Source organism: Xiphophorus hellerii, chromosome 12, assembly GCF_003331165.1.
Source record: "Xiphophorus hellerii strain 12219 chromosome 12, Xiphophorus_hellerii-4.1, whole genome shotgun sequence".
Taxonomy (NCBI): Eukaryota; Metazoa; Chordata; class Actinopteri; order Cyprinodontiformes; family Poeciliidae; genus Xiphophorus; species Xiphophorus hellerii.
Genome location: NC_045683.1, coordinates 24928012 through 25041013, shown reverse-complemented (window position 1 = coordinate 25041013; position 113002 = coordinate 24928012). Strand labels below are relative to the sequence as shown.

At 38.2% G+C, this 113002-nt stretch overlaps 3 protein-coding genes across 5 annotated transcripts; 2 read left to right on the top strand and 1 right to left on the bottom strand.

The window, feature by feature from the left end:
• Window positions 1-12364: 12364 nt before the first annotated feature.
• Window positions 12365-53817, top strand: LOC116730107 (transmembrane protein 132D). The gene is made up of 9 exons (XM_032579116.1): window positions 12365-12959; window positions 20198-21074; window positions 32282-32419; window positions 40662-40854; window positions 43452-43595; window positions 49106-49311; window positions 49548-49812; window positions 49976-50167; window positions 50265-53817. Exons 1-9 carry the CDS (start codon window positions 12842-12844, stop codon window positions 51585-51587), a joined length of 3456 nt encoding a protein of 1151 aa, XP_032435007.1. The 5' UTR covers window positions 12365-12841; the 3' UTR covers window positions 51588-53817.
• Window positions 35395-79823, bottom strand: glt1d1 (glycosyltransferase 1 domain containing 1). 3 transcript variants are annotated; one of them, XM_032579120.1, is made up of 12 exons: window positions 79374-79823; window positions 77187-77338; window positions 76949-77054; window positions 72712-72763; window positions 70257-70293; window positions 70046-70102; window positions 65501-65599; window positions 64277-64326; window positions 61624-61667; window positions 58794-58914; window positions 57732-57830; window positions 35395-43320 (listed from the first exon to the last, which is right to left on the bottom strand). In XM_032579120.1, the coding sequence occupies exons 1-12, from the start codon at window positions 79439-79441 to the stop codon at window positions 43309-43311; spliced, it is 897 nt and encodes a 298-aa protein (XP_032435011.1). In that variant the 5' UTR covers window positions 79442-79823; the 3' UTR covers window positions 35395-43308. The 3 variants fall into 3 exon arrangements, with proteins under 3 accessions (XP_032435011.1, XP_032435009.1, XP_032435010.1); XM_032579118.1 differs by lacking the exon at window positions 35395-43320 and adding an exon at window positions 54268-54725 and having other exon boundaries at window positions 79374-79818; XM_032579119.1 differs by lacking the exons at window positions 35395-43320; window positions 65501-65599 and adding an exon at window positions 54268-54725 and having other exon boundaries at window positions 79374-79818.
• Window positions 79824-79955: 132 nt separating this feature from the next.
• Window positions 79956-112286, top strand: slc15a4 (solute carrier family 15 member 4). Its single transcript, XM_032579117.1, has 9 exons — window positions 79956-80139; window positions 80709-81323; window positions 87450-87742; window positions 88511-88652; window positions 88859-88942; window positions 91284-91458; window positions 94844-95002; window positions 99966-100124; window positions 110801-112286. Exons 2-9 carry the CDS (start codon window positions 80760-80762, stop codon window positions 110950-110952), a joined length of 1728 nt encoding a protein of 575 aa, XP_032435008.1. The 5' UTR covers window positions 79956-80139; window positions 80709-80759; the 3' UTR covers window positions 110953-112286.
• Window positions 112287-113002: the final 716 nt, after the last annotated feature.

The following is a 113002-nucleotide window of genomic DNA, read 5'->3' as shown; positions in this document are numbered from 1 at the left end:
TACTTCAACAACCATTGTAGGAATAATATCAGTAATGTTGACGGATATATTTTTGTTGGCAGCTTCATAACAGACTATTGATATTGTGTTAAACAGTATATGGCGTTGAACACAGTAATAATAATACAAAATTTTTTGATTAGAGAGCAGATTTCATGCTTATATCAGATATTGCAATTGGTCCAGTTCCATTTTTGCTTAGTCTGTTTCATTATGTTGAATAATTAACACTGACTTTGACTAAAGCAAAGTGAGCCCTGCAATGCTTTTACGGTTCTGGATCCTTCTGTGACCTCCTGAATCGACATTTCTTGCTCTCTTGGAGTAATTTCTGTAGGCCGGTCACTTTTTGGCAAAGTCCCTAAGCCTTGCAAAAAGTATCAAATGTTACATGTTTCCTCTGAAGGGTTAATGATTCTCTCGTGGAGTTTTCTGGAGCCCTAAAGCCTTAAAAAATTACTTTGGAACCTTTTCCAGACAAAAACAAATTGCTGAATTTCTTTAGATCGGGGCATGATTTGTTGTTTCTTGAAATGTTTTAGCCTACTTTATGTTGTCAGACGGGTTCTATTAAAGTGGTTCCTTGATTTTGTTAGCCTGGTGGTGGCTAGCAAAATTGAAACAAGCTTTTAAAAAGTGATTAATTACAGTTAATTCAACAAGAAAGTAATTGCTTTCTAAAAACGGCCACATCGGACATTTGGGTAGGTTTTTTTCCCCACTTCAGATACTAAATCATAATTTCCTGTATAATGAGGTTATCTTTATGTCCACTGAGATTTCTTTGTAGATTTGATTTAATTTAGGCACTAAGGGGCCAAAAACAGAAGAAAACTGCAAAGAGGCCAATAATTCCTTAAAGTACTGTAAATAATCCACTGACCCTGAACAAATGCTGCGGGCTGCCCATGTTGTATTTGTGCATGCAGTGTTACAGCAAACACACTTTTTGACTCTGAGAGGCCGTCGTGATTCATTCCATCATGACTGACTGCATCTCTGCGGTAAGAGGGGGAGTGGAGTGAGCTTATCATCTGCCTCCTCATTTCATGCCCTGTAGCAGACAGTCTTCAAACACCGATGTGGCCATCACTGACACACCTTAATTGCTCCACGGGAAGCGTATAGGAAGAAGCAGCAAGCACACATCTAATCATCATATTAAGAGGAAGCTTCAGGTGAGATTCTCTCGCTCTTAAAAAATAAAAAATAAAAAAAGTAACCTTTCTGGCTACAGCGTTTTCAGGATAAGGTGAGCCGGCTGCGATAGCCTATCCAATATCAGAAACTAATGAGGCAGAAAGAGGAGCCAGAGCAGACAGACACTATCATTTCAGCTCCATGCTTTTTCAGAAGATAAGCTTTGTCAGAGGTCAGATAGTGTGTGATAGTTTGACCAATTTCTAGAACCATTTCTGGCAGCGGCTTTCGATTTGATGGCAGCTCGGATTGTCGACTGTGGCGAACGAGCAGCAGGCGTCGTGCTTGCTCCTCACAGGGGAAATCTCTTTCGGGCTGCTCGGAGTTGAACCGCCGAGCGCTCTTACTCCCGGCGAGAAGATTGCTCTCATGTTTTATTGAACGCTGCCCCCGGTGCCTCTCATCCTTGACAATCTGATTCTATGAAGGCCCACCTCCTGACCTTAATGTGCGACCAATAGGGTGTTGCATTTCACTCGCGCTGACCCCTGAATCATCACCATCAGCCTCATGGAACCTTTGGATAGCATTTATGGGCCGCCATCAGACTGGATTAATATATTTGCTTCCCTCCTGCTTTGTATCTAACTGTCCTTGCCCATGAATGACCCGTGTCATTATTACGTTTCTTGAATTCATTAGATCACACACAAGGATAGATGGCGTCCTATCCGTCCCCTCTTAGCTCTAAAGCATCCATACTAGCTAGAAACGTGGCCCCTTGAAATTGAATATGTTGGACTGAATGGATTCCAGTTTGAGTTTGAGTTGAACTGGATTAGAACTGGTCTGAAAACTTCAACTGAACTTGTCTACCTTTTAAAGCGATTTGGCCGTAAATCCAGTGTACTTTTAGCGAATGTGTTACATTTGGGTCAAGGCTTTTCATCTTGCCAGCCGCTGCCCGTCGGACCTCTGCAGCTGTCCGTCAAGCTGCGTTTTAGAGGAGATTTAATCCACTAACGCTGCCATGGAGCCAGTGATGCTGCCACATAAAACAAGCTAAGTCCTCTATTATCTGTTTTATCCCTCAGCCTTTATGGAGTTTTAGAGAAGGAGCGGGGAATCTATTTTCTGAGGTGTTCTTTAACTGATAAATCAAAGAAAATCTTCTTTCCCCAATTTTTATGTAGAGGTCACGCTTATGTGGGAGCTTCAGTGTTTTCATCTTCTCCAAACCACAAAAAATGGAGTCATAAAACCTCTATAAAGCTACCTAATCTGGAGGGCTCAATAAGCAACAGGGTCATTTTTATCATTGGATTTGAGGAGTGGGTAACTGGGAAGGACGGTTATTAACAAATGTACTAATTTTGTGATTATTTTTTAAACCCATAAAGCAATAAGTTTGCACTTGTAAAAGAATTAAATAATGCAATTAATGAAAGCATCTACTTTTCTGACTGATAGGCTGAAAAGTGGGTGAGATTGTCTGGTGTTGTGCTAATTTGGTTGCTTCTTAACAAACTGGGACTCGTTTGTGTCTCTTGACAGTTACAAATTTGCGCCAAAATCATATGTGGGGTTCCTCAAGGCTCCGTTCTCAGGTTACTTTTATTCATTAACTGCATGCGCCCCCGCAGCTTAGGTTATTGAGCACTACAATATCTGCTACTATACACACACGACACATACACTCCAGTTTAAGAAAGGGTCAGCCAGAAGTAATGAGGTCAAGCTTTATCTGCACTCAATAAGGAAAGACTCTGCAGAGCATGCTAGAAATTACAGTTTTATTAGAGTTATGAACTCTTAGTAACATTTTAAAAGCCAAATAAAGTCTATTTTTAAATGTGCCTTACTCATTGACAGAACTGATTTCCTGAGAAGCTGCAGAATAAATTAAGTCACAATTGTCATCCAAATGTCAATGTTTGTGATGTTGCTACTGAAAGTAAGTTTTGGTAAGCTATATTATTTTATGTACCACGCATTCAAACTCTGCACAGCAATAACATATTTGGTGAGCTGGAGGGAATCTAACTCGATTCCTGCAGTACGTACGGTATCTTTTTAGTGGTCTTAATCTAAAGCTCACAGAAAATAATGTTGTTTTTTTTTGTTTTTTTTTAAAAGATTTTATTGGCTCTAGTGACCTTTATTTGACAGTGAATTGACAGGAAAGAGGGTAATGAGAGAAGGGGGAAGACATGCGGCAAAGGTCACCAGGCCAGGAATCGAACCTGCGACAGCCGCGTCGAGGACTAGGGCCTCTATATGTGGGTTGTGCTTAACCCCTGCGCCACCACAGCACACCCACAGAAAATAATGTTTATATTGGAAATATTAATATGAATATGATGAAAAATGGAGGAAAGAGTCAGAAAATGTAGCGTTTCTCCATCACAATATTCAGCATTACCACTGCAATCGTTACATGTTTCCCTGAAAAATGTGCAGCCCTAGTTTCCTGTCAAAAGAGAACAAAAGAAAAAATGTGTTTGTTCTGTTTTCAGTACTGTAAATATTGTAATAATGTCCAAACAGCTCTCTGCACTAAAAGAAACAAAAGACAATCAGACAACTTCTTGACTTCTAAATGGTTTCTGGCACCATCCAGACCACCACTAGCAAAATGGATTACATCACACCAGTCCTGAAATTACAGCGCAGACTCCATGTTTGCAAAAATGCCTGATTTTAAAATGTTTTTATATCTATGTTAGACATGGAATGGTCCTGAATACATCTCAAAGTTTCTAAGTAGTCATCATGTTGACCCCTTAAGTTAGAGACCTACACATTCAGTGTTCCCAGACACAAAAAAGAGGAAGCAGCATTTAGTTTCTGAAGCAAACTCCCTGAAAACCTGAATGAACAAAAATAGAGTTGGCTCCTTTAAATCGTGGCTGAAACATTATTTTGTAGCACATTTAATCAGCTCATTTTTATCATGCTTGATATTTCACGCAGTACTTTTCATGTAATTCTTGTCTTTAATATATATTTGACTGTTTTCACGTTTAAACCCCCCCCCCAAAATTTTAGGAATTACCATGTGCATGAATGGTGCTGGACACATAAACTTGCCTTGCCTCACACAATGTGTGCGACAGTGTAGTCCCAATCAATGTTAACTTCTTCTTGTCCTTCAGTGTAATTCTGCCTGTTAATATGCTCACATTGGCTAATTAACCCTAATTATCACACAGAGAACAGCTAAGGCTAATGAGAATGTGTTTGTTTCTTTTTTTTTATCTGAAAAGGCATGAAAAATTCAAATGAATCCACTGATAAAAGGGAAAGATTTGAGTATTGATGAATAATTCATCGTGTACATTTTTTTAAAATTTGTAAATGTAAACAAAAGTCAAAACAGCGTCACACTGCTGCTTTGGTCAAACTTTGGATGACTGTTTCCTGATTATATCGTAACACTTAATACTGCAATCTCTCTGATTCTTACTCTCTTTTTTTTTTTTTACATTTTCTTAAAGGAATGATTGATCTGTTTAATAAAATAGAGGTTTTTGCTTTGCACCAAATGATTCTTGTACAAAAGATATATTTATATACGAATATGAAAATCACTTGAGAAACTGTTCCTCTGGCTATGAAAAGTAATAACCCTTTAGATGTCACATTTCATTCTTTTCAATGATGATTGTTCACTCTCTTCTGGAAGAATCGTTAATGATTTGTCTCTTTGAAATGTCTGAGCCGTTTCATCGGACAAATAAGGAAACCCTGGAAGGAAGAAACATTTGGATCCTTGAGAGAAAAGTGCCTTTGACTGAGCAACTAAACATCTGTCTTAGGGTTTTTCTGCTAGTCTTGAGAAGCAGCTCCCCACAGGGGAGGTGGCATAACATTTTTTTCCTCTACTTGAACGAGCCTTTTGCTGCTTCGCTTTCACTTAACCACTGTTTGAAGGATGAACAGAAACATGAAAGTGCGATGAAAAAGTTTGATGACACTACCAGGCAGTTGGGCATTTACGCAAAACGTATGTTTCTCAACGCAATCGATGTCATTTCTTCACTCGAACAGTGAAACGACTCCAAATTGCATGCCGCCGTGTTGCCGTCGTCCTGATGCAGATATCTGCTGGTGAGATGCAAGACTGAAAACAGAGAAACTTATTTACCCCTTAAGGGATTTTAAATGATTTGTTGTAATTTTTTTTTGGAACTTGTGCATATTTCTGTGTTTTTTCTACTGGCTCTGGCACTAATTGCCCCCTTGGGGATGATAAAAATTCTTAAGCTTGAATTGAAGGCAACATATAGTGCCTTGAGAAGATAAAATATTGAAATGAAAATCTGAAAAGTGGGACGTCTCTATTCGGTCTCCATTACTTTGATACCCCCCCCCAAAAAAATGTTCAATGTCTCTGTGAATGCTTTTTAATTTTATTAATCTGTTCAACATATGAACATCATAAAATGATTCACAAAAAACCAACAGCCCAAGAGTCAACAATACATTAAAAACAGTAATTAGTGGAAAAGCAGATAAAACTATATGACTTTAGCAAGGTTCTAATAAAATCCACAAAGTCCAAAGGAAGTCATTTCCAGAAGCATTGTTTATTCAAACAATCCAATTGAGGCTTGAAGTAAGTCTATAAATCAGTAAATACTTATAATGTTATAAGAAATACTTCTCAGAGAAGTGACTTTAATAGTCCAGCACTTAGCTGATCTCTGGATTGACCTCAAGAACTGTAACAGGAAAATGATGAAGATGAGCAACAGGTGTGGCAATGCCTTCAGAGAGAACACTGGCTCCCCCTACAGGACAGAAATGATCTAGGCGCCATCTCCTACTGGATCCTCACAGTATCTGCATTTTCACTGAGCTCAAGTCACAGTCTGAAAATGAGGACTTCAACCCTGTCAAAGCATGGCTACCAACAGGTAACAGTTATAAGGAAATGAAGCGGCCAAAAAGCTTATGGTAACTCTCTTACCACTAAGTGTGGAGCAAAAGTAACAGCTTGAGGCGCACCATGTCCACTGTGGCAGCAACATGGATTTTCTTTACCAGGGAAGCATTCCACTTGATGGGACAATAAATACAGGTTGATACTGGAGGGAAATAACTTTGTTATCTAGTAGTAAAGCTATGCTAAGCTCACAGCTAGACTTACAATGGAATAGTTTAGTGCAAAGCTGTATGTCGTATGTTACATTGTGGGGAAATGTGAGAATTTGACCAATTTGAAAAATTGGAAACCAAACATCTTGTTCCTTCAACGTTACAATTGTGCACCATTTTATGTTGGTAGAACACATCCCAATCTAATAAAATATATCTACACTTGTTCTTGCAATGTGTGATATGTGAAAAGATTAAGGTTGAAACATAACAAAATGTGGAAAAAGAATTGTGCTGAGGATACTTTCCGGATTCGTATGTTTGTCTAAACAATTTGTAGGAAATTCTGTAACTTGTCGAGACATTCAAACCTCAATGCAATCATGAATAAGCGTCAAATTTCAAGTAAAGCCTTGATTTGAGTAACCCTGTATGCATGCTTGTACACCAACATCAGAGTGTGGCTTTTGCTGGCACTGCAAAACCTCGTCCTGCCCACACTGGTGTTCCCGACTTCTCTGTTGTGGTTATGCTGGGATTACGCTGGGGATTAGCAGGGTACTGGCAGCGCCCATCAATGGGACAGAAATGACATTTCCCATCATGCACTCTCCCCTCTCTCCAACCTCCTTTCGCCACTTCGCAAACTTAAAGCGCCACAAACAGCAGATTACATGAGCTCAACTGCAGAGGAAGAAGTCAAACATCTCGCAGTGGAGATTAGGCTAAACAAACATGTCTTCCTCTGCTTATCACCATTCAGCCCGTACACAGAGAGCCGTCTCTCATGTCCCAGTTCGGACCAGATTAAGAAACTGCAGGCTGCTCTGCCCTGCTTCAAATTAGTCAAAAACAAGTATTCTAAATTTTAAAAAAAGTATCACAATTTCCACCCCATATTACTGTCAGTTTTGATTTATTTTTTTTTTTTTAGGAAAATGATGCATACTAACACTTCAAATAAATAACCTAGCGCAAACATCCAGAGATCAGAATCACTTGTGTTGACAAGCTCAACACATGTTTTGGTGCAGTTCTTGGTAAAATGGGTCCAGGGCTTAGTTTACATGCTTCTAGGACCTCGGGCAATAACAAGAGATCAAGCTTTTATGTATGTTTGAACCATCTGTGCCCTTGTTTGTTCAGGTCTTTGCTCTGAACCTTTTAAATTTTCCATACTTGGTATTACTCTTTGGCGTAAAGCAGCTTGCAGCTCAGACTCTGTGCTGCAATTTAATGGAGGGGGTACAAAAAAATAATAAAAAATACAAATATCTTCAATTTCCCTCCTAAATTTCACACACTCAAAAATGACTTTGTGTCTCATGCAATAAAGTCAACCACGTGACAGAAAATTTTTTTTTTCTCTGCTATATCCAGGTTTAGCTGGAGAGAAATATCACGGAAAAATATGCATTGCATCATTACAGATGGATATTTGGAGCAGAATCAAAAATATATATATTTTTTGAAAGATAAAAAGACCAGATCATTTTCGCCAGCTTACAGATCAACACATGAATGCTTGCAGGCGCCTTTAACTTGCTACTATGTTGTGCAGAGGTTTTGCAGAGTGCAGTATATTTCTGTACTTAGTCAAAGGCTTCATAATCTGGTCCTTTCTGGGTCCTTCCTACAAAACCTCGATCCTGCCGACAAGCTACGTCAGCGAGAGAAAAAACGTGGAAGAGACTTAATCAGAGTTTGTTTTTAATTAACGAGTGGTAATTTCTTGATAATAAAGTCCTTTGTCCGCATCAAAATAAGTGTTACAAGTGTTGAAACTCAACATGATGTCAGTCGGTCTAATTAAAAAACTACAGCTAATCTGATTTGAAAAGGTGTTAATATATCTGGTGACAAATATGAGAAATGTTAGTATTTGTTACCTCAAAATAGCTCTGAGTCTTCAACCGTCAAAACAGCAGCAGTTGTGTAGGAGCTATCTTTGATAGCATAACTTCTTTTCAAATATTGTAATATGACCTCTCCACCCACACAGGAAATGTTGGAATAAATGTGTTATTTATTCTTGTTTGATCGTTTATATTTCAGGTGACATTTCCTAAGGAGGAAATTGTAATTTTCAAGGAGTTAAAGTCTCTCCCTAGCATAGTTCTTACTAACCACATCTTCCCCTGCTGCTGTCTTGGCCATTTCATGATAATGCTAATGCTAAGGGTAACAAACAAGAATTTCCCTAAAATTAAGGGAGTTTGATGGGTCGGTCTTTCTTTGTGTATTTTAGGCTTAGTTTAATAAAAGTGTTTACTCCAGTCTGCATTTACTTAAAAGTTTTTGGGTGTTTGTGTTATATTAAAATAAAGCAAGAACATCAAATCACAGCTACAAAAAGACAAAAAACAAAAGTGTTGGAAAATAGATTTTCCGTTCCAAGAAGATTTTAATTTGTCAATAAACATTTAGTTCAGAAAAATGATTAAAAAAAACCTGCCCATTCTTAAATTGGATCCAGGAGCCTCATATGCTGCCTGACTGGGTATGTGGTGGTCGGGGCTTGCTATGTTGTTGTACTGTGTTTTAAGATCTTGTTCAATGTGCCCTTTTTTAACTTTGAGCCCCTGCCCCTCCAAAGGTCTCTGCACGGCACTGCTCTGTTTCACCTGTGTGAGAAATGCTTTTCAGACAAACAACAGTTTCCAAGTTACAACGACAAACCGAAGGACAAACAAACCTTCAACTGATTATTTAACTTTTCCCAAACGTGCTGCAAATCTTCTGAAAATTAAGTCATGTGTATTAACAAACACTGACATTTGGAGAAATCCATCCTCTCCGGGCAAACATTGACACCACAGTCATGTTCCTGAAGAAAACGTGAAGCTACAGGCAGCAGCAAAGCGGCTTAGCCTATAGCTCAGGGACTAAAACGAAGAAGCAAACAGGCGCGCTTTGTCTAAAAGGTAACAAAATCCAACCTTGCCCCTTCAAGGGCGGGCTTTGATTTGAAGCCAGCTAAAGAAGATTTTCAACAACCCCACCCCCACCCCCCCGCCTATATTTTGTAAAATAGTTTCTAATTTTGACGTCTACATTCCTGTTGACCTGGAAGCTGTTTTTGTTTTACTTTTAAAGGCTGGAGTTAGCGGTTTCACTTTGTCTTCTGTTTTGATGATAACGTCATGTAAAGTCAAGGTTGCTAATCCATGAGAAGAAGAGATATAAAACTCGAGTAAGGAATAAAAAAACTGATTAGAAGGTAAAGAGTCATTTCTTTAATTACAAATGAGCTGATTTATGTCCTCGTAGAACAGAAAACGCAGCACCGAGCAGGTGTGGAAGACCTCAGAGTAGCAGTGAAGACGTGCTTAAGGAGGAGACAGAGATGCACACAAACTAGTCAGCATTTTGTTCCTCTCAGTGTCATTCTGAGGCTGTGCAAATTTAAGATAATCTTTTCTTTGGGTTTGAAGCGAAAACGAGACTGGAAACATTAAGGCATTCTGTGGAAGCGCGTGCGGCTAAATGCTCCTCGGCAGAAGTTACCTCGATCTGTCACACAGAAGGATGATGTACACTGAAAACACATTCCCTCCCTCCTGGCACTCGCATTTATCTCTCAGTTTATGACCACTCTCCCCCCACGCTGGCACATCTCTGCCGTGACATCCATCTATTTCAGCATCCTGACTCGCACATCCGAGGGCCCGACTTGTCCCGCCGTCCTTAAGATGTTCGGAACGCATCCTTGATAGATTTAACCATATGCTTTCTCTTCATTTGGAAGCTGAGCGTGACAAGGCGAAGGTCAGCAGTATCTTTTCCCCCCTTTTGTCCTGTAAAATGATGTGGAGGGGACGGTTGGTAAGTTTTGAGAAGAATTTATTTTTGTGTGCAGCATCAGCTAATGTAAAAAGAGCATTCCTGTGACTTTTTAAGAAAGACAAATCAATAAATCAACCATCCGGCTGCCACAGTGACTGAGCAGCGGTTCAGCATCTAGATTTGAAAGTTTGACTGCAGCACCAAAGTGTACATACCTCTTGAATTCTTTTACATAATTCCCTAAAATCGTGTGGCTGTAAAAGGAATAAATATTTTTAAAAGGTATTCCGTTTCCTCCTGCGTCACTGTTTTTGTTTTTTCTAACCCTGCCTCAGTACAGCTCACAGTGCAGTTGCATTTCCCTGTGTGTGAGGAGCAGGTAAATAGCAGAGGATCTAAATCATCCCACGGCGGCGCCGCAGCGCATGGAGCAACTCCAGCACACAGATGCTTCTGCTTATCACTGTGCTGCAGTGATGGAGAAGCTCAAATGTGCTCTCAGCTGCAGCTCATGGCAGCCTGCTCCCGTCTCCAGATAACTCTGAGCTGGTAGTTATGAGCTCTGTTCATTGATATGTTGCCTAATCCTCTTTATTTGCTAATAAAGCCCTAATACGTTTGCAGCAACAAGTCTGCAAGCCTCACACAAGAGTGCAAGCGACTAACTTATATCTGAGTGATACAACTCAGAGCATGCACCATGTTCAACTGCTGAGGTAAAGGTGTTTCCCCCGTCCCCCCCTTTCTGAAACATGCATTTTCCCATCCTGAAATAAGTTCACTAAACCCAAACAGATGCGTGTAGAAAATGTCTGATAGGTTTAAATTCTTCTCATTAAAATGCTCAAACTAAAGGAGCCCATATTAACCAAGAATCTTGTTCCTGATCTTCAGCTGTAACTAAAAGTTGTTCACACGTGTCATGTAAATTCCTCTTCACCATTAGAGGGCACTAAAAATCCACATGAAGCCTTCACACATTTCCTGGCCTTCAGAAGAAACTATTACTTTTCTGTTTTTCAAAAAAAAAAAAAAAAAAAATGCTATGGAAGGTTTTGAGATAAGAGACTTATTATTAATTTATTATTATTTTTTAGAGAAGTGGCAATAATAATGACTGAAGCCCAAATGAACAGTACAGAAATGTGAGTAATATTTTTTCCAAGGACTGGCAAAAACTGCATCGCTTTGAATAGCACATTAATTTGATTATTTTTGGTGATATGAATCAGCTTTGTGATTGTTAGGAAATATTTAACAGAGTTAGATTAAGTGGGCCAATTCAGCAAGAGATGAATGACTGTTTATAAAAAATAGCTTATTTTATTTTTTCAAAGTAAGCTTTAATCCTCAAAAATGGAACAACACTGGGTCTATGCTCTAGATAGAGGGTTCTCTACAAAATATTGTTGATTAACTCTCCGAGTACCAATACACCAAAAATTTACTGATTTATTATGATTACTAAAACTTTATTCTTGCTAAGGAACTTTGGGAAATGTTGCTGTTATGCCTTCTTACAGAGTCAGTGTAAGATCTAGTGGGAACTGAAGCAGAATATGATTTTCCTTTTTTTTTCATTGAAGCTCATCACCCGCCAGTCACCACACCAGCACTAATATCTATTAAATATTGTATGTTCTTTTGAATATTGTTTACAGAGCACAGTCTACTTTACACTGACATTGGTGTCCATCAGTTTTGGTAGAGTTATGATGGGCTTATTGGTCAGGATGCAGTCAGTTAGAATAAATTAGCAAAAAATTAGCCGCCATTTGGCACAAATGCCATCTTGACATTTGTGCATGACAACTGTCTCAAGCAGCAGAAACACTATGGGGATCATAAGAGTCTGGTCTAAAAGGGAATCAGAAGCAGAATAAATGGATAAAAACAAATTCATCATATAATTGTACACAACATCTCAGCATTTTTATGGCCATTTATCTCCAAGGTTCACGAAAGTAAAAAAAAAACAAACAAAAACAAATGCGTGAATATGAAATGGGGGAAATTTGGAGTTTTTAGGTTTTTAGCCTTGGCTTTCCTGTGTCTGATGGCACTATGAGTTTGTAGATGAGCTGGGATGCTTCAGAGGTGAGTGCCATCCAAAAATGGTTCCCTGTGAGAGAAGACAAAACATGGCGAAACAAATATGTTGTAACTCGTCACAGCTTGACGACGAATTAATGGTTATTAATGAATGAATATTAATTCTCTCTCAAATTAATATTCTTAAGAAGCGGGCAAATTTATATTAGTCCCCCCCCCCACCACCACCACCACCCATCAACCCCATACCCCACACCTCAGGCGCCACTGTTCACCATTAGTCAGACATTAAAACTCGAGAAGCAACGTTTGATCAAGTCTCCCATCATCAGATTAAAATCCCGTGCAGGGTTAATCTGCACGTTGCCTCCTGAGAGGATGAGCAGTGACACATGATGACTTTAGTGCATTGAAAGGGTTGCGCACAAGACAGCCCGCGATGTGCGTTGAGCTCCGCAGAGTCCCGTGAGCGGCGGGACACCGGGAGTCAAAAACTGATCAACACGGATCTTTCCCTCCGCCGCGCGCTCGCTTCGCTTGCATCCAGCGTCCCCCCGCCCCCACCAAAAGTCTCTCCGGGCTCGTTACGCACAGCCCATGAGCGGAACTTGACTCGCGCTCCGCGTTTTCGCCGACGCGCGCGGACCACAATACAACTTCCCACTCCCACAGGTGTGATGGTGTCGAGCCAGCGAACTGAAGGGATGAGTGAGCCGGTCCGCTCCGCGTTCTGCTGAAGGAAAAAGTCCAACCGGCACGGACGATGGAAAGTACTTGCCTGCAACCGCGAGCCGCGCTGCGTGCCAAAATGAGCTTTAAACGGCAAAGCTGGATGATCCTATTGTTGGTGTTTGCAACTATATCAGCGGTACTCACACAAGGTAAGCGGGGCGGAGAGTGACCATATGCTGTATTTTAGCCATTTTTAATATTAAGCGAGCAATATTGTCCCAGTGCAGAGAAAGTCTTTTGGAGCATCTTGGGACAGTACTTCATGGTAAGAAAGAAAGGAAGAAAGAAACAACAAGCCGTTTATCTCCGTTGCTTGTTTCTTGTTAGAGGGCTGGCTCCCTCTCAGCTAAATTATGACTAAAGCAGCTTTCTCTAAAGGTCTGAATAATAAATAAACGCCCCCCCCCCCCCCCCCCCCCCCCCCCCCCATTTACACCACAAACTTTCATCTCGCTCTTCAGTAAAACAGCGTTGCAGCAATCCTAAACTGAGCGCAATTACGTGTCTTACTTGCGGCAAAGAATTGTCACAGTAGTGAGGAGTGAATTAAATATTTAGGATGAAATCAGCGAGGAGTATGAAGACTTGATGGGGTTGTATAAAAAATTTGAACCGTGCCTTCATGCGCTCGGTACATTGTCTGCTTTGATGGAACCCAGTTTTTTTTTTTTAACACACTCAGTGAGGCAAGCACAGAGAAATACATTAATACTCTCAACCTAATCAAGAAAAAAGGAGTAAAAAAAAAGCAAAGGCAATATATGTGAAGCGTGGAAGTGCTTCTTGGATGGCCATTTCCAGGGAGTGCAGGCAGACTGACTTTTAATAGGATGACAAAAGCTGAGAAATTGGGATAAATCTGATTTTTCAAAGCAGCTTTAAGAGTTTCATTGGAAATAACAATCCCAACCAATCACTACGCAAGCTTAAGCCTCCCTCAATCTATCTGCCTTTTCTCTCTCCCTCTCTTCTCTTATCCTTCCATGACTCCTCACATGCCACAAGATCTCTACATGTTTGAACATTGTCATGCATTTGTCAGACGTTATATGAGAAGATAAAGCTGTAAAGGTGCTGCGATGCATTTCCAAGGGTTATCAGTTAGACTTAGCCCAACCCGTTGGCACGTAATTTGGTAGTGGTTAAAATGTCACCATGACAAATGGGGACAGGTTGTTTTTTTTTATTTTTGTCTGTTTCTAATTGTGTGGGGTTTTCTTTGTTTGTTTTTTTGAATACTTGATGATGAGCTCCAAGTCTCTGAGGTTGGAAGCCCTTCTTGCCATCATCTTCTTAGCTCCTCCCTCCTGTCAGGACTCACGTTGGACGCTCGGAAATGTTAATTAATTTTGGGCCTAATGCATTTGTGAATTTTCTTAATTTTTTTATCCTATCAATTAGGTTTTTGCAAACTGAGCTTCTACACTTTCTTTCTGATTTGCTCTAACTCAGATACTTCTTCAGAGTTCAGACACAGAAACAATTGGAGCCTTACTCAGGAAAGTAGGGTTGGTTGCAGGAGATGTCCCTGATTAAGTGTTCGATCTAACTTTTTAAAAAAAGTGATGTACTGCAAACAGACAACTGAATATGTTGTGAAAAAACACAGACTTAACTGTACATATGAGTAGATTAGTGCGCATTGATCCATTATCCGGTGTTGGGACAAGGCCTGTCACAATAACAAATTTAGCAGGACAATAAATTGTTCCAGAAGTTATGATAGTTTTGTTGTTTTGAGACCATGTTCAAGTAACATGATGGTAATGGCAGAAAAATGCAAGAAAAGCCTCTCAAAGAACAATATGCTTCAATTTCTAACAAACATTTTACACTGGAACTGCAAGACTATTTAAGTATCAAAAACAAATAAACAAAAAAAAACAGAAACAACAAATAGAATGAATTATGATGTTTCTGTAAACAAAATTGTCCTTCAAAAGAAGAAGAAAAAGAAAAATGAGACCAAAACACCAGACTGAAGACTTTTGTCATCCAACTTTTGGCAGAAAGAGAGAGAAAAGAGAATCATGGATATGGAAATTATTGAGCTTGTTTTAATTTATTATGCGATTAACTGATTTACTGCGACAGGTGTAAATGGAAACTTGCCATTTGAACTGGAATCTGATTTGACATCATGCTAAAGGCCCACATCACAATGCTGCCAACAGGGACCTAAGCCTATAGATAGGACAATGCTTTAATCTACATAATATTGTGTTATGTCCCTGATTAAATTGAAATCTATATGCACTTGTGCCTCTACCATACATAAGCTTGGACAAATCTCTTTCAGCTGCAGATTGCCCCAGAAAATTTAACTTTCAATTAACTTATTGCAGGATTTTTGCCAAACTAACAAGTGTTAAGTGTGTGTCCCAAGTGAATGCTTAAATGTTGTGCTAACGCCAGTACATATTTTTTGTACTTCAGGACCTCCTCTTTGGCAAAGCATCAGAAGCTAATAAAAAAGTTGCCATGCTCTGTTAAAGATAGCTGCTCTGCAAAGGCGAGCCAGTCAGCGGACTAAAAACTCACTGCTAAACTTGATAAAAGATTCCCAGTGTCACAGGTGCATAATTAGTTCTAGTAGTACCATCTGGGCCTTTGCCAGGGCTTTTTTAATTTCAACCTATTGATATCAAGAGAATCACCTCATATGTGACCAACATTTCATCTACAAAAGCACCTGTAACAGCAGTATAGAAGGGGGAAAAAAAACAAAAAAACAAAGAAAAACAGATCTTTTCATCTCACTATTTACTAATCAGAATGCAGACACCCATTGCCTTCTGCAAAGCTGTTGGGATGGCAAAGTTGTTTTGCACATATGGTAAAAGCCATCAGTGCACATTAGGATTCACCGAGGATTTTCAGGCTTTAAGCATTTAATGGAAAGACACAAAGATTGATTAAAACTCTGAGAGAAATGCTTTAAGACAAACACACTGAGCAGATGCAGAAACTAAAAATCTACAGGGAAAAGATTGTTCATTAGATATTGTTTTATCCAAGGTACAAAAAAAAAAAGAAAAAGAAAAAAAAACACTGATCAAACTAACTTTTGCATTTTAATTACATAAAAATATTCCTCTTTACAATTTAAAGTAATTATTTATGCTCAGAGATGAGATATAATCCACATCACAGCTTTGTTTCATGTGGAGTTTCAGTGAATAATTTAAAAACATTACACGCTGGAATGTTACATTATTTTTAGGTTTTGTATAATTTACATGAACAACCGTTTTTTCCATGGAGGATTGTTTACGAGAAACAAATTGAATGATTTGCAAAGCAAGAGTTGGACTTACAGCACTTTTGTATGAAAAAACAGTTAAAATTACGCATAGAGTTTATTGAAGCTGGTTGGTTTCCTGGGACGGGAAGAAGCTAAGATTTGAGTCCACGCGGTTTTTTTTTGCTGAGGCCATGAGTCTGCGTTATCCGTTCCAAAACCAGATCGTTGTACAGTTCAAACGCTGAACAGTTTTCAAGTTCAACCACATAGCTGTTGACTCAACGTGGAGGTGAACAACTGAACATAATCCTCCTTCTTCAAAATCGTATCCATGTTGCGAGGAGCTCGCAGAAGAGCTAATATGCAAACAAAGCACAGGGCTCAGCATGGCAGCAGGAGAAATAACTGAAAAACGTTCATTCATGGAGCCTGGGCAGCAAACTGGAGGAACTAGAGAAAACTAGGGAGCTTATATACTGAGGAGAGAGAGAGAGAGAGAGAACAACCTTGGACTAAGGTGAGCTTAATTATTGGAATGTTGAACAGCTGGGCAGCTGCTGAGCATGGCTGCTGAGGGAAGGAGACAAACAAACATGAAAAAACACAAGGAAGAACAATCCTAATAGTGGAGAATAAATTACATGCACAATCAGAACAGAAGAATAAATAAGAAGCTAAAAACTAATAAAGAATACAGAGGAATGAGCTGATGAGGAAAAACTTAAATGACAGCAATTAAGAACAGTCAGAAAACAAATATAAGCGCTAACTAAAACACAAACATCAGTGGACTACGACATAGTTGACAAATGGCACAGTGGTTTTAGATTTTAATGCCTCATGTTGGTTTTATCTAGACATATTTAATACGTTTGCGGCCAAATAGCTTTATTTTTTGTTGTCGCGCATGATGAGGCATTTGCCTCGTCTGTGTGGCGACAGCAACACTCTACTTAGAATTAAAGTTTCACATTTGGAATTGGTTTTATTTCTTGATCAGCACCCTTCGACAATGTAAAAAAGAAAAAGAAAAAAAAGAAAAGATGTTCACTGCGGACACTGCTGCTGGTGTTTCTTGGTTGTTCTTGAGCATCCAAACCAGTTTCATTCAAAGGTAACAGGTCAGAGTCAGGTTGTTAGAAACTTGTCAACATTGGGTGTTCCAACACGACGTTGATCCAAAACACACATTAAAACTTCTTTTGAAAGTAGCAATAAAGTTGATTTAGCTAAACCGTGTCAAATTTAATACATTTCTTACAAAAAAAAACAAAGAAAATGATCACAACACGAATAAAGTATGCGTTTTTGGCTGTTTTTTTAAAATGCATCTGGCATGGTGTAATAAAGCAGAAGTTCATCTTAGGAGGGGAAAAAAAACTGAGTAAAGACAGTTGGGAGCGTCAGCGCTGATGTGATCCGACTTGGCTGAGGAGCAGAAGCAGCTCAGGAGGAGAAAATCTGAGAGGCTCGAACAGCTGGAATAGTTGGTGCCGCAGATTTGCTTGTATGTTTACCTCCTGAGAGCAAAACTTTCTCTTTTGGAGAAAAATCATCTTGCCGTCTCAGATTGCTTGACAGATATGTGTAATTTTGGCAATGAACAGTTCATCTCCGACCCAGAGCCTGCCATTTTTAAATAGTTCTAAAAAAACCAAAAAAAAAACCTTGAACAAACAGACTAAGGTATACAAAAGAGCCCTCCTTTAAATTTTGTGGTACATATACAGTATATATACAGTATATAGTATACACATATATAAAGACTAAGATTACACAAGGGTAACGAAACCGAGCCGATGAGATTATCAATCGCGCAGTATTTTGTAACCTAATCAGAGCTACAGAGGTTTTCCTTAGATAAAGTAAGCTAGTTTATATTTACTCCAAATGGAGCTTCTGCCAGCTCTGGGTTCAAACGGCACATCTGTCACTGTGGCCCCTGGTAGGATAAGCCCAGATTCAGGCTCCAGTCTCCTCCTCGCGCAGCGCGGCTCCCACTCAGTGAACATGAATGACACTCGTGTCTGTGTGGGCAAGGAAGGAGGGAAGAAGAAAAAACAGAAAAGAAAAGAAAAGCCACGCTGCCGGCTTCTTCTGAGGGCTGCTAGCTTGAAATGGCTGTGACATGCAGAGTGAAGTCAGCGCAGTGTGAACGGTCCAGGCCAGCTTGACAGGCTTTTTAGCTGGAGTGGATGAACAAAGATGAAAAGCGGATGAGATAGATAGATGATAGAGAGACTCATCAGATGCCAGCAGCCATGAGGGGACATGACGAATGATTCTGCTTTAAACCTTCCGAACTGGAGGCACAACAATCAATAATTCAGGGATAAACACGCGTTATGTGGCATCTCTTCACATTTCACAAATGCGCGGGGCACAAATTTTGTTGCCGATTTGATCTTTTTGACGATGCTGTGGACGTTTGCGGTTGCAAGTCAATTCATAGGAACACGTTTGATTCATTGTCGGATGTGTTTTTACGTGATGTGAGATGCTTAGTGCTGTTGGTTTTTATTGAATTAATCAGATGTTGTTTTTATTATTACCAACTAGAGAAACACAATTTAGTTTTGGGCCTGCTGTTGTATTTTTTTTTTAATAGTTCTGTTTAAAAAGACATTAAAAATGGATTAAAATAAAATGACCTTTGAATCAAAAGGCAAAAAAAAAAAAAAACTTTCAGCAAAGATCAGATAATATTTATTCTGCTGATCTCATGCTTGCATGAAAAAGCCCAGAAATAACTTCTTTTTGTCTTTAAAGTCATTGGTGTTACTATTACCAGTGTTATCTTCTGAATGTTGGAAATGAGAACAAAACACACACTAAAAGTAATGTTAAAAAAAAAAAGCATTCTAAACTATAATCTTATAGCCAACTTTCCTTTGTTAAAAATAGGACTTAACAATGATGTAGTTACACAATAATAATTATAATTGCATAATAACTTAGCAACATAGTATTCCTTTTGTCAGATACAGAAAAATTGTGATCCTGAAAAGGAAATGATATGGTATAATGACAGACAGGGGAAAAAAAAGGATTCAAAATGACATAATTATACTGTTTACAAATGACTGAAGCTAAATTCTTGTATTATGCAAGAAAAGCTTGTTTCCAAGCTTTGTTTAAAAAAAAAAAAGATACTTTCAGAAGTTTGAAAGAAAAAACTGCAATCAAGATCCTGATCAGTTCATTCAATGCTGCTTAAACATCAAAAATGAAAAGAATGGTGTTGTTCCCATCCTGTACCTTTACCAAAAATATTCAGGTTATGATGGGAAAACAATCAGAAAGAAACAATAAGCTTGTTTAGATTGTGGGCGACACCAATTAGAAATGAATAGCTCATTACTTTTTTATTAAAATATACTAAAATAACAAAAAAATATATTAAGGTGTCCGTTTAATTAATTCATAACATTTACAATTACAGTTATCGCTCTTCACCATCTCGCAGTGTGAACTCTGGTGTCTGTGAATCAACCCACGTCTCCAAAAGTTACAATTATCCCATCATAGTAGCACAAAGCGTCCGGAGGTAATTTATCTCACCTTTAAAATACGAAGTAAACTTCTAAAGGAAAAATAACTTATAGGAAAACTGTGTTGAAAAAAAAAAATTTCAATTGGCATTTCTAATATTCTACGCACTCCCCTGTTTTTTATTGCTATGCCTTTTTCTGTGCCACACCTATCTGTTTAAGAGACGGAGTAGAAGATAATCATCCAGGTGCATTTTTCCATAAATCATGCATGAACAGCTCTGCCTCTGTTTAGTGGTTCAAAACCCAAGTCGCTCGGTGACTATTAAAAATTTCATTATGATATTGACGTTTTTGAATGGAACGCATAAACTTCTACTAGTAATATTGTTCGCCATTCTTGGTAAGAGAAAAGGGGAAAGCTTAAGGTTTAAGGTTAATCTCAGAATCCTTTTTAATTCTTTGATGCCCTACTCAGCTGATAGGCTGTCCTTCTATGGCCCCTGTGTTAAAGTAGGCAACAGCAGTTTATTACCAAATGTACATGGAAGTGGGGAGGGTTTCTTTGGCTATACATTTTCCCAAACAGTACAGTGTATTTTTGTTTTATTTTATTTTAGTAAACCGTAAGCTACTGTCCTTTATCTTCCAGATCTGAACAGCAAGGAACTCACTGATACTAAGAGTCCAGTGCCTTTCCCTGTCTTCCTGCCGGTCAACTATGAGGTACGGGACGCCGACTACCTCTTCCTGAAGGAGGCTGGGCAGGACTTCATGAGGAACTCCAGCATGCAGAGTCACACGCAGCCCTTCGTTCTTTTAAGAGCCAGCCGTCAGCCAGCTGTCAATGCCAGCTACGGTCCCGTGTCCACAGAGAGACTCGTGCCTCTGGATCTGGTGCAGTCGGTGCAGCTCTTCAACGCCCCAGATGTCTTCACATTCAACTGGAAAATCCAGGCCTTCGTGCTGACGCCTCGGGTTTTCTCCTCCAAACCCAAAGTCCGGGTGCTCTTCTACGTCGCAGGGAGGGATTGGGCCAGAAGCGAGGGCGCCTTGGATGAGCTACCATGTGTGACGGTTTATGCTTTCTGGCAAACGCAGGAAGTGAGGGGTTCTTGCGCCATAGGAGGCGAGAGGGGAACTTGCATGGCTGAGCTTCTGCCTGAGCCGGGGTGGTTTGCTGTGGGGTCAGAGGGCACCAGCAGGGAAAGGCAGGATCCATCTGCTGGGAACTCGGTGGAGCTGTACTACCAGGCTCAGCCCAGGGTCAACGGGAAGTGCTTTTCTGTGAACGGAAGTCGGTGGAGCAGCTCGGTGCCGCCGGCCGAATACGTTCCCGTGACTCCCATGCAGAGGATCGGAAGCGTGCAGCTCCTGCAGATTCCCAAGGGGATGGCCACGCTGTCTCGCCTCAAGCTCGGGAACGCCATCGTCATCCGGACGTCGTCCAAACCTCTGAAAAAGACCGACATCGCCACTTTCTACATACTGATGGCCAGCTCTGCTCAGCTGACTAACTTCACTCTCAGGTACAGCTGAGTCTGTTGTTGCTTCAAGTGCCACAGCATGAAAAAGAAAAAAGAGAAAAAGATAGAAACCGGAGACTTTTTTCACTCACAGTATTAGTCATCTTCTCTAATTCTTGCACTAATCCACTGGCATCAAAAATAAGGCCATGTCAGGAGCACAGAGATATAACGTGGATTATGGCATTTCTCTGAAAATATCGCAGTGGTTTTTCAGTGAAGGGAGCGAGATTACTTGCTCTAGTGCTGCCTGATGACATTAAGAGCTGCTTCAAGAGTGGTAGTCATCATGGTTAATGTAGATCAAATAAAGTCACGTGTGACTCATAATTCCTGAAGGGATATTTATGCCCAGCGTTTGCACTATGTTGGCGCATGAAGATGGTGCCGATTAATTGCGTGGCTCAGTCAAATTTAAGGCTTTTGCGGTGCAGCTTGTTTCCTTTTTTGACGGCACATGCTCTTTAAGACAAATTTATTCCTTTGAAGGTGTCTGCCTCATCCATAGCTGCAAAAATCACGTGTTTCTGACAGCTGTGATAAAATTACTTTTCTTATCTCCAAAAAATAAATGTTTCACTTCTTGATGTATATTCTTCTTGAGGGGAAAACAGGGCGTTCCATCATTTATTTCACCATTTCAGCTTTTTTCATATTTTCATCTCCCACCCCATTGCAACCCCTCACCCAATATTGTTGCAATTTTAAGCAAACGGCAGAATTGTATAATTAACTGAAAGGAAAATGATACAGGTTTTGTTTCTTTGTTTGTGTATTACTAAATAAGTCCCACATATTTGCCACTGCAGGTTTTCTAGTCGATCTACCTCCACTAAGTTTTCCGATTTCTGTACTGGAAGTTGTTTCTCATTTATATTTAACAAAATATCTCAAGCTTGGTAAGATTGGTTGGTTAGACAAACTCTCTAAAGTCTTGCCTCAGATTTCTGTGCTAAGATCCACAGTGTAAAAAACCCCAAAAAACTAACTTATGGTAAAATACCGGCAACTGTGGTTGCCAGGAATTTTACTATATAAATACTATAAACAATATAAACAATATTTTGTTACTTTGTGCACATAGTCTTTCATTTACATCCTCTAATATAGAGTTTTTTCTTCAGGATTACCAAGTATTTAACTCCACCCCATCTGCTAATGAAATTTCTTTCCTAAGAACGTCCTTCCTGCGACACTGATTTTGCTACCACCACAGAGTGATGTTCAGGGTCATGTGCGGTATTAGTCACTCCCTCCAGTTTTTTACAATTCTGCCATGCATAGGAAGTCAAGAAAAATCAACAGATCAAGAGCAAAGTAATTGTGAGTTTATTAACAATTTCCTGCAAAAATGGTCAGAAACATTGGGTTCAAGTGGCTGCTAACTCCCATCTGTAGGTGGCAGTATTTCTTTCTTCTACTACACTGCTGCCAAGTTACAGTCTTTGATTGATATGGCCAGTTACAAAAAGTCTTATTTTGCAAAATAAACGCAAATATTGCAAATATTTCTGAAGCAGCACCGTAAAATGAGCCATTTTGATCGCAGAAAAGCTCATAAAAACAATTGTGAAGCCATGGAGGGACTGATTAGTATTCTGACTCGGCTGCACATAGAAAAAGTTCAGCTTTCATGTCCTCTGACCAGAGAGCCTTCTTTTACATATTTGCTGTGTCACTTATACTATTTGGGTAAAAACTCAAATGGGTCTTCTTCACAGCTTCCTCCTTACAACTCCCCCATAAAATACAGATTTTTGGAGTGTGATGCTGAATTATCTCCTTGCCCAGGCAGCCGGTTTATGTTTTAGAAGGACTAATGAGTGCATCGCAAGATATTTAAAGTTTGGGGTATTGTTTTATCTAACTCTGTTTTAAACTTTTCCACACATGTATGGTGTGATGTTTGGTGTTCTTCGTGCCTTTTGATGACATAGCCCAGGACGTGAAAAATTGTTAAATTCTGCATAGGAAGGCAGGGAACAACAACACGACTTACTCTTTTCTCGTGACTTTGTCAGTTTGTTTTTCTATTGTCTCAGAAAGTGACGCAATACAGCAGAGATGTGGCTCAAAACTGGAAGCGAAGTGAATTAAATGCATCCGACCTGCTCGCACAGTTTCATTGATGTTTCCACGGTCATCTGCAGCCTTTTGTTGTCTTTATCCAGTCGGAGATCAAACAGAACCTCTCCGCAGTAACGCTCGATATGCTGATTTCAGCTGTCAGAACAGACGGAGCAGAGATTTGCGCTAACCTGATTACAGACAGATTTATTTTGTTATTATTCAAGACAGGGGCTTCTTTACTCCGAGCAGGTGAATAATGATCTGTCAGGGGGAATGGAAAGCTTTTTCTCAAACAGGACAGTTATAGATTTGGTTGGTTTGAAGAGGTAACGTATCTGTCTGTGTTTTTTGAGCAAGGAGTCCTTACTTAGAACCCAGCAAGAACTCGTAAAGGCTGTTTACCCAATATTTAGTTCCTGTGTACTAGTAAGATACAGTGCCTTCAAAGTGTATGAATACCCTTTGAACTGTGACAAGAAAACCACAAACTTCAAAGGTTTTTGCAGAAATGTTACCTGTTGTAAGACCAATATCAAGTTTTGCATAATTGTAAAGAGAAAAGACTAGGATAATGTAGAATGACTGTCAGCCTATGTTTACATTTAAAAGTCAGAAAAAACTATTTGTACTCATCCCTCTCTGATATCTTTACAAATCCAGACCAACCAATAGCCTTAGTAAATCAACAATTTTGCGAAAAAGAATCCACTTTTGAGTAACTTAAGCTCTATAAATAATACAGTTTTTCTATGAAGGCTTCAGTGTTTTGTTTTAGTGAAAGAGTATATTCTCAACTACAAACCTACTATGACATGGGCATCACCTACACTGACAGGCCCAGCAAGGAGAGCATTAATAGATTTAGATATAGCCAAATATCTAAATCTTTGGTTAGATCAGAGATTTAGCTATCTCTGGTAACTCTGGTGCCAACTCTGGAGGAGCTGCAAAGATTCCCACCTCAAGAATCTGTCAACAGGACAACTATTAGTCATGCACTCCACAAATTTAGCTTTTATGAAATAGGAAAGCCATAATTGAAAGACACACATAAAAATGCCTTAGTTACAGTTTGTTTCAAGCCATGTAGGGGAAACTGCATACATGTGGAACAATTTGCTCTGGTCAGATGACAACAATTTGTTATTTTCTACTGGCTGATTGTAGAAAACTACTACTCTGAACATTATTCCCAGAGAGAAACATGGCAGTACCAGAGTCTTGGTGTTAGAAGTGACTTTCTTCAGCAGGGGAAAAGGAAAGCAGGCCGATGTCAAGACGGATTAAGTTAAATATAAAACAATTCTGGAGGAAATTTCATGTTTGAGGGTGCAAAGGACTTGAGGTTGGGGCAGAGGTTGATCTTAGCAGGACATCAACCCAAAAGCTCGCAGGCTGCATGTGAGGTCAAAATGTCCAGTTAAAGTCCATAAATCCAACTGAGGATTTTAAAACTGATGTGTACAGAGACTTTCCGTCCAGTCTACCTGAGTGTGGGTTATTTTGTAAAGAAGAATGGGTGAAAATCTTTTGTCTATGGATGACAAAAACTGGCATTGATTCGAACCAAATGCAGAAACCAAATTGCAACTGCAATTCAAATGACTTGCAGTTGCAAGTCTGAATAAAAACAACAAAAAGAAAACTCTCGAAACCACGCATTGTTTTCCTCCTCTCCACTACTTTGAGTTGGTTTGTAACCCAAAATCCCAATGAAATACCCCAAATCTTCAGCTGCAACATGACAAAATGCGGAAAAGTTCTAAATGGCATAAATACTTTTGCAGAGATCTGAATTTTGCCCTATATTTCACATTCGACACATCGCTGGTAATGAAACCCTGACAATGTTTTGTTGAAGATTTTCATTTAGTAATCCTCTTCCCAGTGGGACTTTTGAAAAAAAGATAAACATGGACTTGAACAGTTGAGCACATGCAATGAGAGATAACAAAAAAAGCATAAACGTCAAAATGTTTCATCCTACACTTCTTCAAGTTTTGAAGAATATTTTTAGGGAGAATCATTCAATGTAATAATATGTAGCTTAAAAGGTTAGGTCATCTATTTGTCTTAATTATCTAGTTTTCTTTTCTTCCCGTCTCTTTATTTTAGCTGAAGCAATGAAGCCAAAAATGAAAAGTTAATTTCCCGCCCTCTTCAACCTGTCACTTTTAATTATTGCCGCCTTATCTCATTTACTTAGTCACCCAAAAGAAACCCAAATTAAAATCAGATAACCGTGATGCCACCTCACTTCCTCTTTTTTCCTTTTCTTCAGTTCCCTCTAAGCCTCCTGCTTTCTGCATTCGGTTGGAAGACTGACAATATTACTTGCAATCCTTTTAGTAAGCCGTCATGTCTGCACTGTAGGTTTTGGTGACTAGACTCAGAAATTTCCGTTTTGCATCATCCTATAATCACCGTGCACTCCGTGTGCTCATTCCATTTCCACGGCAACACGTCGCCATGCTAGCCCATCTTATCTGCATATTAACAAGCTCTGTGCATCCAGACTTCAACAGATGTCTGTGTGCTATATCACTGTCTGCATATCCCATTAAGCTCTCCTTAATGTTCTCTCATCAGCATGATTAACGCGTTATTGATCTCTATGCCCAGAGTCGTGGGATATTTAAATTTAAGGTTGACCGAGGGAAAAAAAAAACAATAAAAAAAAAAGCATCTGTTTCTCGTTTTCGTCAAAAAAATCAGTTTTTTCATGCAGCTCTATCGCTTTCATCAATTAGAGTCTTTCTTTTACTTGTGAAATTAAAAGGCATTGACTGTAAACCAAAGGGGTTTGTTTAGACCTCTTCTTCGCCTGTTGAATCATCTTAAGGAAACATTCAGACATGAAATTAAATTTAGCCGTCTTTCTCTATATGACACGGTTTCCGCTAAGCCTTTCAACCTGGAAATCTAATCCTTCATCTGTGTAACAAATGGGGGTTTTTACATCCATTTTGAGGCCCGCCGTCCCTGCCATCTGCCAGGAGCGCTGGCATGAAGGTCCCCCCGAACTCCCCCGCTCCATGAGAACGATAAGCACGTTGTCAATGGCTCGCCATCAGACTGGCTAAACGTTGGACATTTGCCTGCATAATTGATGACTGCATCTGTTTCCGATTTCGTCGGGGTTTTGCTGGTGGTGCTGTGGCCCCCGTGAGCAACGTGTCCACACAGTTAGATTGGAAAAATCACAGCGTAGAAGAAGCAATTACAAACCTTATGGAGCATCTCCATATTGCCATTAATAATGGAATACATAGGGGGTTGGGCATCCAGGTTACACCAAGGAAATAGTCTAGCTTCTGCTTAATGGAATTTTTAAATAATCTCGTCGTTTCGTATCAGTCTGGAAAACACTTCATTTTTAGAGTTAAGTCTGTCTGCAAAGCTGAGCTGTAATCCAAAATGTCATGACATGGGTGGATTTGTAAGTAATAGGTTGTATACGTCTGTATTCCAGTTCTCATCATTAGCACACTGGCACAGCGTCCATCAAAAACACTCACACTCAGCTGCAGCTTCCAGTGCTTTGAACACTTTTGCCATTGTTCTTTGCAGAATAGCTGAAGGTCCATCCGACTGGTCAGAGTGTCTGAAGGATAGTTTTACTCTGTTGTTACAGGTTCTCATCTGGATTTTGACTCGGCCAGCAAACACATAGATATCCTCCAGTCTAAATCAGTGGTTCTCAGGCTTTTTACAGCGAATACATCCCCAGTAAATAACAGGTAACCGTCTTGATAGACATTTAAAAACAGCGATGCAACAGGATTTGGACTTTTTCAGCCGCATTAAATGACAATGACAAGAAAAACAAGCATTGTTATCTTTTGATCGCTAGTTCATAGGTTGAACGGCGTGGTTTAAAAATGCATTTTGTTTATCCAAAATTTGAGAGTCTAAGGTCTACAGTTAGAAATATTTACAAAAAGCCCCATAAAGTCAGAGCGGTTTCTTACAAATACTGACCTCAAAATCCAATATGGCTTCAAAAGTGCTGAAACACTGAGTTCCTTTAAATCAAGGCTAAACCCCCCACCTGTTTAGAGTTGCCTTTGATTGATAACAAACAGAGCAGTGATTAATATATTTGATGTATATGTGCTTGATGAGTCTGATGATGGCATTCTTGTTTCATAATTGGTTGCTGTTTTATGTACTTTTGGTGTAAAGCACTTTGAGCCGCCTTGTTGCTAAAATGTGCAATAAAAATAAACTTGACTTGACCTGACCATATACTCCCAATAAAATACATTGAAGTTTCTGATAAAACGTGCAAAAGTACAAGAGATGTAAAGTATTTTTAGCAAGGCAGGGTTTATTCCATGAGCGCATGTGGAAAATAATTATACCAAAAAAATGAATATTATGTAATAGCTGAGCCACTCCTGCCACTCATATCTTACCTGGTCAGAAAGTGAGATGGATGGCTGTTGCAGCACCTGAAAGCTGCCTTTCACACACGCTGTCAGCATGAGTCTCCACAGCCATCCATCTTCTCTGCCCCGGTGCCTCTCCCCGCCCGCTGTCTTCCTCTGGGCCCACTAAAATCACGGAGACGGGTTTCTGTTCCCAACCACTCCACCAAAAAAAAAAAAAAAACTTTTCCAGATGCAGGGGAATCCTTTTTTTTTTTTTTTTTTTACTTTCAAAAAAGGGACTTTAGATAAAACTCCTTGTTACTGCCACTTTTCATTAAGTACACCCTGCTCCACTCGGCCCTAATACATGGAGGTGTTCCATCATGGCAGGCCGCCGTATTCAGAGGCAATTACTAGATTAACCACCCTGTTACGTTTTCTCATTATTACTGTGAATATTCCATCCTTCTTCCCTCGCTGATTGCAGTGCATTAAAGGTTTTAAGGTTTCCCCGATTGGAAGCAAACTGCACATTCACACTGCAATTATTATTCCCTATAGTCAGCAGAACTGCAATTATATCTAAAAGAGCTTACAAATCGCTGGTTCAACTAACACAGAGCAAAGCAGCTTAAAAGTAAAGAAAAAAAAAAGTCAAATTGCAGATTTTCAATAAACATATTGATTCATTATGGGTGGTGTGTTTTTTTTTTTTTTATCTCTAGTATAAAGTGACACCACGCTGCTGATTATCTTAGCCTTGCATACAGATTTGGAGCAGATTTTTGCAGTGCCTCGCAAATGGATCCATAGCCCCCTTTTCACATTACATCCACGTTGCATTAATATTTTATTGAGGTGGTTTGTGATGGACTGACACAAGTCTGAAGTGAGATGAAGCGAATACACAATCAATCACGTGATGCAAGACGTGAAAATGTGAAAAAACTCGAATAATCTTGTAAAGCCGATGCGACTACATAGTTGTTGAATTTAAGCACTTCCCAGAAAGCTATCAACATTTCACAGTTGATCCCAACTGTGAAGCAGCTATAAGGGGACACTGTGTTGACACTGCATTACCATTACTGTGAACAACACGGGTCCGGCCACCTTCCATCTTGTTATCTGCTAAACCGAAACCAAATCAGGAACAAGCAGGTCCTTGTACTGAAACCTCATCTATTCTCCTTTGCTCATTTAAACCGCACTGTGTGTTTTCCTCCTCTGTTGTTGCCTCCACCGCCTCCTGGGAGCGCTCAGACTGTTAACAATTACCCCCTTCTGTTTTCCTCTGTCAGTCACTCTAATGCACACAGAAACTGGTTTCAGCTACTAACCAGAGATACTCTGAAGCACCTTAGCTGCAGCTGTAACTTCCTTCTGGGGCTTTATTTTCTGCTCCAAGTTAAATGTGATTTAAGAAGTCAGAGTTCCTCTTTTTTTTCCCGTTTTATTATTTGTGAGTTTGGAGTGGCAAAACGTGTGGTAGAATACACAGAGAGGCGCAGCTTAAATCTAGGTGCTGTGTTAAAAAAAACATGACACAAATTACTTATAAAATTTGCCACAGGATGTTCTCTGTAATCTTCTCAAAGTCTAGTGTGAGGAAATGTGGTTATATGGCCCCAATAAATATCGTAAATCAGGAGGAAGTTGCTCAATGTTGTTTTGGTTTGATCAGAGTTTTTATTAGAATCCAATAAAAAGCCTGGCAAATTTCAGAACTAAAATAAATAGAAATATGACGTTTTGTACATAATTTTCGCAAAATGGGAGTAATGAGGTACAAAATAGCAAAGGACGAGTACAAAATAGTGGTACAGCATTGTGACTGCGTGAGCTGACCCAGAGCCACAGATCAGGCTAATCCCTAAACAAACAGTCTCAATAACTATAACACTGTTTTCTTCCACATATTTTTATCCATTTGTCTTTTTTTAAAACATCTCTAGTAACAATTATGTCAGAAATATTGAATGTTGTATTTAGGGATATATCAGATCAGATTTCACCTGATTCAAAAGAACTCATGAGGAATACGTAGGCCTGTCACAATAACAAATTTTGCTGGACAATAAATTGTCCCAGAAGTTATTGTGATACACCATAATATTGTTGGAGTCCATTATCAAGTACTGTAACTGTAACGACATAATAATGCAACACATTCTCAAGGATCAATGAACTTTACATTCATATTAACATTTAACCCTGGAGCTGGAAGACACTTTAAATATCCAAAACAAATCAACAAAATAATGGAACCATCAAATAAAATGGATTATAAAGTCTCGGTAAAGAAAATTGTCCTTCAAAAAAAAAGGGCGTGTTGAGACTGAATCACCAGACTGAAGACTTTTATCATCCAGTTTTTGGTAAAGGGAGCAAAAACAAGAAAAAAACCCCAATAAATCATACAAATGGAAATTATTGAGTTTGTTTTCATTTATCATGCGATTAATTGATTTATTGCACACATCTTTTATATGCTTTTATTCGACATAAGAATAGATCATTTATAATTTGTTATAGTTAATTAACAATACACATAAATCCATGTGCTAAGCTCTCAATGAGTGCTCTTTTGCTATTAATAGAATATCTACTACCCTGATGTCTTGTAAAGGTTCATGTTGTAGAAATTCAGTTTTGGTTTCCTCCAAACGTCTCATACAGTCACAGTTACTCAGCGACTTTATTTTTCTCTAATTTGGTGCCGGATTAATCCAGAACCCACCCACCGCCAAGCAAATAACACACAGCTAGCGCTCCAAATGAAAGAAGGCATCAAAACACAAGTTGGTTTAGAGGAAATTAACAAACACCTGTTCTGCTCTCCTGTCACAGATCTGATCGGACAATCTGACGTGTTCAGGTAGTTTGGAAAACTTGAGTCTCTCAATTCTTCCCTTCTTCCTCCCCCAAACTTTTCCCCTAAAACTGACATTCTAGTCGGTGACCTTTAAACTCCTGAACAAGATGCAAGATTTTGATAAAGGTTAGGCTTCCACCAGCTGAGATAACATTTTGAACATTCAAGCTTTCACCCATAAGCACCCCGCTTCTCCCGAAAGCAGTAAATTGCAGAATTAGAGTTGGAGCCATTGTGATTAGGATGGTTCCCTCAGATAAGAATTAACCCGTAAGGGACAATTTTGACTGATGTCTTTTAAGGTGTATTGGACAGATGATTAATTTTGAACCTAAGCTAAAACTGTTTGCTGTAGCATAACAACTGATACGTTGATAATCGTTTGTAATGTAATCACATTTCTGGACATGATCTCATAACAGGGTCATGACAACACTATTAACACCTTTTTTTCCAGATTGGTCAGCCAGAGCTTCTTCATTGGCTGTTCAACATGCTATTGCTATGCCAATTAAAATGCCTTTTGACTTTTAACCAGTGGCGTTTAGCTGTGCGTAACAGACACCAAACATTTGTTTTATTTACGAGCCAGGTTTTTTTTGTTGTTTTTTTTTACACTGGAGGATTTCCCTTGTTAGCCTTGTCGTCCTTTTGTGAACTCTTATTAATCAGGGTAATGAGCTTCTGCAGCAAGCAGGTGGGACGGAAACGGGCAACCTCCATGGTGGGGGCACGAGCTTACCACGAAGCCATGCGCACAGATCATTTATTCCTTTCTAATTGTAACCTTTAACCTTTTGAGATCTTCTTCTGTTTGAATTTAAAACAGCCAAATTCATTCATTGAGAAAAAGGAACGCCCTCCAATCTCGATTCCCTGCTGTTGGAACAGCGGGTCGTAGCAGGCGCTGGAGCTCCACGACGGATGTTCAAATTAGCTCCCACTTAGGCAGATGTGCAGTCGAGCTCCGACGCCGCAGGAACACAAATGTGTCCAAAATATTCAATGCAGTAGGTCGGTATTATTTTATATCATGGGGATAATAATACGTGCAAGGTTGCATTCCTTCCCAGGGCTCAACAGGGACCTGCATTTCATTTTCCTTTTGGCTGAAACTAAAACCAAAGTCAGCAGCAGGAGCGGTGCTCAGATTGCTGCTGCTCTTATCGCAGATTATGCTTCCTTAGAGACTCGTAATGCGCTCTACACTTGTGTTTATCTTGAAGATTGGGAGATAAACCACACAGCTTTACATGCGAATGAAAATCAAAGAATTAGACTTTTTTTTTTCTAAACTGTCTACCAGAACCTGTTTATGCTGTTTGTGAGCAGGTCCCACAAGAGATTTGGAAAAAAAAAAAAAAAAAACCACACACACACACAAATGAGTCAACGTTCTATTGTTGTTTTCTTTTTTTAAAAACTCGTGTGTCTCTCTTGGCCCTCGCAATTCCTACAGAACAGCATCTCATTAACGTTTGACCTACTGAAAGCTGCTTATGCCGGGGAAAGCCCGCAGGGATGGCATTTTCTCCCTCATAATGCACACAATTTATAAATTAGTCAGCCAAGAAAACTCCCAATCCATCTGTGTATTTTAAATCATGAAAGCACACAGTGAATGAACAGACTCTAAGGTGGAGAAACTGGCACTGGGGGGTTGGATACGAGTTGCTACATAATAGTTGTTTTATGTGTTTCAGATACAAACCCCCGCCCCCAAAATACACTTTCCTTTTGTTGAAAATTAAGCTCCTTTGTGATACCCTGCAAAAACTATTTTGTATGGTGCACACTGAGAGGCCGGAAAACAAGATGTGAAATATCACATACATATATAGACATTTCCCATTGGCCACATTCTTGACCTTTTCATTTGTGGCTTTCTGCAGAGCATCAGTAAAGAAAGGTGTGACCTTTCGAACAGCAACACCCAGCAACTCTTTACTGTGGGACATCACGCTGGATATGGGAGCAGATGGAGCCATTGCTGTGATTTGTCAGAGAAAGGCCCCCATACCTGGGAAAAGGTGAGTCAATGAAAAGTCAACACGACTCTATATCTTGGTCAGAACATTTTATGTGTGCCTAGTTTTTGTGCCTGCAAATTTTAATATCTCGTCATAACTATTCCCCCTCAAAATGTTGTATTAAAATACAACATTTTTGAAGGAGTCGTCATTTCTTTTGCACAGAAAATATATCCTGTGTCATATTTCATGTCCTGCAAAGAGAAACAGTTTTATTTTTTGGGAGTAAATCTAAAGCGTCCCTACCGAACAAGTCTGACATTGGTTTAGTGTCCGCTGTCTGCACCGTGTCCTAGATGGACACTGGCTGCAGGTTCTCCTGTAAAACCCATTCTAAATGGGCATCTGCTGCTTATCTTTATTACCCGCTTCCACTCTGTTCTTGTTTTTATTTCGAAACATTTGCCAGCTGCGTGTGGTCACAAACTCCTAAAATGCAGCAAATTCGGTTTTTTTGTTTTTGCTTTCGCCCAAGACTTTCAAGAACCCGAGGAGTGTGGTGAGCTGCATCGATGCGACATTAAAACTATTTACGACAACATCTGCAGGTCAGTTGGATCAAAGTCGGCTCTCAGGGTTTCTGAGCACCTAATCTCATTAAACAGGGCTACACCCTCTCTTTATCTGGGATGTCCTTTCTACATCAGCAGCTTTGCACTGTTTACCTAAATTTAACTGAGGTAAGTTATAGGTTAAGTAGATGACTTTTTAACAGTACAGTGCCTTAAAAGTACCGACACCCTGTAACATTTCGTCTCATTGCATTCACAAATGATGCATTTTATTGGGATTTTTTTTGTGCTGTTGCACACAACTATAAAGTGGAAGAAGAAGAATAGCTTTTGGAAGTTATTTTTACGAATAGAAATCTGAAAAGAGTTCTTTTCTTTTTGACAACTGATTATCCTGACTCATCAACCTACTTAGGAAGTTAGCTAAGGAGAAAACGGCAGTGTAATTTAATCTCAATATAAATACAGCCGTTCTGTGTGGGTATCAGAGGTTTGTGAGAGAACAAACAGCATCACTGTATCTGTATCCGTCTCTGCCAACATCACAGATACAGCTGCGGATAAAACAATATTAACAAGCTCTGAAAATCTTAGATAGTGACACTGCACATCACTTTTAACTCACCATCCTTACAGTGAAAAAGCAGTGATTTCATCATCATGGTGTGAGGCTGCTTTCCTTCAGCAGGAACAAGGGAAGCTTGTCAGAAAATGAGTAGACTTAACTACAGGTCAGCCCTAGAAGAAGAAAAAAAAGCTCCTCAATACTGTAGAGGCCTGAGGTGGAGGTGTGCAACATGTTTTAGCCACTAAATGGAACCAGAGCTACAACTCAATGGTTTACAACAAAAGTATACTCAGCATTTAACGTACTAGATAGGCCCAGTCAAAGTCCAGACATAAATCTAACTACTGTTTACCTTGAAAGAATACACTCCAATCGGACTTAGTTCTTGTTTTTACCCATTACTTATATGGGGTTTCTTTTGATGTGAAGATGCAAGTAGAGACATGACAGGAAAGATATGCAGCAGGAATTGCATCAAAAGATGTTACTCATGGGGCTCCACGGCACCACCGCCGTCTGCAAGTAGTTAAAAATTGCAAATGCTTCAGACCCTATCTGAAAATAATTATAGCTGTCCTTTTTAATAGTTCAAACATCAAATGAACTTTATGTGTTAGTAAGCACAGTGAAAACCATCTTAACACTTACACAAAATCTAACATTTACAGTCCTTGTCTTTGTTCTAGAGGGCACAGCCAATCAGCACAAAGGAAAATAAATGTTGCTCCTGGATTGGCTGCTTTAGAAACACCAGCCAACAGTGTGTCAAGTAACATTGGGTATTTCAACTTCCAAAGCTGCATTTTCTTTTGAATATTTTAGATATGGTCTTTGTAAAAAATCTCCAAATAGCCAAACTTCCTGCAAATAACTTTGGGTTATGTTACACAGAAAAATCTGTGTATAGGTGAGAGCTTGAATACTGGAACACACATTTTAAATCTTTTTCATCTTCACAATCCCACGTCACCTTTATTGGCATATCGCAACAAAACACAATAAAGTACTTTTTTTTATTAAATCTTTATTTAACCAGATAAAAACCCATTTACTTTTTGTCACTAGGGTGTCCTGGCCAAGAAAGGCGTCAGCACTGGTCGTATTGGCTAAGACAGGTAGACAGCAGTAAAAGTCATTAAAAATATATCAAGTGTGAACAATTTGGCAATAAAGTACAGTAGCTGTGACAGTAATAATTTAAAATGTAAAGGCAGTGGGAATTTAAGATTTGAAACACAGGCACTGTTGACAGGATTTCCGCTGTCGTCTTTTTTTTTTTCATTTTGCTGAAAGCGTTCGATGAAACAAGTTCGGACAGTTTTAGCTCAGCTTGCAAACAGAGGGCGCAGAGATGCTAAAAGCTTTCTTCTCCTTTTTTGTTCTCACACAAAGAGCATAGAATGAACTTTGAGCGTAAGGCACAACTGACGCCTGTTCTCCGAAGAAAAGTGAATGAATAAATAAAAATGAAGCGGGCCAAAAAGGGCCTTGTACACCAGAGTCATCCAGTGTGTATATCACCCAATATTCAGCGAAGGCTAGCCAGCTCTAGAATGCAGTTCACAGTGGTGGGTGAGGTGACTTCAGCCAGTGATAAATCTCAAAGCACAGTGATATACAGGAGTCAAGGACTGTAGACTGCTGGGTGAAAGCCTCATGTACAATATTGCAACACTCAAGTGGCAAAAACGTAGTTGGGATCAAAATCTTCCAGGTTCTGAGGGGGAAACATGATTTGTTTCTGCAGTGGAAACCAAGCTTTCCATTTAAGTTGGAGATTAAATGTTTCACTTGACATGAAAAGTAGATGCTCTGCAGATTGCCTGACAGAATCTGATCAGCTTTTTACTTTATACAATATCTCTCTTACTCTATTTACATACAGTAAACAAGAACAAATAGAATTATTTTTTATTGTACATTACAATAACTATTGTTAAAGTCAATGTTTACGAGCCACACAACCCTCTGTAACAGAGAGAATTAGTGAATTCAGGTCACTAGACAACATTTTTTCACTAAACAACCTAAGGATTCAGGAAGGGGAATGTCAGATGTCAGATTCCCCTTTGACCTTATGTGACGTATAGTTATTACTTCCTGTTATGAGCCATCAAATCATGTGCAGCGGGTTTTCAGCAGATAACAATTCGACCTAGTTGGCTGCTTAAACGTGATGTGTAACCGTGCAAAAACATAAAGTAGGTCATTGAAAGCTGATCGTTTCACAAATGTTGGACAACAAAATAAAACACAGCACAAAGGCCACCTCAAACTGGATTGCAAGGGTTTTGATCCGATCTACAAAAGAAATAGCTTTTTCTATGACTCAAATGTGTCTGCAGCAAAGAACATCAAACATGCTGAGCTACTGAAGGATTTGACAGCAAATACCATTCATAAACCAGGGATCACAACAATGTGCACACATTTCAGACCTCTTCATGAAGCCACACTTGAGATACTTATAACTAAGTATCACGCCATCATCTATATAACAAACCTGCTGTCCATCCAGCTGCCTAGCCACGTTGCACATAAATCTGTGCTGCTTTCCAAGCCTGCAAGTGAACCCCAAAGTAGGTGCTTTGAGATTAAATTCAAACAGTAAGATTATGTCTGCCTTTAGAGTGGCTCCAAGAAAAGATTTTATGACTAAGGCTCTCTTGAATGGTTTCCAGGGTAGGAAGAGCCTAAGTGTGTGCCGCCAAGTTTTGCAAGGAGCTCAATGAAGGGCCAAGCAATAAAAACAGGAGGAGGGAGGTAATTCATTGGTAGTAAAGCAAATTTATATACTTGAATATTGGTTTAAATCATTATTGTTTGCTTAACTAAGCTCTTTTTTTTTTATAACCGACAACTTGTTTGCTTTAAACAGAGGCAGGGCATTAAGCCTCTGGACATTGGTTTGACCTTGTTATGTTGTTTTCCCCACTTGTTGTGGATTATGATACTGTTTACAACAACATCTATGTTGGTGAACATATTTCTTTCACCATTATGGCTAATCCTCTCTAAAAATGCGACAAAGTACGCAGGACTCCTGCTGAGGGAGTCTGCTGTCGCTACTCTTTTGGGATTTCTGTGACTTTATGCCTTGCTAGCCTTCGTCAGCTCAACCAGTATTTGCTGTATCAGTACACTGTGGCTGTTTTTGTTGTTGTTGTTTTCCCATGCTCCATTGAAGGAGCCTGGCTTGGATCTTAATAAACTTGCAGGCAGATTGCAAGCAATAAAAACATAGCCGACGAGGTTGTTGATCATTCCTCTGCGAGCTTACAAACTATGACAGGGGCGTGTAGCATGGCAACATTGCCTATCATATGGATATCTGTGTTAATGCAGACTTAAGGGGATGTGCACTGCCTGCTGATGTGAGCCAAGCATATCTTCTTGTAATACTTGACCAGAATGCGATTACTATCTTTTAATCTCAGGTCTCTGAGCAATATGTTACAATGATTAAATTACACTAAATCTTTCTTTTGCCCTTAATAAGGAAAATCCTTTAGCATGCTTTGCTTTTGAGGTTGGAATTTAATAAAGGATTCATGCATATGATTTGTAATTCCACATCACCGTCGAGCCAGTAGCACAGTGTGTCTGTGATGCAGCCCCTAGTTATGCAGCAAAAAAGGGCTTGGTGAGTCTGCACAACTCTGACACTGATTTATAACTTGTGCACACTGTGGAGAGTCTGATAAAGTCCATGATGTTATGTGCATGCTTATTTTGTTTTGCCCCACCAATAAATCTTCTCTGTTGTTCAATGACACGCCAAGGAATAAAAGCTAAAATACAAACCGGGGACATGGCAGAAAAAATTCAATGCGAAGTAGCAGAGCACCCTGCTCCAGCTGGCATCAGGAAAAGGCCACTATAACTTACAGAGGCCAATGCCTTTTGCTAACTGTGCAGAATGCCACTGTCCCTAGAACACCTCATATTCCATTCATATGTAAGACTTGCAGACATTCCCAGTGAAATGATATCTGCAAAAAAAAAAAAAGATCTTTTTTTATGTTTCTCTAAAAAAGCCTCAAGTTGCAGAATCCTCTTCAGTGCTGAAAAATGGGCCAGGCCATATCTTGTCTCAGTTTCTCAGATCACACATAGAAATGTCTTCTTTCATGGGGCGAAATTCATAACATGTCACAATGAATTTTTTGCCGGATATTGCTTAAAGTCTGGTCGCTTGGAAGAAACGGGTCTTTTGAAGAGTACACAATTATTTGAAAATAAAGTATGTTAGATTTAAGGATGGACTTTTAAAAACCAAGATGCACATTTTTTTTCTAACAGACAATGAAACAGGGTTGGTAATTACTTTTTTCAAGCTTGGTGAAATGTGATATGTCAATAGCACAATAATCTCAATAAAAGATGCTAAAGTATTTCAAAATGGTTAAAAAATAAAACTGCAATGACATTTACTAGGCATGCCATCTCACAGTCTGATAGTTGAAATGGTCCAGTAAAAGTCCTAACCTCCAGTATTGTACAATGGCTATTCTTGATATGAGCAACATAGGTTAACACTCAAAGTGCTGTTGTGTTGGGAGAGCGCCACCCTAAAGTCTTTTATTGCTTACTTTTTACTTTCATGTGGAGTGGGCACTGATGGAGTTTAGAAAAATTTGCATCTGATTCCCAAACCCCCATTTGGCCCTAAGCAAAAGAGATTTTTCACCCCCTTTGATTGAATTTTGAGACATCTCTAGTTTAAAATCTAAAATACTTAAAGCGGTTATACAGAAACTGAGTTTGCTACAACAGATTTACGCTGAAAACAGTATGAGATTCTTTAAACCCCTTATTGTATTTGTGAGAATACAAAAAAGCATTTTTTATAATTTTTTGCTGTTCCAGTTCATGACATTGCATGAAGATTGCATTATGCTTACCTGTCAAAGATGGACAGACATATAATGCACTAAATATGGATGGATTCAAATATATTTTCAGCTTAAGAAGCCTTTTTATATTTGAATTCCAACTTCTCCCTTTTTACAAAATATTTGATATCATGCCTGCTGTCAGTTTAGCAGCTGAATAGTCTCTCGCTCTTTGTGTAGCGATTACTCGCTTGTAGTGCAAGAGATCTACTCCCCTGCCTGTGAAGAGGTCAATCACTCCATTAATGAGAAATCTATACAAATGTCTGCTTGTGGAGAGGCTATAGCCCTGGCAGTGGAGAGATCTCACTTTCTGTTGGTCAAGAGATCTGTTGATCTACCTGGTGAGAGATCTATTTGTCTGTGATACAGTCTATCACACCAGTTGTTTGGAGATTTACGTCATTGGGGGTCAAGAGTTCTCTCCAATTGCTTTTTCTGTTGAAAGAGCTATTCCTGTGTTGCTTGAGAGATCAATCAATCTGTCAAAAGATCTATTGGTGTGTCAGCAGAGGCATCTATTGCTCTTTCAGTTGATTATGAAATCTGCCAGTCGAGAGATCTGATCCTCTGTCAGTCATGAGATCTATCATTTTGTCTGTCCAGAGATCTATTACTTGCTTGACAAAATGTGAAATCTGTAGCTCTGCCTGTCCAGGGATCTATTCCTCTGTCTGGTGAGATATCAGTTACTGTCTGTCAAAAGATTTGGGGTGAGCACTCTAGCACTCTGATGGTTTAGCTATCAATCCCTGTCAGCCAAGAGCTCAATCACACTGTGAGGACAGGGATCTATTGCTTTGTTGGTTAAGAGATCTCTCTCTCACTTTGTCACTCTGTCAGACAGAATAATCTATTGGTCAGGAGATCTATCACTTTGTCACTTGAGACATGTGTTGGTTGAAAGATTTGTTGCAGTTTATTTTGAGAGATCTATCAGTCTACCTGTTATAGTTTGAGAGATGTCTTCTCTGTCAAGTAATCTATTGCTCTGTCAGCCAAGAAATCGGACACTCTGTTGGTCAAGTGATCCAGTGACTATCTGGTGAGAGACCTACTGCTTGGTCAGTAAAGAGATTCATCACCTCATCTGTTAAAAGATTGATTGTTTTAAGTCAAAAGATCAATCTCGCTCTTGAGCGATTCATTCGTCATCCCGTCATTGAAACAACCGTCAGTCAAAAGAGTCATGAGTGTGTCAGTCAAGAGATCTTTTGTTCTGTTGATAAATCTTGCTTGCTGAGAGATCTGACATCTTGTCTGTCAAAAGGTCTTTCAAGGTAGAACGACTGAACTTTCTGTAAAGACATCTTTCACTCTGTCTACAAGATACCTGTTGCTTTGTCAATCAAGAAATCTATCTCTGTCTTGTTGTTGGTCAAGAGTTGTCGCTCTTGACCAATTCTCTCTCTGGTGAGAGATTTATTGTCCTGTCTGTCTAGACATCTTTGGGGCATCTTAATACATTGGAATATTATTGAAAAGTTTGTTGATTTCACTGAATCAATTTACAAAGTACAACACATTATATATATTAATTACACACTGAGTGATGATTTTACACTTTTCGTTCTGTTAATTAATATGATTACAGCTAATGAAATGGTGTATTTAATTTCTTAGTCTAGATTAATGTTACGTCTGACTAATAAAAAACATTTGATTAATTGAATACAATTTGTAATAAGGCTGTAATGCAAAATGTGGAAAAGGTGTATACACTTTATGAATGCACTATACAGGTTGTTATTTTGTAATCTTTTCATCTGACAAACAAGACTTACTGGAACGCATAGTTTGATTTTCTGAGATGTACTTCTCTGTCTGGCAACGATCACTTTGTCTGTAGACAAATCTATTGCTCTTACTTTTAAAAAACTATCAATGTGTCCAGAGATCTGCTTATATATGATCCTGGATTCCATTTGTGGAATAACCTCGACTAGTTCTACACAAATGCCTAATTTATCTTGTTTGATTTTAAAACTCCTGAATGATAAAGTAAACTTAAAGTCATTTTTAGTCCTTTCTTCAACTTGATGAATCCAAAGATGGTTCTTCAAGCCTTTTTCCTTATATGGAGCTACCAAATGTTGGGATCCGGGAAGGAGTTCATATAAAGTTTTATGCCATGTAATATCAGTAATTAAATCCTGAATTTTAAAAGAATGTATCTGTATTTTTTTTTTTTTTTTTACTATTTGTCCATATGTCCATTTAAACATTGCATTTATAGGCTCTTCCCAACTTTTTTTTTTCTCATCCAGACTTGAAAGCAGTCTGCTGGAGGTGCTTCAGATGGACTTTGAGGTTGAAGAACTGAGCAGTCCCGTTGACAGCCAGGTGATCATATGGAAGCTGGAGCTGCCGTCTGCACCCAAAACTGTCGCCAAGACTGAAGGAGCCATGAGGATTTATACAACTCAGAGAGACTTTGTTGGCCTCGCTCCTCTTGTGATGGTGAGTGAGATGACAGCTTTCGTGTCACCCCTGATCATTACGAGAACCAGCGTCAACATTACAGACAGCAGCCTCTCCGCTAACTGCCAACGCTTCGGCTGCGTTTGAGAATCGGCGCATAAAAATATCATGAAATGCACTTTGCTGTGATCCATTCCTGTCTGGCATGCATATGCAGAAGTCTGAATATGCTTGGGTTTTTGTTTAGGAAATGGCTTCTATTTTCAGCAGACTGTGACCTTGCGTTGCTGACTGTCAGCTAGCTGATGCCTCTCTTCCGTGTTGTTCCGCTCTGTTCTGCCGTACAATATGTGGTCATTCTCTGATCCTTAACAGCTGCTTCATATGCTGCTATTTCGGTGCCTCAGGCCTCTTTATCATGCTACACTACCTCTATAATTAATCCATGATATAATCCCCTGTCACTAAACATTACAGCTGTTTGAATAACAATATTGAATCTTGGTTATTTGTCACTTGTTTCATGAAACTTCTACCAAACAAACAGTTTGAGGGAAGCAACATGAGTTTTAGAGTAATTCCTAAAAATACGGAGAACATATATTTTCTTTGCATCGTCCTGCAGTTCCAACACTTTGGTGCTGGGGTGCTTTGGTTCAGATGCTACAGTATCCTGATTTGCAAGTGACATAGTTCATCTTACTGGTTGAGCAGAGTCTGACTATAGGCTGAGGGGCAAACATGAGATTTTCTACTTGGCTCAAAGAAACATCAGCTTCTGTTTCAGTCTTCAAAAGAAAAAAAAGCGATGGTAGAACTTTTTCTGACAGACCCTTTAGCGCACAGATGGGGGGTAGAAAGCTCACATTGCATATTTCAGTCTCATTTAAACAAGTTCTGGAGTCCAGGGACGCATATCTGTCTGCCTCATTTTCATACATAAAAAGCACATAAAACTGTGTCCTTAATTTTGATTTAATAGATAATTTAAAGAGGCTAGTCCCTCTTGTAGCACTTCCTACAAATATTATTCTATTATTTAAGTTCTATTCATGGCACATATGAGGGTTTTGCTGAAGGCCAAGTTAAACATAGTAAATGGGTCTGTAAAGAACAGGACAGGATTGCAGAACTAGATTGCTTCATTTTAAACAGGAGGCCTGGATTTCAAGGCCATTTTATTTGCCACTGATTTCAGGTACAAATTTGACCAAATGTCTCCTCTTTATCCACTCAATGCGTTTTTAGAAGTAGATGTTAGTGCATAAACTTACTCAAACACCTTCGTATCATAAAATATTTGCCTTTCTCATCTGTCTGGTTCAGTTATGAACAGCTATAATTAAAGTTTTAGGGCTAATCACGCCATGCACCGGATTGATTTGATGAATGTAATGATGATCCTTCATTGTGCAGTCCAAGAGACATAAATGTGTCGCTCTGGAAGTCGTAATGCACTTAAAGTCCTCACACTAAAATATTTAAAGCAGATAAATGAACTAAACCAGCATAGTTAACATGTCATAATTTTTGAAAAGCCTGTTTCCTGAATGGCTTATCATTTTTATTCAGTGTAAGCTGAGTAGCTTTTTTGGTTCTCACACACTTCACATAAATGTTTAATGGGATTCAGGTGGTCATTCTCTGAGTTAAATTGGTTACCCATATAACCAATAATATATATGTACTATTGGTTAAATACCTGTGTGTTATTGGTTAAATGGGTAGCACTGAACAGGTCACAGCATGAACTAATGTTTGCTTGTTTGCCAGCAAGCAATTGTTTCTCTATAGTCAAGGGTCTGGACTCTCTGTTTGAAGCAAAGAGTGAAATAATGGGCTGGTTCTTACCAGTCTAGTACAGTTTCAGCCACTCTATGCTTTCTTGTCCTTGAGTATTTTTTTGTTTATTTTGTACTTTAAGTTTTTTTTTTTTAAATTAAGAACTGCAAGAGGTAATGCGTTTACCACAATATTACAATCTTCCATTTAAAAATAAATCTGTCATTAATTTTTAAGTTAAAGAACACTAAACCTAGCACAGATGGGTGTCAAGCTAAGAATGAACATGCTGCACAAATCTTAAAGTTATCAGTTATCAAAAAGGAGTTAAAAAGATTTCCCCTGCTTCAAAGATGAAGTATTTTTTTTAAGAGAAAATACAGATCAGGACACCACATTCAGTTCATGACTGGTTATGTTTCATCCTCTGGTGAAGGGCAGCAACACTTCAGACTAAACACCACAGCTCATTTTCAGTCCATTTCTACTAGTGTTTGACCACGCTTGAAATGTTACAGCTTCCTTTGGAAGGACATGCTTGAGCAGAGAAATCAGGCTTCATCTCTCCTCGCCCTGTCAACTGTGTGTTGACCTGGTGATTACCTCTCCTCCTCTCAGCTCAGCTCCATCCTTGACTTCCCAAAGGGACAATGGCCTTTTTATGACTTCAGCGCTTCGACGTCAGTGAGCTAGCCATCACCACCATTGCCTTTAGTCTTTCTCCTGGACAGGAGTTGTAAAAAAAATAAAAATAACATTCAGTGTCTGACTCATACATATTTTTAAACATGGAAACATTGAAATGTTATATTTGCTGTTCTGATGACATTGCTTGATCTTTACATTCCCTGCAGGACACAGAGATCCTGAACACCGCTGTACTGACTGGAAAGAAAGTAGTGATGCCTGTGAGGACGGTGGCTGTGGAAGAAGATGGATTGGTCACAGATGTCTCTGACTACACAGACTGCAGTTCCACTGACGAAGATGTTCTCAAGGTACAATCTTTGGATTATTGAATTCAATCTTTCTACAGTTGAAACCTAAAGTTTCCATACACAACAAGCAGACCAAACCTCTGTCGTTTTGCGTCAACTAAAATTACAAAAATGATTTATATCTGTTAAATTCCACAACAGTCAGAGAAAGCTTATGTCAGAGATTTATTTGGTAATGTACAAGTATCTCTGTTTTTTCTCATAATGTAATGATGGTCATTATGGCAAAACAGCTCCACATATGAACATCTTTGTCATTGTGTGCATTTGCAAACTGCAATCTGCCTCTTTTGAGTTTGTTCTGGAGTAATGGCTTCCTCCTTGCTGAGTGGCCTTTCAGTCCATGCCGGTACAGGACACATTTCATGAGGATACAAACTTGGCACTCAATCAAATCTTCGACTTTAACTGCTTCTATGTTGTCTGCTAATTGTAAATCTCTCCAATGAACTGTCGGGATTTTGATTAAGTTATTACGTAGTGATGCTGCAGGAACAGGAACCATGAAATAGTTAAACGCACACAATTCATTAATTACCTTCATTGGCTATTATAAGTTTGCACTGTAATAGCTTAATGACATTGTAGTGGCGATTATTTGTCAAACCAAACATCCAATAAAAGTTCCATCAGCCACTATAAGGCACTGGGGTCAAGATTCTTCACGCAGGCAAAAGAAGTTTAATGTCCAAACTTGTTGACTGTCTTGGTTGCTTTTATTTTCCTTTTCAGCAAACAGTTACACGTTCAAACTTTCCTTTGTTCTCCTGTCTACTTCTCTTGCTCTGCGTGAAGAATCTTGACCCCAGTGCCTTATAGTGGCTGGTGGAACTTTTATTGGACGTTTGGTTTGACAAACAATCGCCACTACAGCAAGTAAAAACCATAGGCCCCAAACCCAAATGCCTGCTGGTCCTTTACCAGGCCCCTACACTTATAAAGTGGACTGACCCACCTTACTTCCTGTCTGACTCAGAAAGAATGAATAAGAAAAATAAGAAAACAAAAGATAAATAGAATCAACAATTATTAACCTGCAAGTTAACTCTGTAAATAATACAAAAAATAGAAATTTAAGAATAAACTAACAAAATTCAAATGGATAAAGAAATAAAGAATAAATAGCTCCAACAGACATATTTAATATATTATTAAATAGAAAGAAAAAAAGACATTTAATTAAATATGTATGTATTCATGGTACATTTAATCAATGTTTTAATGATGTATCAATTTATTTAATTTTGCTCCCCAACATGAAACGCCCTTGCTTTCGAAGTGAATTTCATTTGGTTCAAACACCTGCTGAGGTCGACAGAATGGGATAAACACACATTGAGTGGATAAAGGTGTTAAGAAAGTGGAATTATGAATGAATATAAAAAATGTGAAAGTGAATGAAGTAGTCCCTTTCAACCCTGTAATAAACCCGCCTTTTCCTTTATACTAAGCTCCTTGCGTGTCTGCTGACCTAATGGCTGCTCCGGTCACAAACATTCACTTTAATCTTCTTAGTCTAACAGCTTGACACTGATATCCTTCCTCCTCTGCTGTGCCTAAGGGGTATCAAATATGCCAGTGATAGATGGAGACGGGTTTATCTATAATGGACAGCTCACATCATAAGATGAACGTGAAAGAAAGTGTAATCTGCTGTGTTGGCTGGCATTTTCCAACGTGCAGGAGAAATGCAAAGGCTGAATATATGTAAAGACATTTTCCAGTTGGACGTGTCATAATTAAGTATCCCACTGAAAAACTAGTGAGTCTTCGGTGGAATGAGGACTTTCTTTTTTTTTTATTGCGGTTTGGAGATTACTACATGTTGATCAAATCGTCACGCAAATAATCAGTAACTCACCTTTTGCAGTATGTAGTCATATTTTTCATAGAATATGTATTAATTGGGAAAGAAAATTACAAACATAGCTGTGCCAGTGAAGCAAAGCAGACATTTCCGTTTATTGCTCTGCTTGGCGATGAATGTCAAATCCTATTTCAGATAAATATCTAAAAACAGGAAGATATTTTTGGACCAATCAAATTGTGTCAAAAATAACTGGGTGGCCAGTAAACAAAACAGCATTCCTTATATACTAATGTATTAAAAATATATTTGCACAAACAAGGTCTTGAAGGTCACATTCTAATTCTAATTCAAGCTTGAGCAATGTTTCTTGAAATTTCATCTATGGATCATATAAGAAAATATGTCATTACATCTCAGTTGGCAAAAAGGGGAGTGGACAGTGATGTGGTCATGTTATCATGGGCTTATGATTAAAGCACAGCTCAGTTCTGAAATGACTCACATTCAGCAGGCTCTGAGAAAAATATTGCTCCATCTTCCTCACACAAATCTTTGTATTTTTCCTTCGGTTATTCGTGAAACAGACTCTGTTCGCCTGAACTTAATTGCAAGGTTTCACCAACTGAGTTTTAATTATGTTTCAATTAAAGTCTCATTCAGTTTTATTTTGTTATATTCATCATTTTGTATCACAAGTACTAGCTCTGTAAATGCTAAAGTTTATGTCACGCTGTTTCCTATCTTTCCATGGATCCTGTTTTATTGAAAAATTGGTATCAAGGGTGTGAAATTTACAGTGTTCTGTCAGGACAGGGTACATTACTTCTGTTGTTTTGTCACTGTCTCATTTCAATATTTAAGAATTAAGTGACTATCTAGGAATGATATTACAATGCTCTCTCAATAAGTGGACCCAAGTAGTCACATAATTATTTCCTGAATTGATCAGAACATAGGTCAAGGTCCCAGTTTCATCTTTTAAGCATCTAGTATGACAAGACGAGTGAATTTTCTTCAGTGTAGAAACTAAATACTAGAGTGTGATTAGATAATATTGTTGTTAGTGCGAATGTGAGCTAGCTGAGCAATAATAGATGGCTCATTTAGCAGTGGGCAGATGTGTGGTATACATTGTTTGAGAGCTGTAGATCTGAAATAGAATGTCAAATCTTTTACTACCTCTTTTTGTAGTTTTTGATGTATTGATTCAGTGTTTGAAAATGCATTATCAGCTTGAGTTGCACGTAAAAAGTTATCTTTTCACCAAGTACATCAGTTAGCAAGTATCACATTTTGGAACCTGAATATGGGTTGGTACAGAAGCAGATTTATTTGGTATGCAGGGATGGCGGGACCAACTGTGGTTCACCGATCCTCAGTTACCGATATCCAAATCCTTCCATCAAGGAAAAGGACAAAACGAATCCACCCTGTAAAAAAAAGCTTTAATTTATGGAAAATTCTGTGGTTGCCAGAATTTTACTGTAATTTTACCGTGCGGTAAAATTCTGGCAACCACAGCTGCCGGTATTTTACCATAAATTAGAGATGTTTTTTTTTTTTGTGGGTTTTATTTTACAGTGCAGTAAGAGCATGATAGAAGCTGTCATGGCTACATTGATATGGAAATGAGAGATTTCTCTCAAACCTGAGGGTCAGAGGAGCCATTCTCTGCGCACAGCTTCAGAGTTTGTTTTAAAATACTCTTTTGAACAAAATGACTAGTTCATGAACTCTATAAAGATGAACACTCTCAACTTTCCTTTAACGGACAAGACCTGCTGTGCATGAGTATACGTCCTAAAGTAAAGGACCACATTTTTGTCTCTCTTATATGTTCAACTGTAAGTAGATAATCACAGGAGGTTATTAGTGGGATGTTACACCTATTTTCCAATGTTTATTTATTTTTTCTTCATTTTCATTACAATTTCGTTATCATTTTAACTCACATCTTGTGTTGTGGATTTCTGAAGAAACTCTTGAGCATTTCTTTTTCGTACATGTCACTTAAGCCCCCCTTAAATACTGTATATACTCCAACACAAAAAGTGAATTATTCTCCATACACAGTGGTAGGTTTTGGATGTATCTAATCTAACACAAAACTGGTTTGAATGAATTAGTATTCTTTAGATCCAGACTCTCTTTGGATGCCAAAAATGCCCCACCGGCTTCTATGAAACCAAATCTTTACGTTTAGTGGCCTCAAAGTAGAAAACCAGGCATCTGGAAATATCAGCATTTCATTTTGACAAACAGTTGTGACTTTGAGAAAAAAAAAAATATTGTTGCTTCAGATTCAACTGTTTCCCCACAATAGCGGAAATTCTTGTATTATTCTCCATACACATTAATAATGTCATTACAGAAGTCCAAGTCCCATAAGTTTATTTTATAAAAAAGAAACTATTTAACTTTTTTATAAAAAGAAAAATATCAAAGCAGAAAATTAAGCTGAAATTCACATTGTGAAAATTCTGGAAGTCATTAAACCTTTAGCTGTTTTCATCAAGTCAAGAGAGAAACAAAAAAGAAAAGTTTAAAGACTTTTTTTTGATCTGGGATTTTTGTTCAGGCATGCATGTTTTTGCTGTGAATTAATTTAAAGGGTAGTTTGTTTCATGAGTGTACAAAGGTTAATTTATTCATATATACAGTACAGACCAAAAGTTTGGACACACCCTTCTAATTCAATGGGTTTTCTTTATTTTCATGACTATTTATAAGGCAAGAAATCCCACTTATTAACCTGACAGGGCACACCTATGAAGTGAAAACCATTTCAGGTGACTACCTCTTGAAGCTCATCAAGAAAATGCAGAGTGTGTGCAAAGCAGTAATCACAGCAAAAGGTTGCTACTTTGAAGAAACTAGAATATAAGGGCTATTTTCAATTGTTTTACACTTTTTTGTTTAGTGCATATTTCCACATGTGTTATTCATAGTTTTGATGCCTTCAGTGTGAATCTACAATGTCAATAGTCATGAAAATAAAGGAAACGCATTGAATTAAAAGGTGTGTCCAAACTTTTGGTCTGTACTGTACCTCGCAAATTATACCCAACATAAAAATTCTTCAAAGTACTAATACCGGCAGTTTATGTAGCACATGTGACATCAGTACCACAGTGAGAGAACCATGTGTCTAATTAGTTGAAAGCAGAAGAGAAACTGTTAACAAGATCAAGGAGAAACTCCTGATAAATGTCACAAAATGTCTGTGAGCTCCGTGAACACCTAAAAAACTTGCAAAGGTCACCTTTGAAATTAAGATGCAACGAATGCACATGGCGGTTCGAGCACTGATGTCAGCACCACATTTCAAGATATGTGAATTAACATAAAACTGCAATGCTGCCTCTTCCTAACGCTGTGGACTGGTGATCATCACGATGCTTTATTACAGCCAGCTGACGTTACGGTGGTAGCATGCAGAGCAAAACTGCTGCAAGCCCATTTGTTGTTGTAGGAACGACCTATTTGTTAAAACAGTGACTTTTATGGGAATATTTAATTATTTTTTGTCTTTGGTTAGAAGACAAACATCTCCTTCATGGACAACAAATTTGCTCTGCGTTGGATAGAGATTGTCTATGTACTAGTGTGAATACAAATTGATGGTGTTAGACAGGTGATCAAATTGATATGTGTGATCTGATGAATTGCTTCCTCCGCTATTCTCTCATCCTCCGTCCAGGTGTCAGACAGATGTGACTATGTCTTTGTGAATGGCAAGGAGACGAAAGGCAAGGTGAAGATGGTAGTAAACTTCAGCTACAGCTACCTGAGTGCTCAGCTCGAGCTAAACGTGTGGATGCCTCAGCTTCCTCTGCAGATTGAGTTGTCAGACACAGAACTGAGTCAGATCAAAAGCTGGCGAGTTCCAATCCTGACCTCAAAAAGGTGAGAGACACATATACAGTACTACATTGAACAAAATCCCCTTATTTAGTTTCTACATGTTGTTTTTTAAACACTCGATTTAGGTAATATCAATTTAAACAACAGAATTTAAAGGACATGATTCTGTAATTTGGAATAATCCAATGAAGCAAAGAGGCAGGGTTAGATGATAGAAGGTTGACATTTCCTATGTAACAGGTGTAAACGTCACGTGTGTTTGCGTGCTTCTATCCCAGATCTGGCTGGAACAGTGAAGAGGCTGAACGGAAAGGGAAAGGCTGCATGCTCCAACTTCAACATGCGCTTGTGCGGGTTCTAACCCATTTTGTGGCTGAGCAGGAAGACCCGCGGGACCCTACTGCCTATTTCCTGGGCTCTGATTGGCAGGTGGATATTACAAGGTTGGTTCGATACTTCATGAAGGTCGAGGACCCAAGAGTTGCAAGACTTCAGGAAGGAAGGGTGCTTTCAGGACGAGACTTTGGGACCACAAACATCCAGGTAACAGGCTGAACCACTAATTATTATGCTTTTAGAAATTAGCAAGTGACAAACTGCACAATCGGCGTTTATTAAGACCTGATTGAAGTTGGATTCTCATATAAAGATGCCATCTAACTCACCTTTTATTTATTTATTCTCATCCGACATTGCTGTGTGACAGGTGTTTTCTCCACTGTCAGATGTTATCTTGGCAAAGACAACAGTCAAAGTTGTGGATGACAAAGTGAGCATCACAGAGTTAGGTGTTCAAGTGGTTTCTGGACTCTCTATGATGTTACAACGCAGCTCAGGAAGTAGCAGGGCCATCTTGGCTACAACAACCACACAAGAGGTTCTACAAAGCCCGAAACAGGTACTATTCTATAATTTATTTTTAATGTTTCTGAGGGAACAAAAAGCTTAGAAGAAACCATAATTCTTGTTATTTCTCTGTCTTTTTTTTTTTTTAGGAAGCTTTGGTCAGTTCATGGGTCCAGTTTAGTGATGGCAACCAGACGCCTCTTGACATTTATGATCCAGCCAACTACCGATTGACAGTGACATCTCTTGATCAGGGAGTGGTGTCAGTGCAGGGCAGACCTCCTCTTGTAGTGGCAGAGGGTGAGGGTGAAGGAGTCCTAGTTAGAGTAGAGATGTCCATCTGCGAATCCTGCCAAAAGTCTAAACGCAAAAGTACGGTGGCTGTGGGCAACGGCAGCCTTAAGGTCAAGTTTCAGGCCAACACTCGGCGGCCAGGTGGAGCAACCCGCAGTGTAGACCGGAGCTCCGTTGGCAACAAAGACAGCAACAATGACTATGGCAACGATGGGGAAGAGATGGACGTTGAGAGAAAGCAGCGGAGGCCATCACAGTTTCTTCCTTCGAGTATCCCAAATTCAAACAAAGAGGAGAGTGCTATTCAGAAGATCCCAACCACAATCAGATCTACTGTGAGAACTGTGACTAGCGGCAGTCTCGGAGGGGTGGGCAAGACAAAAGGACCAGAAAACACTGGCAGTCCAACCAGCGTAGTGAATGTCGGCCTCGTGAGCAGCCCCAGAGAAGGCAGCAAAGTATATAGCTCAGACAATATGATAGTGGAAGACATGAGCAGTATTAGTTTTACTAGCACTGTGAAAGCTCCTGGGAATCTGGTAAACTACAACGACTTCCCCACCAAGGTGGAGATCCCTAGACCAAAAATGCCAGAGGTAGAAAGTGGTGAAGAAGTTTTGGCCAACAGGCCTCTCACAGACCTGGAGATTGGCATGTATGCCTTGCTGGGTGTTTTTTGCCTAGCCATCTTGGTGTTCCTAGTGAACTGCATCTCATATGTTATAAAGTTCAGGCATAAGAAGCCTCCCTCTCATGGCCAGGAGCCCACAGGGCATAGGCACGACTGGGTCTGGCTCGGCACAGACGCTGAGCTGGTGATGACTGTGCCATGCAGTCCAGTCCAGCAAGACTCACATACAGCGACCACGGTGATAGACATTGGGCCCGACAAGACTGCCTCTCTCTCCAGGAGGCCCAGTTGCCTGGCCTCCGTAACAGACTCTCCTCTCAGCTGTGCCAGCTCCCATCGGACCAAACCCATACAAAGCGAGTCCCTTCACTCGCCCACCAGCAAGAGAAAGCGAGTTCAGTTCACCACATTCTCCACACTGGAGCGCCAGCATTCGCCACACCTCTCACCCAAGGAAAACGGCCATGGCATCCACTGGGTTGGAAAGGAAGAGCGTAGTGGGGAGGAACCTCAAGTGCCCATCATAAAGCCTGGGGACCAGTTATAACACAGAACCTGATCAGACCTCACATGTACAGCAGATGTGGCTTCGATCACCTCAATGCCTTTGTCAAGAAAATGGGATTTTGTATCAGGCCTCCTCAACATTTCATTGCCCATTTAGGCCTTTTACATGTACATGACTTGTATATTGTATATACTTAATATATGAGAGTGGATATATGTGATAATGCTACAAATGGCTGAGCGGATACATTATTGTATAGACAATATTTAAAGCCACAACATGTTCATGCTGCACGAGGCACCCTTGATGCACCACACTCTAAAAAATACTGAGGAAAAAAGAAAAGCAAAATATTTAAAAATAAAACTCAAACATGTAAATTAACACCTACAATACTGAGTTCAGTCAAACAATTTTTTTTTACATAAAAATGACTAATTTAAAAGAATAAAATGTATATTATGTTCAGTTTTTTTTTCTATTATTAAAAACATAAATAACATTCTTTGACATTGCATCGAAATAAAAAGAAAACACACTGTGGGGTTGAACAATTATTATAATTTACAGTAAAAAATGTCAGGTTGTTGAAATGTGACCATGATTGAAAAGTTCAAAATCTTTCCCACATATAGCACATCACTCCTATAATTCAACTGAAAAGTGGGCAGCTTGGTTAGAAGGTAAAACATTAAAAGAGTAAACAACATGACTACAATAGTGTGTATTAATATCTTATTGAAGCATTTTTCAATTGATTTTTATTCTTCTTCTTTGTTAGGAGTCTGCCAGCATTCCATATGTTGATTTGGAAATTTACTCTCTTTACTTTGCAAAAAGGCTTTGCAAATCAGTCAGATCAGCCCTCTTCAGGTGATTCCTGCAGATATACTGTGAGATTTGCTTTGAACGACTGCTAGGCCATTTAAAAATATATTATTTCCTCTGATAGACTCATCCTTTTGTTGACTTAGATGTACACTTGGACTCGCAAAGATCCTGACAATAATAAAACATTGAAGGCTTTGGGTCAGAACTATCATGTTTGGAATAGACTCAAATGTTCGTAACCATTCAGTCACCTTGACCAAATCCTCTATTCCATCTGAAATTCAAACTGCAGTATGTCGCTTTATTATAAACTATATGGTTTTCATATATTGTTTTAAAACAGTCTATGTCGCGACAGCATGAGACACAAGAACTGAGCTCCTCCGCATTCTAGCTGTGGTTCTACTGCCATCTGCAGAAACACACCGCTCGACAAGAAACAACCAATCAGAGCCAGGAGGAAGGTGTTAGTGTGGTCAATCAAGTTCGTGTACGCACTCCTCACACCCTTCCCTTTGCACTGTTGCTAACTTAGCGACTTTGTTGTTATATTTAGCGACTTATCAGCTCCTTTTTCTTTTTAAGCGACTAACGACACATGGAGCAACTTTTTTCTGTGTTAACGGAGACTTTTATGACAACATGTGAAAGCACCAATCTTACTAGTTACAGCAAGAAGAGAGCCAACCTTCGCACAGCCAAAGGACTTACAGGTAGTCAGTCTGACAGCAGCAGCCTTGTCATGCAGCAAACAGCCTTCAAACAGGGCAGAAAGGAGAACCGTCCCACTCATTGTAAATCACGCATATTGTGATCCCACTCTGGATATAAGAATGATGCAAATATTTTTGATCTAGCCTAATGTTTTTTTGCTCTTTCATATGATGAAATAAATAACAAAAAACTGATTGTTTATGTAAGTTACATACTGCAGCTTTAAATTACCCCAAAGACTGAGACTCTCCGAACCATAATTCACTGTGATAAGCTATTCTTTAGGAATTATTGACCCAAAGTTCAAGTTATGTTTTACTAGGCTAGAACAGTATTTTGCAAAGTCATGGGAGATTTCAGTAATTTGGAAGAACAACCATATTCTTTAGCTCAGACAAATGGAGAATTCAGGTGATTGTCACATCTAGAAAGCTACTATTAATCTGAATGTTCTGTAGCTTCTTCAGTATTGTTGTTGGCCTCTTCTCATCCCCCCTGGCCAATTTTATTCTTCCAATGCTTCTTCTACAATAAGTGATAAAGACCTTTACTGTGTCATATGGTATTTACAAAGTTGTGGATTTCAGTTTTTTGCACATTTCTGCCAATCTGCAAATGACCATGTCAGGAAAACCTTATTTGGGAAGCTGAACTTTATTTTAGGTTGATGAAATTCACTAGCAGGTCTAAAATAAAGACGATTGAATTTTTCCAAACAGGTTAAGGAAGCTTCTTATTTTCGATTTTTTTCCCTCAACATCATTTGTTTTTAACCAGAATTAAAAAGCCTCCCTTTTTTACACCAGGGAAACAGAAAGTTTTAACAGGTTTGGTGAGCAACCGTCTATCATATCTGGTATAGAATGCAGGTAAACCACTAAGATACCTCTTTAATGTCCATTTCATGTTACAGTTTTTCTATCCATCCCAGCTTCAGTGAGTTGCCAAAACCGAAATTTATACAGCAAATGTGAAGGACATCATTTGCCCCTTTGCCTTTTAAACCGATTCTGATTTTGCTGGGGTCTTGAAAATCCATTTGCTGCACTTCATTAAAAATAAACGAGTTAGCCAGCATAACGTTTTCGTCTCACCAGAATGGGACATAATTCAAGTATCAATTATTTTCACATCATCAACCAGTGAAGAAAATCAAAGAAAGATTTTTTTTTTCCGTTTCATTTGCAATTTTTTATTAGTTCCCTTTATGTAAAATTGCTTCACAACCAGTGAACTTACATTATATTTATATACATGACAGCAACTTCACAGACATTATATATATTATGCAACACTTCAACACATCCATGCTTTTGGTTCAGTGTTACATAGCTTACAGTGAGGAAGGGCTGATAAAACTTTAATTTTATTTAAATAAGTATAAGAATAACTATATTAAATAAGTAAAATAATATACATACAGTACGTCCTCTTCTCTGCACCTAAAGTTCCTGAGAAAGTATACAGTTAGGCTAAAAACTGGGCCTTGTGCAGCTTGTCCACCAGCCTCTGATATGTTTCCCTCTCCTGTTTCACACTGTGATGTTCCTCCACGTAGAGTTTTCCACTCCTTACCACTCTCTCTCTCAGCTCCTGATCTGACAGCAGCCTCTGAGACTGGTGCACAAATTCCTGTAAAGGATAAAGCCAAAATCACACCCATTTACTGCCAAGAGCTACTTAAAGCTTACCAGTGAAGTTGCTTGGAGATATATTACTTTAAAGCATTAAAAACAAATCCCAGGCAAAGGAACAGAACCCAAGATAGAAGCCAGTACACTGATTATTAAATACTTCAAAGACGTTTGTACATTGCCAAAAGTAGAAGATATTTATGGCTTCAGATCCAAATATGGATATCCAACAGTTTTTTGTTTTTTGTATGTTTTTTGGCTGCCGTCTCTCATTTGCTTAGGAACGAAAGAGGGCAACAAACAATGCATATGTTGCAGCTGAACAATATTGCCCAATTAATTGTCTAAGAGGGGGAAAAAAAGCAAATAAAAAATTGACTGATCCCTGGTTAAGATGTTTTTCGTCCACACAATCATGCAGATTTCTAGTTGCTCATCTGTCGGCCCAGCAGGCCGAGGGAAGAGTGTAAGGAAATGAAGTCAAAGTGCCTTGTGTGTTGTTACGAGACAGCAGCCAACATTTAGTGCTGTGACGAGCCAACGGGCGCACCGAGTTTAAGCCACTGGCAGGCTGCATACTATTTCAGCTTTCACTTAGAGCGAAGCGATCATGTCTGAAGAGGCTCTTCTCTTTGGCCATATGAGAGCTTTGAGAAATCAGCAGCAGCTAATGTGTAAAATGTTTATATTCAGGCAGGAAAAGCCATACATGACATGAACGTTGCTTTTAACAATAATTCACACACGATTTCAAAATAGCTGAGGTCAGAGCTTTCCAAAAGCTGAATGCTAACCTACTTTATCCATTCCACAAATGTGTTTGGGATAACTGCATGGCTGGAATACAAAGGTTCAACCAGCCAGCTGTTGATTTAAAGTGAAACTGAAGAATTAGGAGGTAGTTTTCCTTTGTTATTTCATCCACTTTCTGCGTTACATGGATAATACAAATATCAAAACAGCCCCACAGACTGATGCTGCCGTTACCATAATTGGCGGTAGGTACAGTGTTCTATGGATTGAAAGCTTCACCTTTACACCTCCAAACATATTTTTGTGTTACTCTGACAAAACAGCTCAATCTTTGTCTTGTTTGGAATGTAAAGCAATTCTCCAAAAGGGATTTGGATTGTCCATGTCGGGAGTTGCAAATTTCAGCTGACCATGTAAAGTTGCAATTTCTTGAAACATGCAAGAAATTGCATCTTCTCAAATCATGGTGACATCAGTCCTAACTGTGGACTTTAACAAGCTGTTTTAGTTTCTTACACTGTGACAGGATTGAGTTTTGGTGGTTCAATGTCTGCTGACATTGTACAATCATTAGACATTTTTTGGGGGCGTAAAGTAATGGGTCACATGGTTGAAACCTGCACACAGTTGGGATTTCTGACAAAACAACTATCCCAAATGTATATCAAAACTGGTTTTGGAATAGACAAAGAAAGTCAACACTTAGCCTATGTGTTAAAAAAAAAAATTATTATAGTTTCTATAAATTCTGCCAAAAATAGAAGTGAAATATTTAACCAGAATTATTCTGGAAGCTTGTTGATGGCAACAAAAAGTGTTTGGCCAAGGTAAACCAGTTACCTAGCCCCCTCAAGGGGCTTTAAAGCAAAGTAACTAGTTGGTTTTAAAGCAACGGAAATTGTCTGGGTTTATTCCAGTTGTCTGTTGTACAATTATGCCAGATGTGTAGGAACAGCTCAAATTGATGCTCACGATGAGTGTATGCAAACATCCATAATGGTCAGGCTCATTTAAGGTTTTACAAACTGAAAACACAATTAACCAAATCAAGAGAAGCTGCTAAAACAAGAAAAAAAATGTCTAGAGTGAAAAGACGGCAGACCAACAGGCACTTGCTGGCTATCAGTACCAGCTGAGGTCATAGTTTATCTGGTCAAAGTTGCGGCAACCATCTGTGTGACCTTTTTGGCAGCAGTTCAGCTGAGCACACGTGCAGAGAGGACTTAACTCAGCCATCACAAAAACATCAAGTCACAGAATGGCATGGCCATGCTTTAGTTCCCTGACAACTGGCCTTAGCATATGTTATCCTCCCTACGCAACAGACGTAGCTAAAGCAGGAAACTGCGTGGTTTTATGACAAGATTCCTATTTAGTGCTTTCCAGTTTGCTGCTACATTTTTGCGATTAATCAACATGACGTAATATGATGTTTTTATAAATGTTTAACATATTTTCATGGAAGAACACTGAAGATATGACACGTTGTTTCAATGTAAAGCAGTCAGCGTACAGCTTGTAGAACTGTAAATTTGAAGTCTCATTAAAATAACTCAACACAACCAATAGTGTTCAAACCACTGCACACAAAGAAAAATTGTCCAAATTATGCCCAGAAATCCAATATTTTGTGTGACCACCCTTAGTTTTTGAGCACTGCCTTAACTCTACTGGGCACTGAGAGCTTCACAGGCTGCCACTGGAATCCTCTCCCACTCCTCAATGACAACATCATGGAGCTGATGGATGTTGCAAAAAAATAATAACGTCTTGTCCTGTTTGTGTTTTCAACTCTAATGATTCACATGACACCAGGAATGGAAAATGGCTAATAGCATACAAATTTGGATAGTTTCATTTTTGATGTCAGTAATTTAGACATTAAAAGCAGCATTTGCACTTTATTTTTCATGGGACAGAAAATTTACAATTATTCGAGTTACTTTGCATTGTAACAAAGTGCCATATTATCAGCATTGTCCTATGGAAAGATATAATGAAATATTTACAAAAAGGGTGTACTTTAATGACTGCACTCCTTTGATTAAGTATAATCTCAAATTAATCTGTGTTTTCGCAATAAAATCAAATAATGTGCTGAAGTAAAGTAAGTTAATTTGGGTGTTGTGAATCGGTGTTTCAGAACTTTGAAATCAAAGTATTTCTTCAAGCAAATGATGAGGCTGTAGCATGTGGGCCACAGATGCTATTTAGGCAGCAGAGAACGGTGATCTGGTCAGGGACTGTATACCTGAGGAGAAGAGAACAGCAGCCCAGTGACTCCATGCTTCACCACAGCTGCGTTTCCTGGTATGTTCCTCGCCAGAACAGGTACTCTGAGGTCCATTGCCTGAGAAGCAGAGGCGAATGAACGTACATCTCCATAAATTAGAAGAGCATGACAAATTTTTATTTAGCTCAGTATTTCTAAATGTGTAGCACATGAAATCGATTCATTACACAGTGATATATTTCATGTGGCTTTTTTCCAGTTAATTTTGGTGATCATGGTTTAAAGAATCTGAAATTCAAGTAAAAAAAACAAATTTGTAAGTTACTTAAGTCTAATTTAAATGTCATATTATCACTGGAAGATATGTTACTGACACAGATCACAAGGAGGGTAAGCCACTGCATATACCGTCCAGAGCACAAACATATATTTAAGAAGGTCACAATTTCTATAAAAAAGATCCTTTTTTTATTGTTCTTGTATTAGAAAAATCTCACTTTCTGAGAAAATAGGTTTTTCATTAGCTGTGCAACTTAGAAAAAAATAATGCGAAACAAACGGTGATGAATATATCCGTCTGTGTGTTTTCTCTCTGAATTGAATTGCATTATTCTAATTCTTTGTTTGAAGTACCTGTACGATCAATCTCTGGGACGAAACATTCCTGCTCATTTTTAGCGGAGCAGGAAAAGCGCACACACAAGCCGTCGAGCCTGCTCTCACTTACAGAATTAACGATTTATATTGGCGTCGGCAGGCTGTGGGGTGAAACACCCAAACATAGTAAGAAGACTTTGAGCCCACTGTGGATTGTCTTAATTGACTGTGTTAATTGACTTAATCTTAAAGAAGATTAAGTGGAATTTGAGGCTTGATTCCACTCAGGAATAGACATATTGAAGTCAGGCAATTAATTTTGGTAAAGACCCTTCAATTAGTTGATAATACTGTTGCAAAGCAGTAGAGAAATATCTGTAAAAGCATTCACAGCTGAATGGGTGTGAGTAAGAAAATAATTTCTCTGTAAATACCTTGAAAAAAAAAACATTTTTCCCCCTCAACCCTCTTGCAAATGTTTACCTCCAAGATGGCTGCTGACATGCCCTCTGACACAGAACTGTTGACTACGGCATAGCACCTTTTCATGGCGGCATGAAGCTCCTGTTGGCTCCTCTCCTGCGCCAGGAAGACCCCGGTGGCCCTGCAGAGGCAAAGCTGAGTTCTGTGAGACTTGAGGCCAACACAGGCGTGAATGATGTTGAACGGCAACGACAAGCTCAAGCTAGGACACATGGCGGCACTGAGTGTGACACGCACGGTGAGTTCAGGTAAAGTCTTAACAAGACAGGGCAGCTTCCTGCTGCAGAGGGTTTTGCTGTGGTGGAAGCCTTTGGCAGGAAAACTGCAAACTCAGTCAAGATTTGAGAGTGGGAGGAAGAATAAAACAAAGAGATGGTTGGTAGAGCATGGCTATTTTATGTGCAATCCCCTCTAAAAGTACCAGAACGGTCAAGACAATTAGGTTATTTTTGGATTTGACTGCAAACATGTGACTTTAACTTTTAAAGGGCAAACTCAGTAGTTATTATTATTTCTAGTTTAATACCACATATTTAAATGAGTGAAAGTGTTACTTTGACTTAAAACAGATTAATAAACTCAATGATAACTAAAATCTTACAGCAAATTTTTCACTTGCAACTTGTTCCAAATGGTTAGTCCTTCCAGTGTATTTTTTTTCTGCAGGTGAAATTAATACTGCATGTTAAGCTTGTCCAGGTCAAAAACCTTGCATCTCTTGATCCAGATCAACATATTTGCTGTTATGGTCAATCACCTTGCTGTGTGATGAAAGGTCTAACTGCAAGTTAGGTTATATCTTTCTTTAACTTAACAGATTTTTCTCCATGTAGACTTCTGAGCTCGGCAGAATCTCAAGCCTAAGTCCAGACATTCCCTCATCTGCATTTCACAAAGGAGCTTGCATATTTGGAATAAAGTGCTGAGAGGGCTTGAAACCAGTCTGGTTTCATTATATCCCAGACTCAGCTAGCGAGGAAGTCAAAGCTACGCATGTGCTGACTTGTACAGGGGCCAAGCTGGCTTTAGAAGCTCCAGGGAGTGATGTAATGACATATGGTTTGTGTGACCCGTGGGATTTAAAAGCCTAAATAAAACTAAGAAATAATTTCTGACAAGAACAGTAAGAAGGTCAGTTATATGACTTATAGATGTTTAGCCAACAACAATGATTATTACACTAAGTTATTGTTCTGAAAAGGTCTGTATGAGGAGAGTCCTGACAGATCTCTTAATTGTAATGCTAAAGTCATCTCCTCCCGTCATTCTGTACTGCTGGCTTTATTTCTAAAAGAACACAATTGTCTCCAATTTTGATTTATGACAGTCTGAATGTAGCTCAGCCCACAAAACTTTGATCCAGGATTTTTGAGGCTCATACCAGAAGATTTTTGGCAAACTAGGGTCTTGCCTTCCTCTCCTTCTGTCTAATGAGTGGTTTGTTTCTTTGAGAGTAATCTATTCACTTTTGTCTGTAAAGCTTCAGACAAACAAGAAATACTGATATCCTAACAAAGTTTCAGTCCACAACTGATGTTTTTTCTTGTTCTAGGCTTTTCAAGGCTTCTACTTGCAACCTTAGTAGTTTCTGTGCTTTTCGGAGAATAACCAAATGGTTGTTCTTGCTATAACCAATGTTTGAACAATGACGTCAACCTATTTTCACTGAACCTCAGCTTCATGTGAGCTCATTTTTAGCCAACAGACGGTTCTCTGGTTTTCATGTTGGTTATACTGCTAACCATAAATGCACAGCCAAACCCAATTTTGTCTACTGCCGATTATCTAGGAGTAACTTTTGTTAACCTAAATATTCGAGGTTCTATTGCAAATAAAGCCTCTGAACTCTGAGATGCAGCTGTAAATACTATTGATGCACCAATATGAACATTTTGGGCCTGTTGGGGTGGATATTTATTGTACTGTTCTTCAGGAAAACTTTTATATCATTTGATTTATCGTTGTGTTTATAAATTACAATTAAATAGAACAAAGAATCTGACAGTATTATCAAAAAAATTTTTTTTTTCCTTTTTTCTCCAGGTTGTTACATGAGAGCATCAATGAATATCAGTGCATTAGAAAATATCATTAAATACAAATACTGTGTGCAGTTTAATAATATAAATCACACTTCTTTAAGTAAGCGGCAACCTGAGGAAGCCTATTTTAAATGTGAATGTTTTTCAGAAATAGTAATTGTGATGTGGTGCTATAAATGCTTTGCATTCACACTCATACTGTTACTTAAAAAAGAAGTAATGAACATTTCATTATCATTTTTATTGAAATAAAAATAGTAACACAAAATATTGTGATAAAATTCAAAGTCCATATCGCCCAACCCTGTCGGCCAGTAGCGCTATTCGATATTATTGCTATTTTCACCGGTAATCAATATTTACTGATATATGCATTGCCCTACCCTTTCAAAACTGTGGAAAAATAAAAATAAAAAAAATCAACCACACCACTGACATTGATTCTCTGCTTAAATACCCAACAATCCTGTGCTGATTAACTGTCACATGACCAACCCCTTCCCCTCCTGAAACACAACGGCAAGATGAAAATAAATATCGGTTATTGATATCGGCCCAGTATTATTTATGGGGCCGATACAGATATCTAAAAATTTACTAATACTGGCAAATATCAATAATAACACTGACATATCGTTTATCCCTAGCAAATACCTGAAAAATAAGATGAAATGTCTCATATTCATATTTCGATGTCACACCCAAATGTTTGCAGCTTTAAAAAAACAGAAAGAATAAAAAAGTGGCCTCGGAGGGGAGCGTGTTTGTGTTTGTGTCACAGTCCTTACCGTTTAACAACTGCTTCCACTTCAGCAGTGAGTGCAGGGTCAACCTGGAAAATAAATACATTTGTAGATTTAGGATTAAGAGGGCAAACAAACACTGGCGTTTTAGATCCATAACAGCTTTATTTTCAGCAGGGTTTCCAACAGAAAACTTAATCAGACAGATAAGACAAACAATGTCACAAGAATTTATTTCATGAGAAAATCACTCTCTTGGGAAATCCTGTATTTTCAGAGATTGGGGCCAGGGTGGGGTGGGAGGCCAATCTGATTAATTGCAATGTGGGATTTGCGTGCATTAGCCTGTCCTCAGAGAAGTCGAAGCGTAGCAATTTGGGTCAGAGATGCCACCAAGCAAACGGGTAGTTTTTATGCTCTCTCATCTTGCAATCCTGGAATGACTTTATCTAATTTATTCGTAAGATAGTGCACAATAAAAATCAACCACTTTCAGTGGGGAGCATTTTAGTGCTCTGGTGCAAACTGGGATTTGTTTTAGAAATATTGTTAATTTTTTGTTATTCTGCTGCATGTGGGACAAAACGATTTCCCTTGTGGCATCAAAAAAAAGAGCTTCTTTTCATTTCAGTTTCTCTAAAGTTCACAAAGTGGCAGGTAAAGTCGATTAAAAAAAAGTATGTATATCCGTTCATGCAATTTCTCCCTTTATACGAGCTGCATTTTCAATTGAACTGATAAAGCCTAGCAAGAAAGGAGTAAGATGTTGCTGACAAACACCGCTGACCTGAATTTTTCTCTTGTTGACAGATGTTGCACAGCCAGAGTGCTTATTATGATTATGAGGGGGAATTTATAGTGCGTCATTATAGACAGAGCAAGGCATGGCTTATTCTGCCTCCTGTTTTCTGAGTTTTCTGCATTTACATCCTCTGCAGGTTTCCTGTTTTTATTAATGAAACAAAAAGAAGGGAAAAAGTGCAGCTATTAAAACGTCTTTAACTAAAGACGTGGAAACATTGAAGCTGCTAAGATCTACTTATTTCACAGAAAAACAAACATGAATCTGCTGTGATTCAGGGCGAGATGAATCACACGTCTCTCTCCTTCCACTGAAGCATCTCATCAAGCATCAACAAAGCGTAGCGGAAAGCACGAAGCGGCAGTAAGTTAGCGCATATGCCTCTGGCTATGTCTTACTGAGCTGTTTTTTGAGTGAAACTATAGGCACAACATACCTTTTGCCTGGCACCACTGTTTGAGAGAATGAACAGATAGATGCTTAAGTACGACTCACTGATGTGAGATCAAACCAAGTCAAGGGGAAGAGAGGATGAAGACAGCAAACACAGAAATCAATGAGAGAGATTGGAAATGAAACAGCAAAGTGAACAGAGCACCGAGACTGAACTTTGGTTTTTATATGCAGGACTAAGAAGTCAAAAACATTTTACAGTGTATTCAAGAGTCAAACCCCTTGAAGTCTACTATTTTGTCACTTTTAAATTTTAAACTTTAATAAATTTTATTGTAATTTCATGTGAGACCAATACCTAGTGGTGCATCACTATGAAGAGCAGCAAAAAGGACAATTATGAATGGTTTCCAATCATTTAGCCTATTCCAGTCTACGGATTTTTTTCAAGCAATGCAAGACAGAAGTTTTCAGACCAGTTTTAGTTTCCCAGCATCCCTGACCTGTCTGCTGACTTCCTTGCTCTTCATAACAGCGTTCATTAACATTCTCTAGCAAATCTCTAAGACCTTCAAAAAGCAGCTGGACTTATAGAATTCAACTTACGATGCATTTACTGCCTGTGGGACTTCTGAAAACACTGGGTTTCAGAGTGAAGAAGATGCATACAAATGAACTCTTTAATTTATTTAATTGTAAAAATAGTTTAAACCCATGTGTAATTTTTTTCCACTTCAAAATTATGTGCCACCTTATTTTGTCTGTGAAATTAAATCCCTCCTCTCGACACCCTTCCAAAAGCAAAAAAAACCCAAAAACAAACTTTTACTGTGGTTTATAGTTGAACTGTCACCAAATGTGAAAACTATTATGAATACTTTCATGCACAATAAATGCATAAAAGTCTTGATTCTTGATTGATTTATTTTCATAAATCAGATGATGATGAGTTTTCAGCTTCTTTTTTCCCCCCTCACTGCCAGCAAAGGTGCGGTTAATCCCTCCATGGGAGATAAAACAGTTCGGAGGTATGATGCCGTGTGACCGTGCCACAAACTCTGAATGTAATCTAAACCTTCACATTTCCAGATAAATCTCTGTTTATTTGTGTGAAAACGGGAGAGCTCTGCACAGTTCATTAGTCAACGGCAAGTGCTAATCTGGGGTCAGCTGTGGATCAATTTAGCAAATAGCGAAACAGCTAGAGGCACACATGACAGGAGGAAAAAAAAGCAGGGTAAAAAAAACCAAAAAAAAACACCAGTAATGTTGCTGACAGTGGAGACATTTCCCTCCAGAGCTGCTCTTTAATTCCAGCTAAACAGCTAAATCCTGTATCTCTGCTACATCCAATTAGAGGCTCCCTGACTTCAAACAGCAGCTTTCTCTGGACATTCAGAAGCACGGTGCTTTTTATGACAGACAAAACAAAGAAAAGAATTATTCATACTTTAAAGTAGCATTGTCACAATCTAAACATAAAGACGTGAGATCACGACTTACCTTTGGCCCGATTATGATCAGGATATTGTGAAGGTTCTTTGAATGCCACTCTGAAACATGCAAAGCAAAGGGAGCAATGTAAACATAGGCAGCTTGGAGTGCGAGGGGGTGAATATTTATGATGATGAATTACTGCATATATTTTAATAGACTTCTTACAACTGTACTGTCTCACAGCACCACATCGCTTTAGCTTTCAGGCATGAGTGCACTAGATTTTAATTCAAATGCACATAAAATCCTAACACAGCTCATCTAAACATTAATGTACAATTTGACGCCCTCTAGTGCTGTCTTATTACCATAGCTGCACGCTGTGAAAATAAATAAAATATTGGAGGATTAAAACATTAGAGGTTCTGAGAATCTGTAACAGTTTTCACTGAATTCAAGTTAAAGCGGAAAGGCAGCCACTACAGGAAAAAGACATAAAAGCCTGTCTGTATATAAATACTAACAATAATAGCAATAATAATAGTTATAATTCACTTTGACATAAAAGTCCAATTATTTCAAAGTCAGCTGTAAAGCTTTAACATCATTTTCACCACAGGATACCTTTTGAGTGAATGCTTCAGCTGTCAAGGGTCACACTTAGCATTTTGATGAATTTCATAGCCTTGCATTAGTATTCAAAGCCCTTGAACTTCTCATTTTGTGTCATGTAGTCACAGCATTTCATATGCTCAACCAACACGAAGTAGGGCTCAATCCCACAGTTAGGAAAAAAATGTGTGAAATTTTTTTTTTGGATCATTTTCACATGTGTACATTTTATTATTGGTATAAATGCACTACACAAGTCTGGCCTTTTGGAAAAGTGGCGATGAAAAGTCTGCAGCTTTGGTCAGGCTATAAGCTAGACTACATGCAAATGTCAATGGACATCTGTCTGAAAAAGAAACATTATGGCACAATGGTGGTGATATGGGATGGTGATATGCTTTGTTTGCTGATTACTGTTGATGAAAAAGTGGACAGAGCTAACTACTGGATAATATTGTAAGAAAATTTGTTAAAGGCTGCAAAAAAGCCTTAAGATTTGGAAGGAGCTTCATGTTCTTGCAGCACAACAATCCTAACCAAACAGTCGGCGTTTGAATGAAATTGTTTACATCAAAGCATATTCATGTTTTAGACCGTGTTAGAAATTAAAAAAACCCCTTTGCTTTACTCTGTGCACATTTGCAGTGCATACAGTACTAAAATTGCAAAAGCAGCAACCTGAAAAAACGTCTGCCAAATAGAGAGGGTCCTTGATTCTTCTGAGACCACAGACCAACAGGAAGACACGCAGTTCATCTAAGCACTCCGTCCTCACACCTGGAGAAAAGCCAGACACACAAACAGAAAGCGACAGCGACATAATATGAAAAACACTGCATAATGAACATCCCGAGTACATCAGCAGATAATGAAAGCAATACATCAGCCAAGGTCACGAGGACGAGAAGACAGCAGTGACTAATGTGGCTGCACAATGCAACAGGGAACGGAGTCTGTTGAAATTATTGAAAGGTTGCAGCCTAATCAGTGCAAACTGCAGCGTCACGGCCACACTGTCTGACTGTTGCGATGAGGATTTGCTCACTGAAACGACTGAGAAATAATGAGGTAGCCCCCTCATGTAAGGCTAACAACATGGGATGTTTTGGGAACTTTGCGCTAGCTGAAACCGAATTGCCGTGGAGTTGGCCCTCTCCCCGCATCATCCAGCTCTCGTGTTCAATCTTGAGATTAGTCAGAAACTGGCAGGCGGACAACTGTGGCCAATGCCAACCACTACTGTAATGGGCCTGACCCTTTAACTGCACCAAAATATTATTCTAATCTGAATACTGTAATGCCACCTATGTTGTGAAACACACAGGCCTTGCAGTGCTATGCATTTCACCAAAACACAGATCAAAAAATGTGGAACCCAAAAGAAGTGCAAGTGGAGGGTGTTTAATAAATATCCCTTATGTTATCATATCCCTTATAAAATATGGGATATTGGTCCCTTACTTTATATATTACACAATAAACCAAAGTAGGAATTGCAGTGCAGGCCATTGTCCTGGCAATGTGTGTAGGGAGAGAAAAAAAATCCCAAACAGGAAAACTTTTAAAACAAAGCCTCACACATAATGAACCCTCATGAGCTGAGAGCTAGCACGGCGATACTCAAGTGAAATCCCCTGCTGCCAGATAAGTCCAGATCAGGAGGCTGAAGCAGTTCTTTTAATGCTATTAAGAGCAACTTAAAATGACAGCGTCAGGTCTGGGGCCTGACCCCGATACTAGGATCCGATTGTCCGAAAAGCTCTAATATTTGCAGGATGCATTAGATTTTCTCATATTGGGAGAGCTCTCTTAGGTAAGACACACAGGGCTGTAACTTGAACCCAAGAGCGGTGAAATGATATCAGACAGAGGGAGAAGAACTGATCTGCTGAAAGGAGCAACATTTCGAAACATGCAAAAACATATCCGAACATGGCGACTTTGGACAAGAAACCCAAAATTGTGCAAAACGATTTCTGACTGCTTGATTTTGACACTGAATCATTGAACAATCCATGATTTACAATCTCTTGCAAAACCATCAACAGCTCTTTAAGGGTAGTTAGGCCATTTGGCCATCTCTAGCCGGAATAGGAGTGTTGTCCACATGGACTACCTTCGGTAGTTCTAGTGTTATTAATCATGACAAACCTCAGTGTTATATTGGGATTGTTTTAGATGCAACAACAGAAAGCAGCATACAAAGATGATGAAATGTAAGGAAAAAAATTCAAGGTGTTTTTTTTTTATAAATCAAAATCTGAAAATTACAGCATCTATTCAGCAATTGAATTACTTGGTCTTAATAACGCTTAATGAGGCCTTCATAGAACAGCTGTACTTATACTAAGAACAAATCACACAAGAGTAAAACTTTACTTAATGTTTAACAACCAGTGGACTTCTAAAGCACATCATAATTTATAGATTGTATCACTAGTAAAAATCTGCAAACCAGGTTTTTTCCTTCCACGTTACTATTAAGCACTTCTCATGGGTCTCTCGCATGAATATTCAAACAAAATACATTGTAGTTGTAGCATGAGAAAATATTCAAAGGGTGTGAATACTTTTGCAACACACTATATGCCTGTCTGCATGTGATGCTGTGAAAAGCCTCTGAGCAGCCTTGGCCAAAGAAAGTAAGCATGACGGCAGATGAACAGTTTTTTTTTTTTAACTATAAACCTTATATCACAACTCATTTCTTCTGGTGCTATTGCATCATAAACAGTCATTTGCAATATATAAAAATAGATCATATTCTAATAACAAACTGATATTGTATTTACTATGTATTGTGATATAGTGTGCACTCCTAGAACTAAAACAGCTGAATCTTTGAATGTACACTAATCAACAAGAGTCAGAAAATGTATAAAGATAGTCTCAAGTTTAAGGAACTTAACTTTTCCATTATAAATAAAACATCATGGCTCCTCTTTGCACATGTTTCTCTCCTTATTACACCAAGAACCTGGCTGCTAATTTATTCATTAAAAGGGCCTGTGCAATTATTAACATGTTATTTATGAGGAAACTGCAACTTCTTCAGCAGCTCTAGGTATCACTGCTCACCTGTGTGGAGTACCTGATCTTCCCTTTTAATTCCACCTCACAAGGCAAACAGACCGGTTAAAGCAAACACGCACAGTCTTGTTCATGCACAGTCGCTAAAATGGGCTTAAAGCTCCTGGGTTTCGATATAGAAGTCTCTGGAAAGAAAGCTGAATTCGTGGAATAACACATGGGCACATGCAGTTTAGCGCGGTTTTATTCAGGTATAGAAGCATTGCTGCCTCTTTCATCTTTACAAGCTCAGGTCTTTCTAAAGTGTTCCACTGCAGCAACGAGGCCCACATAAAAAAAACATGTTCCCATTCCAAATCTCCATTTACCTTCTCAGGGCTCTTCAAAACAGAAAGCACTCTACATTTGGCAATTTAGAAATGATCAATTTATGTCACGCCAGATGGAACGATCCAAGTAAAAAAAAAAAAAAAAAGAGAGAAAATGTGCAGCACTGTGGGTGGAGAAATGCACACATGGGATGGTGCCCCCTGCTGTGCCACGAGCGCGCAAAACGACAAAGGAAGGATGAAAGCCGACAGCACGGAAAGCACGTGGGATTGTTCCCGAAGTGGCTTTTCTACCTGAAAAGAACTAAAAATATGAGAAAAGTTCTTGACACTGATTACTGGAGATGGTAAAGCAGATCAACCACTGCAAGGGAAAAAACCATCAAGATATGGCACAAATAATCACTCAAATTTCAAAAGAAATAGAGGGGCTTTTTCACTTTCACTTTCAAGTACGATTCTTTAGAAAGCCATATTTACAAGAATAAAGCATAGGTTGTAGTATGAAGTATTATGTTTCTCAGCATAAAGCTTTCTGCTGTGGGGGCTGCAATCTGCAAAATAAAAGCAAGGAGACCTTGTGTTGTCAGGACACTGCAGCGTGATGCATTAGTTCGCACTGATTTAAAAAAAAAAATCCTATCAACAAGAATAAACACCAACAAAACAACAGCATCATATGGCCTTTTGCTGGTCAAAAACAAGGACAATGCTCAGACGGTTGTAACAAAAATATATAAATATCTGACTCAGATTCCAAAGTTTCAGCACAATGATATAAACACACAATAATAGTGACATCTGTTTCAAGAACAACAAATGGAGAAGTGAGTAGGGGAAAATTTGTATTACTTGCAGCTGCTGGGAAACCTGGTGATAAATAACCTGAGGTTAGAGAGCTATTAATCAGCTGTTCCTCTCTGTACTCACTGGGGCTCTAAGGGAACACTAATGTACTTGGGATAGGCATCATCTTGCACTGTCCAATTTAAATTCCCAGATGCTTGTAGAGGGAATGTATGCAGGTACAGTGTTATTCAACGCAGCAGCTAGACGTTCGTCTTAGTGCTTAGTAGCGACTCTAAGGCGTTCACACCGTTAAACATAGAATTAACACCAAAACCTGATGATTTAATGACAATTATCAACAACTTTGGTAATGAAGAATAACTAGCATCCAGTCAGGAGGCTAACGTGTGGACAAAAATGGCTCAAACTTGATCTCATTGGTCAAAATCTCCTGTAGTAATACTAGCATGAATAATGCATAGCAGCAATAATAAACCACATTTATGCAAGTCTGTAGTCTGCATAAATTAAACGCTTTTATTTAATAAAAACAATTATTTAGGCTTCTTGGTTATTTGGATTGCTCGTGTGAGTACCTGTTGTTTTAAACGTTGTCGGCCCAGCTTTAGATAAAGGGCTACTAAAAAAAACTAAATAAAAAACAACACCAAATGTCATTGTGGTTTTATATGGACAAAAGATGATTGTGTCACATCTCTTTTACTTGAATGTTGTATTGTCATGTCTTTTCCATTTAAAGTCCGTAAGCACTCAACAAAACACTTAGGTTATCTTTTATGTAGGATGTGAAAAAACGTGACACCAGGGGAAAAAAGAAAAACAAAAATGCAACCCAACCAAATAAATTTATTCAAAATTAAATTTGGATATTTCAAACATTTTAATGTATTATTGAAATATAAGACATTATATTAGTTTAGGACTGTAACTACAATCCTAAAAGTAAAAAAGCATGTTATAAAGAAATTACACAACCGAAAGGAGTTTTCTATTTATTTAGTGAGATGCAATACGTTTTTCATTAAGCAACGGGAATAACACTAAACTCACGTACCTGAGCTCCTCAAGAATTCAGTCCAACAAAATTGTTCAGCCACTTCTGTCTGGATGCCTTTAAATTAAACAACAGCAATGCTGTTAGGTTGAGAAAAGGCACATTCAAGCCATCAATCCTGACAAATTATTTGTGATCCAAATGTTAAATTATGTGGAAATATTCCACCGTTTCACAGAGTAATTGCTATTGTAGCTGCACGACAACTTACCCTGAGGCTGGACATAGATTTTACTGTCGGGTGACACCTTGAGCAAGAGAAGAAAAGATAAAAGCAGTTTTTTTTAAAAAAAAGTGAAAAACAAAGAGTTCACAAGCAGATTAATCAGCAGTGATTGGCGATGTTAATTTAAACAAACATGAAACTGTTGCTGTCGGTGCTGCTCTGGTTTTGGACGCTTAATGTTCTCCATGCTCCGAGCACATTCAAACAAAACACAAACTTTAAAAGGGGAGTCAGGAATCCAGTTGATAAGATAATAGTTATATTGCAAAATAAATCAAGGAGATGAAAATTAAATTGGCTGGATGTTATCACACCAGATCCATCAACAACGCATGTTTTGTGTCAGAATAAAAAAGCAGAGCAATGCCTCTTGTGCCAGCCTTGTCTTCCTGCTGTCACCACTTAAATGGTGGAGATAAAGGATGCCACTGGCTTCAATCTGCTGCCTGTGGCTGCAATCTCATCTGAAAATAAAACACTGTAATGTTTTTTTAATACCAGACTATTGTGAGACAGGGCCCAATATTGTGTTTGTATAATGAAAGCCCTTCTGTTACATTTACTGATGTTGTCAGACGCCGGATGTCTTTTTGCTTTATAATGCAGAGATAAAAGCTTTTTGTTTTACGAACAAAAGCGATTTTGAAAGGAATAGGAACTAAACGAGGAAACAATCAACATTGTGTGTATATAAAATCAATAGATTAATAAAGGGTAATCGGTTAATATGGATAAACTGCATTTTATGCACTATGAGACACATACCAACATTTATAACAGCCTGATGGGGAAACAAACCTTAATGACCACTACATACAAATAGATGTAGACTGGATGTAATCAATTGATTAAGAAATCATAAATAAAGAAAAATATCACTGTTGCCCACAGGGGGCAGAACTCAAACCCCATTGCCAGGTTTATCAAAATCTTTTTAATAATTATTTTTCCATACTCAATTAGCTTGTAAGTCTTTGTCTCTCAATAAAATGAAACACTCAAATTAAAGGATTCGAAAAAGCTACTTCTAAGGCTGCAAGGTGGTGCACTTGGTAGCGCTATTTAACTTGGTAAATGGGTTTTAATTTGGGACTCTGTCTTTTTGTGTAGCATCTTCCTGGGGCAAACAACATTCACATTAGATTAACTAACCACTCTGAATTATCCTTATGTGTGAGTGTGTGTCTCACGACCCCACTAGGGACAAGGGTGTACAGAAAATGGATGAGTGTGTGTGAATGGTCATATGTAATGCAAGTCTACATGCATCCATGTACTAGACTGCAAACCTTTGCAGATTATCCCGCCCTTTTTTTTCCCATAATCCCTCTACAACCTCTGCATAGGTAAGTCAGCAACTGAAAATGCATATTGTGAAGGAAGAGTAATTCATAAAAAGTGAGTGAAATGATTGCAGCAGCACTCAGTTCTTTTTAACAGTGAAACAGTCATGAACATATAACTCTAAATCGCGAGCTTGAAATGCTAACAAAAAGGCTAATGTGTGGTCATAGATTAGAAAGAACTTTTAAGTTGTGACACATTTGAACACAAAATGGAAACGCTACCAATTAGCCTCAATTTGACTAACTCTGATTAGTTAGCTTCCAATCAGTACTTTTTATTCACTCTTAAAAAACAAAAGATTTTCTAAACATGGTTTCAAAAAGCAATCCCAATGCTACACCCCTATGGGATTCCTGAAATACTAGCGATTTTCAGAATAAGTATTTTTGTTTTTTAATGCAGCCAACTATAAAATGACAACGAACAAGAAATTTTATTCATTCTTTGTTGTAAAACCTGCCTCTCATAACAACACACACTGTGTTTTTTCAGCAACTGAGGAAGAATGCCAATAATGCTCAGAGACTCCCAAATGGCTGTTATACATTTGACTGTCGACAGATACAATATCTCAATATGATTGTTTAATCTGCTGCAAAATATTGGACTGCATATATACCAAGAGGAAGATAAAGTCATCAAATTATGTCTTGTATTTGTCAAAGTTGGTGGGGATTTTGTGCTAGAATACCTAGTTGCTTATCATGAAATGAATGTAGAGCAAGACATATTTACAACCATAATTTCATTGATTTTTATTTTATTTTTTATATTTCCTATATTGTTTTCCATGCATGTAACATCAGACTGATTATGTGCTTGACAGGCTTTGCTTTATCAGATCCATCCATGAAATTGCTGGTCAGATGGTCTGGCTGATAGAATAAAAATAAAACAAAACTTGAAGCTAACTGCATTTGTTAACATAATAAAATAGCTTTACTCTGTGCATCCTCACTTGTAACTTAACTTAAATTTTGCAGCAAACTTAGAATGGAGTAAGTAACAGAATCAATGCATTATTAATGAGAAAATACTCCAGGAATAACAGGAATTTAATAAAGAAATTGGAGAAAAGGGGGTTTGATCATACCAAAACAAATTCTGCCTCTTCTTTTAGTTTTTCAGTGAAAGCAACAGCAAACCTGATTAGAAACAACAGGGGGGAAAAATGCAAAAATGACTCAATCAGAACAAAGATTTTGATAAATATGAGTGAATTTTAGTCATTTTACAGGCAATGATAATTTTGACATTTGCGGAAAAAGCAGGATTAGTGAAAGTAATATTGAAAAATTTACAGAAAATCAGATTTTTGCAATCTGCCATTTTGGAGACTGGCATGGATTCCTCATGCCAGTCTCCATCCACTGTAGAAATGAAGTAAGCATGGAAGGTTTGTTCTGCACTGTGTGTGCATTTTTAATGCATTGATTATTATTATCAAACATAGCATAACCATAGAAAGACATTTTGGTAACACTTTATTTGACAGGTTGTGAATAAGACTGTCATGACACCATCATGAACATGACATAATACCTGTCATGAACATGATTAAACTTTAAAAATGATGGGTTTATGTTATTAAAGCTAAAGTTTAATCAGTAATACTTTTATAACAAATTTATGTCAGATCATGATTTCTTGGTTAATGTCAAGTTATCATAAAGAAATTTTGAATAATGTCAACTTTGTATTACAAGTGTCATGATTTTCCGAATGACACTTTATGACACCAGTCATAAATAATCATGAAGACTTACTCATGTTCATAACAGGCGTTATGTCATGTTAATGATGGTGTCATGACAGTCTTATTCACAACCCGTCAAATAAAGAGTTACCAACATTTTCTATGACAAGTTGCAGCTTACAACAGAGAGAAAAGTTGTCTTGCAATCCAAAAAGTGTGGGTCTGATTTCAGCTTCCTCTTGCAACATGTTGATGTGCCGCTGGGCAAGACTCAAAACCCTACACATTTGTGTAATTGTGATGAATGTGCAGACATTTGTGTGTGTGATTTGTGTGAATGTGGCAGTAGTGTAAAGCGTGGTATGACTTAAAGAGTGCTATATAAATTGTGTCCATTTACGGTTCTAATGAGACATGTAAATTACTAATTTGTTTTGATTTGTCAGGTTATCAGTATCAAGATAGTTTGACGGATTACTAAGGCCATTGCAAATGAATAACTATTGGCCACTGCAGATGAAAAACTGAAATTTCTACATTAGTTTGAGATATTTACAAAAAAAAAAAAACTTGGATTAACTTTGAGGCAGCCATGTTGGAGCTTCTTCCTCCCTGTCTCAGGTGTGTATTCTGGATTCCACTCAAGGTGTTTATGGTGTGTCTGTGCCTGAGAGATGACGTTATGATACAGAAAAAGAGCTTACAGTTTGGGGTGGGGGGACAGATGTGGATCTCCTAAACTTACCACTTGAATCTTAGAGGATGTTTGTCACTTTTTGTTGCTTAATGTCTTACTCAATAATCTCAGAAAACTTCTCAGTTTTTTTCTAAAACAATTTTTGACTTCACAATGTCAGCAAATATCCTTGCTCTAACATCATAGACATATGTCTTTAATCATGCAAAATTTTAAGCTTTGTTTGTTGAAAATGTACGACTTTTTGACATCCGAGAAAGTTCATGTTTCTTTTGACAAAATCTGAAATGAATCTTGATATTTCTGAGTTTATTTGGGGAAAGATTTTCTACTTTGTACCCAATTATTTTCCTTCTTTTTATTTCAACAATGACCCTAATAATCCATTGAAAGACACAGCAAGGTTTAAAAAGTTTATATTTTCTGCCATTTCCTTTTTTGGACCTCAAAGACCTCATAAGACGACAGATAAAAGTATTAGAGTGACACGTTTTTTTCTGCTCAGAGTAATGCTGCTGCTGCACACTGCTGGCAAAAAAAAAAAGAGTCGCATAATTTTCTTAATTGACAAGACCTATCAAACACCTATCAAGGTAGCACTCTTTTTAAAAGTACAGCTTTCAAGTTGCATGTGGCAGGTCTGTTTGATTCAGGTTATCATACTAGTTACATACATACAAGTTTAGATGATATTTTAAAATAGTCACTGTGTCCACATGCAGGCATGTTTTGTTCAACATTCTTGTCTGGAAGTGTTTGAGTTAGCACTGCCAGATAAAATATTTGTTAACTGCTGCACCCATCTCATCTGTAAACTGGTGGAACTGCTGAGGTACTCTGCAGTAATTCTAAAAATAACACAGGAAAACACACCCCGTGTGCTCAGCAAATGAATTCACACCACTGCTTTAAACTCAGTCTTGAAACAGTTGTCCCTGACTCCTGTTAAACATTTTACAAATGTAGATTAAATTATTTTGTTAATTTCCATTACACCGTATTTGGTGCAAACATCTCAACAATCTTGTGACTTCTTTGCCACAAAAGATCAATAAAGTAACCACCAAAAGCTCACCACCAACATGGCAACAGGTATCCAAGCTATAATGCACCCTGATGTTGTTGTTGGCGCAAACAAGAGCAGAAGAAAAACTTCCTTTGGCTTCAGGCAAATAAAACAATGAGGAAAAATGAAGGAAATGTAGGGCAAAAGTCACCGGGAGGATATTAATTTGCATGCCAGGCAGTGTATTATTAAGCGGCCCAACAGGCTCTGTGTGGTGACCGAATTTTAAGATCAAGGTCTGTGTGTGAGGAGGCATCAACAGTGGGAGGTGCATGGTTGTTTGAAGCTGCAACAGCTAGATCTCCCCATTTGCTCCCAGTAGGGATTTGTGCCCTTAAAACTTCCAAGATAAGTTCCCTACCACGCCCTTTTCATCAGCATGAAAAAAGAAAGAGAGAGAGACTGATGTCAGGTCATTTCACATGATATTGATAAGTACTCTCTGTTAAACTAGAAAAGGAAACAACTCGCAACCTGCACAGTTGGAGTTAAATTAAAAATGCTCAGCCTCAAACTTTTCTCAATATAGTGATAACGTTTTTCAGCTACAATTGAAGTAATGTTGTGTGCTGAGCTTCTGTTGAGCAGATTTAGCTTTATATGTTAGTATTTCTTAGAGATGGAATGGCTCATAAAAAAAAATTTATACTCTGCTCACTTGTCACAATTTGGGACATACAGGTGATTTTTTTTTCATGTGTAGCAGTTTTCTAACTAAATATATTTCCAAAGGTGCAAGTGAAAATCTCACCAGGCAAGCAAAGAAATCAAACCCTTCGGGTGCACCGATTGCAGCTTTCTGGCAGATCACGGATTTTTAAAAAGCCAATTCCAATTTTGGACACTTCAATAACAAAAAAGTTGCAACATTTGTCTTTAGTCACTTTTTTAAAAATACATTTGCTAAAAAAGTCACTAAATATAGTGACAAAGTCACAACAAAGTGACTATTGTTACTTGTGTGACTCGGTGGGCTGTGACTTAGCAGCCATGCTGTCAGTCTGCTCTTTCTCATGGCAGAGCAAACGGGGGACAGTGGATAATTTTCAGACTCTTGCAGAAGTAGATAAGATCAATTTCGCATGTAAATATCAGCCAATACCCAATCACTCAAAATTAAGGAAATTGGATCAGGGCCGATAAGGCCGATTGATCGGTTCACTCCAATCAACTGAAACTCAGGATTCACATAAATTAAGTTATATGTGAAACATTACTATATTTTAACTTCAAGGAAACTTTTAGTAAAAAGTGAGAAATTAATAATTATTGTCTAAGTAAGAATTTAAGATAAACATCTTTAAACAGCTGTTAGCAAATTAACAAAATCACTTCATTCATTAGCAGCCAGCTTTAACTTGGCATAATAGCTAACACTGAACTGCCGGTTTTTACATGACCTAAGTAAAATATATATTTAAATAAATGGATGATGTATTGCTATTGTTGAGTATTTCTGGAGTTTTGACAAAATAGGAAAAGAAAGGTGAACTGAACTGTGGAGTTTGCGAACCATTCCATCTCTAATAAAGTATGTCTCAGGCAGAAAAATCACATAATTAAACGTCATTAGATTAAATTTCATTGGAGTGACATGAATAAAAATATTACAGTGGCCACATTTACTTCTTGCTTGAACTTCAAGATGCCGACAGCTGCATCAAATCTCTACAAAAGAACGGGTTTGAAAAAACAAAACAAAAAAAGAAGCAAGTTACATTATTTGCACCAAAATGCCGACGGAGCTACGACTGACACCTCAAAAAAAAGAGTGCTAGAGCTCATTATTAACTTGGTGTTCTGACTCAACTACAAAAACTGAAAGTCTTTGGAATCAAGCATTTTGAAATTGCGGTTAGCGGTAGGGTCACCTGGCTTTCAGCAGCACCTGCTCCATAACCACACGCTTCTGCTCATCTTTCACATCTTCATTTATGTCCGTTCCGCCAAAAATGACTCCGAAGGGTAAACGAAGGTCTAGTGCAAACAGAGAATAAGAACCTTTGTATAAAAAGGACATAATTACATGTCTGTTTTCCTGGCAAATATTAGTAACAGAAAGTAAGATCCGATCACAACGACACAGATGATGCCTCAGTCAGTGTTTACCCAGGAGGAGTCTGCCAGCTTTGAAAAGATGAATTGCCAGCGCACCCTCAAACGGAGGATTTTGGGATACTAGATGTGCCAAGTCAGAGGGAGAGTGAAAATCTGCCACATCTCTTAACTCGCAGCTGTGTCCTGCTGATTCAATGTGAGACCTGAAACATAAAACACATGTGACACATTCAGTTGTAGTTTTGTACTTTAAAATAATGAAGTACAAAGGTGTTTCGCTATGATTTTAGCCTGTTTAAGTACTATCTACAACATTTTTTCTCAGTCCAGAAGTACCATGCACAGTAATTGATGCCAACCAATCTGTGTTTTCCAGAATTATCACAGGGTGGCATTGTTTGTCCTAGTTAAAATTAATCAAACTCTATAAAACCTGATAAAAACACTAGAACTTCTTAAACGTGTTTTTTTTTTTTATTTAAAATGTTTTTTATTTAGCATGTTGTGAAATTAAGTTTTTATTCCGGTGCGGGACAACAGCATGTTTGAATGCAATCATTATTTGACGACTTTTGCAGAAAACTTGCTGTATTTTATTCCAATTGAATTCTAAAATGTATTTCTAACATTCTGACAGAAAATGAACATAAAATTGACCTGTGAGAGAACAGAGAAGGATTTGCATGTTTTCTCTCTAGAGAATAAAGTTCGATGGCGCTTGCAGGAACCTTATCAATATAATTTAATGATTCAGTTTGGCATTTGTAATGGCAAAACTTAAAATGTTGGACCTTGTCACACTAACAGATTCTGTTGTGCATTAATGGTGCAAAAACCACAGAAAAAAAATGATCAATTCTTTGATCATAAGACGATGAACAGAAAGCAATAACAGCATAGAAGAAATCTCCTGTGAAAGAGGGCTAACTTCATTAATACTATTAAATATACCATAAATAATCAAAAACTACTTTTCAGCATTTTTCTAACGGCCTATGTTTGCAGTCTTGCCAAGTAATACTTTTACTTTTGATGTTTTGCTGTACAAGACTAGTTTGAATTTAATTTTACGTTGATTGAAAATAAAATTGACCTGTCCAAGGTATACCTCAACTCTTGACCAATGACCGCTGGAGTTAGGCATGTTTGTGAACATTTAGACAAAAGTGAAAATCCATACATTAAATAGACATTTTGATTTAAATTATTAATAATTTTTAAAAAAGGACTGACTAATAAATAAAAAATGTGAAATTCATTAAAATGTTAAAAGCACTGTTTAAACATTTTTCTTTTAAGCTTACAAATCTAAGTCAGTGGGCGTGGTAACACTGCTCCAGACAAGGTGAATGGTCTGCAATGAAAATGTGCTGGCTAATCAATCCAATGTTAATGTTTATTTAGTAGCCGTGATGATGGTATCAATTATTTTCTGATGGATCGACAGGAATGAGGAAACAATTAAATACTATTATTAAAATGATGACAGAATTTTTAAAATGAGTCTGTTTAAAAAAATTATCTAACCATTTTGTTTTTTATTTATCACATAATTACATAATATAATTTAATGTACTTTTTTAATGTAATTTTTTTAACTATATTCAAATTTGTAATGTTTATTTTGTTTATTTTTATTCTGTTGTATGTTGTTTTTAACTTCTTTGTACAAGCACTTTGAATTGTCTTTGGCTGAAAGGTGCTATATAAATAAAGTTGCCTTGCCTTACTTACTGAGGTGTTTTAATTGTAACTATTAAATCAGTTAAAAACATTTAACACTTGTATTTAAAAGACAGAGCTGCTCATCTGCAACACTTACATAATCTAATTAAACTAACTTTCCAGGCTACGCAACAGTCACATTTGGACTTCCAACAGAACCTAAAATACCTTATTGAGGTGATTTCGGTCAGATGGCATTTTAAGTCAGGGCTGTTTCTCAAAACAGAACAATTTCACTTAAATAAAGGATGTGTTACTTCCTCCGCCAGTGATGACGACAAATATCACATGATTGAACAAAGGTACAGCGGCCAAAAGCCACGTTAAGGTATAGCATCACTATGAGCCATAAGGTTACGGCTGACTAATTACAACCAATTAGCAGTGAAGAGGGACATTTCCATAATTTCAGCTACTTATATAGCCTGGTTCTTAATAGTTAACCAGGGTTCTGTCGGACCGAGCCTCTAAAGCTAATTACCAGCAGTTATCTGAATCAGCAGGTAAATTTACCTTATTCTCTCGGCTGTAGTATAGTTCCCTGTTTTGGGGCTGAGGCAGGCTAGAAAGAGTAATTTCATATCCCCTCTGTAATCGGTGCTCTGTAACCGGTGAATGACAGAGCAGGCAAGGCAGGTCTCTGAGTTTCAGCTCCCTTGCTACACCCAGCTCACATCACATTTCCTGGACTCATTCCCCGGTAACGTCCACGTAGAAGAAAGCTAACAGAGCCCAGCAACGTGCTACTAGTGATTTTCCAACCAGTGACGAACCACGCTTCAAATGTTTACAAGTCCGTCTCTAATAATTATCCCCTGGAAACAAACGGTTGTAATAAGCTAACGTGTTGTCTGCACTGCTTTTGTGTCGTGGCCGATATTAAAGACTCGGTCAAGAGAACATCTTGATAACACGTATATCTCTACACTACCACAACGAAACGACAAAATAAAAGGAACTTCCTTTTACCGGCGGTACGCCGCATGCGCTAAAATAGTAGACTTCTATATTACAGGGATGTACTCCTTGAAGGCTCTGTTTACGAGACCATCACTTCCGGTTTGAGCTATAGATCGGTTCAGGAACGCAGCTGTGACAGCTTTTACTGAGCAGCGTGTCACGGGACAGTGCTGTGACACTGTTGTTGTGAACTCCCAGTCCTTTTTAGCGAAAGTATTGACTTATTACGAGAGAAAAAACTAAACACTTCGAGTGGCTAACTTCAACTAGAGAGGCTGAGGTTGCTGAAGACTGCTGGAAAGAGCTTCAATAAATAAAGGTAATCTAAACCACACGTTTTTGGTGTTACAGCTAGCTTAATGTTTGTTTTTCTTCTTTAAAGAAAAGAACGGTAACATTAGTAGGACAATTCACATGTGATATTGGAGCATTTGTTAGCAAATAATAATGATATGCTTAATAGTGACCGTATTGTGACGGTAGGAAAATAGTTTTTTACTTTAACAAACTTGGGTGAATACAGGACTCTTAGAAGCCAACTAAGTGAAATTTAGACAACACAGAAACGGTCTTCAAACATTTGCTGAAAGTTTTCTGGCGATGTCTAAAACATCTAGAATTAGTTCTCGTGGTAATTTTCTTTGGTTTTGGATCACTTCCGATTGTTTTTACTTCACAATAAGTTGGTGGCACAAGAATTAGCACAGAATGTTGTAGCTTTCATTATTTTTATATTTTTTTTCTTTTATGCATTATGTTTGTATGTTGATGTGACAGGTGTTTTATTGTTCAACACTTGTAAAATCTTGATTATTGACATGTTTTGATAGAGCATAGGTAGTTTGATTTCCAATCTCACTTGTATTCTTCTTTTTGTTTTTTTTTTAGGTCTTTACTCACTATTCAGGAAGAGTTTTGTTTCCATTATTTTAGCTGAAAATGGATAACAGGGACTCCACTGAGAGAAGCCCGCTTTTGGACTCAGGAAACAGACCTTCACCACCATCAGTCTTCCAGGGACGGAGACTAGCGTGTGCTGCCATCCTACTTGCTGAGTCCTTGGAAAGGGTTGCATTCTATGGCATCACATCCAATCTGGTACTTTTTCTCAACAACAGCCCTTTTTACTGGGAAGGCACTGAGGCCACGCAGGCACTTCTGACATTCATGGGAATAACTTATCTGATTTCACCGTTTGGAGGCTGGCTGGCAGACGCGTACCTTGGGAAGTTCTTGACTATTGCTTCAAGCTTAATCCTGTATTTGAGTGGCATGATTTTTTTCCCTTTTATTTCAAAAGACTCAACAAGGATACACCTATGTGGAGAAGAGACAGCATTTCCTGTGCAACCTGCTGAATGTATGAACAACACCACTCCAACAAATGTAACTTGCCCATGGCGCAGACCATATTGTGACTCAGTAATCTACATAGGACTGGTTTTAGTTGCACTTGGTGTTGGTACTGTGAAATCCAACATCACTCCCTTTGGCGCCGATCAGGTAAAGTATAAACCATAGTTTTCACACCTCATATTATTTGTTGCAGTATTCAAACATGTGGCTTTTACAGCCATGATGAAAAAATGAATATGCCTCCTTTCAGTTGCAGAGTTTTCATGTATAACCACGTTGTAAAATTTTTTGATTTAGAATTGCACCAATCAGCCATTTTTCTCTCATTGGCTTCGATTCCTAATTAACAAATACTGAAAGATTTGTTTTCTTTTCTTTTGTTTTCATTAAATTAATCAAAACTAAAACATCATACTAATCCATAAACACATTAACCAACTGCATGTAAATAGATACAAAATTGTGTTAAACGTTAAGTGAAAACGTTAGATATACAGAACACACACACCCATAGGCTTTCTTGACAATTGACCATGACGGGGTGTTTCATGGTCTATGTTTTAGATTTTTTCGTTTCCTCATATGTGTGAGATTGGGTATGTAGTGTGTGATCGAACATGTGATTGGGTATTTGATGTGCCGTGACATTTCACTGAGACATGCATGCTCCTGATTAACATGGCTGTTTCTAAGTAAAGTCATGTGAAAAGGGAAGTATGTGCCTTTAAAAAAGGAAATTCTTTGTTACAACTGGAATGAAAGCACTTTTGAAATATTGTGCACAAATTAAGGCTCTATATGTTATCTACATCTCTAGGAATATCAGATCAATTCCAGGTGATAGAGCAAATGTTTGTGTGAACTCAGGTGCACCTTTATTATCAGTGCTGAAAGATTTCTTTTCAATTTTACAATCAGTGTTTACAAACACTTCTGCTTGTAAGAGACTTGGATAACCCCTCCATCCTGTTCTATATTAAGTTGTATATTAAGTGAACTGAATTTACTTGAATTTGAGATTTCTTCTATTGCATACAGTCCATCTGGAAAATCGCTTCACTTTTTCCACATTTTGCTATGTAAAATGTATTAAATTAAGCTCTTTTCTTACACTTCCTCACACAAATATCCCATTCTGATAATGTGAAAAAGAGTTTTCAAGTGTTTTTCAAATGAATTTAAAAAACAGGAATGTCATAATGTTACTTCCTCATCAAAAACATACCTGGAGTGTTGCTTTAATTCTTACTTTCAAGTTTGAGAAATCATTGAATCTCCCGTGGCAACCATTTGATGATGTGCTGAAGGCAGAGTGTTTGAAAAAGCAGGATTTTCTTTAAGGGGCGGAGGCCAATTTCAATGCATCTAATTGCAACATCAGATTTTATTTGTCATGTTTGAGATATACAATGTCTTTATAACAACTGCAGGTAAATTAGTTACTCGATTTTGCTATAAAATAGCACTGTGTTCCTGGAAAATGCATAATACCTGGCTCTGTGCCACAAAAAAAGTGAAAAAAAAAGTGAATTGCTGTGAATACTTTCCACATACTGTATTACACTAGTGGCTCTTTGAGACTAAAGTTCGGCTTTCAGGAGTGAGGCTAGACGGATAGTTGGTTGAGCAATTTATGGGTCTCTTAAAAAAAAATTTCCTCTAGATTCACAAGCATCTGCAACATTTTTTTAATGTCCTGAAAGAGAAGTACTTTTGAATACTAGAGCAAAAGCAGAAGCTTATCAGACTTAAAAGTTTAAATTAGATTATTACTAAATAATACCTCAATTTTACTAATCTAAAATCCATTCTCGGAATATATTGATTTAAATGAGAGATAGATATAGAAGCCTGGTTATTCTAATGTGAGAGTCTTTTTTGTTTATGTTTTTTAGATAAAATCAAAATATGGTAGTTCTGTTTAAAAAAATATGGTTGAATGTTTTAAAGATATTTTGTCATCCATTAATTTATTAATTTGAGCATACCATAGTATGCATAGTATAATATAAATGTTAACTAGATAGGTTTGCAGCTGTGCCATGCCTTTTACAATTTTCAGATTATGGCTATTAAACGTTTGAAAAATTGCTTAATGATGTATCTCTAACTTAAAATCCATGAAACGTCCTGAGGACGCCTTTGTCTTCATGGATTCATCAACTAACTAAGCATTTGACACTTAAGAGGTTACATCATTACTAGTTGATCCCTGATCTGTGGTTAGTTCTTGACATTGATATTGTCAAGAACTAACCAAGCTGAAAATGGGAACAAGTTCCACTACGTGTACTTTTGCAAGGCTCTGTGTACTTCCGCTCTGTGGCTGTAAGAATCGACATATCATTATTCAAAGAGCTTTCTCTAAGAAAGTAGAGAGTTATTTAACTGGATTATTGTATCCTGACACAATATCCCAAAGTGTGCATAAATATTTCCAAAGGAAGTTGGTGGTATTAATTTTAAACAATACTTGATACTGTTGCAACATTTTTTGCATTTATGTCACGATTTCTTATCACCATGTTTAAACAGTCAGAGCACATTGGCATTTGACAGTGAAGTGAATGAAATGATTCAGTTATTATTGGTGTCAGTCAGACAAATCTTCACGAAAGGCCCATTAACTTGTCAATGCTATGTTTAGTTGAATTGAATCCTAAGATTTGTCAGTTAAAAGCTCATTTTTTTCAGAATTAATAAATGAATATTTCCTCTTAATTGTTTCAGAAACAGCACTAGGCTCTTACAGTTATATCTAGGACAAGAGGAGAGACGTTTCTTCTGACAGCTTTTGTGTAGTTAACAAAGAAGTGATGAAAGAGGAAAAAAAACGGAGTTGAGTATCACTGCATTGCAGAGCTATTTTTTCAAAGACTATCATACAGGATTGATAAGCAAAATAACTTCCATAAAAAATAAATATTTGCTTGATAGACTGTTATAACCAGTGCTGTATTTTAAGCTTGCCTTTTCTTTGCCTGAGTAAAATTGGCAGCAGTATTTATTCAGAAATAAACAGTAAATTGTGTTTCTCGTTTGAAATGTTTTAATTCAGTTCTTTGTAACCTGACATTGTGTTGCACAAGAATTCTATAAAACCAGATTCAGTTTGTTTTTGTACTGAATCTCTCTCTATTTGATATTTATAGAGGAAATGGGGCTTTGTTATAGCTCCTCATATCACACTGCTCAAACCTGTGCTTCAATATGAAGTGAATTGGTGCTGCTATGACAACAATTGTATAGCAGCACCAACTTATAAAGTTTTCATGGATTTTAAAAAAAAGTTGTTTTCCAAATTGATTTAAGATGTTCTTGTGGGTTCTTTTAGAAAGCTCAGTGTAGGTAATATGTGTTGGTTGCTTCACAACCTTCAATCTATGTGAAAAAAGAAATTTATATATACTCTGCATATTTATTGTCTGCCATCCCAATTGAGCTTTAGATATTCATTGAAATCTTAAATTTAAGAATATCACTTTCTTGAATCAAATGTGAATAATTTTTTTGGATACTTTACCTTGATGCCATTTACATGTCACTTTCATGTGAATTGGGTTTTTATGATGTCTTTAGGAGATTTGCAATCCACACAAAGGCCAGATCACAGCAATTTGTGCTTTGTGTGGTTGTCATACGTAGATGGAAAGCGCATAGACTGGGTGTAGATAATGCTGCGTCCTTTGCTCCTTTTTTGCATAATGGAGGAGTAGAAGCTTGAAAGATCAAATGTTATGATGCCATTGAGATGACCCTTAGTAAATAAGTGCATTTGTGGTCCGTTCAAAAGAAACTAAGTGCAAGAATGATGCAAACATTTTCATAAGGGTTGCCCACCTCTTTTCAGGGAAGTGCAATATGCATATGCTTACAACAATCTTAACCAGAAAAAATAATCTAGTGACTTCATTCAAAGTTCATATAGAGGTCTTCATACAGACACAACTCAACATTGGTGAGTTAACTCACCAATGTTGAGCCATTTGTGAGCTAACTCATCCAGTATCAGGGACATACTGTTGAACTTTAACATGCTGGCAAGAAGATCTGGGCACTGGTGCTAAGGAAACTCACTTCTTCCCTAATTTGAGCCTGGGTGCTCAGATGAGTGGGATGTGCAGTCACACGTTCCTTCATAGCAGAACCCATCCTGGCCCTGTACAAGCCTAGTTGTTTTATTTCTTCTAGGTAAAACTTTTTGGCCAGTTTTAAATAGTCAAATACATCATAGCAGTTGAAAATGTGCTGCTTGTTTTAATGAGATTTGGCCAGTGCCGGACTCTTCTTACAACTATGACCTCACAGAGCGCCAGCTTCTTAAGAAACAACCACAACATATGGTGCTGGTTTGTTCCAAGTTTGTGATTCATTTTCAGACAGTGTTTCAGTAGTCCTTTCCTTTCATTGAACATCACTGTTGTTCAATGGATACTTGAAGGTGTATTGTTTGGTTTTCAGATGACCAACCACTGTTGAGACTCAGAATAGTAAACATGAAAAATGTTGCCTGATAAGCTTCAGGTACTTTCACACCTCACGTGTTTCACGAGATTTGTGACGTGAAGAATATTCCTTTAAATTTAATACTTTCTCCTGAGGTGGTCAACCATCATTGCAGTTCTTATGTTAAACAGATCACATCTGCTTAGCATCATAATGGGAATCCATAAAGAAAGTCCATTCCTAATAGACAAGTCTGACTACAACGTTTCATCTGACAAATGTGTAGTGATCTCCAACTTTGCAATACATTAGAATATGAACGACCAACCAATACTACACTGCACAATCCTTCCCTATAGGGCAGGAGTGCCCAAAGTCGGTCCTCGAGAGCCGGCATCCTGCATGTTTTAGTTCTCTCCCTGGTGGTAGTAACAACCTTGTCAGCATGTCAGTATTTTCCTAAGGTCTTTAATGAACCATCAATTGATTCAGGTGCGTTAAACCAGGGAGAGAACTAAAACACTCAGAATGCCAGCCCTCTAGGTCTGATTTTGGACACCCCTGCTATAGGGCCTTCATCTGCTCTGCTTTCGCGAAACGCTGACTGTGACAACAAAAACAATGGGTATAAACCAACAACCTAACAAACACAGAATATGCACGGCTGCCCTGTCCTGACAAGGCATATCTTTTATGCTTTAGAGGTCGTTCATGAGGCTATAAACCAGAGGTGACAAATATATTTTGGTGAGTAGGTAAAAAGTGGAGGCAAAGTGTTCTGATCTTTGCTTTAGAATACAACCACTTTAACTTCCTGATTACCTGATGCTGTCTATGGAACTTTTTTGTTGATGCTTGACTGATCATTCATACACTGCGAGTGAAGGCAGCGCTATCCTGCACAACTGCGAGTCTCCAGGAAGGAAGCCACTAGGGCAGGATGATACGAGGTGCACAATGCATAAAATGTTTGTTGGTCTTCCTGCACTTTTCTTTTCAAAGCAATAACGCCGTAGAAACATAGTGTAGTGATTCTGGTGTTGGCTGAGCCAATGCTTCAAATTTAGATTATATATCTTGACTTCTTTCCTTGTCTGAAAGTTATCTCAGTCTCGCTTCCGCTTTTAAGTTCTGCGGCTGGCTGGTCGCACCAACTATACGTCATTACTAGACTTCAACCTGCGAAGCCGACTTGCCCTTAAACCAGTCAGCTGATGCTGGGCTGTGACTACCTTGCTTGGTGAGTCTAGACCACAACAGAAGCGGCCTGACCTCAACCCCCTTTGCCTTGTCGATGCTTTCATAAAACATGTGGATAGCAACAAGGCACCTTAAAGCTGCCTTAAGGTGTTTGGGTAAGACGCTATAGTGTGAAAGCTTCTGAAGTTAGGCGGTGTTTGTCTAAAGGTTTACAAATCATCAAACCCAAGGTAGAGCTGTGCACAGCACTGACAAAATAACAGTGACAGTATCCAGTTTGGGCAATTTGAGAGAGCTGGAGAACCGGAGCAGATTGTCTGATATCGGCTTGAGGAATTGGTTGAAATGTTGGTTGCTGGGTGAATAATGATGGCTTGATGTGCGTGCCTTTGGAGCCTCAGATTTCTTCATTTGTCATTTCCCTTAAAGGACAGTTCATATAGTGTTCTCAGTCAGACCACACAGAGACATAATTTCCAATGCTACATAAAACAGGGAGAATCCAATAGAAGGGAGTTTTATGACGTGTTGAAAAGTCTATGCATGTGTTCTCTGTTAACACATTCTAAAACTAATGCATTTGCAAATCAATTAGTTGCTTTTATTCTGTTTTGTCTGTGACCATAGGTCAAAGACAAAGGACCTGAGGCCACGCGCAGATTCTTCAACTGGTTCTACTGGTGCATCAACTTAGGAGCTATCCTGTCTCTGGGAGGTGTGGGATACATCCAGCAGAATTACAGTTTTGAGGTTGGTTACATCATCCCGGCGGTGTGCCTCGGGATCTCCTTCCTGGTCTTTGTTCTGGGACGGACCGTTTTCATCACAAAGCCTGCCGACGGCAGTGCCTTCTCAGATATGGTCAAGATCCTTTCCTTTGCCTGTTGCTCACAGAAACCAAAGGAACCAAACCTGCTTCGGTAAGAGTGCTCATACTGGTGTTTTTTTTTTCTGTATTTCTTTAGTGATAAGAAAAACTAAATTTGATGGGAAACAAATTTGTTCGACTGTTGAAACCATAAAATCCGTCAAAGTATTAGGCTGTTAGCCAAAAAGGATCTCAAAGACTCATTTGAATCATTTGTAAATTATTGGAATCATTAGCAAAAAATAACAGTATCAAATATTTATTTCTCTGGGATTTCCACATTTCCAGTTGTGTATTCAGTGTTTTTCTGTGGAGAGTTTTTTTATGAGCTGCAAGGCAGCTTTTGTATGTTAAAGCAGACCTTTATCTTAAATCTCTCTTTGATCCCCTCCTATAATTCTTTTGTGAGTGCCTTTCCCCCCCACATCTGGTCAATGTATTCATCTTTGTTCCCTGTGGTGAAAAGTTATCCTAAAGAGCTGAAACTTGACTTTGAACCAAAGTACCACAAACGTCTCAAAAACTTGACATTGAATATTTTAAGTTGGACAATCCCACAGCCTTATAAAAATTCCTTATTAGGGAATTTTCTCCAGAGATGAGGATTATGGGCTTTAGCGTAGTTTCTTTTGAATCTCTAGAAGTGCTTTTATTAAAGGGTAAAGTTTACTCAGAAAAAGATGATTAAATGTACCATTTTAAGAGTTGAGAGTAATTTCATCATATTCTATGTATAACATGTTTTTTTTTTAAATTTATGGTACTACTCACACTTCAGTCGTTTAGTAATTAAATTATTTCATTTCTAATTCTGTTTTAGCAATAAACCCACCCTGCTCGACACCGCAAAACTGACCTATGGAGGGAAATTTCCGGAAGAAAAAGTAGAGGAAGTGAAATCATTAGTGAAAATCCTTCCAGTTTTCTTTGCCCTTATTCCATACTGGACAGTGTATTTCCAGGTAAGACTAATCCATGTTTCACAAGTGGAACAATTTAGAGGACTTTATCTTGCCCATGCTGGCTTCCAGTAAGCAGACATGTTAAAATAAGGGAAGATTATTTTCTCTTTCAAGATTGCAGAGAACCAGCTTTGCACCAGAGAGCCTGGTGATCATAAAGTGGAGAGTTACTTTATGCTGGCATTAATCTCCTTATTGTGCTGCAGATGCAGACAACATATATCCTGCAGAGCTTCCATTTGAGGATTCCTGGTACACCCTCAAACACCTCGGTGGACACCTCTCATCAGGTAACAAATAATAAAAACAGGCTTAGTCCAAGATCATGTTTATTGTTTAGTAGATAGAACATAATGCAGTAATAATAATAAACACACAAAACACCACCTGTTTCTAGATTAATATTTTCAAACCAGAAATCTCGCTCTCGAGGGAAGAAAAAAAAAAGTCAATTGGTCTCTGACATGCAATGGCAAGCAACAGCTGGAGGCAGCAGGAACGGCTTGTAATGCCTTGGGGATTAAGTCAGAACTTCACAGACTAATACCTCTCAGATTAGCAACCTGGCTGTGTTTGTGTTCCTCTGCTGCAGCGCCTCCGTCTGACGGTTCCTGCTGATTTGTAGCTGATGTAACTCGCTCTCACGGCTTGTATGTTGCATTCTGCAGGACTTTGATGGGTCCCTCAGCAGCTCCACGTGAAACATGACTCCTCAAAAAAACAAAGGTTTCACTGCAGTGACACTGATCACAGTTGAAAGTTCAGGCTGTAAGCTCCAACACCTTTAAAAAAAAAAAGTGAAGTGAAACACCTAAAAAGAAACAACAAAAAATAACTCTTATTCCTTCTTAAAGCTGTACATTAATATTCTCACAAAACTGTAACTAGTTTTTATTTGTTGTAAAACTCTTAAACTTTTATTTATTATTTTGGCCATCATTTTTGACCTTTGTCTCGGAGCTCAGGTTGCACTTCTCATGTCTAAAATATTGTTGGTATTGAAAGAGGAAGTAAGATGTCTCTCCTTCCAACCTCGCCAGTTGTCGACATTAAAAGGGAAGTAAGATTTGAAGCCTCTGGGACTTCTCTCCCTCAGCTCACCTGACAGTTAAGTGGCTAGACTTAAAAGATGCTATTTTCTCAAGGGAACAGGAACCCATACCAATGATTCATCTTAAAATCGGCTGAGATTCTGGTATCTTCACTAATGTAACGTTAGTTAATTGATCAATTTTCCTTCATTAAAGAGCTGGATCATTTAAATATGAATTTAGGTCAAACCTATTTCCTTCTCCAGAGATGAGGATTATGGGCTTTAGCGTAGTTTCTTTAGAATCTCTAGAAGTGCTTTTGTTAAGCACTTAATAAAATCAAGGCCACATCCTTTATTTTATTAAGTGCCGTGGCAAAGACGGTGGCGCAGAGGCCTCAGTTCTCAACACGGCTGTTGTGGGTTTGAGTCTTGGCACGTTGACTTTTGCCGCATGTCTTCCCCCTCTCTCACAACCCATGTTCCTGTCAATCTACTGGTAAAAAAAAAAAAAAAATACTAAAGCCAAAAAAAACCTAAAAACAACAAAAACTACTTCTTGATGATGATTGTTGTAGATTTAGATCTTAGATATAAATTGCTAAATTATGTTTCTTATACAGAGAAAGAATGAAAAAGTGTGCTTGTGTGTTTTAAACTCATGAAATGTCGCAGGGACAAACTAACTGCAGTTCTATTGAGCCCGGTGTTACCAGCAAAGATACTCATAATTCCTGTGTATATACTTTAATTTATAACTGTTATTTCCCTGTGTTTTTTTTTTTCATGTTTAAATGTCTTGGCAAGAAAGAAGACATTTTGAACTATTGTCAAAATGTCAAGATTTTTGGTGTTATCTGGCAAAGTGGTCTGTTATAAAAGCTGATATATGGTCATGTGCTATTAACAGATTGATAGATTGCTAAATTAATCCAAGAATTGGGGAATTCAGTTTGAGAGAAAATATATATATCAGTCTGTTAAATAAGAAGTGCATATCAAGTTTCCATGTCACCTGAAATTTAAATAGCCAGCATAGATTTGCATATGTTATGTGGTCTAACAACTTGCAATTTTATTTTGCACAAAGCAACATTGTGCTTGAAGTAGCAAACATTTTGTGTGTTAACAGTTACTGTGAATATTTTTATTCCATCTAGTAATTCAGATATTCAATTTAAACATGAAACTTTTTGGTTCTCAGGTTTAGGGAACATACTGTGAATGAACAATAGAGCTTGCGGTGGGCTTTAATGGATTTGCAGCTAAAACAACAGTGTTATCAGTATTGCAGCTGCAGCCTCTGGGAATAATAATCCTAAAATGTGTTCACGTCTTAGATCCATTTGACTGTGGGGTTTTTATTCCTGTAAATTCAATTAATTGTTTTTTTCATTTTTTTTCATTAAATAGTATTTGGCTTTGGCCACCTGGGGGTGCCAAAGCAGTATCAAGACCGAAACCTGCTTGCTTATTGTGGATGCATATATGTGTACACAAACACTGTTGGAATGCACATAGAGTCTTCTTTGTTTTTATGCTCTGTTGCTTCTTATACATTTTTATCTCATCTCTTCTCCTCTGGATTCTTCTTGATTAAGTTCACCTTCCCGGCTGCCTGGCTCACCATGTTTGACGCAGTGCTCATCCTCATGCTCATCCCTCTTAAAGACAAAGTAGTGGACCCCTTCCTGAAGCGCCGTGGCCTGCTGCCCTCCCCTCTGAAGAGGATTGCTGTGGGGATGTTCTTTGTCATGTGGTCAGCCGTGGCAGCGGGTGAGTTCCCCCTCACATGTTTTCTCAATTATGCTATCGCCTAAGTAGGCCAAAGAACAAAGCAAGAGCAGAGTTTACTCTTCCACGGTGATGTTTTTTTTATTGTTTCCTGATATTGTCTTGGGAGGTTTTTGAAACAGTGACTGAAAATATAAGATGGAAATTATGAGAAAAAATCTGTGATTAAGCTTGCGGCTAATGATGTTTCAATTAACAATTATATTTAGTGGGCTTTTTTTTTCAGTGGATCTAGAGATATTTTCTGTTCATAAATCACAAGATTATCTCCCACTTTACAACAAAAATTAAGGCTTCAATGTTTTGAGAAGGACAAAGATTGAATGTAGAGAAAGGCCAATCAGCTGCACTCTACGGAGTCAATTTTAATTAAATGCTCTCCAACCAACAGCCTGTACATGGCATTTTAACAATTTCTGTCATTAGTGACTTTTAAATATTTGCTCTCTGTAGGCAAACTATTAAACATGTCCTTAATTACACTCTTACAGAAGTTCTTTTTAGAAAAGTGTGCTTCCAATTAAATTTAAAGGTAAGTTAACATCAGATGAACCAACAACTCAATATTGTAATATAAGTAATAAGATCTAAACTGCCCGATAATATAATTCACCTCTATTAATGCTTGTTTGAGGTGTGAACTGCTGTTTTGTAACCTTTCTGTGTTAAAAAACAAAACAAAAACTAACACTTTTTGTAACTGGGCGTATGTATGATAAGGAAATAATTGCCTGGTTGTCATATGGTGGTGATGTGTTGTGTATCAGTCCTAATAAGCAGCATTCTTAGATGGCAAGAGTAGAGATGATTAATCAGATATTTTTGGGCAATTTTGAATCTCTAGTTTTTTTTCTGGCTTTAACTTCTCAATTCCGAATTTTAGATACTTCTTTTTTTTCTGGCTTCTGCAATATAAGAAATAGGAACAGATGTTTTTCTTGTCTTTCTGGTCAATAATTAATTTTTATTGGGACTCCTGAAGAGGTTTTTTATTATTGTTTTAAAACAATGTCAAAATATGTTTTGAGATGAAATGACACACTACCACCATTAGTTCAAGTAGCATCACAAAATCTGTAGAGTCCATGTGTATATTCAAGAGAATGCAAACCTTCACAATAACTGAGATTTCCAGCTTATTCCATGACAGGCAGATGTTGAAACCTCAAAAGACAGTGAAACTTTGCACTGGTACTTTTAGACTTCTTGTTATCTTCTGAAAGTCTTGCTCTCCCACAGCCTCCCCCACAGTAGAAATCACAAACATGTTTAATTGTGTTGTAGAAAATACCTTACGGACAGCTTCTGACATTTATGTTCTTTCTCTGGACTTTATTTTAGATATAGGACTGTTACTGAAATTAGCTATCCTAGGCTTCTTCCAGCAGGGAAGTTTGTTGTTGGTGGTGGCTAAATGAGCTATGGTGCGTTCAGTAGCTGGAAAAAGATTAGATTTTTAAGTGTCACCAGTCAGATCCAAACAAGCTGAAAATTGTCAGAAAAATTATATTGTGTTGCTTTTCAAAATGCATCTTTTTGTAGAAACTGACTACTTGCACTGTAAAAAGCCAATTTTAACTGCTTAAGTTCCTCTTTTTATTTAACTTTTAGAACTTAATATTTGTGCAATTTTCTTTTCTAAATTTAAGGTTTATAGGTTTAATTAAATGTTGGAAAGTAACATCGGTGTTGTGAAAAAACAAGACCTTTTTGTGGCTTCATGTTCTTGAGAAGAGATGAAAAATCTAATTTCATATGTTCTACTCTTGTCTATAAAAAGGATCTTTTTCCATCAGGATGATATAATAAAAGCTCTTCAGAAAAATGGAATGTGCAAACATTTACTTTTCAGAGGACTGGCCCTTTTCTGAAAGGAATGCCGCTGCAACATGTTCATTTCAACGTTTGAAAGCTTTTCAGTTATTTATTTTTTCCCATTTGGCTTTTTGAAGGAAAAAAAAAAAAAGTACAGACCTTTTGCATTTGAGCTCCGGCAAAATAAAATCCAAATCTTGGAGAAAGCAATTTTGAGTTCAGGCGGTGGAGAGAAAGGGTTTAGAATGGTGGTGTAGTCTGAGCTTTGGTCACAGAATAGAAGATAAACACACGACTCCGGTGCCAAACAGTTCTGACCTGGATTTTACGAGTCAAAGCAGACAACAGGATCAAATCTATGCATTGCAGTACATTTTGAAATACAATTGAAACTCTGTGTAATAATTTTGTATCTGCAGTTCATCTGAATAATTGCTCGTCGGACATATGCTTGCTTCACATTTATCAAGTTAGACACAATGTCCCCCGTGAGCTGCCTTACAACACTGTTACACCTCAGTTGGCTTAACGTCTGTGCGAGTACTTATCTTTCCTCTTTCTATTAGCTGAAATCATGTTGTTTAGAGGCCAGCAGATGGAAAGTAGTGAAAATCCCAGCGTGACATCTTTTGCTCACCGAATAGTCAGCTGAACCCATTAAATTTCTGCCCACCTCTCCAGCACACCGGCTCTGCTCAGTGCTAGAATCACTTCTGTCACCTTGTGTATGAAATATGTGCAAATTTGTCAACAGCATTTCACGAGGTTTCACCGTACATGTGCTGACAGATGTCTGGGCTTGAGAATAGCTGGACCACACATGCAGCGTAGAGAAGGTTGACACATTGTCAAGCACAAAGCGACTTTTTCTGAGCAAGACCTCTGCCAGATCTTGAGGCCAGCTTTGATGACAGGTTTTAGCGCATTTTTTGTTTTTGGACTAATTGTGGCTCAGCAGCTTTCAGGTAGCTAAAACCAAGTTATTTAACAGCTGTGAAGCCGTATTGCAAAGGATCATTCGGAGACATCTGATATGTGATTTTTAGTTAAGGTAAACATAAAAATAGGGATGTGTGTTTATACTGTGAGATTTGCTCTGGGCAGCCCAGCGGCCATGCTGCCTGAGATGGACGGCTGGTATTATTGGATATCCGGATTACAAGTCTACAACTCTCCTCGAATACAGCATTAAGTGTAGCTATGATAGGAGGCTGTCTCTGGGAGTTATCTGAAAATAGCCGCTGGTCACACGATAATATTAATCGAATGATGCTTTAGGGAGCAGACACCAAATGATGACAACTGCTTACTTGTGATTATTGAACTGTCTGCAGTGTCGCATTATTTACTACCCTTGCAGATGGGATTTTAATGAAGTAGTAGGAAGGAAGTCAACAAAACCAACTTAATACCCAACAAACTGCTATTGAATTACTGTATTTTGTGTTTGGCTACATATTTCTGACTTACAGAGTTGTGCTACATTCATCCACGTTTGCATATAAGTAACTCTTTTCTGTTGTCTTCTTCTTTCTTGTGTTCACCCACTCAGGTATTCTGGAGACCAAGCGCCTTGAAATCGTTAAATCGAATGGTACCATCGACCAGGTGCTTGGCAAGGTTGTCTTCCATGCTGCAAATTTACCCATTTGGTGGCAAGTGCCTCAATATGTGCTGATAGGAATCAGCGAAATCTTCGCAAGCATTGCAGGTATGGTTGTTTGACATCTTGTGTTGAATTTACTTGGCCTTGTAAAAATCCCCTTTTTTTATACTCAAATTCTTTCAGGGACTTCAGGAAATCTTAGGATTTTATGTAGTAGATGTAATTGTAAATTATATAGAAAAGAATACATGGTTTCCAAAGTTATTTTACAAATAATATCAGTGAGATGCATGTGTTTTCAGTCAATACTTTGTTAAATCAACTTATGCTGTGATTACAGATACAAGTCTTTTGAGGTATGTCTATATCAGCTTAGCACAGATTACTAAAGTTTTTGCCCATTTTTCACTAAAGCAGCTGAAGCTCAGTCAGTTTGGATGTAGAACACCTGTGAACATAATTTTTCCACGTCCAATTCAGGTCTGGACTTTCACTGGTGCATCCAATGTGCGACTTAAAATCACAATAAAATACATCCAAGTTTGCGTTTTAGTGCCACAAAAATCTGAAACAGAGTATGAATACTTTTCCAAGGCACTGTGGGTGTTATAAACTCTAATTAAACTCTTGCGAGGCAAATAAATGTTAAATTCAGGATGGCTGAGTGAAACGACTTCCTTTTTTGCGTTTGCATGATTTTACGCACAGATGTGTTTATGCCATTTACTGAAACACATTTCAGTAAAAGTGTGTTGAGCACTTTGATTCATTGCCAGGCTCCACCAGCTAAATGTAGTTGTGGGTTGTTATCTAGAGCAAACATCCTAAGACATCAATTGATGAGTGATTATCCTGAATTTCTCACCCTGCTGCATAACACTGTGCAGCAATGAAGCATTTTACAAATAAAGTATGGATTAGGAAACTATTTCACAGTTGAACTGAGGGAAGGTTCACTCCAGGCAAGTGACTTACTTCACATAATGGGTATATTGTCCACACAGATACTGTACTCAAACACATAAAAATGTGCATGGTTTAATGAATTGAGCCTTTCTTTCCCATCAGTTTTCAATTAGCATCAGTGTTGACACATAAAGCAAATGGCATGCGCATGACGGAGACATACTGAAGAGGCTGTCACTGTGTATTTAATGCTCGCAAACAACGCCCACATAATTCTACGTCTATACATACAAGCTGTATTCACAGATAATACCACAAGTTAAACTCACATTCTTTTTCTTTCTTGACATTGGTAATATCTGAAGTACTGGATGTCCAGCCGTTTACAACTCAAAAGACACATCCTAACATACAACCACGTGAAAAAAACACTCAATATATTTGGTCTTGTTATGTTGATGTCTATAATTATAATTTTTTTATTTATTTCTGGAAAAAAAAAGATAATTGATTGCCTTTGAACTGCGTTATTAATGACTCGTCCTTCGTCGTTGTTTATATATGGTCTCGCATTTTTCCTGAGCACCTTCTGAGTCACACTAGAAATCAGAGGGGATTTTCTGATAGTAAGATGACAGGATCCCAATATAAGCCTTCGTTATTTTCTTCGAGAGCAAAGGTTTCCTCCTTGTACACCTCCCAGAAAAAGGCATCCATTTCCACATAAACACTAGCAAGAGTCTGCAGCAGGCCCCATGATGAGATGTTAGGGGTTTTGAGGATTTCTTTTTTTACGTCCTGCTGTCTGCTCTTGAGGTGAACTTGCTTGGATGACAGACTTGGTCACGTTGGAATGTGTTTTGAATGTCTCGTGAGCTGGAAAGTGTTTTTAATAATAACAATGCGTTTTATTTGAAGCGTCTTTCAAAACTCTCAAGGACACTTTGCAAACAAGATAAAAACGTAGCACTTTGTAAAGGAATCAGAAAAGTCTTTCGATCTCAGGATGTTGTTTACTCTCACGTCAGCAGTCAGGAACACACTAAACTAAATACCTGAGGTTTAAACATGACAACCCTTTAAAATGCTGTGTAAGCTTTGTTCTAATCATGCACTCCTGGTTCATATTTCTGTAATTTTTCTTGGGTTTTAAATGGAGCGGTGTATCCTAATTTATTCCTCTACCTTTTTTCTGACATTATAAAGCCTCCATATTTCATGTTTACCTCCAAACAACTATTTTGTTGAAGTCTTTACTCATTTCTTAGACTTTGATTTGCTATTACATTCTACACATATAAAAACAAGTGTCCATGTACTACATTAACCTGTCCGCACTTCAAATCTGGGACAAACTAAGAAGATTATGAGGTTTTTATTTATTGGAAATAGAAACCAATGTCGGCACCTAACACACAGCTGAATTCCAGCATCAAGCAGGCAAGAGGGAAACATTTTGCTTTGAAAACTCATCTCTTCAGTTCCCAAAGCTTAAAGATGGATGTTAAAAGAAAGATTGATGCAACCCAGTGTTACATTTTATCACCGCGTTGCGTCACATTTGCCGGCATCAGGCTGAAAAGGGGCAAATATATTTTAGAAAACAATGACATTTCTCTTATTTCTCAGGTTTTCAATCATTATGGGGATTAATATATTTGGAAGTTATTTCCTTGCTTTCCTTTTTTTTATTTATCAAAAATGACAGTCACATTACGGTGCTTGAATAGAGGTTGGGAGATTTTAAATTTCCCTTTGTTCCTTATTTTGTCACAAAGCCAGGAGTCCTAACAGCAAAGCTTATCCAACGGCAATATATTTAATCTTTCTTCTACTCACAGAAGATGGATTACTTAGAAGTAAACACTGCAATTGTAAGCAAATTTTTTTGGGAATTATGGCATTCAGACCCACTTTTCACTGGGAGGTTAAGAAACATGCAAAAAAGTGGGTTTCTGGTTTCTGCTTCACAATACATGCACTTACCTAACCCTGACTTCCTGCAGCCTCTCCTGAAGCTGCAATTGTGTTTGCCGTCCCCCTAAATTTACTAATAAACAAAGATTAAAATTGTCCACTTCTGGTTTGAAACTCCTTCTAAAACTCTTTCTGGATATTATTTGGAAGATGGATATTGAGTTTTCTCCTATTTCTCCTGTTTTTGTTAATACCTTCTCATTCGGAGCTCCGAGAATTAAACAGCATATTGCTTCTCTGAAGCTATAATGTGGTAAAGTCTTGTGTTCTGCTCTAGTATCCTTCAGTTTCTGTATTTATTCATTCGTCAGTGCTCCCTCATCTGATTCGGTTTTAACAGCACAATCGCAGACTGGAATACAACAGAAACAACTTTTTTTTTTGTCATTATTCAAAGAGCAGAAATTTTGTTTGTCAGAAATGCACTTCACTGTGAAATTGTGTAGAACTTTGCTGCTGGTTTTGGTCCATTTATTTCCCATAAGAGACCAGGATTGCTTTGTATTGAACTTCTTTTTGGAGTCACTGCTTATAGTCTTAGGTTGCACTTAGGTTTGTGAATTAAGTTTGTTAAGATCTTCTTATAACAATATATTCGTTTGCATATTCCATAGGGAATTCTGCTTCATGAATATTTAACTTTTTTTAAAAATCAATTTAAAGGGTGCTTTAGTCTTCTTCATGTTTTCATATACAGTCATAAAAATATATCATTTCTAAATTTAAACTCCATGAATACTGAGATTAGCATAAATATGTTGGGTATTATGTACCCGCCGTTTCAGGCCTCTTGTCTGGAATCCACTCGTATCAAACATGGTTTCTATGAAAGTCAAATCCGACCGAACAAAGCTATGCGGGTCTTTAAAATAAATGCACTCACAGACCATCCCATCCCACAGGGCTTACTTCAAGGGAAATTGGCTGAATTGTGACATTTATCTGGTGAAGAGGAATATTTCCCTTATGTCGTTTCCTGTTTGAATAAATTTGTGTGAAATCTCACAAGTCCCGAGCCTGGTCGGACAGAAGCGAATCTTTATGCATGAAGTTTGCCTCATCCGAGTCAGTAACTCAAAGGTGCATTGTTTTTTTTATAATAAACAACCTTAATAGCCACTTCCAGAAAAGGGGGTGGGGGAGAACATAGTGCCTGGACTTCTACATATTCTTTTCTTTTTTTTTTTCCTAGGGAAAATCCTTTCAGCGAATGAAGGTCAAGCTGTTTATGTTGTGGGTTGAAAGCAACAGACATCGCTTTAGTATTAGATTGTCATCACAAATACACATTCACAAGATTTAGCCTGATGTTAGAATCCTCTCTGCAGTGCTGAGCTGGAAATCGAAAACCCCTACAAAGCCTTGCACTGTCTTTGTGGGTCGCTACTCAAATGTTAGCTGAGGATGTAAAGAAAGGGAGTACATGTGCAGGAGACATCCATGCTTTCTTCTGTTTAATTTAAACATGATTCTTGGGTTCTGCTCTGGTATCCTTCAGTTTCTGCATTTATTCATTCGTCAATTTACATTCTTATTTTCTTTCTCATTTGCACAAGTGCTTTGTGTGTTTATAACCAAGCTGGTGTGATGCCTGAGGTAGCGAGAATAGGCAAACATCTTGTATTTACCTGCATGTCCTTAATCTCTCAAGACAGATGGAGCTTAAGGGCCTCATCTGAAAGATCAAATGTTTGAGGTGCACTGAAATTATCAGTGTCAGCTTGTGGCTAGAAATACCTTCAGGGAGAAGAGACTCCGAATTTATATTTGTCCCCAAGCTCATCATTCTTTTTTGTACTTTCTCTAGACGTTTTTCCAGTTCTTCTTGTGTCCTGACAAAATATCCACTAAGTAATAAAAGTTGCTGACCAACCCGAACATTTCTGCCATGGAAAATGAGCTGTCATGGAAGCCTTTTCTTCTCAAAGAGACTGTTTACAGAAAGGTGGAATAGTTGCTGTCAACAGAACTGGTTACGTTACAAGAATAAATAAAGACAAATATTTTATCCTGATTTATTGTCATTGAGAGACAATTTTCAGCACAAGGAATATTCGTGAAGCATAATAGTGTAATGTGAGTTTTAATTGTGTGCATAGCCTTCATCACCAGTCCTTATAAAAAATATTGTTTTATAAAAAATATATACTTTATATATTTACCTGTCTATCCCATTTGGTTGCAGGTCTGGAATTTGCCTATTCTGCAGCACCCAAGTCCATGCAGAGTGCAATTATGGGGCTCTTCTTTTTCTTCTCTGGGATCGGCTCGTTCGTGGGCTCCGGTTTGCTGGCCATCGTTTCTCTCAAGAATATCGGCTGGATGTCTTCCCACAAAGACTTTGGTAAGACCCTGAACCAAGCAACAGATCAGCCGCTCTATTTTTAGAGTACATTTCATACACAGCGAGGTGAGGTAAGGTGATTTATATCAAGTAGGTAATGGAAGAACATACAGGGGTGACAAAAAGAAAAAAAAATAACTGAAAGAAGGCTTAACATGGTTAAAAAACAAAAATGCGTGTGAGTAAAGACAGATAGTGTTGTTTGGAAGCACTGAGGAAACTGAAGATGAGTAAAACAAACTCATTCTGGAATATTTATGAGGATTAAAACTAAGTTTAGAAGTAATGAAAAGAAAGATTTAAAAAGTTTAATTATTAGCAGTTTATTCAAACACCTAAAATAAAAGCTGTCATGACTCCAACAAAAACCTAATAATGAACTTTTTGAACATCAGCTTAAAATCAAACTACAAGTGGAATAAAACTACAGACACAGTGAACTTAAAGTGTTGTTAGCATTTTGTGAATAAGACATCTCAATTACTGAAAGTAAACTAAAAGCCAAATTTGCTTTTTATGATGTCAGTGGTCTCCATTGCCCTCAGATCTTCAGGATCCCTGTTCCTAAAGAGAGGAAAATCATAATTTGTAGAATGTATGTAAATATTAGAATAAGGACTTGGGTCTTTAATGATTTTAGGTGTCATAAAAACAGTTCTAAGAGTAATTTGTAATGTGAAATGAGCTGGTTGTCTGAAAAGTCATGTTTTAACAGTAGGTATGCACATCTATTTTTATGGCTTCTAGTGTGGATATTTTTGATGCATCACCAAATCCAGTGGATTTTTAGATGCGTGTATTTCTTTCATAAAATATTTAGGTGAGACAACTGACATGAATCACCAAACCTTGCTGGGTGTGTCAAAATAACTGCAAAAAAAGAGAGGAATACAGACTGTTTTTATTTGACATGTCTTAATTCTCCGGCTGTATGGTGGGGTAGTGGTTAGCAGTGTTGCCTTGTAGGAACAAGGTCAACATGGTTCAAATCCAGGTCTGGGCTTTCTCTCTATGAATTGCACATGTTCTCCCTGTGCTTGTGTTAGCTCTAACTTAGTACTCTGTTTTCTCCTACACCCCAAAAACATAACTGTGAGGTAAACTGGCCTCTCTCTGCTTCCTTCAGTTATGAGAATGTGTGTGCGCCTGGTAGTTTATCCTGTGTATCTGTGTGTTGCCCTGTGACCTGTCCATGCTGTGTCCTACCCAATGACCACTGGAGATGGTCATTGGGCATCAATGCCACCCCGAAAATAAGCAGAGATATGGATATTCTTTAATCCATACCGATCCAGTTGACATTCTGCAGCTAATTTATAGCTGAAGTGCAGAAGGAGAGCATCACCATTTTTCAATTTTCTATTTTAGGTGTTTTATTGTATCAATAAGCATGTCAGACTAACTACAAAAGGTGTAAATCCGTCAGACTGGTAAAATGAATAGCGCTGTGCTGGCAGCAGATGGATGGGCTCCCTCGCAGGTGGAGACTCCCAGTCCAGACACACAATTTTCCCCCTGAGCATGTGTTGACTAAGCCGGCGCTGTAAAATGTTTATCCACAAACACCTAATGGCTCATTAATAAAGCGTGCCGACAGGTTTGGGAGCTGCTGCTGAGGATGCTGGGTCTACTTCATAAATCCATTCTCTGCTCAGCCTCATGTCACTTCAGGGGAAGTTTAACTGAAGCCAGATTGCCTGTTTGGCTCTCCTTGCTTTCCAAAACAAGTCGTTTAGAAGGTGAGCCACAGAAATGGAATTAAACATCCTTCCGGCCACTGATAAGAAACACATGGCACAAAGCTTAGGCGGTAAGTACAGTCAGAAATCATATAGTTTTTTTTTTTTGTGGTTTTTTTTCACCATATTAGAGTCTTCCACATCGCACAGCTCTGTAGGTGGAAGGGATTCAACTTATTTCCATGGCTCTGGGCGAAACCGTGTGCCGTAAACAGCATCTCGGGGGAGCTGTGCTAAGTTGTACTAAGTTGCACGGTTCCTGAAGACAGACAGCAACATTAATCACAGGCTGGGAGTCTGATTACATAGCCCAGCCCTTCTTAAGTAAAGCTGTCCCTGGAGCAATACATGAAGATGGCAGGGCTGGTTTGGCATCACACTGTTGGATGCTCAGGTCTCCTGTTGTGCTCTCGCTCCATCGTCCCCCTTCTCTCTAGAGATGCTTAGTGTCAGACAAACTCAGCTTTAAAGTTTCACATAAAAAAAAGCATGACTTGATTACATTATCACGTTTTTTCATATAAAAGCACGTCTAGGGCTTTGTTTTGTTTCCCTGCATTTGACCAAAGTGACTCCATTCTAAAGTGTTAAGAATTGTAGAATGAATTTGCATCAATAAACTGTTATTTCTTATTTGTTTCTGTCTGGTCACATTAAAATAGAGCTACAACATGTTGTAAAAAGCTGCTGTTCATATTTTTCTCATCTTGTCACATAAAGACACAACCTCAAACATTACATTTCATTGGGATTTATGCAATAAACCAGTGGTTTATCGATCTGTTTTTAACGGCCTCGGTTGCTGTTTTCATGTAAAATAGAAGAAATAAAACAGCAAAACTGAGAAGTTTAAAAAAAAAACACTCAAATCATGTAGCTCCAGCTCAGAATTGTCTCATTGAAATTATTACCAATAATGCACCACAGAAACAAAATCTTTCTTCAGGACCAGCATAAATTCACAAACTGAAACAGTAAGATTAACTGCAATCTAAAAATGTCAAGATTCAGCTTCCTGCTGATCAAAACTCTGCAGATACATTTCTAAGATATTTACTTGATAAAAGATCCTGAAAACCACTCTCTATTTCACATTTTGAATTACTTTCTCACTTTATCACAAATAGTCCTAGTCAGATGCATTGAAATTTGAAAAGTAGTGGAAAAAGTGAAAGACATGAAGAAACTTGCAAGGCACTGTAAAAGGGGTTTTCATTTTATTAGTTCTTCTCATGTTGCATGGACTTCTCTTGAAAGGGAGACGCCATGTTTCCATAACATTAACCTGTATAAATATAGGTGGAATTATACATTTAAAAAAACCTGACCTCATGGACATTTTTTATGGTCTTTTTTTTTTTTTAAATTGTAGTAATTTTTAAAGAGAGACGTGATAAGATAGAGTCACAGGTTTGAACTCTTAGCTTACCAAATCCCACCAGTTGCAGGGTAGGTTTGACTTTTAATGGCTCCTCATTGGAAACGACGCTTACCTGCATTAATTTAGTTGTGTGCTAACGCTTATTGTCTGTTGAAAAGCTCATATGATCTGTGTACACTTGTTTCACCGCGGCTCAGCAGCGAGCGTCTCCCCGACAAACATAAACAGCTGCTTTGCTGTTTTCTTTCGCAGGTGCCTGCCAGGCCCTCATGTTTGTTTGTCTCTGTGCTCGTAAATTGTAGGTTCAGCTCGTACTCTGCATCCCCCAGAATACATGCAGCCCTGTATTTTATTGTATTTCCCTAACATATTCAGTGCAGTGACTTCTAAGGACAGCTTATTTTCCATATTACACAGCAGTATGTGCTGCAAGGGAAATGAACAAAAGGAGACTAAAGTGGCGGAGGGAAGATGTGGGTGAAGGTGTGCATCTTAATCCTGAATGTGTTGGGGAGAGAAATCTATTATCGAATTATTTGTAAGCAATGAGGGATTGGTTAATAAGAAGCTAAATATTTAGGATTTTATTAATGGACATGTTTTTCTGACTTGGAGAGAGATTTTCATTCTTTTTGCATATTTATTTTCTATGTCGGATATAATAAAACAAATCAAAACGCCGAGCCTTATATCGGAGTTATAGTGATACTAGTGATCCTTGTTAACCTGCTGAGATTTTATTCACATCAATGTACCTGTGCGTGAAGCTTTTCCTCAGGTAGAAGGGCAAAGAAGACTCTAATTCGTAGTTCTTCAAGCTTTTCAAAATGTAATCTGAACTTTGGCTGTATTTTTTTTTTTCCTTCTGTTTTTGAACAAATGTTCTGTTTTCTCTGTGCATTGACCCATGAAAGCATAATTTGTGGTGTATCCAAACAGCACACAGCAAATGTTGAGGTATGTCTACACAGTAGCTGAATTCATGTCTTTAGGAAATGGGCAAACATCCTGATGCAAGACCTAAGAGATGCATCATCATTCAACTGAAGATCAAACACTTTTTTAGCTTGTAGCTCTTTAAAATGTAACCTTGTTGGTGCTGTAATGCTATTTATATTTTTCATGCATTCAAGTAAATGGAAAAATTATGTATCTGCGACTGCCTGCTGGTAACAACATATCTAAGGTTTTATTGAAAATGAGTTGCTGTTATGTCTAGACACGACATTGGTTCATTTTTTGAGTTTAGGGGCCCTTTTATGCTGCAACTGGGATGGAATGGCTTTATCAAACATTATAGGCTTTACAAATGATCCGATACTGTACTAAAAATGACTGCATTCGGATTGAATAAAATAAAAAAAAGTCTCCAAAGTAAAATTTTGAAAGGCATTCATAAACTCTGTAAAAATGCTGCTATAAACCTTTAAAAGATTTGAAAAAGCCTATGAAGAAAGTGGGGGAATAGAACAGTCTTCACAGTGGTGCATAAAGTATATTTGTGCTGCAACATCTGCTTTCAACCTTTAAACCCATATTCAACCCTTGACCTCTTTCCTCTTGCTGAATAGTCATCCACCCCGTTCTGTTATTTCTTTTCTGTTTCTCCACGGCACCTATTCTTGTCGAAACAGTGTGCCACCATTTTATTTTCATAAGTCAATCAGAGATTAACCTTTACTCTCAACACAGAATGATCCTTCATACAACAGGAGGCTTTGTGTCTGTGGGAAATGGGTTTGCATTCTAATTTGCCTCCCTTTTGTTGGAAGTATCATTCACTCAAAGTGGAGGGTTTTTGTGAACGTCTACGGTCACAAGACAGGAAGTGCCCTTTTCCTTGGCCAGTTTCCAAGTCTTGACTGATGTTATATCAGATGTCTGGGACGTGTTCAGATATTCACCGTGGGCTGACATTCGCACGTCCTATTGGGTCACACTCAACAAAATGTCAGGGTTTTAATGGAGGTTTTAATGTCAGATCTGACAATTTTAATATCAAGACTTACTCCTCCTAAAGGGACCGTATGAAAACAGAATTTTTCTTGTCTCCTTATAAGACGTCTTAGAGGTTACAGAGCGCACGTAAATATTTTTAGCATGTGGCCAGTTTTGAAACTTTACCATCAATAATAATGATCCAGAGCTTGTGGATGACTGAGGAAAATAACCATGTTTATAGCTGAAACAAACATGCATTGATCCCCCATAATCTCATTCTAGGACAGAGAAAAGCATCAAGATATTGAGTTGTTGTATTGAAGGTCTGATCCATTGATCTATTGTCAAACATTAAATTGGTATTGACCAGCTTCATCTGGCTAACATTGTCGGCACAAAGTCACTCTCAGGTAAATTGACCCAAAAGTTTATAACAGTCAGATATTTGATAGCTGACCCTCTTTGTTGCTGCATTTGGTTTAATCACAAGCTTGTTATTTTCTAAACTCCACAAATGTCAGCAGAACCTCTGAGCACCTGTGGAAATCGTATTTCTTTGACTCTTTTTTTTGTGTGCGTTTGTTGTTTTTCCTGCTAGGGACTTGGTTTTAACGTGGCTGTCAAATATTTATGGCCTTCATTATAGTTTTCTGCAGTATGTCCTCGATTGGTATTTTACTGGTTTAATTAGTCTTCAATCATTTTTGAGTGCATTTAGCAGTCAAGTGGGCCCTGGGGGTTGGACAGTGTAAGGAGGAAACACACCGGGTTTAGTCTGAGAGAAAACTGCGACAAGAAACTTGGAAAACTGAAATCTTACAGACGTTTCAGAAGTTCTACTAAAACCTTTGGTGCTTTTCGGCTGCTTTTCTATCTGTGAGTTCATGTCAAACTCAGCTAAATAAAATCGACTTTTAATTGAACTAAAAAAAATGTTAATTTTAACATTTTAATTTCCAATGTTAATAGTTAACAAATAGTTGTTTTCAAACTATCAAACAAAAGTGCTGTGCTTATGGGCTGCCTTGTGTGTAGAACTGTGAACAACAGTCTTTTGACAGAATAATATTTACAACCTTTCCTATGCCATCTCACAAGATTGAAACATACAGACAGAGGGATCTTTGAATATTAATCTTTGCATGATTATCTAGAAAAATCATGCATCAATTTTTTTTTTCATTTGGTAAAATATTCTTGTATATTTTGAGATTTTGTCTTGCTAACTCAGACCAAGGTGATGCATTTTTAGGTTAGTAACAGAGTCCAAAAGGGGGGTTTTCTCTGTTCCAATTACACCTACTGGCTATTAAAAATGTGCTGCATCCAGTGAGAATTCAGTGGCAGCTTCATGTAAAACTTCCTTAGGACAAACAACCTTCTCTTTATGAGGTGTTGATATGTGAGGATAAAATTGAACTCTAACTGCTTGCATAATTTTTGATGAAATCTAAAGCAGTTTCTTAAGAACAATTCTTCTGATTTCATTTAAAAAAACATCAAAATGCTCAAATATTGCAAATTAGCTTAGTAGATAAAAGTTAAAGTGTATCACATTTGGTAATATTTCACACAGGTTTTTACACAAAACAAAAATGTTTCTGTGTTTCAAAGGTTTATGATGCCATGCACTCTAACAGGGCTCCAAAGGCCTTTGGAAGAGACATAGGCCCGCAGCATCATAGATCCTTCACCATAGACAACATCTCTTGCCTTTTGTCTATGAGCAAACCCAGCTGTTTGTTGTAGAAAAGCTTAATATCGTCTGACCAAAGCAACGCTACATGTTCACGTTTGTGATGGCGGGATTGGCTCGCAGATGGCGATGACTGGTTGTTATGGAGACATTGTGAGCAGAAGATGCTAAAATTCTCCAACACTGAGCCTTTGGACATTTTGTTTTAGCCTCCCTTAGCATCCTACCTTTTGTGTGTGGTGACAAAATAAGCCTGGGTCGTCATCTTTTGTTTTTGTTTTCTGTATTATGTCAGATTTATTTTCTAAGAATTACAGAACGTCATTGATTATTAATTAGACGTTCCTAAACAGTAATCAGTTTCAAAAAGTAAAGCATCATTTTTTATAAAGGTACTTAATATGTTGTTTTTAGTCTTTTACTCATTCATGCCGTCCTTATTTATCTGCAGAGCAAAAGGAGTTCATCTTTGCTATAAAAAGATTATAAACAACTCCTGTTTGTTCATCAGTCTGCATACTTGATTCTGTCGTTATTGCTTACTTTTTCTTAAAGCACAGCGCTTCAGTAAACTAACTGCAGCAGCATTTGTTTTCCTATCTGTCAAAGAAAAATTGACTAGAGGAAAAACAACCATTCTCAGTAAATGTGCATTGTCTTATCCTCCATGAATTATTCAAGCTCTGCTTCGGTTTTTGATCTGTTTCTGTGGACTTAAACCTTTGATGGATTAGCATGACAGCAGAGTAGGTGAAAGCTGCAGCAGGGGTCAGAGTGTATGTCAGTTCTTTCTCTTTTTTTTTGGTCTGACTTGCCAATGATTTCATTTATGCTCTGGCAGGATTTCAGAGTCATCAGCCAGCTCTCTGTTCCTTGATCAAAGCTTTCACACTATAGAGATGCCTCAGTGCACAAAGCATTGACAGAGAATCACTCCATTTCTAATTATCTCCAAGAACATGCAGACAACAGAGAGAGGGGAGGGAGGAACATCTGTAAGCTTGATAAGCGTGGTGACATTATGGTGTGTGATCTGCTTCACCAATCCTAACAGATCATGCAAAGCAGTCAGACGCTTGGTTAAATTGACTGAAACCTTCTCTTTGATCAGTCAAATGTGCCCTGTTGAGTGATGTACAAGAACATTCTGCCTTTACAAGCCTGAGTCTAATGCAATAGTTTAGGAGTGTTTGGTTTAAAATGTACACATTTAGTCATTGCTGTGACATTAAGGGTGTTTTCACACCTGGTAGTCTGACAGACCTGGTTCAATTGGGGACCAAAATTGCAACAGTTGCCACATTTTCAGCCGGTGTGGTTTGCTTTCATAGTGCACTAAGTCAAATGATCCAAACTAATTGAAAATCCTGCTTAGCCCCTGACCTGTGGGAGCACTGCATGAAGAACTACTCAAGGAAGCGACATTAAAACCTCGGTAGAAGACATGAATGTGACTTCTTCCTTCACAAAATGTTAAAAGATTTTTTAGCGGTTGCTGGATCCCGTTTTTGACTTTGGTAAAGACATGACCCATTTCTCCCGCTAGTGTTAGATTCTTGCGTCTGTTTTGGTTCTTTTGACCCAGAATGCTTTGCAATATAGGTTGCTTCCTGCATTTGGAGCGGTCTCGGGCTCTCTCGCATCCACGTATACACGTGAACCACTCCAGAGTTTTAGTTTATAGGCTGACCAGAGTTTGCTTTCTTGGTTCATATCAGAGTTCATTCACACCTCCTGTTGTGTTTCTAGACCAACAGACCAGATTAACATGGGTAAAACAGTGCTGATGTAAATGCACCCCAAGTCTAGAAAGGTAGATTTCCATGTGTATTTAGAAAGACTTTTCTGCATTAAATTCAATTCAAATAATTCTGAATGGCATGAATACATCTTTATACAGTGCATTGAATATGTTAGGGAAATACAATGAATACACATTAAAGTAAATGAAACATCTGTAACCAGCACAGTCAAATGAAACATAGACTATTGCTGATATTAATTACATAACACATAAAGCTCTAACAACTCTGTCACATTAATGTACATCTGTCTCTCATGGTGCAGACAGATACACACGTTAAATGTAGTATATAAAGTGTGGTAAACCAGTCTTTGCTGACTCTTGAGATAGAAGTTGTTATAGAACTTTATATAGTAGGAAATCTTTGTTCTTCAGTTCGTTAAACTCATTTTGACATCTGAAGACAGTAGGACAGATGCTGATAATTCAGCAGCCTCACATTAGACTGTTGCGTAACTAAAGAGATACCATTTTAAATATCTGCCTCCTTTACTTATATTTAATTGCCTTCATTTTGCATCGTATAGGTTCAGTCGTCTCCGTTTCAGTTCTTTCTGTTTGCCATTAATCCAGGCCCTCACAGCGCTCCCTGTCATCGTCCTTGGGCTTGTTAACATCCTGCGTCATTTTTCTTTATTTGAACAGCGTACAGATGGTTGTAATATGCTAATTGTGCTACTAGATGTGACTAAATACGACACACTAAAATCTCCAAGGCTTCAGGACTAGTAAGAAAAACACAAACGGCAAGAAAAAACAAATTCCAGTGCAATCTGTCCTGTTACTGATGAAGAATATTTGACTATAAGCCCAGTCCTGAGCTGTAAGGCTGGTAACCTTTAGGCTTCCAGGTGGCTCAAGTACATAGAATGAGTGTTGAGAATTGCCTTCATATCTAATCAAAGTCAAACCTACTTTTCTGTCTCCAGCTTTTTATTTACTGTGATAACCCTCTTTGCGACGTTAATAGGAGCTTTCTGAAGAAGAGGCTTTATGTCTTGAGCGACAGCTATCTTGTGTTTGTTGGCTGCACCGCATCGTAAATGACTTTTTGGAAACAAAGACGTGATTTTAGGCTGCACAGTAAAAAGTCTAATCTCTTCTCCTCTGCATAAGGCTCTATCGCTCTAAAGGCGATTCCCTTAATACAGAGCATCATCTCATCCCGTCAGCTGCAACGTCAATTGGTCTGCCTCGCATGGTCAAGGGGACAAAAGCCGCTCCAAGACCAATCCAATTGTCTCCAGTGAAGACAATTGTATTGCTGTCAGCCTAAAACCCCCAGAGTCAAAAACGGTATTTGTTTAGAATATTTCTCCTGAGTATTGCAGGCTGAATCAGGGCGACGGGTTCAGGAAACATTGGGACACTTAGCAGCCGCTGGCTGAAAGCTACAAAGCCAACAGGAAGAAGTCAATGGGGAATCTGAGCCATTAATGTTATTACATTTTATGCGCACATATCTTCTCTGTGAGATCAACAATTTTTCCTTATCTTTAGCGTCTGCTTTTGCCGTCCTCCCTATGTACGAGTAGTGTTTCGGTGAACTGTCAGTTTTATTCTCTTTCTATTTTTTTCATCTCTCATCCCAGTCCCATGAGGAAACAAACAGCCCTTTAAAACGAATGAAAGACTGTGTGACTCAGATCACAGCTGAGGATCCATGTTGCTCGTGCTATTTTTTTTATTCTTCTGTCTCACATCATCAATAGAGCCTTCCTGTATCAGCGCTGAAGTGCGGGGTCAATTGTCTTCATTTTCAGAAGGTTTAAAAGTGACGAGATGAGCTCCTCTCATCTTCTTCCCTCGCTCATCCTTCAGCTCCCGTTGGATCCTGATTCCTGACAGAATCGTGTTTTCCCTGACGCTCTCACATCAAGCCTGCTCTTTTTGTTGTCTCTTAACACACATCAGCTTGCCACGTGCGTCAGCATTTTACCTTTTTGTCTTGGAATTTCTTTAAATGTGCGACAGCACTTGACACTTTGGTTGTACAAATTAGGTCTTTTTGTTTTTGTTTGTGTGTGAGTGATTTTGCTTTTTGTCATTATGCGTCTCCAGAATGCCAACTCGATTGTCCCTCCAAGCTAATTTCCCTCGTGTTGTCTCCTGCAGGCAACATCAACGGCTGCTCCCTGCACTACTACTTCTTTCTCCTGGCGGGCATCCAGGGTCTCACCTTGCTCGTCTTCCTCATTGTTTCGGTCAAGTATGACAAGCAGAGGAGCAGAGTAGGAAGTCAGCGCCAGAGACACTCCTCCTCTTGACCTCTGCACCCATAACACCAGCCTTCACCTGTCACAATGCCAAAAGATCCTGTCCAATCAGTATTTACTTATGATCCTATAGCGCTCTGGGTTGTTGTTATTATTATTATTATATCACAACTATACACTTATTTATGCTTATTGTAGCTATTTTGATTTGGTGTTTCTGTCACCTTTCTTGTACAGTGGTTGTTTTACCTTGACTGAATGGGCTTTCAGGTGCCACAGACAGAACAGGAGTCCTGTGACTTATTTCTGCTGATCTCCCCTTTTGCTACGTGTTTATTCCTGTTGCCTTTTTTTTTTAATCATTTGCACTTAACTTGAGCAATGGTACCATAAAATGTGATATTTTCATGTTTTCTAATATAATAAGAAAGCTGACTTGTTTTTATGTGTTGGTTTTTACTTCATCCCTATAAAATGACATTTTATATCTTATATCTCAGTCTTTACAATGACTTGATACTTTTACTAATTAAGCTTTTGATTCCATCATAATTCTTTGCTTAATATTTTTAATCCATCTTTAATTATTATTTTTTTAATTTTACGAATCCTGCTATGCAATCTAATATTGAAAGCAGAAAATCTTCAACGTTTGTGTGCCACCGCCTGTGAATACACTGCACACATAAAATGACAAAAAAGTCATACTATTAAGTCCACTGTAACTCTTCCAATAACACAGTTAATGTCTAATTACAGCTCATCATGTTACAAAATTAACTGTTACAGTAACTAGCGCACAAAAGCACAGACTTTAAAAATCATTTCATTACTTAGTAAGTCACAGATCCCGTTGTTTTTGTTTTTAAGGAATTTTCTGTTTTTGCTGTATTTGTGAGGCTGTGATGCTTTTGAGTTTGATACTGTTGTATATGTGTGTGTGTGTGTGCGTGTGTGTGTGTTTTGAAATGTCAGATTAAGTAGAGAACGAGCTATTGTAACGAGTTTTATTATGAGGACACTCAGGGCTTTAGAAATCATGTGAAGTACTGAAGTAATACTCCAGGAAATATACCACTGCCTTTGGGAGCTCACAGCTGTTTACTGTCAGTGTAAGTAAAGACGCAGTAAACATAAAGCAAGAGGTTCACTTCCTCTTCCTGATTGTATGAAATGCCTGTTGGATGGATTTTCGTTTGTGTTCATTTGCCATATGAATCTAAATCATCTCTGTCTTGTTGAACTGCATTTTGTCATAGTGCCTTTTTCATCTCATTATTTTTAAGACTCACTATACTTACTGTAACTTTACCCTTTGAAAATGCTTCAAGATTGGAATAGTGTTTTGTGTTTCTATTTATGCTCAATAAAGTCTATTCCATGGATGCATGGTCTTGTCCATCCTTTACCTACTACAAATGCATTTTTCAGGTCTGGGAAAACTATGGAAAAATATGTTTTTCTATAGATTATTTCCAATTCCATTGTCTAAATGTTGCATCTATCTATTGATTAATCTGCCCCTTATACCTTCCTCCATATAGTCATCCACCCATCTATAAATACATCATTATACCTTAAATTCATGTAGCTTTTAGAACATAAAAGTCTGACAGAACTAATATAGGACTTTTCTTTTACCACTGTGCTCTTTTTTCTTCTTCTTTTTTTAAAATATATGTATATATTTATGTTTCTGCTCTGCCAAGCCTGTGCTGCCTTAATGCAAGCTTTATAGCCACTGGGTATTACTGAAGAATTTATATTCCACTTTATTTTTCAATTTGTATATTAAAGATGTTTATTCCTACATTAAACAGTGTTGCTCGCACAGAACATTATCGGCATCAGGAATCAATAATGGAGTAAGAGCACATTCAGGCCCCGCATTTTAAATGCGGACTGGATGGTGATACTGTTCTTTAATCATGGCATGTGCCTTCAAAGTCTGTTTTCATGATTAGGGCTGTGGTTTGTATGTCCTAAGGCAAGCTCAAAGTACTGTAGAGTGCCTTAATTATTTATATTACAAAAAAGCACAGCCTATAGCAGGCGGTAAGGAAAAAGGTTGTTAACACAGAGGTGTAATGCTGGGTTTTGT

Bases quoted from the DNA above. Each gene is read 5' to 3' on its own strand.
- LOC116730107 (XM_032579116.1), top strand. From the start codon at position 12,842: ATGGAAAGTACTTGCCTGCAACCGCGAGCCGCGCTGCGTGCCAAAATG. The intron at 49,312-49,547 runs GTGAGAGACACA...CTTCTATCCCAG, and splicing joins CCAATCCTGACCTCAAAAAG to ATCTGGCTGGAACAGTGAAG. The intron at 49,813-49,975 runs GTAACAGGCTGA...GCTGTGTGACAG, and splicing joins TTGGGACCACAAACATCCAG to GTGTTTTCTCCACTGTCAGA.
- glt1d1 (XM_032579118.1), bottom strand. From the start codon at position 79,441: ATGAAATTACTCTTTCTAGCCTGCCTCAGCCCCAAAACAGGGAACTAT. The intron at 72,764-76,948 runs GTGACCCTACCG...GTTTCTAATCAG, and splicing joins CAGGTGCTGCTGAAAGCCAG to GTTTGCTGTTGCTTTCACTG. The intron at 70,294-72,711 runs GTATGATCAAAC...CTCTTGCTCAAG, and splicing joins AAGAGGCAGAATTTGTTTTG to GTGTCACCCGACAGTAAAAT.
- slc15a4 (XM_032579117.1), top strand. From the start codon at position 80,760: ATGGATAACAGGGACTCCACTGAGAGAAGCCCGCTTTTGGACTCAGGA. The intron at 95,003-99,965 runs GTATGGTTGTTT...ATTTGGTTGCAG, and splicing joins AATCTTCGCAAGCATTGCAG to GTCTGGAATTTGCCTATTCT. The intron at 100,125-110,800 runs GTAAGACCCTGA...TGTCTCCTGCAG, and splicing joins GTCTTCCCACAAAGACTTTG to GCAACATCAACGGCTGCTCC.